Here is a 143,172-nt window from a genome sequence, read left to right on the forward strand (position 1 = left end):
ATCAGGAACGATGAACTCATCATATTTACAAAAACAAAAGAGGTCGAGTTTACCAGCTTTCTCATCTCAGTCAGTCCATCATATATGTCATCATAATTGCCTTTCACTTGCACGACCGAACGGTGTGAATAATAATAAGAGTGCACGTGCATTGGATTAAGCTGGAATCTGCGAGCATTCAATAAACAGGAGAAGACAAGGCAATATGGGCTCCGGGTTAAATCAACAATAATGCATACAAGAGCCACTTCAACAATTTAATTATGGTCTTCTCCTACTAACCACCAAAGAAAAGAAAAGAAATAAAACTATTTACACGGGAAAGCTCTCAACAAGCAAAAGAAGAACGGGAAACATTTTGGGTTTTCATTTTAATTATTATTGCTACAACAGTAAAATAAACTACTACTAATTTTTTGGTTTTTCTTAAGGTTTAACAAACACACAAGAAGAAAGCAAGAAAAATAAAATAAACTAGCATGGATATTACAGTGAAAGAGTATGAGCACCGACATCTAGCAATGAGTGTGTGTGAACATAAATGTAATGTCGGTGAGAAATACGTACTCCCCCAAGCTTAGGCTTTTGGCCTAAGTTGCTCTATTGCCAGGGATAGCCTGGCGGATACCCGTAAGTGTAGCTGGGGTCGTACTGCGACGAAGAATAGCTGGGATCATACTGTGATGAAGAAGAGGACTCTGACTGCCACTGGCTGACAGTCATCTCTCGATCCCAAGAATAAACAGATTGTCGTGGAGGCTCGTCTTGTGGTTCCGGTTCCGGGGCTGGTGCAGGGTTTTTGTAAGCCTGGACAACAACTCATGTGACGAGATAGGGTCCTACAAAATTAAACAAAGAAGGATCAGGCAACGTAATAGTTTCAGGATAATGTTTATCAAAGTATAGCTTATATTATAGCTCTCCATCCCTGCCCTTAACAAGAAAATCATGTGCTAGCATGCTCTTATAATCTAGATAAGCACTAGGCAGCAATTTCTCTTCTTTCTCATAAAGCCTAATAGCTATGTTAAAGTGTGCAGCGAGGCGTGAAGCATAAATGCCTCCAAAGATGGGACCCTTAGTACGGTTAAGACTTAACCATCTAGCAACAATTTTGCCCATGCTAACAGTGTTGTCGCGGTATAAACCATGGAACAAAATAATAATATCAGGAACGCTAAGGTTCCCACAGTTCCCACGACCAATCAGGCATCGACTAGCAAATAAAGCAAAATAGCATAACACAGGAAAATGTATGCTAGTGATTCTCGCATCTGAAACCTTCCTGGTTTCTCCCACAGAGATAAGGTTAATAAATGGTTCCAACTCCTTACGGGGTGGTTCCTCTAAGGTACCCTCAGGGGGTATGTTGCAGACTGCGCAAAATTCAGACAATGGCATTTTCTTCACAACGTCATATAAATGAAACTCTACTGAAGGAGGTGATTCCTTAGGGTAAAAGTAGAAGTTTTGCACAAAAGTATTTGTGAGTAAGAGATACTATGGACGTTGGTCGCGGACGAAGTCGGTGAGGCCAGCATTCTCAATCAATGAATAGAAATCCTCATAAATCCCGGCCTCTCTCAAGAAATTATCAGAAGGCCATTCACACGGCCGGATCTCCGCGGTACGAGGCAAATTATATTTGGGCCTCTGAGCTTCTTCATTTTGTTTCTCCTTTGAGCTTAGGCTCTATGAGCCCCTCAAAATTCTCTTCATCATTTTTCTGAAATAATCTGAAATTTTTAGTAACTTCAAACAAAAGTGAACCAACTTCAATAAAACTGATAGCAACTACTCTTACAAGTGCCTAGAGCCTGTATCAAGCATTAGAGCTACTTGGAACCATATAAATTTGACATGCAAGCTCAAGAACATGGTCACCTAAGCAGCACAAATTTGCAAAGAATAGAGCACTAGAACAAAAACTAATTGGACCAATGGAGGAGTCACATACCAAGGAACAATCTACCCAAATAGTTTTGCGAGAGGTGCTTTGAGCAAGGAGATCGAAAATCACAGCAAAAGTGGTTGGAACTCGTGCTTGAGTTGGTTTTTCGGGTTTGTGTGAGACAGGGGAAGAAGATGGGTACTGGGATAAGTGGAGGAGGGCCACCATGGGCTCACGAGGCAGGGGGCGCGCCCAGGGGGTAGGGTGCGCCCTCCACCCTCATGGCCAGGTGGCAGCTCCCCCCGCGGTAATTTTTGCACAGTAAATCCTCATATATTCCCGAAAAAATCATATTAAATTGGCATGTCATTTTGAGGACTTTTATTTTTGGCATAATTTTATATTGCACGGATAAGCCAGGAAACAGATAGAAAAATACTATTTTTACTTTATTTCAACTAAATTACAGAAAGTATAGAAGGGGTACAGAAGTTTGTGCTTCTAGTTTCATCCATCTCATGCTCATAAAAAAGAATCCACTAACAAGGTTGATCAAGTCTTGTTAACAAACTCATTCCGATAATCATGGAACCGGAGAAATTTCGAATAACACTAGGTTACCTCAACGGGGATATGAACATCCCCAATAATAAGTATATCATATTTCTTCTTGACAGTAGGAAGAGGAAATTCAAAACCTCCAAATATAATCGATGGAATTTTTTCAATAGAGTTGATGCTATGAACTTGAGGTTGTTTCCTCGGAAAGTGTACCGTATGCTCATTGCCATTAATATGAAAAGTGACATTGCCTTTGTTGCAATCAATAACAGCCCCTGCAGTGTTAAGGAAAGGTCTTCCAAGAATAATAGACATACTATCATCCTCGGGAATATCAAGAATAACAAAGTCCGTTAAAATAGTAATGTTTGCAACCACAACAGGCACGTCCTCACAAATACCGACAGGTATAGCAGTTGATTTATCAGCCATTTGCAAGGATATTTCAGTAGGTGTCAACTTATTCAAGTCAAGTCTACGATATAAAGAGAGAGGCATAACACTAACACCGGCTCCAAGATCACATAAAGCAGTTTTAATATAATTTCTTTTAATGGAGCAAGGTATAGTAGGTACTCCGGGATCTCCAAGTTTCTTTGGTATTCCACCCTTAAAAGTATAATTAGCAAGCATGGTGGAAATTTCATCTTCCAGTATCTTTCTTTTATTAGTAATGATATCCTTCATATATTTAGCATAAGGATTAGTTTTGAGCACATCAGTCAATCGCATACGTAAAAAGATAGGTCTAATCATTTCAGCAAAGCGCTCAAAATCCTCATCATCCTTTTTCTTGGATGGTTTGGGAGGAAAAGGCATGGGTTTATGAACCCATGGTTCTTTTTTTTACCATGTTTCCTAGCAACAAAGTCTCTTTTATCATAACGTTGATTCTTTGATTGTGGGTTATCAAGATCAACAGCAGGTTCAACTTCTACATCATTATCATTACTAGGTTGAGCATCATCATGAACATCATCATTAATATTTTCACTAGGTTCATGTTCATTACCAGATTGTGTTTCAGCATCAGACATAGATATATCATTTGGATTATCAGGTGGTTCAGCAATAGGTTCGCTAGAAGTTTGCACAGTTCTATAATTTTTCTTTTTGTTCTTTTTAGAAGGACTAGGTGCATCAATATTATTTCTCTGAGAATCTTGCTCGATTCTCTTAGGGTGGCCTTCAGGATACAAAGGTTCCTGAGTCATTCTACCAGTTCTAGTAGCCACTCTAACAGCATAATCATTTTTCTTACTATTCATCTCATCAAGCACTTCTTTTTGAGCTTTAAGTACTTGTTCTACTTGAGTGGTAACCATAGAAGCATGTTTGCTAACAAGTTTAAGTTCACCTTTAATATTAGCCATATAATCACCCAAGTATCTAATCTTATAAGCATTTTCTTTTAATTTTCTACCAAAATAAGCATTGAAGTCGTCTTGCTTGACAATAAAATTATCAAACTCTTCTAAGCATTGTCTAGCAGACTTATAGTGAGAGATATCACCTTCATCAAATCTACAGAGAGAATTTACCTTTACTACCTGTGTCGGGATATCGGGATCAGGAGGTTCTTCAATAAATAAGGGTTTCAGATCATATACTTCTTCGACAGGCGGTAGATTAAGACCATGTATTTCTTCAATAGGAGGTAAATTCTTAACATCTTCAGCTTTAATACCTTTTTCTTTCATAGATTTCTTTGCCTCTTGCGTATCTTCGGGACTGAGAAATAGAACACCTCTCTTCTTCGGAGTTGGTTTAGGAATAGGCTCATTAATTGGAGCAGGAGCTGGCTCAGGAGCTGGCTCGGGAGGTGCCCAATTATTTTCATTTGTCAACATATTATTCAATAGAATTTCAGCTTCATCCGGTGTTCTTTCCCTGAAAAGAGAGCCAGCACAACTATCCAGGTAATCTCTGGAAGCATTGGTTAGTCCATTATAAAAGATATCAAGTATTTCAGGTTTCTTAAGAGGATGATCAGGCAAAGCATTAAGTAACTTGAGAAGCCTCCCCCAAGCTTGTGGGAGACTCTCTTCTTTGATTTGAACAAAGTTGTATATTTCCCTCAAGGCAGCTTGTTTCTTATGAGCAGGGAAATATTTAGCAGAGAAGTAATAAATCATATCCTGGGGACTACGCACACAACCAGGATCAAGAGAATTAAACCATATCTTTGCATCACCCTTTAATGAGAACGGAAATATCTTAAGTATATAAAAGTAACGCGATCTCTCATCATTTGTGAACGGGAAGCTATATCATTTAACTTAGTGAGATGTGCCACAACAGTTTCAGATTCATAACCATAGAAGGGATCCGATTCAACCAAAGTAATTATATCAGGATCAACAGAGAACTCATAATCCTTATCAGGAACACAAATAGGTGAAGTAGCAAAAGCAGGATCAGGTTTCATTTTATCTCTAAGTGATTCTTTGTTCCATTTAACTAACAACCTCTTGAGCTCATATCTATCTCTGCAAGCTAAAATAGCTAAAGAAGATTCTTTATCAAAAACATAACCCTCAGGAATAATAGGCATATTTTCATCATCACTGTCATCATCATATTCAGATTCAATAATTTCCTTTTCTCTAGCCCTAGCAATTTGTTCATCAAGAAAGTCACTAAGGGGCACACTAGTATTAGGCATAGAAGCAATTTCATCATAAGTATCATGCATAGCAGAAGTGGCATCATCAATAACATGCGACATATCAGAACGAATAGCAGAAGCAGGTTTAGGTGTCGCAAGCTTACTCATAACAAAAGGTGAATCAAGTGCAGAGCTAGATGGAAGTTCCTTACCTCCCCTCGTAGTTGAGGGATAAATTTTTGTTTTCTCGTCTTTCAAGTTCTTCATAGTGTCCAGCAGATATAAATCCCAAGTGACTCAAAGAATAGAGCTATGCTCCCCGGCAACGGCGCCAGAAAAAGGTCTTGATAACCCACAAGTATAGGGGATCGCAACAGTTTTCGAGGATAGAGTATTCAACCCAAATTTATTGATTCAACACAACAGGAGCCAAAGAATATTCTCAAGTATTAGCAGCTGAGTTGTCAATTCAGCCACACCTGGAAACTTAGATCTGCAGCAAAGTGTTTAGTAGCACAGTAATATGATAGTGGTGGTAACGGTAGCAAAAGAGTAGTGCAAGCAAAAGTAAATATTTTTGGTGTTTTGTAGTGATTGTAACAGTAGCAGCGAGAAAGTAAATAAGCGAGAACCAGTATATGGAAAACTCGTAGGCACCGGATTAGCGATGGATAATTATGCCGGATGCGGTTCATCATGTAACAGTCATAACATAGGGTGACACAGAACTAGCTCCAATTCATCAATGTAATGTAGGCATGTATTCCGAATATAGTCATACGTGCTTATGGAAAAGAACTTGCATGACATCTTTTGTCCTACCCTCCCGTGGCAGCGGGGTCCTATTGGAAACTAAGGGATATTAAGGCCTCCTTTTAATAGAGAACCGGAACAAAGCATTAGCACATAGTGAATACATGAACTCCTCAAACTATGGTCATCACCGGGAGTGGTCCCGATTATTGTCACTTCGGGGTTGCTGGATCATAACACATAGTAGGTGACTATAGACTTGCAAGATAGGATCAAGAACTCACATATATTCATGAAAACATAATAGGTTCATATCTGAAATCATGGTACTCGGGCCCTGGTGACAAGCATTAAGCATAGCAAAGTCATAGCAACATCAATCTCAGAACATAGTGGATACTAGGGATCAAACCCTAACAAAACTAACTTGAATACATGATAAATCTCATCCAACCCATCACCGTCCAGCAAGCCTACGATGGAATTGCTCACGCATAGCGGTGAGCATCATGAAATTGGTGATGGAGGATGGTTGATGATGACGACGGCGACGAATCCCCCTCTCCGGAGCCCCGAACGGACTCCAGATCAGCCCTCCCGAGAGGTTTGAGGGCTTGGCAGTGGCTCCGTATCGTAAAACGCGATGATTTCTTCTCTCTGATTTTTTTTCTCTACGAAAGAGAATATATAGAGTTGGAATTGGCGTCGGAGGGTGTCCAGGGGGCCCACGAGGTAGGGGGGGCGCCCTAGAGGGGGGGGCGCCCCCCACCCTCGTGGACAGGGTGTGGGGCCCCTGGTCTTCATTTTTGGCGAGGATTTTTTATTGTTTTTTCTAAGATGTTCTGTGTAGTTTCAGGTCATTCCGAGAATATTTGTTTTCTGCACATAAAACAACATCATGGCAATTCTGCTGAAAACAGCGTCAGTCCGGGTTAGTTCCATTCAAATCATACAAGTTAGAGTCCAAAACAAGGGCAAAAGTGTTTGGAAAAGTAGATACGACGGAGACGTATCAATGACCCAAACCATGGACATGCAACTAGGAGCCCCATGCAAACCCACTATGGACATGCAACTAGGAAATGCAAACTAATTTACTTTATGCAAGCATGCAACTCATTTAGTTCATGGAACCGTAGACATGCATAAAAAACATTTAGTTTTAGTGCATCAAAAAATGATCCATCACAAAAATTAGTGCAAGAAAAAGGCCAAAGTAAAAACAAGTAACATTTTATTTGCCGAAGTTAGAGGTGGGCTGGTGCCCCTACGCGGGTGGGCTGGTCTCTATTTGGGCATGGTTATTTTCTCACGACCCAACATCTATTCGGCGGCCCAGTTTTGTTTTTTACTAGAAACTGAATTTGGGTGTGTACTCTATTAACTGAAGAATAAAAACAGAGGAAACAGAGCATGAACACTGAATAATTTGTGTTCCAAATTGCTGCTTCAATTCAGATACATGAACTTGGCATGGCGCACAGATCACATCCTCTACCCTGACAGGCCTAAATGCCCATTCTAATGATGGATGAACAACAAATAAAACAAAAACAGAGCAATGATACAATAATAGAACCCCCCTGCCATGATATTTGCTTGCTTTTGCAGATCGATCACCTGCATTAGATATTTCTTGATCTTCTTCAGTTCCTCGGTCAGTTCGGACTCTACATGCAGTTCAGCATTGCACGGATACATCGCCATCGGCATGACTCTGCCCGCCCCTCTGCCTGAGCTCCCCATATTCTCCACAGCAATCGGCGGCACCCCGCCCAAATTGAGCTCCCAGGTTGCGGCCACGCTCGAATCAACGTAGCCCTCAAACTGAATCCTATCAACATATTCATCAATCCACTCGAAATGGTACCATTTCTTCAGGATCTGAAAACAACAACATGAACCCTAAATCCCAAATTCGAGGAGAAAAAACAAAATATGGAGAAATCAGAGCAAATGACAGCGAAAGAACGGGCTTAGAACTGAGATCTAACCTTGCCATCCCTTCCTGCCATTGGTTTGCTCAAGCATTTCACAAATTCCTGCCCAAGATTGCCATTGTCATCCCTCTTAGCGACCAACCATTTAAGAGGGTCTGGACGTGGGCAGTCAGGGCACCTTGTGAGCAGCACTGGTCCATACTGTCGCCATTTTGAGTGCGTGGCGGAGGAGGTAGACATTTGCGCTAGGTCACCGGAGAAGAGAAAGATTGGGAAAAGGGGATGAATGGGCGGCGGCGGGCGGACGGGCACGGGCGCTCGTCTCTTCTAGATGCGAGGAGGTGGGTCCCGCAAGTAGACAAGTGGTGGGTCCCGCGCTTACGTGGATAAGTGGTGGGTCCAGCCCCCAACAGCTAACGAGGGCATCAGTTGAGTTTAACAGCCATGTCGTGCATGGGCTATTTACCTGCTCAAAATTGTCGCACCACAGCCATTCGCTCGAACAACGTCACACTCTTGCCAATTCACCTCAAATGTGTCGCACAGGAGCTATTGGCCCCTAAAAAAATTCACACCCTATAGGGGTCATATGATGAGGTCATGACAAGTTTCATCCATTTTCGAGCTCATTTGAAAGTATTTTTGAATGGAAGAGCGTTTTACCCTTTTTAGTGGCCAAAAATTCAACTAATACTTCCGAAATAGCAAACCAACTCTAAAGGTGGACAAATTCGAGCATGACACTTTGAATGGTGTGCATTGAACATGGAAAAAGTTTGAAGGGGAAGTGTACGCGGAGAACAACCAAAACAATAAGATCACATAAAACATGGAAAACATAACACCAGCATGCCTTTTGTATCATCCCCTACTTATAAGTTATTAGTTGTGACGTGCAATCCTCGTCGCCCGTCAGTGTCCCCATGAACCTATGTACACCCATCCCAAAATTTCATAGGCCTCTCGCTTGATCGATTTGATTTTGCCTCATCAAATCCTAAATTGGGAATAGGAGGCGCCGACCTAGGGGAGGCAATCGACGATGGCACCCAAGTGAGCTACTCCCGCCAGCCGGCATCCTCGTCCTCCTACATTAGCATCGGCATACCTGCCACCGCATCTCCTTCCCGACCATTGATGTGAGATCTCACCTCTTCCATGACCCTCATGGCATGGAGCTTTCTGTCGACCACCGGTCCTCCTCCTCCCTTAACCCTGCTTTGCCCCCCCCCCCACTCCATATGTGCCGACAGACCACTTCCTCCTCCACCACTCCTTCCCCCATCGAACCACCTCCTCCTCCACCCCTTGCCACCCAACCACTTTACTCCTCTCTTCCGCTTCCCCACAGATTTTTCCAAACCTCTCCTTGTTTCTCATTGAAGTTTTTTTTGGAAGATTGGATCACCACGAGACCGGATTAAGGTGAGATCTAGGTTATGCGACATGACTGTGAACCATAAATGGGTTTTTTGGGTCAAATGAGATGGTAAATTATATGATGGACATTTAATAAATACAAGACAACAATTTTTTAGAACATCGTGAACATTTTTGAAATGCAAAAAAATTGCATGGTGGAGGAAAAATCATGAAAGAAAATTTAAAGCTGAGGGTAGACATGGAATTGAGTCGAGGCGAGTTGTGTGCACGGTGTGGACAGGCAACTAGGTTAGACAAGTTTGGTGTCGAGGGTAGACATGGTATTATGTCGGGTTCAGGGCAAGTTATGTGTCTATGATGGACATCCAACTAGATCAGGTCGAGACGAGTTGCGTATTGATGGTCGACATACAACTGGGTTAGGAGAGTTGCGTGTCATGGGTGGACATGCAACAAGGTCGGGAAAGTTGTGTGTCGAGTGTGCACATGCAACTTGGTCGGGAATGGTCAAGTTGGGGGTCTAGGGTGGACATGCAACTGACATGGAAATGGGTCCAACGACTATGCATTTCAAAGGTGGACATGCAATTCCGTAGGTGTCAGGGGCAGGAAGGCGAGTTATGTATCGGGGATGGACATGCAACTAGATCAGGGTATGGAAAGTTGTATGTCGAGAGTGGATATTCAACTTGAACAAAGGGGTCGAGGGCCCGTTACATGTTCAGGGTGAACTTGCAACTGGGGCAAAGGGGGTCAAGGGCCGGTTACAGGTCAAGTATGTACTTGCAACTGTGACGAAGGGTCAAGGTCCAATTGCATGTCAAGGATGGACTTGCAACTAGGGCAAAGGGTTGAGACAAGTTGTGTCGCGAGGGTGCACCTGCAAATGGGACAAATCCTCGACGCCAAATTGTGTGTCGAGGGTGCATTCCAACCGAAAAAAGATGATCAGGCCTCGATTGTGTGTCGAGGGTGAATTTGCAGTTAGGGCAAAAAGGTCGGGCCTAATTGCATGTCACATGGGTGATACAACAGCCCACGCACAAAGGTGATTCTCTCTTAGAAACGAAACAAAACCACAACAATGGTCCAGGAAAAATTCAAAACAACACAAATCTTGGAGCTATAAATCGGCAGGTGCAAAACTTAAATGAGACATCATTAGCAAACTGAGCCTAGATCAGATGGTTAGTTTTTTATGGTGAAACCAGCCCACGAGGGTCTTGGCATGGTGCTTTTTTCTAATTTATTTCAGACTTTGCAGCAATATCTGTTCAACAGGAGGAGGCGTTCCTGTCTGACTATGGAGGCGGTAGTGATAACTTCATCAATCTCAAAGATGATGTGCTGGCCCAGTCTCTCGAAGGTGCTCATTGGGGTAGGGTGTGCGTACGTGCTTTCATAGGGGTCGGTGTATTTGGCTATGTATGAGCGTCTGCGCCTGTACTGTGTTAAAAAATCATTATTTCTCCTCTAGATGAGAATTAGCAAAACTGAATTTCAATCATTTATTTAGGATGCCGATAACGCCCACACGTGTGGGCGTTAAGCGGTCTGCCCACACGTTTTGTGTGGTGTCTAAGAGGATCAGCCCACACGCCTACGTGTGGGCAAAACAAGTAATGCCCACATGCCTCTTTTTTCCTCTCGGTCCCTCACACTCCTACGTGTGGGCAAAATAGATAACGCCCACACACCCGTACGTCAGGCCTCCTACCTCATGGTCCCGCACGCCCCGCGTGACAGTTACCACGCGCCCCGCAGTTGCCATGGTCCGGATCATTTTCCGTGTTCGTTTAACTGCAGTTGCCATGTCACTGAACTATAGTTGCCATGGTTGCTCAACTGCAGTTGCCATCTCAGGTCAAGTGCTAGATGTCATTTTTGGACAACTGCAGTTGTTGCCATGTATGGTCTGGTTTACTATAGTTGCCATGATTTGAAAACTTTAGGGGTTGCCACCTACTAACACTAGGCAGTTGCCATGTATGGTCTGGTTTACTACAGTTGCCATGATTTGAAAACTTTAGGAGTTACCACCTACTAACACTAGGCAGTTGCCGTGTAGCGCTACAAAGAGACATGGCAAAATAACATGTTTGGGTAAAGAGAGAGTTGCCATCAAGCACACTAGGGCAGTTGCCATGTACCCTGCAAAACACATGTTAAGTGACATGTTCGGGTAAAAGAGAGAGTTGACATCTGCTTACAAGCACACTAGGGCAGTTGCCATGTACCCTGCAAAACACATGGCAACTGGCAGCTTGGGGTGTGGGAGAGGAGACGGGCGTGTGAACGAAACTGATAAATGCCCACACACCAGCCCCTGTGCATGAGTGAAAACTGACGTGCGGGCGAACTGCTAAATGCCCACACAGCGGTCCCTTCGTGTGGTGAAAACGGACGTGTGGGCGACCGGATGAATGCCCACACACCAGACCAGTCCTACGTGGCATCACAAACATGCCAAGATTTGTGCAACCACAAATGGACATAGATCCATGCGTGTGGGCGAGATGCAAACGCCCACAGGTGTGGGCGTTAGTATTTCCGTTTATTTGTTACTAGTCGTCAACCCGTGCAGTTGCACGGGCTAGCAATTTTGAAAACAATAAAATAGTGAAAATAGTAACTTGGGCATATGAAGAGTCATTGTTATAGTCAGATAATAGTCCTCTTGTACAAAGAAGAATTGCCGCACCAAACCTGAGACAATATCATATATTATTTTCTAATAGAAATGCTTTACCCAATGAAAACCATATGTTCATGTGCCGCGTCAAACTAAACCTTAGAAAATAGCTCAAATTCTTAATCGTGGGAATTAAACCTATGTAACTTTGATTTTTTTAGGGGATGTAACTTCGATTTATGGTGTATATAAATTATATTATTCTCATTTATGAAGTGAAAATAGTAACATTAGATTTATGGTGTATATAAATTATATTATTCCCATTTATGAAGTGAAGACCAATACCATCCTGTTTCTTTTCTCATGAAAAGTTGTTAAATAATACAAAAATTCTTGTAGTATAGATAATAAATATCAAGTATATTTCAACAAAAATATCATATATTTCTGTAAGAAATAAAATTTATCATCACTAAGGGCTATAACAAAACTAAAAACCATCAAAGGATCAAAATGCCAACCAGATTTATTTGGTTAGGTATTTAGTGAAGGCCTTAGTTCTCGAATCCAGGAAACAATCGAGCACTGAAGTCCTGTTAGGTGCTCCTACCAAGAGACCCCAATATGATAAAGGACATAGGACACGAGTCTTCCAGAAAATCATACCAACCTCAAAGCTAAATCCAGAGACATATACACATCCAAGGTGTCTGAAATAATGTGGGAATTTCTACAGTTATATTCCTTGTGGTAGTGGGCTTAAGGGAGCCTCCAGATAGTGAAATTCCAAAGTTACGAACTCTTGCTCTGATTCCAAAAAGAGGGCGTGCAGCTTTTTGAAATTTAAACACGACCATCAAGTGGGCAGTAATACGTTGGTCATGTAACTTGAAAAATATATCATTGAAAAAATATTTCAGACATGAATGCAATGCTATAAGTTTCATGAGACATAATTAGATTTCATGGACTGAAATCATTGTGAAAGTTAAATCTCAAAATGCACGTACGCCTTTGACAGTCGAGCATATAACATGGACATCCTTCAAAAAGGTATGAACTTAATCCCTCTTGGTGGAGTCTGGGGGACTACAACTTCCAGAAGCACATCCATGTCATGCATAGGCAAGGAAATAATTGAATACATGCTATTATCTTGTTTTGAAAGATTGAGCATTGAAGCATATATATCCTAAGGGGTCTATCTTGTGTGCGTAATGATGCATGAACCAAATCTAAATCAGCAGGGCTGGTCTGGCGCCTCTTGGCCTCTTTGGTAGTTCTTTTACCATGGAGGTTACCACATCTTTCCGTACATTTTTTTTAATTTGCAACCAATGGCCTAGCCAAATAGGTCATGTGAATAAAAAATAGTCAACTCGGAGGCTGGGATGCTTATAAAAGCTGCCCAAAACTACATTGGTGCAAGACCATGTGTAACGTCCAATTCACCTAGTCAGCCATGTACTAATGTGTATTACGTATCCTTCTTTGCCTCTATGAATCCGACAAACATCCACACGTCTACTGTTGGAAGAAGAAACTAAGACCTATTAGATAAGAAATTCGAACTTGATCATACAAATTTACATGAAAAAAATGAGATTCTTACTGCCGACTACTAACAACATAAAAGTTTCATTCATACCTCAAGTATGTGTGGGAAAACATACTCTATCGCCGAATGAATCAAAATTAGAACCCAGTTACAGTCTTCATGTGGAGGCCAAACAAATCAGGAGCAAATGCCAGCCTGCAACTTGACAACGCGATTGATTCATAGGATGAAGTTGCCGATGACCTTAGGATCGAGTGTGCTGCTATTGGCCAGTCTTCCCGATATGAAGGAGGCACTTGTTCTATCGTGGGAGGAGGAATTGCAAAGCTTAACAGCCGGGGAGGGGGGCTCTAGCAGCGGTTGGCCCAAGAGGAGATCCCAGCGAATTGGAATCGGTGGGGATTGGCGTGGGTTTACTCCATGCATACACATATGTGTACGTGTACCAGGAGACAATGAAGTCACGCACCAGTACATAGGTCTGTAGTTTTTGAAGGAAAATAGATCTAGATAGCTTTCCTAAAGCACTACGTGGCTCATAATTATTTTATTTGGAGATGCAGTCGTAGGTTGGACAAACTCTTGTGATCGGCCATCATGTAAACTGAATCGATTATATAAGTTTTTCTTTTTCCAATTAAAGTGGCAATTTATATATGGGTTGATCTACACCGTAATAGCTCGGTCCCACCAGATTAACGGCTCGTAAAATCTGATTAACGTGGTAATTTCTAGGGAGTCTAGAATTAGTATAGGTAGGTATAGGTATATATATATATATATATATATATATATATATATATATATATATATATATATATATATATATATATATATATATATAGAGAGAGAGAGAGAGAGGGGTATAGATAGATAGATAGATAGATATAGATAGATAGATAGATAGATTAGGATACATTTGTTCAAACCCGATTATAGCTTAGCAAAAGGTTTTATTTCTTGTGGTGCTTATTCATTACGATACCGACTCGTTTGTGATTTGTCTTGCTGGGGGTCGGGTTTTGTTTCTGATACAAATTCCGAGTCTAAGTCGTACTAGTAGGCGCTCCCATCTGACCACTACATATATGACTGCCTGCCTACGTACGAACGAAGGCGCAGGGCACAGCCGATTCATGTTGGTCGGAAAAAATAACGATATGATGATGAAGCCCCCGATTTCTAAACGACCCTGCCGGAGAGGCTGGAAGTCACCGGAATCAGCACTGCCTTTACCCTCCGGCAGTAGCAGTAGCAGTAGCAGTAGCAGCTTCATCCCGGATGAAATAATCTTCTTCGAGATACTGGTACTTCTTCCCGTCAAGTCCCTCCTGTGCTTCCAAGCCGTCTGCAAGTCATGGCGCGCCACACTAACCAGCACTCCTTTCGTCCGCAGGCACCTGGAGCTCTCAAGGTCGACCATGGTCGTGGTGCCGCGCAAGTACCAGGCCTCTCGATTCCTCAACATCTTCAGCTTCCAGCCAGGCGAAAGCAAGTGCGCCGAGCTTATGGTCCGAAAGGAGTTTCAGCCCTATGGGGTCCCGGCGTTCAGCATTCCTCTCCACTGCGACGGCCTCATCTTGATCCCTGCCTTGATGGGGAAAATTTTCATCTGCAACCCGGCCACTGGAGAGTTTGTTGAGTTGCCGCCTGGAAGCCCCAGCCTTCTCCATGAGCACAGGGTCGCCTTTGGCTTTGATCCCTGGAGTGGCGCCTACAAGGTGGCCAGGCACTTCATCCGCTCCTACAGAGATATTCCACAAATGGATGTGGAAGAAGGAGGCGCCATTAGAGAATACAGCTGCGGACATGAGATCTTGACATTCGGTGGTGATGTCGGCAAGGAAGAAGCTTTGGTATGGAAGGCCACCGTGGATCCGCCATACCCTATCAAGGCCAGGACCCCGATTTGTCTCCCGGGGGCCTTCTTTTGGAGTGCTCTCAAGTCCATGCTACTACCTGCAAAGGTTATCTCGAACGTCATACTTCGATTCAGTTTACTTGATGAAACATTTACGGTGCACCCTAACCCTCCGTGCAGCGATTATCTAGGCGGGAACGATTCACTATCGGCGCTAGGTGAAAAGTTATGCTATATCCACTCTACCTCTCCGTGGGAGATTTCCGTTTGGTTGGCGGAAGATGGACCAAATCTGGCTTGGTCACTATGCCGCCGAGTCTGCCTGCCGATACCAAGAATGCTTCTTGCCTTTGCTTGCGCGTCGACTGAACGGGACAAGATATTCATCACCGTTGATGCGTGCATCCTTCTCCGGTGTGATCTCCGTGATGGATCCCTTGAAGAAGTAATCAACATGCCACGTGACATGTTGTATGATCTCCGGAATGGCAGAAAAATCAACATTGGTGCGCTCTTTGTTGCCCACTACACGGTGCCGTATGTGGAATCACTCCTGCGCATCAGACCTCCGTGATAACCAGACATCATATCGTACGTGATCTCATCATTATATAATAAACGTTGTCTAATTTCTTGTGTTGCAGCCAAAATTAGCGGAAGCACATTAATATACGTCTGTTTTTGCATTGTTCTTACCTAGTCCTTACAATGTATTTCGTTATGAGTGGATATTGTCCATCACAATTTTTTTAATATAATTATGCTTTCAAAGTCCTGCTGATTATGTACTTGTTGATGTAGCATGAATTTTTCAGATATTGTACCTGACATGGAGCGCTAGCTGAACCACATGACATGCGCACCACTTTATTCCTGTCGCTGATAAGTATTTGCTGACTAGAATGTATCTAAACCCAGCGGCTCACCTTAATATTACCAGTTTTGTTGCCTATATGCATCGAGTTTAGCAGACACGCCATATATGGAACTTATTAACATATGCCAACCAAACCAATATTTATTGATTAAAAAAGTGAGCACAATATTGATCATTTGGAGCAGTCATGTGCGATACAGCCCTATGCATACAATACATACCCGACAGGCCATTCGAACATATTATCAGCCTTCTTGGTCGATGAATTCGGGATACTATCAGGACTCCACAGAAGAGATGGCTCCTGAATATGATAATAATGTAAGACGATGTACTTCTGTCATATTTGAGATGCTACCGATACAATGCTGATGCTTGATCCTGCTTGTTTATAAAACTGCCAAATTGACAGATTATCGCTAATATATCTTTTCTTTGTTAACTCGTTGTTTTGACTCACAGAGTGCTTTAGAATATGGTGAACATCGAGTATACTTTTTCTTCCTCCTATCCTCAACAAGTAGTACTTTATGAGCAATCTTATGGTGATGGGTGTGTCTCCTTAGAGCAAAATGTCCAGAGCAACTCGAACGCGTTTTCTGAAGATACCTCCGAAATCACTAAATCGGCAAGCACAAGAGTGTGTGGTTATTCAAATTGATTTTGTCAATACTAAAGATCAAAATTGCAATGCTAGACACTTATATTTTTATGCGGTCCATGTTTTGGCCTTTGGCTCCATTTCTTCAGGAAAAAAAATAAAAAACAAAAAATCAGGCCTTTTGGAGCTCTTAAAAAAATACTTTTTCTTCTGTTCTTTATTTTGACCATGTTCTCAGTTGTCTGGTGATTTACTGTGAATTTCCCTCTACATGTGTTACATGTAGATTGAAGGAGGAAAAGGCATTAGAATTGTGCTTTAATGTGCAAAATATCATTGATAAAGAGTAAATTATAATAAGAAATAGTGATGCAAAATGGACGTATCAGCTCCCCCAAGTTTAGACCTCACTTGTCCCCAAGCGAAATTCGAGCATAGTAAACATGTCACAATTTTATGAAGTGTGGATTCAATAGTAAATAATACCAAAATGACAGCATCACTATTTAATTTCCTAATCAGACATTCTAAACAACAATCCCTTCTTATTCTTACATAACTTCTGATGAGAAGGTCATGACACCTTTAGATGCAAAAGTTAAACCCATAAAAGTCTCTTGATCATTAATTTTAGAAACTGCCTGGGCACGAGGAGATGCATGCAAGGTTGGGATATGGCCAAGCATCCAGTTGATAAGCACATAGTCATGTCCACCTTGATTGCTGGGTTGATCCATATATCCCGTGCCGGGTTTTCTAGAAAAGGCAAGTATCTAGGATGTGTGGCGCACATTTGTGTACACACCAGTACAAGGCACCCTGGAAAGCAGATAAAAAACATGTAACGGATGATTATCTCCAGACAAATCATGCGTATGCATGAAGGAATTCAGTCGTAGCGGTGGTAACAGATACAAAAGGCCATGGTTTTACGCAGCGGAAGATAAAGATCGGTCATGGCCGCGCATGCTGCATGCGGGCCTGCACGAGCAATGTGACCCTGGTTGTGTTTCACACCCATAGGCACCACGGCATTGAGAATTATCCTTCCATGTATTTCTAGCAATTAATGGTGAACTATGGCTGGGTGTAGAGGGGTCATAGACTTAAGAAACACACATGGTTTTTTATAAACGTGTGGTAGGTGATATATAGTATTTATAGGTCCATACATCTAGATCAAACATCACAAAAAACAGCGGCAGTGCTACATATGCACATCCAGCTAGCGAGACAAATGTGAGTGTTTGTTTGCCTTGCATCAAAAAGCCAAACACCAGAAACAGAAGCATGCATATGACACGAGTAGGGGTAGCACGAAGAGCACATATTCATATATTAACAAGAATGAGAACAATCTGGCATGTCATGGATTGGAGAGGTTGGAGAAACCTAGCTACTTGTCACCACAAGGGTGTGGCACCTCCAACAGGACAAACAATGCATAGTTGTAAAGATGAGGAAGCAATCTATCTATCCATCCATAGTGAGTGCCACTAGATACAAAATTAAAAAAGGCAAAAAAAATTCAAGACTTCTCTAGCAAGCGCCTTGCTAGTACACGTATTTACTCCTATTTAAGCGCCTCCATGGATATCCATAGCTTATTAAATTCCTTCCTTCGTTACTTACATATTTATGATTGCCTCCAATATTGCCATCACCCTAGAATCCATTGCAGAGAAAGCCTCCACCATGACAGACCACCTTCAAGTTCAGCAACAGAAGTTGGAGCTACCGCCGGGGTTTAGGTTCCACCCAACGGATGAGGAGATCATAAAATTCTATGTGGTCCCCAAGGTGCTCGATGAAGCCTTCGTCGCTGCGGCGATTGAGGATGTGAACCTCAACAAGTACGAGCCATGGGAGCTACCGGAGAAGGCGAAGATGGGGGAAAAGGAGTGGTACTTTTACTGCCGAAAGGATCGCAAGTACCCCACCGGGATACGAACGAACCAGGCGAAGAATGCTGGCTATTGGAAGGCCACCGGAAAGGACAAGGAGATCTTCCACCCGCCGCTCACACTCATCGGCATGAAGAAGACGCTCGTCTTCTACAAGGGCAGGGCACCTAGGGGGGAGAAGACCAACTGGATCATGCATGAGTATAGGCTTGAGAGCAACAAGCAGCTAACTTCCAACCCGTCCACCGCAACCCGCACCGTCACCATCACCAACGCGTCTTCCAAGGTATATAATAAATTTATAGTATATAGTAGTAGTCATGAATTCTTAACATGCCATTAGCTAGTTAGCCACCTTTTCTGAACAATCAGGGGGAGAATCCCCACTTGAATATTACTCTAAGTCGCCAATACATGGCAAGAATTACAAGGTTGCACCGATGCATGAGGGGAGATAAAGCGGCCATGACATAGCGGCCTCCTTGAGTAGGTTACTTGAATGTATGGGTAAAAAGAGGGAAACCATCAGTAGTGTTCTTGATAGTAGACCGAGGTGAGTAAATACTGCAATGGAATGTCGTAGCGTTTCATGAGTCTTAAATATTCTAAAGGATGGAAAGGTCGACAGAGGCCAAATGTTGGAATCGAGGCCTAGGGGAGTCACTGTGTCCCCATTTCCAGAGGTTTGCACTTGGACAGGGCCGCCAAAATACCCAAGTTATGGGATATATGTGTTGGACGTGAGTAGTGAATGACAAAGTGATCGGCATCTGTGACAAAAGAGTCACACCTGGGGCATGCTACTGATCATAGTTGATTTGCACTTATTTAATTTATGTATGCTTGTAGGAACAGTGGGTGGTTTGTAGGATCTTCCATAAGAGCGCCGGACTGAAGAAGGTGGTGATGCCGTCATATGTCATGCCAATGTCCATCGGAGCGGAACATCAGCAGGGGTTCGCCGACTTAGATACATTGCCTCCTCTCATGGGCTATGAGATGTCGTCATCGCTAGCAAATCCAATGTTGCTTCCTACAACTTCTCCATACCAATTGCGCGACATCGGTGCTGGCTCATCGATAATGGGTAGCATGGCGCTTCCTATTATGAATGACCACTACATCGGGAACCACCACCAGCAGATGATGTCAGACCCAACACCACCATTGTCGTTCTACCAACAACATCAGCAGATGATGATGTATGTGGGTGCAGATCGGGGTTTCATGGTCGGGGCTGAGCCTGGGTGTGGGCCATCGTCGATGGTGTCACAGGAACATGCTGTGACCGGGCTGAGCAACAACTACCAGGGGAACGCCGCCGCAACAGCAGTTGGCAAGACCTCATCGATGAACATGGGTATGGATGACATGTGGAAGTACTGATGATCCAAGACAACATAGATATATGTGTGTGCGTGCATAAATTAATCATCCATCAGACGGTCGTTCGATATATGGTGACCCGTATATTGGTTTGTGCCGTATTTAATTTCTCATTGTGGCCTCTAGAGAGTTTGCATGCAGGCATGCCTCTCTTGTGCTAGTTTTTCCATTGTGTATATGTGTATTGGCTTGTATATGCACTATCCGCCGGGGTTTACCTGGCGATATATGCATGTGTTTTAAAATACTGGCAGGTGTGCATCATGCATCTTTTAAACCTATATAAAATGAACTATTTTGTTTAATTATAAATTTTTCCATTATATGTTTGGGCGTGCATTGTCTTTGGAAAAGAAGTTTGGGCATGCATGCAGCGACCAAGAGGGATTGCCATCTACCACATACACTATTTTAAATGTGTGCTAATAAACTTTTACTTACACTTTTAAATGTGTGCTAGTAATTTAATTCTAATATGTTTGGTCGAATGTTTGTGGCGGTGTCCAAGGGAGTGACATACTCTACACCGTCAGTTTGAGGCATGGTAGCTTGCATCTCACAATAAATTTATCATGTTGTAGTATTTTCCCCTATTTATCCGGTTTGATGGAATATGGGTTGAGACAAAGTTGTGAGTTTACATGGCAAAGATTTCAGCAAGTGTATCTTGCAAAAGTGGATAGTCAAGGAATGAAAATTAAATCCATGCAATAATCTTACATGCTAACTCCGTGTATGTAAGACTGTAAGTGATCAGATATCATTGGTCTGGCAAAATATTTAAATGTCCAATTGCCTTGATTGAAATGCCACTCCTAGCAAGCAGCCACTCACAGTCAAACTCGTACCAACAAGATAATCACATAATCAGCAGGATCATATATATTCTTCTTCAACAATAGTGAAAAACAAATAAATAATTTGTACGCTCTCTTTTAACACGAAACAACAGATTTTAACCGGTCTAAATACCAATACACCATGATGCATACAAAATGAGAAAAATTACGCCAGTCATAGAAGAGATGAATCAGAAGCACAAGCTGACAGTAAGGTCATAAATTATCTAAAAGCATATCCACATAAATTATCTAGTGACGGTAGCCTGTGCCACAACGGGGATCTGCTTGAGGTGTGCAAACCCCTTGGTTTTCGGGCACCCCTATTTCTCGCACTAAGCGAGCCAGGAGTGACCCTTTGCAGAAGGGAACACCAGCTGGGCCGGCCCACGCACACAGAAAACAGCAGCCTGTTTTCTGTTTCGTTTTTTTCCATGCTTTTTGTTTTCACTTTTTTCCTTTTTATTTTTATTATACTTTAAAATTATATATATATATATATATTACAAAAACACTTTTCAAAGAAAATTTGAAAAAAATGTTGAACAAGTATTTAAAAAATGTTGAAATAGTATGTGCAAAAATATTGATCATGTATATAAAAAAGCTGGAAAAGTATTTGAAAAAATGTTGAACAAGTATTTCAAAAAATGTTAATCATGTATATAAAAATATTGATTATGTATTTGAAAAATATTGAACGACATATTTAAAAAAATGTTGAAATAAGTATTAAATTGTTGATCAAGCAAAAGATGTTGAATAAGTGTTCGGACAATGTTGAACGTGTATACTACCTCTGCATAGGTGAATAAGTCACTCGCGTAGTTCTAGGTCATCGATTTGAAGAAATAAATATGTGTTATATGTCATGAAAGTATATCACTAGATTTCTACACGGATGTAGTTTCTAAATATATATATATATATATATATATATATATATATATATATATATATATATTGTCACATATAATGCATATTTAGATAGTTAAATCATCGACCTAGAACTACGCGAATGACTTATTCACCGAGACGGAGGTAGTACAAAAAATGTTGATCATTTATTAAAAAAATTTGGCATATATGGAAATGTAGAGTGGAAACGAAAACAACATAAGAAAAACAAAAAATGGAGAACCAAAATGCAAAAAGGAATGGAAAACGGAGAAGAAAAGGAAATGAAATGAAAGAAAAGAAAACAAAAAAAGCCTTGGCTCAAATGGCCTCAAGTAGGTCGTGCCCCCTAGTATTTACAATGAATGGGACGTGGAGGAGTGGCTAGCAGCGCGCCTCATCTCTTTTGAAAGAATTATGCAGTGCCTTGATGACCCTTTCCGCTCTTCGCGGTTACTCTGCGTCTGCTGGCGCGCACATTTGTGGTGGGGCCCTTCCTGCTGGGAGCCCGGCCGACTATCCCACTCGTGAGCCGGATTGTGATGTACACAGTTCGGACTTTCTTTCTCTTAGATATAGCTCTAGACTAGAAATGTTGGGTGCGCTTTGCTGCACCAGTGGTGTTGTTGAGATTGTCAAAAAAAAATTACTCATTTTGTTTTAAAATATAAGGTGTATTACTATTTTGGAAATCCAACCTCTTTAAGGTTGATCAAATTTATGAAGAAATATATCAAAATTCATAATATCAAATTGATGTTATTAGATTCATCATGAAATGAATTTCCATAATTTTTTGGCTTAATATTGTGGATGTTGATATTTTTGGCTCTAAACCTTGGTCAAAGTTAAAGAAATTTGACATTACAAAGAACTAATACCCCTTGTATTTTGGAACCGATGGAATATCTAGTTTGGCGGATGGGGGAGGCGATGCAGTGTGTTTTATGGTTATTTATAATGCGGTTATTTGGTGGGCCTTTCATGATGTGATTATGTGTTATGCGCTAATCAACTCATACTTTTGTGGGTAAATTTCTACGTCGGTGGCTACATGTACTATATTAGTACTATAGTATCATCACATGGTGGCGCTTCTTTTTCTAGGTGGTAAGAGGGTGCACGGGGTTGATATGTTTTTCTAGCCGTTGGTGTTGATTGATTTGAAAAATCATTGGCCTGATCAAAATCGTAAATCAAACTCAAAATTGAATATCTTAATCGAATAAAAGAGCTTCAAAATTAGGGAATATGGTGAATTAGAATAATTAAATGGGGGAGCTCCTTAAGAAGTTATTGACCCGGTCAAAATCAAAAGACCAAGTTCTAAACTGAAGATCTCAATTAATTGTGAGGATTTAAAAATTAGGAAGCATGGTGTATAGTATAAAAGAATTGAATGAGAGCTTCGAGAAATTGTTGACTTGGTCAAAATCAGGTGACCCAATTTCAATTGGACACCTTAATCAATTGTGAGGACTTCAAAATTAGAAAGCATAATTTATAGTAAAAAAGAATTGAATGAGAGCTTTGAGAAATTATTGACTTGATCAAAATCAGGTTCCCAATTCTAATTGGACACCTCAAATGATTGTGCTTAGTGATATAATAGATGTTGCATACAGTTAAACATCTTCAAAGATTTGCAATAACTTTTGACATACCTAAGTTTTTCAAGTAACGTATGCTATTATTCTGTGAGGACAGTTTACAAATACCGATTGGGATGAAATTATGTACATTTAACTTAGTTTCTGCTTGAAACACCACATATATAATTGGCTACCGCTTCATCTCTAAAATTGAAATACACCCGGCGATAATAATTCCAGGCAATTGGATTTGTATCCCGTGTATTACAAATGCATTCATATCCATGATAAAAACTGCAAGTGGCCACCGATTAGTACAACTGCCACTGATTTGAGATTCGCTCCCTTTTTACATTAGCTACTCCAGGAAGTAGGTGTCTGAAAGCTTGATGCTGCCTGAATTTATCTTTTTTCACTGCATTTCTACAATTGCATATAATATCTTTGCACTGAATTAGTGATTCCTTGAGCCAATCAGAATGCCACCGGCCTCTGCTGTTGCACCCTACCTGTTTGATGGAAAGCCCAGGGAGAAAGCTCCATCATTTGTTCCCTTCTATGTTTCTAACTGGATCGTGTATTGCAAGCTCCATCAGTTGAGCGGTGAGATAATCAAATTATTAAGAAAACTCAAATATGTATAGATAAATATAGCGTGTCAGTCTTGTGACAAAAATGGCGGCAGGGTATAGTGAAAGTAAATCAACCCTGCTTGTACATACAAACTCAATTGCTCAATGATATCTAATAGAACTGAAGGTACAGTACTGCATACATATGTAGTGCATTTCAGAAATGATGCATACGTACATCAGGCAGTCACATGATGGAGCAGGAGTCGCCGGTGCTCGGGGCGGAGCCGTACTGGTAGTAGTGTTGCTGCCGCGGCCGCAGCGGCGTGGACCGGTGGTACGGGTAGGCCGTGAATGACAAACTATAATTCAGAAGTTAAGTGAATTATTTGAAACATAAGATGAAAGTTAAGTGAACTATTTGGCAACCTAACAGTCTGTTCAACAGAAGGGCCGACCATGCCCCCGTACACTACATGAAGGAGATTGTGCACTGTTTCCTTCTTGAAGGTGTTGCATTTGGAGATATTTTATGTTTTCGGGTGTTGTCTTTGGTGGTGGTTTGCGTGCTGCTGTTGAGAGGAGTTGATCACTGTGGTTCTTTCTTTTCTCTTTTCGGGTTGTTTGCATCTTGGATGTCTTCGAGACATTTTGTTGGCGCAGAGGCTGGGTCCGGGTGTAATTGATATCTTCGCGATATTAATATATTCATTTAAAAAATGTACGCCAAACAATCGACCAGACAAGTCGAGGACTAGCTAGGAGGTTCCGGCTCAGACCTCCCATTCAAGTCTCCAAGTCCTTGTCTCGTGCAAGGTGTTGTAGTTATGAGATTTGTTGTGAAGACGTAAAGGATAATAAGCACGTATATGCTAACATTCATAGATATGTGTGATATGTGATCTAGGTTTTTTTTAATAACTTATACGTATAGTTACTAGGTGGTACTTTAGCTAGTGCAGCATGCATTTTAGCTTTAGGGTTTCTTCCTTTTTTTTTCCTTTCTTTTTTGCACTTTATGATTAAGCTGGCTAGAGAGTGCAGCATGCATTTTAGCTAGTGCAGCATGCATGATGCATCTTTTGGTCGAGCCCCTGAAACAGATATACCCCTATCTATCTATATATCGATCCATCCATGTATATGTATGTATGTTACCTAAATCATGTTGATGAGAAGAAAAGGATTCAGAAAAGTCAGATTATTGTTTCTGTTTTGCTCTGGTGAACAAATAAGTGCGGCACGTGGAAGTGAGCCCCTCTGCTCTGCAAATTGCAGTGTTGCTTGCTTTATTTTATGTATTTTTGTTTTGGTTTTTGGCATGTGCACTGCATATATGATCTGACATGAGCTGCTGCAGCTGACAACCACGAACAGCAAGAAGAAGCAAGCAAGCAAGCCTTTCCTTCCGTCCTCTATATCACAAGCTTCTTGTTGGGCTGGTGGTGGCATTGCATCGCACAGGAGAGGAAGGAAGGAAGAAGGCGACCTCCCTTCTTGGTATCGTAGCTGTAAGTGCGTTTGCTCTTGGTTCCCCTTGTTCAATTTCTCACCTGCTCTGCTTTGCTCCCTTGCTTTCGATGATGGTTGGAAGGTGGTTTCTTCTCTTGAGAGAGAGAGAGACAGGGGGAGGTGGTGGTGGAGGAGGCGGCGGTAGATGGGGAGGTGGTGGTGGAGGAGGAGGCGGTGGAGGGGGAGGTGGTGGTGGCGTGAACGGCGGTGGTGGAGGAGGCGGCGGTGGAGGGGGAGGTGGTGGTGGTATGAACGGCGACGGTGGAGGAGGCAGCGGTGGAGGCGGCAGTGATGGTTTTGGGCATGGAAGTGGCAAAGGCTATGGCTACGGCAATGGGAGTGGCTGTGGTGGCGAGCATGGCCAATGAGCATCACCTATAGCAATTTTTACCATTGTTTATTAACATAAATTAAGCTGGTAATAGAGCGTTGCGTAGATCAGCCATCCTGATATTGCATATTAATGATTGTTTCCACGGTACTGTATTCATAAGACAGAATAAACCTTATTCAGTTTGAACTGTGACTTCTATTTATTTATTTTCTATCATGCTACTGCCACTACGTACACCAAAGAGCCTTTCCGCATACAAGATGCATGCAAGATGACGAGCATACCATCCATGTGTAAGTAGGTTACACGCCATCTCCAATCCTCATCCAATTTCACCCATTTTGCTTCAAAAAGGTTGAAATTCACTTTGCTCTTCCATTCACAAAAATGTATCTACCATCGCAGGCAGCTGAAATCCTCTAATCTCTGCGTCAAAAATTTGCTTTTGATGTCCAAGCGATGATACTTTCCTGTGATCAATTTTACAAACATGCAGCAAAGAAACTGAATCATCGATGAACAAAGATTTCAAAAGCATGTGTGCAGTGCCTTTCTGAAGCAAATAAACATTTCATCATTGTTGGAGAAAGAGGCAACAAATAAAAAATTACAGAATACTATAAATCTTTATGCAAAAGAAGGAAATAAACATGGTAGGGTAAAGAGAGGTAGCCACATATCATACTATACATTACGGGCTAACCATAAAAATGAGAAATAGGTTAGAAAATCCCACAAAAATCAGAACACGAATTGAGAAGAAAACCTTGAGACCAAACTGAATCCCATATGTGCACGTAGCTTGCTGACGTGGTGCTCTATAAAAACGTTGCTAGCTGACATGAATTAAGAAAAACAACTTGTGTGAGCTATCTCAAAATAGAAATAAAATCATCGGCAGCGGACGTACACTGGCTGGCTAGGCTGGCTCTGCTCATGCTCTTGGCCGGCAGCAAACGCATGTAGATATAGATATCGCAGGGACCTGGTCTTTCCGATAAGTGGAAAACGACTCCGACTTCACCACGGAGGACCAACCAAGAGCCGTCACCGCGGTCGATGCACAAGATCTCCGTCAACCTATGTCAAACAACCGGCCAGCCGCGTCGAGGACTAGGTAGGCAGCTCTGGCTCCAGCCTCCCCTGGTCGCAAGCTGTAAGTGTCCATGTCTTGCTCTTGTGAAAGGTGGTGTAACCATGAGATAAAGGTTTGTTTTTAAGACCTAAAGAATAAAACTATGTAATAGTATTTGCTAACAACATAGAGATGTACATTTGTGATATGTGAGCTAGGTAGCATGCAGGAAAGGAAGGAAATTTAAAGGATCAATGGAAAGAGAGATAGGCGTGCATTTGTGATTTGTGGTACTTTAGCTAGTGCAGCATGCATTTTAGCTTTAGCCTTTCTTCTTCTTCTCTTTTCCTTCTCTTCTCCATCCATGCATGATGTATCTTTGGGCCGAGCGCCTGAAAGAGATAAACCTCTATCGATAGATCCTTGTATATGTTACCTATATATAGCCTTGTTCGTAATTAAGAAGAAGAGGGTTCACAAAAGCCAAATAAGCCAGATTACATCTATGCGGTATGAATGTTTATTAAATCAGTCATCGCCACAACAATGCCACTAACATCTATGCGGTGGTGGGTGTTGAGGAGGTTGTAGCCATTGATGGCGTCGGCAGGAAGATGATCCGCTGTGGCTGTGCTCCCAAACCTAGGTAGGTTAATAGTATGTATATATAATTGGGCCATTAATAAAGAGAATGCGTTAAGGAACTAATTACTCTGGATAGCACTCATACGACGGCGAGGTAGGAAGACGAGGACCCTCCTTGTCTTGGGGTTCCGGAGGATGAGGAGGTGTCCTCTTGTACAGCACGCCGCCGGCAGCCATGGGCCCTAATCTAATCTATCTACGTACTACTCAGCTATCTTCTCCGGGTCCGGGGGCATATATATATATATATAGATAAGATGTAGTTTCATATTTTATATATTTCGTATTTTAGATAGTAATAGTTTTTTTTTATAAACTTGGTCAAAGCCTGTGAAGTTTGACTTAAGAAAAAAACCCTATACGCACTACGTTACGGAACCAGTAGGGGAGGGGGGTTAATTATATTACCACCTCGTCCCCCACCCCTAGAAAGACTAACCTCGTTGCCATTTCGCTTAAAAAAAGTACATATACGACTTTCTCTTTCAAAATAACTTTTTCTTTTGCGAAAAATTCTTTCAAAGTAACTATACGACTGGATTTTCATATGTTCAAACGGTGTGGACGTAATAGTCTACTTTTTTCTCAAAAAGCACTAAAATCTTATATATCATTCACCGTGATATACACACATGTGTGATGTACGTAATACTTCTCTCATATGTAGTACTCCCTTCGTTCCAAAATTCTTGTCTTAAATTTGTCTAGATACTGATACATTCGTATATAGACAAATTTAAGATAAGAATTTTGGGATGGAGGGAATAGTATATAAGTACAGTGTCGTAGTTAGGGCATCCCTAACCCCAAAACCCTACACGGACAGCCTCATTTGTCTGTGCCGCGACATGTATGCCGGGAGCGGCGCTCGGCATCATTCGCCAAGCTACATGAGTTGCTGTCACACAGCCTCACCGCTCCGGATCTCATCATCGCTTCGGCGATTTGTGATGCCGGCTAGCCCGTCATGGAGGTGGGGCACCATGGATGGGATGCGGCAGCCGTCGTCGGTGTGGCTGCTACACCGAGATCCAACGCCATGCTGCCTGCTGGGCTCCGTCGGCGGCTGGGCAATCTCATCCCGGTAGCGGCCTCACTGTGGATTGTGGTGGCCACTGAAAGGTCTTCGTGAAGGTTTATCATTCCAAATCCGGTGGTTGCTTCGACAGTGAGATGCAAAGTATGGATGACGACTTGATACAGAGGGGTGGCGGTGCAGCGGCGGCGGTCACACATCGCATATAGCTTCTGGGATCGTGGAAAAGTGATGGCGACAACACATGACTGATTTGATGGTGGTGCTTCTTGAGCACCCGGTCTCGAGCTCCGGGGCAAAAGCCTAGGTGACCCGAGTTGGTTATGCCTGACAATGACGATGGTTTTACGTCGTGGCCTTGTTGAAGGCATTGCTCGGATATGTTCGAACTGATTTTTCAAGATGAAAACATAGATACTGACCTTGAGTGGTTGGATCCGATGACAGGCGATTGAGCATCGCTCCCTTTCTGAAGGTGTTGCTGTTGAAGAACCTCGTCCTTTGTGTGATGTCATAAGATGATTGGTGCGGATATGATCACTGATGTAGTTTGTAGATTGTGGATCTGATCGCTCTATTTTTTTCTCGCTTATATATAGCTTTGATCTTATTTGACTTTGCTATTTTTATGGCGTGTTCTTGTGTGCGTGCGTTGGTGTTGGCTGTGTGTATCCTAAATATGCAGAGGCCGGGTGTGCTTATTGTGTTTGTATCCTTTTGATGCTTTATTTTGAGTCAATAAAATTTATGTTTTGTCAAAAAAATCACAACGTCTGAACACATGGCCTAGATAACGGCCACCAGGTCGCTCGGCCTCAAAGAGACCTACTCAGATGGCAGTAAAGTATATAAAGCGTACTGTTAAGTCGTAGTTGCATGTAACTCAAAAGGCAGGAAAGCGAACGAGGAGAAATGTACCTAGACTAGATGGAGGCTATCTAGTGAGGCCGAACGTTAGCTAGTCGATCTGGAAAGAAGAAGAAAGTCGAACGATTCGTGTCATCATACGATCGACATATAGTATCTATACTTTGGTTAGCTAGCTAGTACGATCCAAGTCCAACTTATATGCACAGTGAGCATTGTTAGGATTCTTACTATGCTGAATTTTGTTGAAGCACTTGAAAGCGATGATGATGTTATCAGTGATTAGTCTCCCTGAAATGAAGTCACTTTGCGTTTCTGAGATTAGCTCGTCAAGCAAAGGCCGAAGCCGGTTCACCAAACACTTAGAAATGACCTTATAGATCATGTTGCATAAGCTGATGGGTCTGAAGCTTTTCAGATTTTGTGGATTCCTTCCTTTTGGGATGAGTACAATAACCGTGTCATTGACCCCCTCGGGCATCCAACCATCCTCAAAGAATCTCCGTACAGCGGCAATGATATCTTTCTTAATTGTACCCCAGTTTTTTTTTTTGCAAAAACCAGGCTGGAAATGTTGGAAATATGAGCAATTTACCGAATGATTTTATTAACAGAAATACTAGATAGAGCACGATTAGTATAGCAGTGATAAAGCAAGTCATGCGATTTGACAAATAGAAGGTAAATAGCAACTTTACATATGAACTGTAACTAAACACATCTAGAGCAGACAGTATAGCAAGTTGCATATATGAAATACAACCTAACACATGTAGGGCAGAAACTAGAGCAAAGAACTGTGGCAAGACGTCTAACAGAAAGAGCATAAATACGTACGGGACAGCAGCAGCAGAAGCACTGGACTTGGGGTCGACGTCCTCTCCAGCCATGTCGTCGACGTCGGGGAAGTAGTCGTCGGAGTCCGTGATGAAGAAGTCAGTAGTCGCGCGGAGCGCTCCCCAAAAACCTTATCACCCTTCTCCCGTACAGGACTGTGCGGTTTCGGAGGCCTACTGTCCCGACTCGCGGTGCACCCGCAAGCCGGGATGAGGAAGACAGCGGTAACTCAGAGAATGAAACCGGTGGCAGCGACGGGAGGCGAAACGAAGAGACGAAGGCGGGCGCCGTCTAGTGCTGGTGCGTCCACTAGGATAAGGTGAAGGCGTGCAGCAGCCGACGCGGACCCAGAAGAGAACATGATCATCGTTTAGCCGGCAGCAGTTGACGCGGATCCAGAGGAGAACATGATCGTCATCCAGCCGACGCGGCTCGGGTCGACCCGGACCCAGAGGAGAACATGATCGTCATCCAGCCGACGCGGCTCGGGTCGACCCGGACCCAGAGGAGAACATGATCGTCATCCAGCCGACGCGGCTCGGGTCGACGCGGACCCAGAGAAGAACATGATCGTCATCCAGACGTCAGCAGCCGACGCGGCTCCGGTCGTCCAAAGGCGAATCCATTACCGTTAAACGAAGCAAACCGTGGCAACACCCCAGACAAGCCATCAAACTCCGGATCTGGAACCCTTGCATGACAAAGACACTGGAGGAGGAAACCATACCTGACATCCACGTTCCACCATCTTGCAGATGCCGCCGACGCAGATCACAATCCGCATCCGCTCTCGGACTATCTCCCAAGCACCACCACGAGTATGTTGCCGCCGCCGCCGCACCGTCCTTGCTTGAACAGCATGGATTCCGGACCCATTCCCAATGATAGGACTAGTCGCCTCGTCGGAGTAGGATTTGAAGAAACTTTATTTAGCGCTGTCGCCGAAGCCAAAACGATGAACAACCTAAAAAGATAAGCTGCTTTGGCCTAAAACTATCCACATGTGTGGGTCCAGCAATCTCCCCCACCACCGATGGATGGTAAACCAATCTCCTGGCGGCGCTAGGTTTGCAGTCGCGTGGAGTCGTGAGGGAAAAAACACTTGGATCAAGTTTGTTGGGAAAAACATCTGAAAATGGATTTGGTATTTTAATGGATAAACAATGCATAAACAACAATAATAAAAAAGAGAAGAAAAAAGGGAAGCCACGAAGCAGTCAACAGGAGTCAACCCCCATTTCCTTTCCGTCCCCCTCTACGCGCCGCGCCGCCATGGATCCCGCCGCCGACGACGGCCGCTCACCTTCACCCGTCCCGGACCCAGACGACGGCGAAGGCGGCAGCGGGTGGGGGAGCGACAAGCCGCCGCCCACGCGCGCGGAGGAGGGGCGCGTCGTCGGGAAGGCCGCCATGGAACCCTCGCCGTCGCCGCCGGACTCCACCGTCTCCGACCAAGGTAGCCTTCGCCCCCTCCGCTCCCAAGCCCCAACCGCAGGCGGCATCGGTGCCGATCCACTTCAGTTCGATTCGATTTGATTCACGCATTTCGATTCCTCTCCGCCGGTCCCGGTCCCAGACGACGACGACCTGACGCGCGCCGTGTCCCTGCTGTCGCTCGCGGAGGCCGGGAAGGCCGGGTCCGCCCCCCGCGCCGTGGATCCGTCGCCGCCGTCCTCCGCCGTCTCCTCCCACGGTCACAAAGGTACCCAGCCGCATTCCCCCCTCCTGAGCAGCTCATCACACCTGCTGCTTTGCGCGTGGTTCGACAGACTCCATTTGCCAATCCGATTGCTCTCCTTCTGACGATGAACACACGTGCGGCTGGGAACCAGATGATGATGATCTCGCCGGCGTGAACAAGCGGACGCACGCGAGGTTCCTCGTCACCCACGCCCAGGCCGGGCTCATCATCGGGATGGGTGGCTCCACTGTCGCCGCTGTCGAGGCCCGCTCCGGCGCCCGGGTCAAGCTCTCCCGCCACGACCAGCTCCTCCCCGGCACCGACCGCAGGGTCGTGCTCGTCCATGGCCTCCTCAGCCAGGTCATGGACGCCATGGAGCTACTGCTCCAAAGGCTCTTGCTCTACCAGGTTCAGGTATTACATCGATCTGCCTATATATCTATCTCTGTCCACTCTTCAGTTCAGGGCAACAACAAACTACACTTGCTGCATCCCCCGACCCCGAGCAGGTGAGGTGATTTCATCCTCTCAAGTTGATCATTGCTTCTCGCAGGGTGACCAGGCGGTCGACTCTGAGCCCACGCTAGTGCTCGTCGTGCCTCAGCCCTGCTGCGGCGTGCTCATCGGCAAAGGAGGATCTGTTATCAAGTATATATGTTTTCCCTCCTATTCTCTGTCTTTTAGTTTCACGTACGTCGACTTCGCGCATCGCCTATCACGCTATGCTTGCTGCATCTCTGATTAATGAACCGTGCGTGTGTGTTTTGCCTTGTGTACCCATGCCATGCACGCTTGATTGGATTTACCGCCTTGTTTTGCCTTGTGTGCTGCTCTTCTGGTCAGGCCATGGCTTCTTTTCTACACTAGTGTTTTCGCCATCCTTTGCTGGTCTGAGTTTCTTTATTGCTGACTTACTAGGTCATTCACTGAAGCTTCGGAAACTGCAATTCAGATCTCACCACACAACATCTCCTATGGCTTCAACGACAGGCTGGTCACCATCACAGGGCCCTTGGATAATCTATTGCGAGCAGTGTTTCTGATAATATTTGAGCTGTTAGAGGACATTCGTTATTTGTTTCCATGTGCAGCTGCTACGGTAACTCCTCCACCCCGCACCGCCCGTCTTCAGTATCCCTGCCCTGAATTAATAAAAACGAATTATTCTATGTGAAGTCGTCGTATACAAGCTAGCTGTATTAATTCGTATTCTAGGCACAGACAGTGGCCCCATGCATGACGTGATTACCCTGTTACAGCTCCTATCACATTTAATTACCTGCTCCACCGATGACTTCAATTGGACCAGATTTCAATTGCAATAGCTGTACTAGATCATCCTGTGATCCAAGTTTTAGTTCTAATCTGTATAATATATACAACAAAGGGACCAGATTATTAATGCTTTGCTTATTAGATCTAATAGGTATATCATATTGTAGTTTATTTGTCTACCCTAACCCTCATTGTAATTCTAGCCTGGAGAATGCATGCAAATTATTTGTCCAGTTTCTAGCTTAAATCTTTATAATCTGGATATTATATTTCCCAGCCTACTAGATATAATTAAGATTATAATTTTAATCTATCTCCCCCCGCGCAATTCAAGGTGGACCAACAAGGGCGATGAATGAAAATTAAATTCCTGTTCTGAACACTTATGTGCATTTGTCTGTCCTGAAATTTAGTTATGTCGCATCCCCTTGACATCAATTTCCCATCGTTTGATTCCACACCTCACCATGGTCAAACTAGAGCTCTCTCAGTCTTCATCAGCATCAACCATCAAAAAACAACATAAATGTCTCACAGGCTACACACCCTCCTAGCAGCCTACATAGTACGCCCCACGCAGTTCCAAGCCGACAGTTCACATCCTGTTCACTACGGAAGCATCTCCTTGGATAACTCTTCCCACCTCATCCAGTATATTTTTCAAAAATAATATTACTGCTAAAAGCAGTAAACTTCTCAAATCTTGTGCTTGGCCAGTTGGTACACATTTTTTCACTACACGGTTTGTCTGCCCTACACCACATCTCGTACTAATATTTTTCTGCATCAGTACAAGAAAACATTTCATCACTTAATCTCAATAGTTTTCCATTGGGTGCAGAAATGACTTTATATCGTACATAAAAAGTTTCTCATTCCATGATTCAACTCAACAAGCCAAGCTAAACTTGCTTGACTTGCAGATTTTGCTCATGTGGGCAATTTATAATAAGAGAACCAAACAGCACCTATATTTGATATGATCAAGAAACTAAACTAAATGGGCCCTCTTGCAAGCACTGCTGTCAGCTTCATCATCATTGTCAAGTTCAGTATCTGGAATAGAAGAGATTCCTGAACATTCATAATGCATTTCAACTTATCTTTGGCTCTCATCGATCAACTGTTCCTTGTTGGTTCATTCTCACCCCATCCTTCCACAAGCTTGACAATTTCTTTTTCAAGAACTTACTGCAATTTCATATAATGTATAAATTATATGTACTCCCTCTGTATTAGTTTACAGAGGGAGTACCAACTAGCAGTACGTATGATCTGTTCATCGAAATTTACTTGCATTCACTATGAAAGGTTTCTTTTCTGTACTCTCTGTAGGAGTTCCATATCAAGAAACTTGGTAAATTACAGAACATTGGCTCCCTAACTGGAATGATTGCTAGCAATGCTAAGCCTACTAATTTCGTCTGTAACAAAAAATTAAACTGACTAACATAAAGGTGTTTTTCATGCATCCTTTGGTAAATAAGTTTGAAATATCTCTTACTGTTCTTTGCATACTGGATGCAAAATTATTTATTTGTGAAGAACATTATTTACTGTTTATGTACAGTTAACCAAATGGTCTGGGCCTTTTGCCAAATCTCAACTTTTTTCTCTTGATTTTTTTCAGCCAAACATTCCAATGAGATCACCTGTTAATAAGGATGCCCAAGAATCTGTCACTATTGCTGTTGCTGATGAGCATATGGGTTCTGTTATTGGTCGTGGTGGAAGGATTGTCAATGAGATCAGCAAGGTATCCTTGTTCACCACAAACAGTCAAGTAACACTTTGTTTTCCCAGCCTACTAGATATAATTAGGATTATAACTTTAATCTATCTCTCCCCCTTGTAACTGAATGCGGACTGATGAAGGCGATGAATGAAAATTAAAATTCCTGTTCTGAACATTTATGTGCATTTTTTTTCCTTTAAATGTAACACCCGCAATTTAGTTATGACGCATCCCCTTGAAATAAATTTCCCATGGTATGATTCCACACCTCACCATGGTTAAACTAGAGCTCTCTCAATCTTAACCAGCAAAGAACAACATAGATGTCTCACATGCTACACAATACGCCCCCTGCTCTACTCCCCATGCCCGACAGTTTGTCTGCCCTATACAACATATCGTCGTACTAATATTTTCCTGCATTAGTACAAGAAAACATTTCATCTCTTAATCTCAAATAGTTTTCCGTTGGGTACAGAAATGACTTGATAATTATATAGAACATAAAAAGCTTCTCATTCCGTGATTCAACTCAACAACGCAAGCTAAACTTGCTTGACTTACAGAGTTTGCACACGTGGGCAATTTATTACAAGAGATCAAAAGGGTACCTATTTTGATATAATCAAGAAACTAAACTAAACGAGTCCTGTTGCAAGCACTGCTGTCAGCTTCGTCATCATTGCCAAGTTTAGTATCAGGAAACTAAACTTCACTAAATTGTGGGTTTGACTTTGAACTGTTAATCTGATTTACATGTGCAAATTTGTGTCATCATGCATGCTTTGGTAAATAAGTTTGACATATCTCTTGCTAATCTTGCATACTGGATGTAAAATTATTTGTGAAGAACATTATTTACTGTTTATGCCCGTTAACCAAATGGTCTGGGCCTTGTGCAAAGCTGCTGCAAAATCTACTTGCGCTGCTCATTGCCCTCTCCTGTTCAGTCAAGTAACACTTTCTTTTTCTACTTGCGCTGCTCATTGCCCTCTCCTGTGGTTAACTGTCTAACATGAAGTATCTGTACAGCATGCCTGGAAATTTTTTTTTTTGACCAACTTCTCTAGAGGTGTTGCATCCTCCTAGATGAGCTGTGTTAAGGAAAGCTGGTTTTGTTTGGGTTACTGTCGTCATCTGGTCCTATATATATGCGGTGCTTAACTAAAGCAAAGTCACTTGCAGCAAGAAGAGGGTAGTAGTAGTGTTCCTTACTCGTGAACAGTACTGTATATGGCACCATGCATGTGGGTTTTCTATGTAAGCTTGCACCAATATAATGGGAAGGTATATATTAAAGAAACTGAAGAACTGGACTAGCGTGTGTCGATCACGCCTACAAGGCAGGCAGAAGGTTCTCTAGTTTGTCAGTCATATGATGGTTTGTTTGGGTCATCATGAGATGTGAGGCCTGTTAAAAGTCGTTGGCATTCATTAGCCAAGCTCCTGTCCCCAACAGAGCATGTGCACTAGGAAGGAAGGAACATGTGTGCATGGTGCAGTAAGTATTATTCCTGAATGGTGGTTTAATTGGTGTTGAGGTCTTTTTTTTTTTTTTGGCTTTCTCCTCTTCTTATCAAACTGATATACATATGTATGGGTATGGCATTCGATATTTTGCCTGACCATGATAAGTTGTTTGGATTTCAGGTTAGTGGAGCATGGATTGACATCTCAGGCAAGGGGGAGTTCATGCCCGGGACTCGCGACAGGTAGCGTTTTGCTGTGCTCAGTTTCTGTTCTTTGTGTGTGTTGAGTTTGCGGAACAAGGTCGCCTGTACCGTATGTATGTAACCTAATAACATTTGGTGTGTGATGCAGGGAGGTGATTATGAGGGGAACATCAGAGGCGATCCGCGCAGCCGAGGCGATGATCATGCACCGTGTCTCCGTGGCCAGCGGCAACTTGATGGGGCGGAGGGTGGAGGGAACAAGCGTCAAGGGTCTGCTTACCAGGCTGGACGAGGAGGAGGAGGATGATGATGCAGTCGTGCAGATGCATCGGCTGAAGTTGAGTGATCGGACAGAGTAGATAGTCACGGACGGACAGCACAGGAAGGAATCGAACCATTTTTAGAGTTTTGCGTCTCTCTCTGGTAGAGATAGATAATCAAATCAATCGCTAGTAAAAAGGATTAGTCAGGTAAATGGATGATGGGATCACTGATGATGATTCACCAATTTTCCTGTTAGCATTGGGATTTTGCATGTTTTGCCTGTTCAATGATACTAGAATATTATCTCCCCTGCTGAATGTTGCCTTGCCCTCCTTGATGTTTGTTTTTTTTTTTTTTTTGTTGTTGGTTCGATTGAATTTGCAACTTAGTTTAGATGATACCTATCTCCTCTCTTCATTTTTGTAAGTCGTTTTAGACAGCTGAAATTGAACTATATGTTTTAGGTGCTGTCTTAAATGTCTAAAACGTTTTACAAAAGTGAACTGTTTTAGGTGTTGTCTTATATAAATGTCTACGACGTCTTACAAAAGTTTTTTTTTTTTGAATGTGGGGGAGGGAGGGAGTATTTCTTTTCTTTTTAAAATAAATGTGGGGGAGGGAGGGAGTATTTCTTTTCTTTTTAAAATAAATGTGGGGGAGGGAGGGAGTATTTCTTTTCTTTTTTAAATAAATGTGGGGGAGGGATTTAATTTCATCCTTTAGAATTCCTATGCACTGCCTTGCCACACCAGAATTTCATTGGTCCAACTAGCAACACGTTAGCTGTTGTTCAACACTGCAAATTTCATGGATTTTACTCATAACATGTTGCCCTCTTGTTTCTCTTATATTGTTCTGATTTTTCTGTGTTGCAAATCTTGTCAGCGCCCTTGGGTCCAAACTACTCCCTCCCTCCGTCCTACAGTATAATATAAGAGCGTTTTAGGACGGAGGGAGGGAGTAGTTTGTAAGACCGCTTGGTCCAGCGAGACCTCCACCGCAACAAGCCATGTGTTCCACCCTATAACAATACGAAACTGCTCTGCATACGATTCATTTTCCCCGTACGCCGGTACGACGTGTTGGACGGGGAATCCGTCGTACGTTCATAACAATATTACACCCCTTTTGTAATACTAGCATCGACGTGCGCCATCACCACCGCGAGCTTGTTCTGGAACTAGCTGCCACCAGATCCCTCCCCCTTCCCCATGTCTCTATCATGGCTGAGCACCCAACGACATGTCGCCACACAACGTCATAAAGCCAAAGACCAGCACGTATGAAGGCCCAAACTAACTGTACCACGCCTAGTATGTGCAAGAACATCTCGAACTCCCCTTCCATCCTCGCTCGAGGCGGAGGAGGGGAGGGGGAAAGACGGGCCGGGGACAAGGAGGGAGAGAGGGGAGGGGAATGAGAGCCCAATGCAAACATGCATTTATTTACAACCAGCAAACAACCAGATTTGTCTCAAAAAAGAAGAAGCAAACAACCAGATTTGTCTAAAAAAAAAAAAGCAAACAACCAGATGGCTGGTACGTCTCCCTCGCGGGAAGGCGTATTTTCTCTTCCCATTCACACACATCGCACAGCGCCGTTCCCCTTTCCCTCGCTGCGCGGCGGCGCCGGCGATGAGCTCCCCCGCCGCCGACTGCGGCCACCTCCCAGCCCCCGCTCCTCCACCGCATCACGCCCTCCCCCCTCCGCACCAGGACCAGCCTCGAGCCCAGCCACTCACGGCGCCTCCCCGCCAAAACCTAAATCCCCAATCGCCACCGACACGCCGCCGCCGCCACCACCAGAGCCAAATGCCTCGGCCGCCTTCTCCGGAAGCTCCCCCGCGCAGACCACCAGAACCGCCGCCTCCGCCTCCGCCCGCCCGGAGGACCGCCAAAGCCCACCCTCCGGAGATGCCTCCACCGGCGCGGCCATTGCGGCCCGGCCGGAGGAGTGCACGCCGCGGATGGACATGGAGTTCGACACGGAGCTGCAGGCATACGACCTCTACCGCCTCTACGCCTTCAAGCTCGGCTTCAACGTCCGCCGCCGCTACACCAACCGCAGCAAGACCTCCGGCGAGGTCACCTCCTGCAAGTTCGCCTGCTCCCGCGAGGGCTTCAAGGACCACAAGCCCGCCGCCGCCATCGCCAGCACCGCCAAGCTCCCCCGTGCCGCCGCCAGGCTCTCCCGCGCCGCGGCCATCCCCGCGCCGGACGGCAGGACCGGCTGCAACGCGCACCTCACCCTCCGCCGCACCAAGCCCGGCGGCCACTTCCAAGTCTCCGCCTTCCAGCCGCGCCACAACCACCCGCTCTTCGCCGCTCCCCGCGGCCCGCCCAGCCCCTTCCACTCGCCGCCCAATGCCGCTCCGCCGCCGGATTTCATTGACGACGATGCTACAGCCGGGGCGGCATGCGCCGAGGGAGACGGCCCCTTGCGCACCAGGCGGCAGTGGGAGATCAAGTATGGGGAGGCCGCCGCCCTGCTCAACCACCTCCAGCGGCAGTCGCTGGCCGACCCGGGGTTCCATCACGCCATGCAGCTCGACGTCGAGGACAAGGTGGCGAACGTCTTCTGGGTCGACGCCAAGATGGTCGCCGACTACGCCCACTTTGGCGACGCCGTCGCCTTCGACGTCGTGTCCAGGAACAGCATCAGCCTCCGCCACCTCGCCTCGTTCGTCGGCTGCAACAGTTTCGGCGAGCCTGTCGTCTTCGGGCTGGCGCTCATGTACGATGAGTCCTGCGAGTCGTTCCGGTGGCTGTTCCAGACGTTCCTGCACGCCATGTCTGGGCGAGCACCCAAGACCTTCATTTCGCATCAGGATACGGTAATAGCAGAGGCCCTGTCCTTGGCGATGCCTGGCACGACGACGACCCATGCCATATGCGCATGGCACATAAAGCATGTTGCAAAGGGGAACATACGTCAGCTTTCTAAAGGCGATGCCAGTTTCATCGAGGAGTTCAAGGCGTGCGTCGACGGAGAGTATGGCGAGGAGGCAGGATTTCTCGCTGCATGGGATGCTATGATCAGCAAGTACGAGCTTCGTGACAACGCGTGGTTGCAGAGGCTGTTCGAGGAGAAACACAAGTGGGCTAGGCCCTACACGAAAGGGATCTTCTCGGCTGGAATGGAAGGCACACGGTTGAACGAGCGCCTGAGTTCCGAGGTGCGCAGTCATCTGAGAGCAGAGGTGGACATTGCTCTGTTTTTGAGGCATCTTCAGAAAGTGATCAGCGATAGGCGGCACAGAGAGTTGGAGATGGAATACGGTTCAAGGTTGATGATGCCCTACCTCAAAATCAGAGCTCCTGTTCTGACACAGGCTTCCGAGGTCTATACCAGCGTGATCTTTCAGCTTTTCCAGGAAGAATATGAGGAGTTCCAGTCAGCTTACATCGTGAGCCGTGATGAGAGCGGCCCGTGTCGTGAGTATGTCGTCTCGCTTGTGGAGAAGGAGGACTGTCGATACACGGTTTATGGGAACCCTATGGAGCAGACTGTCGCATGCTCGTGCGGGAAGTTTGAGATGGTTGGCTTCCTGTGCAGCCATGCTCTCAAGATTCTAGATGTTATGGACATAAAGTATATACCAGATAGGTACATCATGAAGCGCTGGACCAAATATGCAAGGCGTTTGACCTCCTCTTCACTGGAGGTTCCTGTTCCTGGGCAAGCCGTTCAAGAAGAGGAATCATTGGAGATTTCTTCTAATCGCTACCAGCACTTGTGCCCCAAGTATGTTCGGCTTGTTGCCCGGGCATCAGAATGTGAGGAGTCCAGCAGAGTACTAGACCAATTTTGGGGAGAACTTGGCGACAAGGTTGAGCAAATCCTGCAGAAACAAACCAGCGTTAGCAGCGCACCTGTGACACTACAGCCTGATGTTCAGAATCTTAAGATGGCCTTGTCTTCCATCACGGATGGCACTGAATCAGAAAATGTTCTGGACATATCAAGCAGGGCAGTGGCAGAAACAGTAAAGAAGAAAGGCCAGAAAAGTAAAAACCATCCAAGAAATTGCGTTGAAAAGGGTCTGACAAAGAAGCAGAAAGTGCACTCAGAAGAACCTGCACTTGTGCATTATGGTTTGGCAGATGGTTCAGCCCAGTCTGGAAATGCCATGTTTCAGGTAATCTTGCTATTTTCTTCATTGAGGTTGAGGTATCTGTACCCATTTTAACCATGCAAATTTGAAATGTATGCCTTATGTTATGTTAATTAAACTAATTGCCTAATTGGGATCCATCATGTATAACATTTATTGGCCAAATGCATCGTATTATATGAAGTTCTCTGCTGTCCTAGGATTCTCTAAAAAATACTACAAGATTCTCAGCAGAGCAACCGTTGAATAAATTTATACTCCCTCTGTTCCTAAATATAAGTCTGTTTAGACATTTCACTATTTTGGACTACATATGGAACAAAATGAGTGAATCTACACTCTAAACTATGTCTATATACATCCGTATGTAGCTTGTATTGAAATCCTAGAAAGACTTATATTTAGGAACGGAGGGGGTAGTTAAGTACTTGATGAAAATTAGGTGTACCAGGCTTAAGAATCTCAGTTTCTAGCCTTTTGCATTCATTTCATCTCATACTGTGAATGTTAGTGCCTCTTAGTGCAACCATTATTCTAACATTTGCAACAAGCAGGGCTTGGAGGCTCCTCCTAACATGTCCAAAATGGTTAGCCAAACTCCAACCTATGTACCTTACATGGTATGAATTTATATGATCTCTGAAGTGCCTCCCTAAAATAATTTATGTTCTTTTGGTCATGTTGTATCGAAAATTTAATTATTTATCTACTCCTCTTTGATCCAGGGGACTGACTTTTCAAATCCCATGGGGACACTCAACTATGAAGAGATGCACCGTGGCGCAAGTCTGGGGTTCACTCTGGTATTAAGACCACTTTGGATTGAACACTTGACGTACATTTCTGGGCAGTGTAATGATTATTGAAATTTTATTCCTGCAGTTACCTTCTCAGGACCTAGGCTTTGTCGCCTGTCACACTTCTCAGGCGTCAGGTGACAGCCAGCACAACCAGGTAAGATGTTCGTACAATTCGTCTAACAAATATTATACCAGAGTGAAGGGTAAAGTATTATGTAGTATTATTTTTAGTTGAGTTGCCTCTTTCTCCAATAATGAGGTCTCAGGCCCAAAATCAGCTGAGTTCACCAATCTGCATTCTTCATTGGTAGGCCTTGTAGAAATCAGTGCTTACTTGAAGACTCTCTCAATGGCAATGCGAAGCTGTATAATGGAGCACAATCAATGGGATTGAAGGCTTATGATGTCTGCACATATATAGTCCATCAACCGTATAATATGGCAATGAGAAACTGCACAGGTGGACTTATACTTAATTGGTATTCAGCATTTCACTTGCCACTGTAGTCGCTCTCTTGTTACTAGCAACCTGGGTCACTTTGTATTTATTATTTAGTTCACAAGTTGGTACTAGGAGCTTCATCACGTATTTATTGTCCATGTGCATTTAACCAGTGACATGGGTTTGTTGTGAAACCATCCTTTTTCTTTAGTTTTTGGGTATGAATTGTTGAAGACTGATATGATCTGTTTTGCCGTTTCTTTAACTTTTTTTTTTCTTCATCTTAGATACACCCATGAGATCACCTGATACCAACTTTGTCCAAAAGTCTTTCACTCTCGCAATTGCCGATGAGCATATAAGATATAGTGCTGCTGTTGGTAGCGCTGGGGGGTGGTACGACATAATTGGTTTATGCAAAATATACATGATTTTGGTAGAGTTAGTGCCATTTGTCTCATTCATGCCTGTCCATTACTAAACTAAGTTACAGTGAGAACCTGGGAAGAGTCTAGTGTTCCTTGTGAGCATTGGATGCCCGTAGCTTTCTCCATATTGTCAAGGCATGCCATCGGGTATCTTCTCTGATTGTCTAAAAAAAATAGCTTCATGTGCAGGTTAGTGGTGCGTGAATTATGATTTCAGCCAAGGTTGACTTTGACTTCATAGCTGGGGGATGTGGCAGGTACTCTACATATGCTTCTGAAATCTTTGTCTGCCAATGATTTAACTGTAAAATCTCTTTGCTGGATGTTTGTAAAATTGATCACAGGAAAGTGTGATCGCTTGGACATCAGAAGCAATTTGTGATGCAGAGGATCTTGTTGAGGATTTCAGCGGGCTGCGATGGTTGATAAAAATTTTCTGGATGGAAGAGGAGAAGGTGAATTCCAACCTTCTTGAAGAAAAATGGGTGAAGTTGGATGAGGATTGGAGATGGCGCGTAACCTACTTACACATGGATGGTATGCTCGTCATCTTGCATGTGGAAAAGCTCTCTGGTGTGTGTATGTATGTAGTGGTAGTAGTATGCAATGCATGATAAGTAGAAAAGTAGAAATCAGAATTCAAACCGAATAAGCTTTATTTCATCTTATCAATACAGTATGGTGGCAATAATCATTAACATGCATGCATGCATCTCAGGATGGCTGATCTACACAAGCCTAGTCACCAACCATGTTTATTCTTCTCTTCTCTGTTACCGGCTTTAATTTCTGTTTATAAACAGTGGTAACAACTGACTGCTATAGATGATGCTCAGTGGCCATGCTCGCCACCGTAGCCACCTCCACCTCCACTGCCATAACCATAGCCTCCACCGCTTCCATGCCCAAAGCCACCACTGCCGCCGTCACCACCTCCCCCTCCACCGCCGCCCCCTCCACCTCCACCGTTCATGCCACCGCCTGACCCATAGCCTTCTCCGTACCCAGACCCATAGCCACCGCCACTGCCATAGCCGGATCCACCGCCTCCTCCTCCTCCACCACCTCCCCCACCACCTTGACCGCCAGCACCGTAACCGGAGCCATAACCACTGCCATAACCAGAACCGTACCCTGAGCCCATGTCGCCACTACCTCCACCACCGCCACCCCCATGCCCACCGCCGCCACCACCACCACCACCAATGCTGCCGCCATAGCCATAGCCATGACCGGCTCCATAGCCTGAACCGTAGCCGTAACCATGACCGGCGCTTCCACCGCCTTCTCCTCCACCGTAGCCACCTCCTCCAAGGCCAATGCCGGTTACAGCGACCGGGGCTCTTGCGGCGGCAATGAGGTGGGTGCGGGTGAGCAGGATCAGGAGAGCAGCGAGAGCTAGAGCCTGCTTGCTGGTGGTGGCCATTGTGAGTGACTATGTTTTTGTGTTGTGATCGGCTCGAGACATGGACACAATTTATAGGCGAGGCGGCATTTGACACGATTGATATGAGATATCGTATCAGTCATGGTTTCATGTCATCATCTCACCTAATTAACCCCACTAGCTAAGCTCCTGTTCATCACAACAAAAAAGAGCCAGTAGCAGATGACAGATGTATGGATGGGTTTGGGTAACAGACACGTGTCACATCTATGTATAGTGGGGTGGCAGAAAACCGAAACCACATCCATGCATAATGGAGCACTCACTGCTAGTCATGACTAGTTTTGTCAATGCTGCTTTTTGACAAAATACACACATTGCTTTTGCTTCCAACCATCTCAAACCACACACATGGACAGCAATGTAGCAAGCAGAGCACATTTCCTTGGATCTTTCTGTTGCATTTTTTCTTGCTGGGGACAAGGAAGGAAGGAAGGAAAGATGAATGAATTTATTGGTTGGGTGAGTTTTCTGGGAAGACGGTGCGGATGAAGTTGAGGAAGCGCTCCGAGTAGAAGCGGGGCTCCACGACCGATATCGACTGGGGGTTGTATTTGATGGACTTGTAGGCGTGCTCCACCTTCTTCCTCATGCTGTACTCCTGCAGGATGTCGATGATCCCTATGTAGAGCACCACGTCGTACACCTGACGGAGCGATTTGCCGCCGTCTTTCTCTTGTTTCTCTTCTTTCTCTGCTCTTGCCGGCATGTTCACCCCTAGCTGGATCTGAAGCCTGTCCAGTTTGACAACAAATTCTTCAGTTAATCTCAGATCATAGGTTAGCATTGGAAGCAAATGAGGATTGACAAACAGTAACAGAATAAATTGATTGATGAACCTTGCTGTGCCTGGAAGCAGGAGATCCACTTCCTCGTAACAAGCAGACGATGATCGCAGGCGGCTCCCTCTTATGTGAGGGCCGACTGCGACTTTACCATCTTGGTTGCTGCCTCGCTGCACCAAAACCAGCCCTTCGCGGTAGTCGTTATAGGCGGTATCATCCTCCATGGCATCTGCATTACCGTCGTCACATCACCGAGCAAAAAGTTGGCATTCCAAATGGGTTAATTGGGCAACTTATTACTCAGAGGAGTGGAGATACTACTTTTTCATGCTTAATTACCTTGTTCCGAAAGAAGGGCTAGTTTGTTATCTTGCAAAATGCTTTCAGGCAATGACCCTCCTCTTACAAGGCGGCTTTGGCGAGCCCGGTAATGGAAACCAAGAAGCAAGCTGTAGTCCATTATGCCCTGATTCTTCAGAAATTCGCTGTCGATCTCAATCTGCCTACACATAATAAGAAGAAGAGAACATGGGTATGGGTGTCACACGGAAAACTGGTCATGAGGATAAGCTGCTTTTTTTCGGGGAGAAGATGCTTACTTGAGCAAAGCATCCCGCCAAGAAGGCTCGAGATAAAATGAGTAGTTCAGATCCAGGTCTTTGAGCGTCGTGTTCTCGTCGATTTTAACTTTGTCAGTAGATCTGCCTAAGGATGAACCTTTCAAATCGAATCTTCGATGGATTCTAAGTTGTGTGCAGAACATGTTGCCCATCACTACAAATCTGAACTGCAGATACAAACAATAAAACCAACAGTTATTTAAATATCAACCAAAAAAGAATTAATTATCGGATATGACAACTAAATCCTTTTTTATGGCTGAGGCTGAAGCTTTTCACAGTAATATCTGTAACCCTTTTAATTGAGCAACAACAGTCGTTTACTGTCATTACCTAACCTACCTTTTGCCCGCTGGAAGGTTTCACCCGGTGGAGGCCAAAAAATTTAGTCACGAGTGTGTTATCATAAGTATGGACATGGCGGTAATAGTCTCGAAGCATACGCAAAAGAACCTACAAGCAAATATCATGCATGTCAGGAAAAACCCAAGTTGCAGATGTAAACAGATGAACTAAGGGACAGCTTTGATTCAATAATATATGAATCAATAAGTGAAATAGGAAACTGGCTCAGATATATATTTTCCTTATGACAGCATGTTGTTAGTGTTAGGCTGTTGTGTCAAACGTTAGCTGCAGTATAGATCGTCTGTGCCTCTGATCCTCGGCAGTTCTGCCAGTAGATAGTTTGGGCCAACATAGGCCAGGTAAGGAATCACCAGAGAATTTGAAAACATCTTGTTTATATAAAGTGCCTGGTCTATATATGTCAGTTAACCAGATACCAATTAACCAACATATAAAATCATAAAACTCAGAAACCTGCACTTCAGATTTGCGAAGAGTCTTGATCATGAAGCGGTCATCTTGCGATAAGAAAAACATACTTCCACTCTTTCCAGGAGACGACAGCTCCCTAAGCGCGTCACTTCCAGAAATGGAAATCATGTAATCTGCTGTATCAAGCTTGAACATCTCCCTCAAATTTCTGTAGGTAATCAAACACTAACAAGAAGTCAGTCCTGTTGTGTAGAAAACAGTGTTGAGTATTTCTCGGAGAATTCAAATTGTACTTAAGCTGTAGTATCATAGAAGAAGGTTCAGAGAGACTGCAACAGCATAAAGTATACTCCACTTAAAGTAAAACTGGGACAGAAGCACAAGGAACCTGAAGACCACCGGACAGTAGTCCTTCCACTTAAAATCGACAGCACGGTGCGCAGGAGTAAGCCGTGTTCCTTTTGTGGGGAAGTTCATCCAGAAACTAGCCTTGGGGCCGAAATCAGAGGCTTGCACTTGACGCCTCTGAATCGGCGTAATCTTCCCAACCGTGTACCTGAGTGAGTAGTATATATATATATATATATATAATCACATGAGATATATAACGACCTTTTACTGACCATAAGAAACTAAATCAGTAAGGTATTCAACAAGACACTCTCATGTTGGGTGTCGGTAAAAGGAAGAAGGAACAATGAATTAGCTGCCAGTTTCTATCTATCTATAGCATAGTGGCACCTTCAACATGAGGGCATGAAAAGCCGCCATCTTTCCATGACTCGGAAAATTCAGAGCTAGTTTGGTCAATGAAAGTAGATGAACCAGTTTGGTGCTCTTATATATATATATGGGTATGGTATGTTGGCAACTTGCTATATGCTATGTACATCTAGATACATCCATTTCTACGACAAGTAATTCCGAACGGAGGGAGTATGTCACAATCCTCTGTCCCGCTTCCGCATATATATAAGTAGAATGGGACAACTAGTAGAAGAAAAAATGCAGACAAGGAGTTAGGTCGTTGAAAATTCAGATTAGGCAGATGCCTTGAAATATATATATATATGCATAATTACCTGATTCCAAGCTGTAAACAGAGCATCAGATCATAGCTCCTGTGCCCTTTGATTATCATCTCCCCTGGCCTTTTGACATCCTTGGCCGCCCTGCTCTGCCGACGGCTCAGCTTCTTGGACGAGTCTTCCAGGCAGCTCTTGTTCAGCACGACCTCGCTGATGAGAACGCCCTGCGCGTACTCCCTTTCCAGTATCGGCAGGCTAGAACAAGCAGCCATGTTTTGTTGTGTTTGTGTTTCAGAACCTGCACCACTTATTGGCTCATGAGCGCCGATGATCTTGTCGATGGCCACTCCGATGCTCCAGCGCCTCTGCAGAGACGGCTTCTTTACCGGAGGCCGCTCCAAGCTCAAGTTTCTCCAGGACTTGTTAAGATGTGCTGGTGCAGCAGCAGGCTCTTGATCTGTGTCGGCCTTCGCATCGAGGGAAGAAGAGGAGGTGTCATTTGTTGACATGTCATCAGGCAGCACGCCCCTGTTCCTCAGATCGTCGATGTAGAGCTGGTGATTGGCAGGAAGTCTGCACTTGTTAGGATAGAATGTGCCCTTTCCATCCTTGAGTCCCCTGGTCCACGTCCCGAGGTAGCACCCGCCGTCCTCCCAGGTGTAGAGCCCGTAGCCGTGCATGGCGCCGTCGAGCCAGTTCCCCTGAAACGAGTCCCCGGTGGCGCTCCATGTGAGCACCCCTTTGCCGAACATGGTGCCGTTCCTCATGGTGCCGACGTAGGTGTTGCCGTTGGCCCAGGTGTACCTGCAGCCATGGCCCTCCATGTGGCCCTGCACCCAGGAGCCCTCGAATGTGTCCCCGTTGGGGTACGTCTGGAGGCCGTGGCCGTGCTTGCGGTCCAGCTTCCACTGCCCCTTGTAGGTATAGGATGATGATGATGAAGAGGAGCTGGCGACGCCGACGACATAGGTCCCCTGGCCGTCCATGAACCCGGCGGAGTAGTCGCCCTCGTAGACGGCCCCGGAGGGCCAGAGGGTTCTGCCATGGCCGTGCCTCGCGCCCCTCTTCCACCCGCCCTCGTACACGCAGCAGCTGCCGGCGGCCCAGACGTAGCGGCCCGTGCCCTCGGGCACCTGCTGCGAATGTGATGATGATGATGATGAGAGCGTGCCGGAGTAGACGTCGCCATTGGGTAGCGTGATCTCTCTGACCCCGAGGCCTGCTGCTGAGTTTGCTCTGAAGCTGGGCTGGGACTGGGATGGGTCTGCTGTTGTTGGGTGAAGAAGGTGGTTGCTGGCAGCAGGGTCTGTCATGTTGTTGGCCTTTGATGTACAAGATGAAGATGAAAGAGCATTGTTGCAACTTGCAACTGAAAGAAAGAAACTGTTACAGAGCTTTTATACAGTTTGCATACAGGCAGGATAAGAAATCAAGAATGAGCTGCTGGTGGTGGTGGTTATGATTTGCAGCGCTGGCTGGCCGGCCGATTCATGGTGGTGTATGTGTATCAAATCAAGAACTGACTAGTAGAGTGTGATTAGTTGTCATGGTGGTGGTTGTGACTAGTAGAGTATGATTACTACTAATGGCCGGCCTGGCAAATTGGAGTGGCAGTGCTAATTCATTCATTCATTCATCATTCGTGAGAGCAATAATATATATATATATATACTCTCTCCGTTCCAAATTACTTGTCTTCGATTTGTCTAGATACGGATGTATCTAGCACTAAAATGAGTCTAGATACATCCGTATCTAGACAAATCTAAGACAAGTAATTCAGAACGGAGGGAGTAGTAGTAAGAAGAATACAAATGCTGAGCTTGGATTATGAGAAAGAAAGAGAGAGAGAGAGACATGAGCAAGAGGAGAGCAGGTGAGGAATTGAACAGGGTAGGGGAATGAAGAGGACACATACCTATCATACATACATACAGCTAGCCACGGGAGGAAGAAGGAAGAGCGACGGACGGGGAATGTGGCGGCGTGGGAACGGCAACCGGCGAGGGAGGTCGCCTTCTTCCTTCCTTCCTTCCTTACTTGCTTCCTTGTCTGCTATGGTCTGCTCTTCTCTGCTCTTCTCTTCTCTTATATATGCTGTGACTGTGAAGAAGAAGAAGAAGAAGAAGAAGAAGAAGAAGAAGAAGCTCATATGAGGTCGACGGCCAACGAGCGTGACAAGCCAAATAATTCCATACCTCCAACAACATCTCATCATGTTATCAATTTATTATTACTTATATGCTAGAGTATTACACTACCTTTGTTTGTTTCAACTAAAACACTTATATATTTTTTTTCAAGGGAGGGAGGGAGGGAGGGAGTATTATTAAAGCAGCAACCGCTCCATGGATCCATCTGCACATGCACATGCCAAAAGACAAAAACAAAAAATAATAAAGCAGAGCAGAGCAGAGGGGCCCACTTCCACGTGGCGCCCATGTGACCACCCCTCTTGTCTTTCTTCACGCGTGGATGTGTTTCCTGGCATTTCTTTCCTTTCACACGCTCACCACCTTTGACGGGGTGAGCCAAGAGCCGCGGACAATTACAATCCATGCAAATAAAATTCTACATGCACGCATCACGCTTTCTTGTCCGAGATACCTTCATTTCATGCCAGACGCTGGGTAGATAGGCGCGTACGAGGGCTCCGGCTCCTCCTCTTTATTCATATATACGAGCATCCGGCAACGGCACCTCTTGTGGGTTATGGGGTTGGCCTTCGCCTCCAGCGAATCGAGGATTGCCTGCAGATCTGCCTCACCCCCGTCATGCTCCTCCTCGGAATACACTGTGTTTGGAGGTAGCCTCGCGGCGATCCGGGCTTCGCGCCTTGCCCAGATCTGCTCAAGAAGCTGAAGCCAGCGCTCCGATGTTAGATATAGGTAGCTCCTTACCCGACGGCGTGCTGTCATGGCTACTACTGATGGCGGACGACGAGTGGAAAACGGCGGCGGGGGCTGATGAGAGAGGAGTGGACGGGTAGGGTTTCGGTGCCGGTGGTCAGTTAAATTGCCGTGCTAGGGCACTATGTGCTCCACCTGTGCGACATCACTCAACACCGTCAGTCCAACGGAGGAGATGAGCTTCGGACCGCCGGGTTTCAGAGTGTGTTCTCGTATGGAATCCGACCGTCAGTCCGACGTGGCGGGCGTGCACGGGCCTCTATATTTGTCTCAGATTTGGGTTAGATATGAGAGATGCCGATTCGTCCAGGCGTTCGAGGCCGATTTAAGGGGCCCGGGTAGATCAAATTTTTATGACCGGACGGCACGCCCAGGTGTTTTGAGACGCCCGGCCCTGGATTCTCTAACGATATTTTTCCTGCTCCGGTAATTCATACATGTGCTGGACGTACTAATCATACAACTCAACTTATACAAGTACAAAAGTAGTACTAGTTGTATGATCAGGGAAGAAGAAAGATCAAGGAAGCTTTGGACGACCGATCGATGCCACTGCGTACTTATGACCTTAACATGGCAATGGGTAACCGTAACCCATAAACCTGACGGGTAAAACTTCTATTGAGGCAATAGTTTGAGAAAAATAGGTATGTCTCATGTGTCATCCAAAAAAAAAGCGGCTTTATCTGGCTAACGCGGCAGCTATCCTCGACCCAAAATCCCCTTCCCTTGCTCATGTGCGTGATCTTGTTTAAATGTCTTGATATTTGTTTTATGAATCTATGATTTTATCTCTGATTGTGTTGATCTTATTATATAGTCTCCTTCACTCGATCATTTCAAAGTAGGGGCTACACAAGTATCTTGAATAAAAAGAATAGTCCTCTTGTTTGTCTTGTAATGGGGAAAAGAAGAAAGAACTGATGTGAATGTGTCTCTAAAAAGTTCACTTACAAGCTACTCATTCTTGAATATAATTAAATATTGTCTAGTGCCATCTAATTCGTGCTTATTTCTATCATTTTCTGAAAATTAATATCATTCTTTTTTGGGGCTTGTTTCGCTGTGCCCCCAGCATGACTTGTTGACTTGTTTGGTACCTGTACTCTTGTGTTGGATGCTTGGTTGATGGCTTTATAATATAAAGCGGGAGGAAACCCTTTTTCGGAAAATTAATACCATTCTTTTTATTCCATCGCACAACAAATTGTGATATATATATGTGCTGAAATGCTAAAATGTGGTATACTATGTGCTGACAAATGTTGAAGTATACATGCTAAAATATTCTATTTATGTGGAAATGCTGAAAAATACATGGTGAAGTGTGAATTGAGTAAGATGGCCGAGATGGGTATATTTACCAGAGGTATTACCCGCACCCGGCCAGGTACGGGTATGAGAATAGTTTGAAACCCGAAGTGCGGGTACGGGTACAAGTTTGTGCAGAAAATATTGAGACGGTATGGGTTTGAGCGACCATTACCCACGCCCGAACCCGGGGGTGTGCCATGCATGTATCTCCCCTTTCCTTTGAGCGATGCAACTACTATGATACAACACATGCACTACTTTACTTCTAGTTCCTTTCTTTACTTTACCGTCTGGGTGGCATGCCATGCCAACCAACTTTGCAATAGGAAAGGAAAAACAATCAATCATTCATAATGCATATTGGGAGTGTACACGCACACATATATAGTCTGACTTATTTGGCTTTTGTGAACCCTTTTCTTCTTAGTTATCAACAAGATTTAGGTAACATATAGATGGATCGATGGATAGTGGTCTATCTTTTTCAGGCGCTCAACCGAAAGATGCATCATGCAAGGATGCACCGACTGTCTACTATAACAAGTTTTGTCGGCTCCGGCGAGGGAGGGCTGATGATAGTCGTGTGCCTTCGGTTCGCTTCAGTGCTTGTAGTCATGATTGAAAATGAATAAATCAAATGTTTTCCGGACCGGCCAAGCTCCTCCTGGCCGCCACCTGTACGTACGTGGTACATAACTAGCAAATTCACATGTAGAGCTGGAATAGAATATATTCGCTGCCTACCATGTAAACAGCAGAAAGACACAAAGAACCTTTGCTTTGATCAACCCATATAATAGCAGGTATATTTCTCCTTCCCTTTCCATGCAATTACACCCCACCATACACCTACACTACTTTACTTTACTTTATATACATACTGGTTGCCAACTACCTGCACATAACTAATCAACTAACCACTCAAAGTTTTCCACAAAAAACTAACTACTCAATTTTAATTGCCTTGCCAGAAAACTAAACTAAACCAAGCAACGTGCGTACGTCATAATAATGGTAAATATAATCTGATTTTCTTTCTTTTAAGAAAAAAAAATCTTATCAACAAGCTACATATATAGTCTGATAACGGTATATGTTTTGCATGCAGGCGATTGAGCAAATTAATAAAGCTATATATGCGAGAACAAATACAGTAACCTTCTCAGCATGCATATGAACGTGCCGCCACCACCACCACCACCAATTCAACAACAAGAAGAGAGACATCTCTGCTTTGCTCTAATATAATTCAGCCTGCTTGTGTTTTATATCTTGGTGTTGATGGCTGTCAGCTCGGTGGCTAGTGGTCGAACGTGACAGGACAATTTGCTCCCTCGAACAAAATCTCTTTTGTTTATGTATTTACTTTATTTATTTATTAAAGCAGCAACTGCTTGATCGATCCATCTGCACATGACAAAAAGCAAAACAAAAATAATTTGGAGAGAAGAGGCGCCATGTGACTGCCAGGGCCTATATGCATGCAGCAGGGCCAGGCGCAATCCAATCCATCCCATATATGTCTGGCGTAAATTAATGGCAAATAAACGACGCCTGCAAGTCCCATTTATTTATTTAGGTTTTTGCTAGCTCGAAAAGAACTTTATTGAACTGTGACCATAAGTGAGCGAGCTTAAACGGGATCCGGTTTATTTATAGGCCTACTGGCCCTGGCCGTTTATTCCGACATGTGTAGTACGTACGTTCCCTATATATGTACGTATACACATAGTACTATGGTTTTTTTTTGCAACGTATCCAAGTGAGTGATGAGCTCCTGGCACCAGCATACATCAATCAATACATGTTTCCTTCTACCTTGAATTGATCTTCTCCCACCCACGAATATCTATACATCAATATCCTACATACACAACTCAATCAACTATCGACTGATACAAGTAGAAAAGTAAATGTGTTTGTACTCCCTCCGGTCCTTTTTACTCTGCATATTAGAATTCTCTGAAGTCAAACTTCACAAAGTTTGACCGTATTTATATGAAAAAATATCAACATCTGTTATGCTAAAGTTATACAATATGAAACTTTAAGTCATGACACATCTATTAATATTGATTTCAAATTGTGAATGTTGGTACTTTTTTTTATAAAGTTGATCAAACTTTACGAGGCTTGACTTCAGTCAAATCTTACATGCGAACTAAAAAAGACCGGAGGGAGTACACTTGTAGTAGTAACTGGGCCGGCCTTTTGAACCCACGGACGTGATCGAGCCGACCTGAGGAGAGTAGAACATGCATATTACATCTGCATTTCTTTCTGTTCCTACTTCCTAGTTGTATAACAGATCAGGGAAAACAAAAGGATACAACCTACTACGATGCAACACCCATGCACTACTTTACTTTACTATCTTTTTCGTTCGAGAATTTTATTTACTTTACCGTCTGGGTGCCATCTGCCAACGAACTTTGCAACATGAAAATTAGAAAAGCAATCAATCATTCATACTGCATATTGCGAGTGTACATATATATAATCTGACTTGCATGACTTTTGTGAACCCTTTTTCTTCTTATGAACAAGATTTGCATAACATATAGATGGATGGATGGATCGATAGTGGTCTATCTTTTTTCAGGCGCTCGGCCGAAAGATGCATCATGCATGGACGGATCCATACATGTACAGACTAGCACTAGCTAACCATAATCCCCAATTACAAAATGGAAAAGAGAAGAAGAAGAAAGGCTAAAGCTAAAATGCATGCTGCACTAGGTAAAGTACCACAAATCACAAATGCACGCCTATCTCTCTTTCCATTGATCCTTTAAATTTCCTTCCTTTCCTGCATGCTACCTAGCTCACATATCACAAATGTGCGTCTCTATGTTGTTAGCAAATACCATTACATAGGTTTATTCTTTAGGTCTTAAAAACAAACTTTTATCTCATGGTTACACCACCTTTCAAAAGAGGAAGACTTGGACACTTACAGCTTGCATCGAGGGGGGGGGGGGGGGGGGGGGGAGCCAGAGCTGCCTAGGTAGTCCTCGACGCGCCTGGCTGGCTGTTTGACATAGGTCGATAGAGATCTCGTGCATCTTCTGTGCGATCCGCGGAAACGTCTTACCCTATCTTGGGCGACGTGTTGCATGTTACATAGCAGGGGCGCAATAACCCTGATAGCGCATAAATGGTTTGGTTGGAGAGAATCAGAGATACATCTTGGAGAGAAAGAGAAGGGGGGAGATAGGGTTAGTTACAACACAAGATAAGATGCGCCTAAACTACCTCCTAAACTATCTCATGAATATCTCTCCTGTCACGTTACATGTGCGCATATGTATGTTTGACATCCACGGTGAGGGCTCTTGGTTGGTCCGTCATGGTGAAGTCGGAGTCGCTTTGCTCGAGAGAAGTGATGACAATAACCGTTGCTCTCGAGGGAGTCCCCTCTTTAATAGTGTGTCGGTCTTTGTGTGTAGCCAGGTCAACTGAGGTGCTGTGTCTTCTGGGCGTGTTGTACCAATTTTCGTTCGTTTTTCCACTAATAAACCAGGCAATTATCTTCTGTACTACTATTATCAATAGATAATAGATTGAGGTTCCAATTTCAAGTCGTAAGTAGTACGAGCACGACTCCACGAGGTACGTGCAAGTACATCGCTAGCTTGAGCATCAAAAGTCACGTACACGCATGCACGAGAACGAGCACGATCGACTGACATGCACTGTACCTGATTGATTTGCTGTAGTACGTATCTAGCAAATTCACATCTCTACGTAAATAATTGAAAGAAAGAAACAAGGAACCTTCGCTTTGATCAACCCATATATATATATATATATATATATATATATATATATATATATATATATATATATATAGGGTCGCGCTATTCGTCACCCTGGGTGAAGAATTGTTATTCTTCACCCCAGCCGTACCATGCGCCCTCACGCAGCAGCCAAGCCACGGTTGAAAGGTCGTGAGGTAATTTACCTCATGCATGTGGTAAGATTACAACGTTGCCTAAAGAAAAGGTCTCACGGTCAAGAAGGATCGTAAGAGAAATATGAGCGTGAGGTAAAATTACTACACACCTTACGTCGTGGAGGCCAAGATGGCCGCACCAAATGCACCAGCTGAAAAACAAAGGCTGCCGTAAAATTACGTCAATGAATTATGGTTGCAGGTGAAAAAATATCTGGTTGTATTCCTAGTTTTTTTTAGATAAGACTGGGTTCTTCTTTTTTTTTATAAGGGAAAGACTGGGTTCTTCGTAAAGTACACTAGACTACATTACGTGATTTCCTTCATTTTTTTCTATTTTTTTTAGAAAAGGAGGATGACCCCGGCCTCTGCATCTGGAAGATGCATACGGCCACTTTATTGATTATTCTCGAGGACCGTACAAAGTGTTACAACAATGTGTCTGAATCCATCATCTTGGCAACATATGCCGCTACTCCTATCCAAAATGATTAGGGTGCTAGTTGGGCCACTACCCAAACCACTCACCTAAGCCTAACATCAAAAGCCGGAAGCCGAAACTCATTCGGAAGCCCCAGCCGAGCCACATACCGGGTCTGGGGCACAATCCGGTCAGACGCACTCGTGTGTCGTCGCCGCCATCTTCCACAGGTCCGTCTTCAGATCATATTGAGGCTTCTACCTTGTCTGGCCACTCTGCCATCGACGTCACCATGACGCCAGACAGCTTCCTCCTCCTGCACGAGTCCATCTCCGCGCATCAGACGCCGAGTCTCCACAGCACCATGCCGCCGAGATCCACCACCATCAATGTGAAAGATGAAGCACCGCTCCACCAAAGTCGCCGTCCTCTAGTCCATCGAGCCGTGTGCACCTCCAAGAATGACGCCCCCAGGGGGGAAACGGCACCAGAGAGCCACCGTCATCCGATCTACTGATCTAGGGTTTCCCCTGGAGGTAGCAGAGAGTGGCCTTGAATCTCCACGACGATGCCTTCAGGAAGGGAACGATGCAGACAGCGTCGCCATCGCCGGCCTAGGCAATAGCCAATAGCAGGTTTTCACCCAGATCTGATCGAAGACCTCCATCTCTCGTACACGGGTCGCCGTCCGAGAAAGCCGCCGACGAGCAGGCGCCGGAGCAGTCCCGCCGCCGCTGCGCGCAGACCGGCCGACCACGTGGTTGCAGCCACCGCTGCAATCCACCTCTATGCAGAGCCCACGAGGACCTGCGCCGCCACCCCGCGACGCCCGCTACCGCCAGGGACCAAATCCGCGCGGATCTAGCCGGAGGCGTGCCGGCCCGCCACCGCCCGATCTGACCCGCCGCAGCCGCCGCAGCCGCGGCCGCCCACCAGGTCGCCGCCAAGGCAGGCCACCCGACGGAGTGCCGCCGCGCCGCTAGCCCCCGCCATAGGCTAGCGCCCCCGCTCGGGAAGCCGTCCCGCGCCGGCCATGACCATGGGCGGAGGGGAAAGGAAGGCCCCGCCGCCGCCCCGGCCGGCCTGGCTTCGCCCGGCGGCGCCACGGGGCGGCGGCGAGGGAGGTGGGCAGAGGAGGGAGGAGAGAGGCGGCGGCCGGGATGGGTTCCCCTCGGGGCGCCCACGGGAGCGCCACGGGGCTTTTTTTTCTATTATAAGTCTGAATTTGGACCCAAAAGTAGAACACCGATCTGGAAAAAGTCATTATTTATAGAACCATTGGTCTCAATGGTCTCAAATGTTTCCAGATATCAACTTGGCACTTTCATGAGTTACTGATTTTTTATATTATATCTAGACAGTTCGATTTTTGAACTCTAAATTCAAGCAATGATCTAAAAGAAGCACTTATCAAATTCTGGGCATGTATGTTAGTTTTGCGGTGTGGGGAGTCTGTTGCTTCATACTATGATGGGTTTTGTTTACCTAAGAACTTTAAAGAAAATTTTCAGTAAGTATGAGATAATTCGGAGAACAAATAAAAGAGTTGCAACCAGATGAAGAATACTACGTTAAGACTTCATCGAATATAACCAAGTTCGACATGGAAGAGAAACCGGCCAAAAGCCTACACAATCAACATGCTTGGGAAATTTCAAGATGAGTTGAAAACAACAATGTATTGTGCTGATATGCCAAGTAAAGCTGATGGTTCATTTATTAATTTTGATGTGTGGAGTTTCAAGACAAACAAACGTGAGCTAAGAGAACTAGTCAAAGGCACGTGCTTTGCACGCATAGTTTTGTATGATAAAAACTTGTATCTTTTCTTTGAGTGAGAAATAAACACTTGTATATTGAGTAGATATCACGGTATATATGTTTTCAAGATCTAAGAGCTATGCTAAACTTGCATAATATAGAAAGCAAATCACTTGCTCCGAGCAGGATTGTGTGCACCATAAAAGCTGAGGTTTTATTATATGTTGTTTCCTGAGTTCCACTGATGCATAGTTCCTGCGTTGTTTGGCTGTTTATGCAAGCTTATGGGTTATTTTATGCAACGAAATTCATCTAGGGCTAACAGATAATCATGTCTTGTCTTAGCTTGAGGTAGAGCTTATCTTGGAATGAAATAAAATGTTACACTTCTCGATGATGCATAATAAAACTTTAGCTAGCATCAGCGATGTATGTTATGTCCCGTTAATAGTGTTAAGTTAGTAGTATAGTGGCATGTAAAAAAACTCTTTTTTTGCGGGTGAAAAAAATAACTTAGTACTATAGTGTCTATTTCCCAAGTAACACCTGAGTAATCACGTTCGAGTACAGTAAACGGCAAAACAAAATGCATGTGAGGTTGCAGCAGTTTCTAGACATATCTTGACTTCAGTAGGTGCTATCCAGATTCAACCGGGACTTTTTTTATTTGTTTATTTGGGTGGCAGAGTCAGGCATGTGAAGCAAGAAGCGGAGCGAATCCGGCAGCTCCTAGCCATCAGATCATGTCAGTGTTTGTTTGATGTACGGCAGTGATATACATGGGAGGAGAAATGAACGGTGGATTTTGAGCCAATGGTTGTTTGGGCGGGAAACCGTAAGATAGGGTGGTAAATCCAAATTCAAAATTGTTGCACTATAGTAGTAGAGATAGAGATGAATGGATATTTCTAATAAAGTATGGTGTTATGGTTGGCAAAAGATGTCAAGATGTAATAATGATGCAACACAATTAACCTTGCATAAATAATTTGTTGCAAACAGAAGACTGTAGAAAATGCTAAGCATTAATAAAGCAATTAGTATCCTTCTATTAACTGGAGTGCAAAAACTCAATTCCATTTTTGTAAGGAGAGGCCAAGTAGTTTTACATACTCCGTTGTACGTACAAAGGTATAACCAGATAAAGAAGATGCAAATCATTGGCCTAAGCTATAGTTTCAGTTAAGTCATTACTATACTTGTGGCTACCCGCAAACAAAACTAATATACTGGTGGCAGATGACATTCTAGTTAAAGACCCAAAACATGAAACGAGCATTCATTGTCTGATGGGATGTTCTATTGGACTGGATGCGTCATTATCACATCCAGGATGAGCCAACGTAATTTCTTGTCTCGTCATACGTAACTGAAAATGCAGATGAGAAGGCAATCAGAATACTGGATTTTATTTAAAAACAAGGAAGCCAGTGTGAAAAAGAACAATTGGCAACTAAAAGATAACCAACTAGGACAGGAGTACTTACTGACCACACATCATTTTAAGGCCATCATTTTCTCATTGGGGAGTCGCGTCACATGCTTGTGACAAGTTTTCGAAGTGATCTCTATGGTGCTTTGGTGTCTCGTCAAACACGGGCGGAGGTACATTATTAAACTACAAAAGAAAATGCATGCCATGTAAAAACAAGAACCCAAACAACAATTTTGGATTTCATTATTTCTATAAAGAGCACCAGTGAGCCATGTGCTGACTCTGCTGAGCAACCATAGTTTGAGCCCAGCATCTCAAAGATATTCAGACGCCTCCGATGGTTCTGCCACCATTAATTTCAGTGCCATCAACAGATGGGGTCAATGTTGTTCCTAAGAAAATAAAAATAGATGGGGTCAATGTTGTAACCTGACGGAATCCACGACCACCCACCTCAGTGCAAAAATTAGAGTGTTCCTAAGAAAAAAACATATATACTGTTATCTGCAAAAAAGCTAATCAGTAAATTGTAGGTGCATCTAATGAGGCCTAAACTCCAACCCATTCCAACAAATAAATTAAATTAATTCAGAAGCATGTAAATACTGAATGATTTCCCACAGGGCACTGAAACAAAACTCCATATCTTCATTGTGGACTGTGAAAAATCAAACTTAAATACTGTAAAGAACAAACCAAATATTCTCCCTACATACTTTACTTGTACCTGGCAAAATTTTAGCCATTTCGTAGCAGTTGATGCTTCCATGTCAAGGAGCACACATATTCTACACAAACACTGCTCTACACCTCTGCCCTGGCATGGATTGGAAGAAACAGCAGATCCAAATTTCCTAATCTAAAAAGACATCCAACAAAGCTACTTGGAGATACAAATAAACAAGAATTAGAGTGTTCCTAAGAAAAACCAATTACAGAGCATGCATGCAAAAATGCAAACACAAGCAAGCATATATTGTAAAATTCAAGTTACCTCATCGGGTAGGAGGTCTATTCTCGTGATCACTCCAGTCTGCAGCCTCCACAAAAACTGAACACCAATGTAGAAATTTGGGAAGAACATGACGAGGTGTAACAAACATGAAATTGATTGGAACTGAAAGCATTAGGATCAGGGTTGCTCGCGCCTCCTATGAGCTCCTCACCTGCACACACGCAACCAAAATAAACACAAAACCTCAGACAATGTCGTCGCCGTTAAGGGAGGTAGTGCCACCACGACAACCCACCGCAGCACCGCTGCGACAACTGAGATAAGAACAACATCATGGTACAACAACTGAGATTAGAAAATCGTTAACCCCCTCTAAAGAGAATGACAATATACTGATATATTTGGCATGCGCACGCAAATGTTAAGCCCAAATTAGAAGAACTTCCAATCAACCAAGAAGCTACAACAGGGACAGTACAACACATAACAAAGAATTTCGGTTTTATGTACCTGCAGCTAATTTTTTTTTGGTTTATGTACCTGCAGCTAAAAACAGGGAACGACTTAATGACAAAAAGGCATGTAAGCGTGAAATAGTAGTACAAAGATCAGCGAATGAGGAATAAAAGGCAAAGAAAGAAAGGGAGATGGAAGGTGGAAGGGACGGGAAATTGTATCTATGAGGCGAGAGGGAGGAAGTCACAGGGCTCGAGCTGGCTGTGGAGGATTAGAGGCCCAGATGCTGACCACCACAAATAGCGTCGGCTCCGCCTAAACATCAATGTGAGCATCCACCACAGCGCTGCCTTGATCACCCACCGTAGCACTGCCCGACACCGAGGCCAGCCGCCGCTCACCATGCTGCCCCGCCTGCCTGTCGATCGCCGCACCGACCACTCATCGTGGGAGTTGATGCATCCATTTTCACTGGAGTGAGAAACGAAATTCTGGAACTTTCCTATTCGCACTGTTCGTCTTGCTCGTTAGCTATGCAGATGATGGCTGCCATAGATTCACACGCTGACGTCGAGTGTACATGGATGCCGCTGCGCACATCGCGCCTTATGCCAGTCCAACATTTAATAAACCCCTTCCCAGTTGAAAGAGCACGTTCCTTTAGGACAAAATGGAGAATAAGTAATTTATTCCAAACCAATTTCGCAGTAGTAATTTGTGATGAAGACCATCTGCTGTCAAGTTTAAAGGATTAAATCAATTCACATGTGCTGGAAAAAGAACCTCCACAGCGATACAATTCTTTCAACGGAAGGAGTACTCCCCCCCCTCCCCCGCGTCGCCCTCCCCACGGGCGACTCGGGAGGCGACGCAGCCCTCAAGCGCTCCCTCCCCTCCTCCTCCCCCTCCCCCTGCCGCCGCCGGTGCTCCCCGCCGGGCAAAGCCCTGGTGGATCCGGCGGCGGCGGGACTTCGCTCCCAGGCGGCCTCCCCCCTCGAGCGTGGGGCTCGACGAGGCTGACGGAGCTGCGCTTCTCCGAACCTAGGGTTTCGCGACGGCGGCCCCAGATCCAGAGGGTCGGGCCTCTGGACTGGCGTGGCGAGCACGCGGGCGGCGCGGCGCGACCCTTTGGGGGCGCGGCTGCGGCTGCTTGGCTGTGCCCCGGCGGATCCGGGTGGCGGAGGCTGCGGGCCGGCGCGGCAGCGGCCATGGTCGGCGGCGGCAAGGTGCAGGTGGCTGGTCTCCGCGACGGCGCCACTAGCCCTGCTCGACGCGTCCCGTGCGATGGCTGGCCTTGTCTGGCAGCCATCCAGCAGCTGCTGCACTGCGCTGGCCGGTGCTTCCCTACATCGACAGTGACAATACGTGGTTTCCCTCTCGGTGCTGGTGGTCCTCTCTGGCGATCTGCTTCCCCATCTCCTGTTTGCTCTGCTTCGGCGGTTTTGGGGTTTTGGTCTTGGGCCGGGCGAAATCCCTGCGCGGCGATGGCCTGCGCTGACAACGGCGACACCTGAGTGTGCCGTTACCTCCATGGAGGCGCTGTCATGGCCCAGACTGGACCCTCTCCTCGGGCACCGGGGGAAACCCTTGGTCCAGTTCCCTGGACAAGGCAGCGACGGCGTCTCAGCGCCGTTCCTTTCTTGAAAGCGCTGCTTGGGTCGCACTTGGAGTCCCCTATGCGTCAGCTGGAGATGGTGGCCTCCCCGGTCTTTCCGGCGAGGTTTGCTGGTAATGCGATGCTGTGATGAGGGCTGCAGCATGGAGCGTGGGCGTCCGGGGCGCAATGTACGCCGGCGCCGGCACGTCCAAGACGATGGCTTCGCTAGTTTTGGCTGGGTCCTGCCATCCACCTGCCGTCTCCTAGGCACATATGGGTGGAAGGTACGTTGGCCCGGTCAGCCCTGGAGATGCAGTCTTCTTCGGAGGCGCCTGGCAACGGCTGTGACGCGGCCTTGAGGCTCTGTGTCTAGCTACCTTGCCATTCATGGTTGGAGGCTGGACAAGGCTAGACCTTTCGTTGTTGCGGTCTGTAGTTGGTAGCACCTCCTCACCTGCTTGTCTGGTGAGGACGATGGTGTGTGTGCGTGTGTCCCTTCTCCCGGGAGGTTGTACCTGTACTGCTGTTTTCTTCCTGTTCAATGAAATGAAACGCAAACTCTTTTGCGTTTTCTCGAAAAAATTCACATGTGCTGGCAGCCAGAGAATCTAAGACACTAGAAACAAAGCAAGCAAGCATAAGGCGCGATGGATCCTTTCATACGCAGACACCGAGTAATTAGAGAAGGATTGATAAAATATTAGTTACTTATCCGGGATTGTTGCCCATATGAATTATTTTCGATATCAAGCATTGCCGTGAAATTAAGGATGTAAACTGAACATTGAGAAGGAGACTGACGCTAGATGGATCCTTTCATACGCAGACATGCTTAGCTTTGGCTGGACTAGTGAGGTAATAGCATCCGAATGCAGAGCTAACCACACTGGACTTCATAAACTACATGGCAGATGTATATACTCCCTCCGTCCAGAAATACTTGTCGGAGAAATGCAGAAAAATGAATGTATCTAGAACTAAAATACATCTAGATACATCCATTCCTCCGACGAGTATTTCCGGACGGAGGGAGTATAACATAAGATTCCAAAATTAGTAACTGTACAAAGATGAAACAAACAAGAGGATAATCGATCATGGCATACCTATCAATATATCACTGTTAAGCGTCTTCTTTGAGCACATTGTCAGTAGCAGTTCCCATTCAGACATTAAAACAAACACCTCGTGGGCAAGAAATGCCAAGTAGTTAGGCAAAGAATGAGATCCAAAGGGAATTACAGACATAAGCAGTGAAATTTTGGAAGCAATCAGATCAATAAAAAGATGCTACCTAGCAGGAGGAAGGGGGCTAGCAAAACAAGAAAGCGACATGGTGTAAGAGGAAGGGCATCATGCAAGGAGAAGGGCAGCGTGCTCGCTGTGTTATGTGTGTGAGAAAAAAGGGAGGAGCACGAACTTAAATACCGGTGGCGGCGCTGGATGCTCGTCCTTCTGCAGTCCGTGGCGACCGTGGTTGAACCAACGCCGCCGTGACCACCATTTGCAGCGCGGCCACGACCACCACTTGCAGTGCCGTCGCGACATCCAGGCCACACGCCTTCTCACAACGCTTCAGAATCCATTGCCGGCCATCTAACCCGCTGAGCACCATGCCGCCGACCAGCAAGCCAGCTGCGGCCTGCCATTCGCCGTCGAAACTGCCGCTCACCACTCACGCGCTGCTGAGGAACTGGCTGGGAACTCGCTGGATCGACCGGGGTGAAGAATTACTTATTCTTCACCCTGGATCCTTAATAGACTTTCTATATATATATATATATATATATATATATATATATATATATATATATATAGGTGGTATATTTTCTCCTCCCTTTTGCATGCAACTACATCCCACCATATGCTGCCCTACTTTTACTTTACTTCTGGTTGCCAACTACGAGCACATAAGTAATTAACCAATACGTCTTTTAATCGCCACGCACAAAAAGCAAAACAAATCTATCACCAATCACCGTGTGTACGTGCATAATAATTGTACATATACAATCTGACTTTCTTTCTTCTTTATAAAAAAAGAAAATAAATCTTATCAACAAAGTTGACACTATATAGATAGTGTCAACTGTAGTGGTATATCTTTTGTATGGAGGCAATGGAGCAAATAAAACTAATCCAGAACATATACTAGTACAAACTAGCTAACCAAAGTATAGATACTATATGTCGATCGTATGATGACACGAATCGTTCGACTTTCTTCTTCTTTCCAGATCGACTAGCTAACGTTCGGCCTCACTAGATAGCCTCCATCTAGTCTAGGTACATTTCTCCTCGATCGCTTTCCTGCCTTTTGAGTTGCATACAACTACGACTTAACAGTACGCTTTATATACTTTGCTGCCAACTAGCATATAAATAGCTCATCAATCTTTTGACCATGCACAATGCATGCATTTTCTTCTTTGAAAAGGGAGGTTGAGACCCCTGGCGTCCGCATAAAAAAGGTACACGCAGCCATTTTTGTTGAATTATACTCCCTCCATTCCACAATGTAGTGCTTCCTCTATCCCCTGCTTCAACTTTGACCGTAAATTTAACTACCAAGACCGATTGCGGCGGGAACAAAAGTTATATCAGTGAATTTGTATTCGAAAGAAGTTTTTAATTATGTAACTTTTTCTCCCGCCGCAGTCGGTATTGTTCGTTAAATTTATGGTCAAAGTTCGACCTCCTCGGGAAGCGCGGGCGCACTATATTTTGGAATGGAGGGAGTACAACAAAGTCTGACAAAAAGAGTACATCGATCAACCCGAAGCCACCTTCCATTGACAGCTGTCCCTACCCTACAAGCTTAATGGTGGGGGTGGTCATGATCTGGGTCATGTGTGGATGTGCCCTACAAGCATGTAAATTATGCCAATGCATACGTGTTATATGACCTGCCTTTTATTTTGTTATCAACATGATTGATTGACATTTTAGTCCAAAACATAAAAAGAAAAGATGGATTGACACTTGATGGTGTATCTTTTCAGGCGTGCTAAAGGTAGCTAAGGGCATCTCCAAGGGGATCCACATTACGCCCCTATTTGTCCGGACTGAATTTTTCATCCAACTGGTTCCCCATTTCGGCCCGGATAGTGTAAAATCCCCTACTTTACTTTATTTTTTTCCTTTGAGAATTTATTTTACTTTACCAGGTGTCGTGCCATGCCAACGAACTTTGCAACCGGAAAAAAATCAATCTAATAATTCATACCATCAACAAGATTTAGGTAACATACATTATACATGTTGGGACCGATAGTGGTCTATCTTTTTTTCTTTTCAGGCGCTGAGCCGAAAGATGCATCATGCATGGACGGATTCATACATGTACGCACGCACGCTAGCTAGCTTAATCCCCAAGTGCAAACACGAAAGGAAAATCCTATCTCTCTTTTGATCGATAGTTCAAATCTCTTTCCTTTCCTACATTCTACTACCTAGCTCACATATCACATATATCTACGTATATATGTACGCCTCCCGGTTGTTACCCTATACTCTCCTTCCGTATCAAAATATAAGACATGTTTTTTGACACTGTCATAGTGTTTAAAACCTCCCTTATTTAATAGAAGAGGCAAATCTTTTGCCTCCGTTTCAAAAAAAGAAATAGTGTTTAAAACCGTCTTACATTTTGACAGAGAGGGAGTACTTAATTATTATCCCTTAGGTCTTAACATCAAAACTACAACACCTTTCACGAGAGAAGGACATGGATACACTTAGAGCAAGTACAATAGAGCTGAGTCAGCTGGCTATAAGAAATAAACTAGTATATTCTTATAGCTCGCGCGCGGTCTCATGCGTCGACCACGGTGAGGGCTCTCTTGGTTGGTTGTTCTCGGTTAACTCGGAGTCACCTTGTCACCTGTCCTAAGGGCTCCAAATTCAAATCCTAAGTAGGATGATGTACGTACAAGTACAACACTAGCTTGAGCATCAAAAGTCACGCACACACATGCACGAGCACGATCGATTGCCACGCACTCTACTTGATTTGATGTACGTACTGTACGTAGCTAGCAAATTCACGTGCAGTAGAATATATTCCCTACCTCTGCAGTAGATCAAGCCATATAGCTATGGCAACTACTCCCTGTTTCTGTGCAAGTCAACTATTTGTAAGTTTGACCAAAATTATAAAATAAAATAACAACATCTGCAATACCTAACAGATAAAATATGAAACTAGTTTTCACGATGTATCATATGATATAAATTATGTATTTGTGGATATTGATACATTTTAAAAAAAAAATCGGTCAAACGTGCACTCATTTGACTTTTGAAAAAACAAATACACCTTATATAAAGGAATGGAGGGAGTATATAGGTATATTTCTCATCCCTTTTGCATGCAGGATGCAGCTACACCCCACCATACACCTACACTTGTTTACTTTACTTTACTTTATTTATATTGGCCACCAACGACAAGCACACAACTTATTAACCGGTCGATATTTGTATCGCCTCGCAAGAAACAAAGCTAACAAATCACCATGCATGCGTGCGTGCATAATAATGCTACATATGTAAGTAATCTGAGACTCTCTCTTTCTTTTACTAGAAAAAGCTGATTGAAAAGCTAGATAGTCGGATAGTGGTATATCTTTTGCACGCAGGTGATCGGAGCTAGTAAAGCTAGCCAAGAGAATAAGTACTTGTACTAACTATAAAACCAAAGTATAGATACCATATGTTGTGTTGAGTGCTATCAACCCCATTAAGCTATACGTACAATTAATAGCTATACGTAAGTTGCATGGATTCGCAAATTTTTGAGTAAGTCAATTTTGTGGTAGGAGCAACAGTTTATAAAGGAGGAAAAAGGCTGGAGAAAGAAGAAAGAAGGACGGCCGTTAAATCTTAATCCAATGATCAAGAAAATCGACGTATCCAAAAATGATAATTCAGGCGACTCACGTATAATCGGCCCCACTAAGCTACGCGTTGCACTGTATGACTCTTAACGGGTTCCTTCCTCGTACCAAACAAACCCAACACATCATATGCATGACTGACAAACTACTAACCTTCTGCCTTCGTACGCGCGCGTGACACTACTCCAGTTTCTTCAATTCCTTCCAATTATATTGGTGCAAGCTTAAATAAATAAATAAATAAATAGAAAACCCATATGGTGCCATATAATGTGTTCACAAGGAACAACCCTCTTCTTGCTGCAAGTGACTTTGCTTTAGTTAAGCACCGCATATATATAGGACCAGATGACAACAGTAACCCAAACAAAGACCATCTTTCCTTAACACAACTCGATCATCTAGTAGCTAGGACGCAACACCTCTAGAGAGACAAGTTGGTCCAAAAACAAGATTAGATTCCCAGGATGCTACTTGACTGCAGTTTGTGATGGGGGCAATGAGCACAGGAATCAGAAAAAAACAAAGTGTTACTTGACTGCAGTTTGTGATGATGAACAAGAATACCTTGCTCATCTCATTGACAATCCTTCCACCACGACCAATAACTTATTGGCACCCATATATATGCTCATCAGCAACGGCAATAGTGGCAGATTCTTCTTGGGCATCCTTGTTAACAGGTGATCTCATTCGAGTGCTTGGCTGAAAAAAATCTGCAAGTCAAGCAAGTTTAGCTTGGCTTGTTGAGTTGAATCATGCCCACACGAGAAACATTTTATGTACGATATAAAGTCATTTCTGCACCCAATAGAAAATTATTGAGATTAAGTGATGGAATGTTTTCTTCTACTGATGCAGAAAAATATTAGTACGAGATGTGGTGTAGAGCAGACAAACCATCTAGTAAAATAAATGCCATGTCAAGGGGATCGATGTACGTTTAAAGGAAAGACAGACAAATAATGCACCTAAGTGTTGAGAACAGGAATTTAATTTTCATTCATCGCCCTCATTGGTCCGCCTTGAATTGCGCAGTGGGAGACAGATTAAAGTTATAATCCTAATTATATCTAGCTAGTTGGCTGGGAAATATAATATCCAGATTATAAAGATTTAAGCTAGAAACTGGACAAATAATTTGCATTCATTCTCCTGGCTAGAATTACAATGAGGGTTAGGGTAGACAAATAAACTACAAATAAACTACAATAATTTGCATTCATTCTTCTTCTTCATGTAAAGTAAAGCAATTAAGATTGTACTATGAAAACCATATGAGATGAGATGAAGTGAGATTACGCAAAACTCTATTCCAACAACAAAAACAAATGATCTCACCAACCAAAATTCTCATGCATCAGCACTAGTGCAATCCTGATTGGGCCATCCAACCGCGCAACAAATTAATTGTTTCAGTTCAACAATCCTCTCATCTTTGCTTGTCTTGGGTTTCATCAAACCCCTCCCAAGTACACTAGTAGTCATTTTTGCTGCTCCAGCAACGCAACGCAAAACCCACCAAAAAACAATTGCAACATCTCCTTCCTTCCTGCTCTACTACCACTACCACTACCACTACCATTTCTATGCTCTGCTCTGCTCTGCTTTGCTGCATTGCTCCTGCTGAGGCTACTCCACACAAGGCCTCCTCCCCTCGCCACCCTGCTGGTTCCGCCCGCGGCGGCGACCCATGGCGTACGAGATGTGCTCCGCGATCATCGCCTCCGCGGCATCCACCGCCTCCCGCGTCCCGCTGATCACCACCTCCCTGCATGCCACACACACATGCATTGCAAGTCAGATTACATACACAGGCAGGTAACAGGTGTAACACTGACCGAAACCTGCTGTATGTCGTTGGTGCCCACCCACCTTTCCCTCATCCCAGGTAAGAGCTTCCCCTTGAACACCGTGATCAACACGCCCGTAGCCTGCATTCCAAACCATCACCGACAGACAGTTATTAGGCGAAACAGATCCGTTCAATTCTTCATTCCAAACCATCACCGACAGACAGTTATTAGGCAAAACACTACTCTGCAGTCAGTCAGTACTCAGTACCCAGGCGTCCACCGCCCTCTTCTTCTCAATGAAATCAAACTCGGTTCACTCGCTCCACTTGAGCACACCCTCACCATATGTATATATAGGACCAGAGTAATGGCAGTGACTCATGTACTCCCTCAGTGCGAAAAAGCTTGTCCCAAGCTTGTTCCTCAAACGGATGTATCTAGCACTAACTTGGTGCTAGTGCTAGATACATCCATTTGAGGGACAAGCTTTTTCGGACGGAGGGAGTAGGAGAGAAGCTGGTGGTTGCGTTTCGATGATGCAGGCAATATATATACATACTATCATATATAATATGCATCATACCTGTTGGATCTCCTTGATGACCCTCCCACCACGACCAATGACGGCGCCCACGTACTCAGTCGCGACAGCGATGGTCAGAGTCCCTTGTACGTCTCTGCCGTCGTCGACGTCAGGTGACCCCACGGGAGTGTCGGGCTGGAGGAATCCAAGGAGAAGAAGATGGTTCGGTTGGTTAACTGGGTACGCATCCAGTATTATGTATATGAAAAGAAAATGTGGCAAGGTCCCTGAATGATGATGATGATGACGATATATGAAGCAAAAAGGGACAAGGGTTTGCATATTCAAATCATACTAACAGATTGGTTGGAGTCAAGCCAACGGTTTCATTTCAGCTTATTCTGCTAATAAATTACTTGCTGCCAATATTTCATATTTCTTCTAGGCCAATATAACAGCCGGCACATGCTTTACATTTTCTGATTCATGAAGCATCAATCAAATAAACTAGAGAGAGACAGTAGTGAGGGTGGTGGACCTACCATATTTTACAACACTATAGTAACGAAGGACTATATAATTGTCTGCATGGAAAGGTTGTCCATTTAACATTGATTACCTTGTCACAGAAAATCAAGGTAACATTACAACAGAATAAGAGCAACAATAGAGAAGAGAGCCGGCCCCCTTTTCTTTTCGACAGAATAAGAGACATATGTTACTGCTGTCTCTGACCACTAGACAAGTACACTAGACACTTGTTAACAAGACAGCATGTACCGAGAAGCTTCATCGAATGGACCAACTATGCATTGCATGAAGAGAGGGCAGTCCAGATTAAGGGGTGACCGGATCACAGCATGTAAAGGTAGGTGTATTTCAGTTGGACAAGGATGACTTACCCTGCTGTGGTATCTCTCGACATGCTCATCTTGAGCATCACCGTCACACCCAACGCTTGAAACATGACAACGTGGAAAACCAACGCCTGAGTATTTTATTTCAGAAATGTGATTTAGCCAATTACTAGTTACTGCAAAAGGCAATGTGATATGAACTAGTCTAGTAGCTAGCAGCTCAATGCAGCAAACTGTAATAATATATACTAATCGATCGATCATGTTGATACGAAAGCATGGCAGAAACGATCAGGAAGCGACGTGTTTCTCAGGTTCCATCTTATCTTACTGCTGCAAGCCATTGATCTGTTGATAGACAGATAGTAATCCAGTAATAAACCAAAAATGGCTCAACAAGGCAGAGAGAAGAGATGCAACGAGCTGAGTAGCAGGCAATGGAATGGATAAAACAAGAGAGAAATGAAAGGTGATATGTACTTTGGTAGGAGGATAAGTAGTGGACATCGTCAAGCAGCTCGGAGAGTATAAGGAATATGGCCTGCAGCTGATGTTCCAAGCGCCCGGTGATGTTAACCAGTCTGTCATTGAAACCGTAGCAGAGTCGGTGGTGTGAGACCGTGATGCCAGCATTTGACTCTTGAGCTAACCACCTAGTAGTTAGATGATGAAGAAAACAGATATCATCATCATCATCATCATCATCAAACTTGGAACATGTGAGAAATATAGAGTAGAAATGAAATTAAAAAAGGGAAGAGGAAACATGCATGCCCCTGTTTATGCTCCCAGTCCGTCCCAGATTGAGATACACGATAATATATATATATATATATATATATATATATATATATATATTCCAAATAGTAAACGCAAGCTAAAACCACCTCTGCTCTCAACAAGTGTGAAATACAATACTGTAGTAATAATGTTGGAGCAGATACACAGAGATGAGAATTCCAAACAATCATCCAAAATACACAAGTCCACAGCGGCAGCGGCAGCGGCAGCGGGCAATCAATCAATCAGATGAAGATGATACAAACAATGTGGTGCAAACTGGTGGGATCATCCCTCTGAATGAATGAATGAATGAATGATTCAAAGAGGAAGGGGAAAAAAACAGAGGAGAGCATACTTGATGAGCGTCCCTCCTTTGCCGATGAGCGCGCCGCAGCAGGCGTAGGGCACCACCAGCACCACCGTGTTGTCCGCCTGCTCGCCCTGCAATCACCACATCAGAGGATTGAATTGGATGGAGTCTCTGAATCATCGACTGTAACTAAAACTCTCAAGAAAGAAATGTTGAGCCTTTTGTTTGTTTACAGTACAGAGGAGCCTAGCCTGAAGGAAGATTCGACTGGTTAGTTTGGGTACTGCAGTACCTGGTAGCGGGGGGGGATCTTGTGGAGGAGGAGGTCGGCGGCGTCCATGACGGCGCGGAAGGGGCCGGAGAGGAAGACGACGCGGCGGTCGGTGCCGGCGAGGATCTGGTCCCTGCCGGAGAGCGTGATGCGGGCGCCGGAGCCGGCCTCCTTCTCCATGGCGGCGATGGAGGACCCCGCGCTGCCGATGATGCGGCCGGCGTCGGCGTCGCGGACCAGGATCCTCGCGTGCGTCCGCCTCTCCCACATCGGGTCTGCGGCCCCATCCCATCCCATGGACAGACAGACAGATTGGAGATTAATTTGGATTTCAAGTAAGTAAAGCCCTCGCAAAACCCTCGTCGGAGCAGAGCAGAGGGCGGGGAATGCCTCTGCTCCGACGTCGGCGGCTCCTCTCCTCTCGTCGAGGAGGGCATCGTCGGAGCGGGAGGGGGCTCGGCTCGCCAGGCTTGTTCTTGTCGGAGAAGAAAGGGAGAGAGGAGGTACCTTGGTAGCGGTCGTCGTCGGTGGCCGGCGGCGGGGAGGAGCCCATGGCGACGGCCGACGGCGACGGCGAGGACGGACGGAATGGAACAGGGGAGGGGAAAAAGCCCAAAGGTGGCGTCTTTTCCTTGCTTGCTTGTCTCCCTCTTTCGCCTCCAAAGCAATAATCCTAGACCTACGGGCCTGTTACAGGCAAGTTACGAGAAGCCCTTCGCTACTTCTCTTCGCCCCCCCTGATTTTCACCGGGGTGGCCCCGCTTCCTGCCCTTCTTGCCAATCAAACCATGCCATGTCAGCGTGTAATTAGTCTCAGCCTGTAAATGTCCGTACGTGTAGCATTACTGGCCTCCAAAGTCCAAAGATGCAAACCAAAACAAAAACCAGATGAGACCGGCCAGCAGAGGAGCGGGCCCCGCATGTCAGCGGCACATCAACCAGTGCTGTCTTTTTTTTTTTTTGCTTTTTTTTATGCAAGTATAAATCATCGCCCTCCAATGGGTGCGGCGAGGTTTTCTTACATGTTACCAGCCACACTAGCCTCTAACAAGAAAGCAAAGATGGCAGAGATAAACCTGCACAACATCTGGATCAATGGCCCCTAGTGATGTAAACGCTCTTTATAGTATGTCTTTACTTTACGGAGGTAGGGAGTTGAGCGGCCTAATCAACATTGTTGTATAGTATGAGTCAAAGTGGTTTCTCTTTTGTTGCTTCCTTGTGTGATTTAATCTAGTTATTAGTAGGATTTCTTTCTTTCTTTTTTAAAAAAATGTTCTTAGTTCATTAGTGGTTGACAGAATTGGATTACAAATCTCTTGTCCCATGTAGTCTAGTCCTAAACCCTAAACCATACCACCCTTCAACAAAACCCACACCATATCCATATCCTACTAGAACTAGACTGGACTAGCTGCACACCACACCACAGCGCAGCGCAGTACCAAACCAAACCAAACCAAAATCAAGGAAAATCCCTGTCTCTGTCTCTACATTACACCATTGCAAATCCATCCTCCCCCCTCCCAAAATAAAGAGAAACAACTCCTCCTAGCTCCTCCTCCTCCTCACTCCAAGGCCGCCGGCACCGGCTCTTCTTCCGACTTCTCCTCGGGCACCGGCGCTTCCTCCTCCTCCTCCTCCTCCTCAGGCACCCGCGCCTCCGCCTCAGCCACCGGGACAGGCTTGTGCAGGGTCGACGTGCCGTGGAACACCGTCGGTCGCCCGCCCTTGAGGTGCTCCAGCAGCTGCAACACACCACACACACATTAGCCATCAACCTCCCTTGTATCTACCAACGCAGCGTGACATGACAGAGGACGACTGCAAAAGGCACACCTTGTCCTGGGTTATCGTGCCGAACCCGAACCGCTGCGTCCAGATCGACACCGCCTCCTCTGCCGCCGGCAGCACAAAGTGCTTCACCTTGAGGGACGACAGCAGCCGCTCGATGCACGCAAACAGCGCCTGGAAGTACCCCTGCATGCATGCATGCTCACACAGTCATTAGTTGGTTCACCTTGAGCTTTATTACTTGCTTGGTTTACTGCTCTAGGTAGGCTTCTTCTTTTTCCCCCTTCTTTTGGCTACAAACAGCCAAACAGGCATCACTTGTTTACACGGATAATACAATATAATAGACATCGACTTACCAAGCCTTGGTTATCCCTGCTCGTCGCGACCAAGGGGAGCTCCGCGGCTACGTTGCCCATGACACGGAAGAGTCCAGCAGAAACCACCGTCTTGCTGCATCCATCAACACAACCCGACAGTTGGTTCAGGCTACCATTTTCCTTTTGCCAAATGCAACACCCAGAGGAAAAAGAAAAAAAAAAGTTTACCCGACAGTTAACACCGCACAGTACATCCCTGTGTAATCTTGATCCCTTACGCTCCTCCTGAAACAAGAAACATCATACGACTTAGGTGTCTTGTGCCTGCAACTTACGCTCAAGTATGGTACGCGTAAATGGCATACCCATAGACCATGGCTGGAATCAGGTCTCGCCCCGTCCCAGCTTGGATGATAGGATCAAATGATTCCTGCAAAAGTGCATTAGAAAAATTAGCCCACACCACCCATAACTAGGCTAGGAGGATGTATCATTGGTTTGGTTGCACACGGAAACTTAAGAAGCCACGGCAACTTACATGGAAAATACCAACCGCCTTGGACAGCACCACTTTACTATCTTCTGAACTTTTGTCCCTCAAAACCCTCCATCTAACATCAAGGTCGCCATCGTCATTCAAACCTTTCTCCGCGCGCTTCTTCTTTATGAGATCAACATCCACGGCAGGAACAGGTTCCGCTCCACGACTGACCAGGTCCTTCAGTGCCTCGCAGATCTCCACACATACGGTGGAACAAAACCATGCTCCCTCGGGCAATGCCTGCAGCAGTTAACCCATTAATATACTTCTTCGTTCTTATGATGCAAACTTTTAAGTAACATATCGGGCTAGGGAGATCACCGTCAAATCAGCCATGTTGTGTTCTTTCAGGCATCCAACGTGATATTCCCTCCCACACTGAACAAATAGCAACATACAGTTGACAGTTTATCACAAAATGAGATTGCCGCAGCTAAAAAACAGGATGGCAGCTCAATACGGGCATATCATGGATGGATGTGATTGGTCAACTTACTTGGTCACAGAGCAGCACAGTTCGTTCACTAAATTTCTTTTTGCCAAAATCATGTTGCCTGCAAAACCGAAAGACGAAAAGGCTTGTTGGAGCATCAGAGAGCCAAATGGACAGCATATAGTTAAATAACAAGTGAGTATCCTGAATCCTAGATCAGATGCAGTGAGACTTAGAATCCAGTGAAATCATTCTGTAACTTTCAAGTTGATATTCAGATATTAAGACTGCATAACTCCAGCAGTCCATACTCCGTAAAGGAAATTTGATATCAATTTTACCTAATTCCTTTGCTTGTGGAGGATAGTTTCATATGGTCGATTGGTTCTACGTATTGCTGTATTGGAAAGATAATGAACAACAACTTGCAGATACAAGGGTGATGGATGGACACTTACTTGCACAATGCGCATCCACCAAATGCACCCTGAGGTGCTGTGGCAATACGGATCGACCGCGTAAATATTTGTCCGATGGAATCAACTCCATCAACCCTCCCAGCGGCTATTGCATTGTTGTTGTATGCCAAATAACTTTCTCTCTGTTGCCTGTTTTCACAATACCGGCAACACCAAGCTCCCTTCGGTACAGAAGACAAGCCAACACATTCTGCAATAAATAATCAAGACAACCAGTGGTGAGGGGCCTTTTGACACTCTAAATCGCTATGGTAAATACATCAAAACAAATATCTGGATGGCCGCATGCCCGAATGAATACCCAAGAAGAATGGAAGTTGGCTTAACTGGGAAACATGCATCCCCTAGTGGCTAGGCATATAATATATAGGTGCATAATGAATGACGTTACCTCTGTGAAAAGCTCTCGGGCAGGAGTCACAAAGAAGCAGCTCCCCGCCATCTGAACAGATGCTGCATAAGTCATCGTTCTGCTTTTCTGAAGGTTTTCGGCCTTTTGAAAGAGAAACCGACAGCTCATGTAGTGAAACGCCATTGGAAATGTATATGTTGTGGTAACTGCATGCAATAGTGTTAGCAAAGGGAATTGAGAGTATGAACAACAGGGCCCAGCAGAATACATTGTTACAAGAATATAATAAACTCACGGTTTGCGCCGAGCAGCTCGGCCAGCATGGCCTTCAAACTGTGAAGGGCTAACCTGTTCATCCAGCACAACGGTATTTCTGGTCAGGTTCAGTAGTAGCATAAATAAAGGAACTAGCTAATTAGAAGTCCAGGCTGACTCCTTGACTGAGTTGTTTCATGTATCTAAACTAAACTAATGGAATGAAGGGGCGGTAATTTTACCACTGTATTGCAGCAATAACAATAGATTCCATGTTCCTTTATGTGGCCATCCAGCAACCTCTAGAATGTTAGTCAATAACAGTATTAATAACAACAATACAATATTTATTTATCCGGAGTGGCTGAAGAAACAAGTTGCATAAGAAGTAAACCTTTCCCTGGACATAATAGCCGACGTCTGTGCCCTCCGCCAAAACACCACTCATGAAAACCAACTTGTGCAAGCCATGGTCCCTGCAGCATGCAACAACATATAATATAGAGCAACAAAAAAAATTGAGATGATGAACTCGAGGAGAAAGAAAGCTAAAGTAGTTTGATAAGCAGCAGAGCCTACTTTCTTGTGATTCTTCCTGCACTTGTAGGCTTGGATCCTGGGGAGAAATTCTTAGGCACCCTGCCAGATGAGGTTGGGCTTGCTGCACTTATTGTCTTGGCTACTGGGTAGAAATTCCTAGGCACCCTGCCGTATGAAGTTGGACTTCCTGCACGTGTAGTCTTCGCTCCTGGAGATAAGAGAAATTCTTAGAAACCCTGCCAGATGAAGTCGGACTTGGTGTTTTTAGGTGCCCTACCACATGATGAAGTTGGGCTTGCTGCGCTTGTGGTTTTCGTTCCTGGGGAGAGATTCTTTGGTGGCCGTCCTCTCGGCCTAAATACCAGCAGTAGAAACAATGGTCTATAAGCGGAGAAGAAGAAGAGAAACTGGAATAATCACATGGCCAACTATATAGTATCACAGACATTACCTTGCGGTGCTCTGAGCTTCCTTAGACTCCAGACATGTATCACAGAAGGAAGCAAATTTTCCAGCGCGGAAAGTTTTAAACGAACCTAAAAGATAAGACATCGGCCAAAGTTACAGCATCAAATGAAAGAAAGCTTGGTTTGGATGATCAGGGTGGAGGGAGGGGACTCACTTTTGCAGTCCTGGCATGTCACTGTCCTCTTCTTAGGCACCGGGCCTATTGCTCCCAGTATTGCAGATTCCAGTGTGTCTACAGTCGCATCTGTGCACGCCCTCAATACATCATGCAGAGTATTTCCACTTTCCAGGAAAATGTAATCGGAGGGGCGCTTTTTATGGCTCCCGGCATGCACCTCGAAATAAAAAGGCGAAACGACCTGCAAGCCATGGCAGATTGGTCGGATATTGGCACATGGCATGGCAAATTGGTGTTACGGCAGAAGGGGACTACTTACATTTCGGCCTTTACATGAAGTGCAAGAGCACAATATGCCCGTGTCTTTGATGACTCCACGAAGTACTGGTCGCTGAAACGAGAGCAGAAACAAATTCCAGATCAAAATTTACAGCAGGAGTGAAATGGAACCAGGTAGTACTAACATTATTAGGATTAGAAAGAGGAAGTGCTACTCGTATCTCCAGGTCCAGAGCTATGTTGGTATGTGTAACAATCGAATCGGATGCTCGGTTTCATTTCATTATTACCAAAATGCACATACTGTCTGAGTTGTATCGAATTGTTAGAACCATGTCCTCCCAAACATGTTAAATTACTGGCTGAATCCTTTGATAACTGATTGAAATGCATACTGACTGAACTAGCAAGAAGGATGTGCATTTTTACCTTCCCCTTGTTCATGAAGTAGTTGACGGGCTGGCCCTCGAGCAAGCCGGTGGCGAAGAGCTCCCTGAGGTTCTTGGGGATTCCATCTGGCCCCTCGGACTTGGCCTTGAGGCTGGCGCCGCGCTTGGTGCTCTTGGGGGAGGGCGACGGGGAGCTGCTGGCGGTGGTGGTGCCCGACTCGTCGTTGTCGCCGTCGTCCACTTGCTGTTTGACCTGTTGCAGGAGCGACCTGGTGAAGCGGCGGGGCGACGCCGGGCTTGCTACGCCTCCGGCGAGTCCCCCGGGGTAGGGCTGGAGGTGGTCGGTGGGCTCGTCCACGGGCTCCTGCTTGGGTTTGAGCATGGGCTTGGGTTGGTGTTTGGGTTTGGGTCTGGTTGGCTGTGGGGGAGCGGTGGCGGCGGTGGGGGCAGGGGAGGCGGCGGGCTGGGAGAGCATGGAGCGGGTGACCCGCCGGGGCGGCGTCTCCGGCGGGATGAAGAAGGCCTCCTGCTGCTGCTGCGGAGGCGGTTGGGGCGCGCTTGCGGTGGGCGCGTTGGCGGCGAACAGGGCGAGCACCGGCTCATCCCCGGCGACGGCGGGAGGCGGCTGGGGCCTGTTGGCGGTGGGCGTGGCGGCGGCGGGAGGCAGTTGGGGCCCGTTTGCGATGGCAGAGAACGGGGCGTCAGCCGGCACATCCGCGTGGGCGCCGGCGCCGGCGGGGGGAGGAGGAGGATCCCGCGGCGGATCCGCGGCGGCGGGGTCCGGATCCGGGGGCCGCGAGCGGGCGCGCTTGGCGGGCGCCGAGTCCGAGGGGCGGGAGCGCTTGGAGGAGCGGGAGGGCTTGGGATTGGGCTTGGTGGTCGGCGGGGAGAGGACGGCGGCGGCGGCGGCGGATGAACGGGAGGAGCGGGTGCGGCCGAGGGAGGGGGCGAGGGCGGCCTGGGAGGCGATGGCGAAGGCGAACTCGCGCTTCAGCCCCACGCGCACGCCGGACCGGAGCACGAAGTCGTCCATGCCGGCGGCGGCGGTAGGGCTAGGGCAGGCCGAATCCGGCGGCCCCAACGGGATGGGGGAGGCGGCGGTGGTAGGGCTAGGGCAGGCCGAATCCGGCGGCCCCGACGGGATGGGGGAGGCGGCGGCGCTAGGGCTAGCGCAGGCCGAGTCCGGCGGCCCCAACGGGATGGGGGAGGCGGCGGCGGCGCTAGGGCTAGGGCAGACCGAATCCGCCGGCCCCGACGGGATGGGGGAGGCGGCGGCGGCGGCGGCGGCGGTGGGATCGGTGGCGCATTCAATTGAATACGAGGAGGGGAAAAGATGGATGGAAGACATGGATGGATGCAAAGGATTCTGTTTTTGAACCAAAGATTCCATTTTTTTTCTTTTCTTTTCTTTGAACTGGATGAACTGGAAAATGGAGGCACAAACTGGCTTTCTCGATCCGCGCCCTTCAATTTATCGCGTGTTTCTAGGGTTTTCGACGAAACGGCACGCCGTCCCTCCCTCCTCCCGAAAACGCACGCAGCCCCACTCGCCGCCCGCCCCCCGCCACCGACAAGTAGGGGCGGGGACCGCGTGTCAGTGACGCGGTGCGGAGCGTGCCGTTTTCACGTCCAGGTGCAAGGCGGAGATGGCGTGTCGCTTTGTCAAAACATTTATTGTCCAAGGCGCGGCTGCCAGGATGAGCAATGAGGGAGGAAAGTCAATGAAAGGAGAGACGGGGGTCGCCCTTGGGGGGAGGAGGAGGGGTGTTGGAGAAGCTTCCTCCCGTTGAACGAACGTTGGTGACTAAAAGTCTAATATGGTAGCTAATGTGCTAGCTTGTCAAGGGCGTTCCTTCTTCTATTTGTGGTTGATCGATTTCATCTATACATTTTAAGCAGCGAATGACATAAGTGTTAGTATTTGAATTTAATAAAGCTAGCTAGTTATGAAAGTCTTTCTGTCAAAATAAAAAAGTTGTTGAATCCCCAACCCTGAAACTAGTTCCATAAGTGGTCTAGCCCAGTGGATGTGATACAAACATGGCTTCCAAAAGGGTTTTTTTTTCTTTACCTACGTTAGTGATCAAAAAGATGTTTTATACTCCCTCCTAAAGTAAAGTGAAAATATAAAAGCGCTTAAATTACTAAAGTAGTGGTTTAAACGCTCTTATATTTCTTTTTACGATCTTTACATCGGGTCTATATAGTACTATGCTCCCTCTATCTCATAATATAAGAAAAAGTATTTCTAACACTACACTAGTGTCAAAGTAGCATCGAAAACGTACGTTTTTATATTATGAGACACGAGGAGTATTTTAGAGGACTAAGATACTCTTTACTAACAAAACGGCTTAAGCAACGGTCGACACAAATTCAAATTTGTGGGCAGACATAATAATAATATTGTTAGCATCCAGCCAATACAAGTAGCTCATACAACCAAATAGACGTTTCGATAGCGAGAATCCATAAAAACACGAAATAAATACGCCTTCACCGCATATAGATGACACAGAAGCTAAAAAGAAATGTTAGGGAAATCCTCTGATTGATAAAACAGACAGACAGACAGATGAGCTTTATCTAAAGCCTCCAGCAGAAATACTACAGTCCTTCATCAAACATTCATTCATTCAGCAACCATACTACAATCCAAGACACAATTCATACTTTAGCATCATCATTTTCTTCTTGTTTCATTCAGTCGCGCTTCCTGTCCCTGTCTCTATCCCTCCTTGTGGAGGGCGACCTCGAGCGGTCCCTTGACGACCTGCTGGAACGGCGTGGAGAACGGCTCCTCCGCGGTTCCACTCGGGAGCGCCCGCCTGCATGCATGCACACAAATCCGGACGGATTAGATGCATGTAACCAAAAACTGCCCTCCCCTAAGAGTAATATCCTGCTGCAGGCTAATGTAGAGTGTATGTATATGTATGTACATAAAACACGGTAAGACAGCCGCAAATTAAAATATTATATATGCATCAACGTCCGTTCATACTTACTAAAGATGATTGGCGCAGTGCTCCAGTGAAACAAGGGTGATGAATGGATCTAGAATGAATGATGCAAGTGGACATTATATAAAAAAGATCCACGGCACGACCAATCATGCTAGCTAGTGGCCACAGGTAAACTAAACCAGATAGATGCTAGCAAGGAATCTGTCTGAGCAAAGCCATGTCAAGTACAAGAAGAGATCAGCAACCTACACAAAATATATATCACCAACAGGACGGGACGGAAAGCATCTATCTTATCAGACCACATGCAAGTACAGAATACAAAAATTCAATAACATATCTTCTTATCTGATTGCTAGACACATTCTTCATACTAAAACCTGTGACAACTGGTAAAGTGCTCTAGTGAACCAAGAGCAACGATACTACAGTAAACTAATCTCCAGTTAATCATATAATAATAAGCTTCTCTAAACTATAGGAATCTGAGCAAAGCCACGGCAAGTAAAAAAATTAAAAAAATCATGCTACAAGACAGATCAGACAACCGCAGTACAAATCATCTAACCAGATTGCTACACACCGCAATCTTGGCATCCCGTCCTTCCCAGGAGACTAACTAATCTCCAGTCCGTGTAAAACAAGACAGCCAAACCTCTGGTCTGGTGACAGAAAAAAAGTGTTCCAGTGAACCATGAGGAACAACAATGCTGTGAATTAATCTAACATGACACCACTGGAGAATTAACAATACACAGCCCATCGTGTTGGCTAAAGTCAACCGTGGGATAATAAGCTACTCCAAATGCTGCCTAGGAATCTAATCAAAGCAAAGGCAAGTACAAGAAACTCATGCTATAATAATCCAGACAAGAAAAAATATCAATAACAGGAAGCAAAGCATCTATTTCAAATGCAACCGCGGGAGTCTCCATGCATACCTCTCGGACCACAGTATTCTCCAGGGGTAGGGGTCCTCTCACGAGTTCTCTTTGCCTGCAATTCACAAGGTCATTAGCGAATAGGAATTCAAATGCATGGATCATAATCATTCTGCATTGATAAATAATTTTACTCGAGGCAATGAACAAAATGTGCATCAAATTGGTCCTGACGGAAGGCGCGCTGAAGACATCCAACACCAGCTACACTTACCACCGTAGCTCCAAGAATGTAGTACCACGTACCACAGTAGCTACACGAAACACGAGGAGGTCTACGGTGGTGACGCATAGCAGTGCAGCGTTGAGAGCCACGCTCTCACTCCAAGAACACCAGAATGACTTCTGGTGCTCGGTCTGTCGGAGGTGACGCGTAGCAGTGCAGCCTTGAGAGCCGCGCTCTCACTCCAGGATCACCAGAATGGTTTGAGGTGCCCTGTCGGTCGGTGGTGACGCGTAGCAGTGCAGCCTTGAGAGCCGCGCTCTCACTCCAGGATCACCAGAATGGTTTGAGGTGCCCTGTCGGTCGGTGGTGACGCGTAGCAGTGCAGCCTTGAGAGCCGCGCTCTCACTCCAAGATCACCAGCATGACTTGAGGTGCCCTGTCGGTCGGTGGTGACGCGTAGCAGTGCAGCCTTGAGAGCCGCGCTCTCACTCCAAGATCACCAGCATGACTCGAGGTGCTTGGTCCGTCGGTGGTGACGCGTAGCAGTGCAGCGTTGAGAGCCGTGCTCTCACTCCAAGATCACCAGCATGACTCGAGGTGCTTGGTCCGTCGGTGGTGGCGCGTAGCAGTGCAGCGTTGAGAGCCACGCTCTCACTCCAAGATCGCCAGGATGACTTGAGGTGCTCGGTCGGTCGGTGGTAGCGCGTAACAGTGCAGCCTTGAGAGCGGCGCTCTCACTCCAAGATCGCCAGAATGAGGTGCTCGATCGGTCGGCGTTGACGCGTAGCAGTGCACCGTTCCGAGCCATGCTCTCACTCGAAGTCGGTGCAGACAGCGTAGTATGATCATGAGGGTGATGGCGATGATCACGAGCGTGATGGCGATGCTCGTGAGGGTGATGGAGATTCGAGAGGCAACAGATTGTAAGGTTGAAGAAGAGGTTGTACAAACCAACAGGTGGGTGCAGCCAGCATTTAGTTCAATAATTCTACACAGAACACTGACTAGAATTAATGCTAGCCCAGCAGTGTGGAAGCTGTATGGTCGTGGAAATCAGCACAAAAAAAGAAAGAAGCAAAGGAGCACAGAAACAAGATGTACTTTTTCATTTCCTGCACTGAAAATGTTAACGACACCCCAATATATATACATATATATAGCATAGCCAATGCACCACAGCAATGAACCCAGATAAATCAGTGTTTATAGGAATTACTCCTACTCTGGCTGATTTTCAGGGACACTTAAAAGTTGAAACAAGATGTTAGATACAGAACTGGTCAGGGTTTTGATATGCACTACAAAACAAAATGTCCAAGGTATACTGTGTGGAAGACATAAGAAAGGTCTGCAATGGCCTCATTATGGTACTGAAATCAATAGTTAGTAACTTGTAAACTATGTCCTCATTAAGGATGTGTGGCTTATTTCCAGATAAAGTTGACCAGAAATTTGGCAGTAGAAAAGCTAAAATGTAAGTCAGGATCTCCATGGGACTCATATTTTACTACCCCACATCGGTCAAGGTTTTGATATGTATAAAAGCTGTTAGAGATCGAGATATATTTTGTTGAAGACTAGAAAGCGACCGACATAAAAGGAAGGTCAGTAATGGTCTCATTCTGGTGTTGAACTATTGACTTCTTAACTTGTAAACTACGTCCTAGGATGTGTGGCTTATTCCCAGATAAAGTTGGCCCAGAAATTTGGGGGTAGGAGAGCTAAAGTGTAAGACATGATCGTTACATATATGCTATGACTGCCTGGTAACAAGAAGTAGCTTAAACGCATATGCAAATGAAAGGAAGAAGAAGAAGAAGATGGTTGTGTAACACAAGTTAGCATCAAGGTTGTTACACGCAGACAAGTTTGTTATACCTTTGCCACACTGATGAGGCGGCCTTCAAGGACAGTACGGTGCAGGTACTTGATGCAGCGCCTTGCATCCTCAACATTCTCCATGGTGACGAACGCAAAGCCACGTGATTCTTTCGTACGAGGATCTATAACGACACGGCAGTCTTTAACCTGCAGTTTTGCCACATGGTGCATTAGTTAGTGACATAAGATTCACGCAATAAACAAGCAGTCCCATCCCAGATAAAAGGAGAAGCATCTTCGCAGACGGCATCAGGCATGAAGGAAGAAAGCAGAGCGCAGAGAGAGTAAGGGTACCTTGCCCTCTTTACTGAAGAACTTCTCGAGGTCAGTTTCTTGCGTCCGTGTGGACAGTCCAGTGACATAGAGGTTGTTGCCAGGATTCCTCACATCGTCTTTATCTCTGCTCCTGAAACATACATACATACATACATACATATTATTAGGAGAAGAGAACAGACCGATGTCAATATCGGTATCTTTGTGATGATGTACATCATTAAGTAACTATTGTTTTTGACCAGCTATGTACATACTGTATGTAATACATCATCAGAAGCAAGCAGCATTATCCACCATCACAAGCAAAATGAAGAAATAAACATGAAACCGACTTGGACTTGCCTGGAGCGGCTCCTGTTCCTGGACCTGGACCTTGACCTGGACCTGCCACGCCTCTTTGGCGGAGGGGACCTCGAGACGCTGCGTCTTGTACTAGTAGGTGGTGGCGACCTCGAGATGGTGCGCACCCCCTTGGGAGGAAAAGGGGGGGGAGGGGGCAGGGGAGGCGACTTGGAAGCTGCGCGCCTCCTGGGTGGGGGTGACTTGGAACCGCTGTCCCTGTCGGCGGGGGGAGTGATGGAACGCGCGGTGTACCTGAAAACAACATTTTTGTTACACTGTGGACAAAATAGATGACGAAACTGATAAGAGATAAACTGGAGCATGTTTCTGTTAGGGGAGATGTGATGGTCTCTCTGCTGTTAGGGGAGGGGAGGGGAGAAATGAAATGAAGTGAAGTGGACTGACCTTACTTGGTTGGAGTGCGACATGTCGCGGTCTCGTGGCTGAACCTGACATGAATGAATCAATCAAACAGCAAGAAGAAGAAGAAGAGAAGAGAGCAGAGGCAGATGTATAGCAAGCAGGACAAGACAAGATGAGCGAGCAAATCTTATCTTAGGTAGATTACATCTTAGGTAGATAGGTAATAAATATAATAAAAGCAGGAGCAGCATATTATGAATGAAATCTTAGGTTGTTTCAAGGGAGGGAGGGAGGCAACCAACCATTATAAATCAATCAATCAATCAATCATACACTAGTTAGTTTCAGATCTAGCTAGTATCGATCGAAATAATAATAATAATAATAAATCTAATAACAAGAATCGATTGGAAGTGGATCCAACGAGGGGAGGGGAGGGGATCCAACGAGGCGGCGAGGAGCCTTGAGCTTCTTACCAGGCGGCGGAGGCGTCGATCTCGATCTGCCTCTGCCTGCAGGCGTCGGTCGGTCGGTCGGATCTCGCTCGCTGGCTGGATCTCGTTGGCCGGCGGCGGGGAGAGAAGAGAAGAGGAGGCGACGGCTGCGGGGATGGGGATGGGGATGGGAGGGCGGAACCCTAGCTAGCTTTGGATGGGGATGGGGATGGGGATGGATGGGAGGATTAGGAAGGAAGGAAGGAAGGATTTGGTAGGTAGGAAGGAAGGGAGGAGGGGAAAGGGGGAGAATGAATGAATGAATGAATCCAGGGCAGGGGGCGTTTCCTTACCAAATCCAGGGCAGGATCCTTGTTGCCCCTCCGATTTCGCGTGACTAGTTTACCACAGACCTACGAGTCCGTAGTTAGTAGCTAGATAGCTTCTTCTCTCTTTTTTATCTTCAATACAATATTCTCCTTCATGTTCTTGGAGATCTATTCGATGTAACTCTTTTTTGCGGTTTAGGGTTTGTTCGGATCCGATGAATTGTGAGTTTATGATCAGTTCTATCCATGAATATTATTCAAGTCTTTGCTCAACTTTTTTATGCATGATTGTTATAGCCTCGTATTTCTTCTCCGACTTATTGGTTTGATTTGGCCAACTAGATTGATTTATCTTGTCATGGGAAGAGGTGCTTTGTGATGTGTTCCATCTTGTGGTGCTCAATCTCAGTGACAGAAAGAGACATGACACGCACGTATCGTTGCTATTAAGGGTAACAAGATGGGGTTTGTTCATACGTGAGTTTACCTCGTCTACATCATGTCATCATACTTGTTGCATTACTCCGTTTTCCATCAACTTAACACACTAGATGCATGCTGGATAGCGGTCGATGTATGGACTAATAGTAGTAGATGCAGGCAGGAGTCGGTCTAGTAATCTTGGACCTGATGCCTATATACATGATCATTGTGTTGGATATCGTCATGATTATTCGCTTTTCTATCAATTGTCCAACAGTAATTTGTTTACCCACCGTATGCTATTTTCTTGAGAGAAGCCTCTAGTGAAAACTATGGCCCCCGTGTCTATTTCCTATCATATATCTTGCTGCAATTTTTCTTTATTTATTTTATTTTGTATTTTTGTTAGATATATTTATCAAAACCTATACAATTTAATTTATCTCAATACCGTTGAGGGATTGACAACCCCTCTTACGCGTTGGGTTTCAAGTTTTTGTTGTTTGTGCGCAGGTGTTGTTTACATAGTGTTGCTTGGTTCTCCTACTGGATTGATAACTGAGGAAAATACTTCCCTCTATTGTGTTGCATTATCCTCTCATCTTCGGAAAAATACCAACGCAGATTACAAGCATCATCTAGCCATACCTTGTAATTGTGTATCACATTTGGCTTCTACTGTAAGACATATTATCAATGAATCAATCTTCATGATGTGTTCTTCAATGATTTCTTCGTGTGATCCGATTTCCATGTGTGAGTAGTTCGATAAGATCATGGGTTGAGGCACATCCCTGTAATCCAATGTATTTATTGAAGGGTTCGGTGGAAGTACTATGACTCAACGTCTCATATGTGTAACATAAAATTGCTTCGTGGTTGTCTCTTGTCTCGTTCATGTTCTTCGCCCCTATAGGTACCCAAGATCATGGAGAACGAGCCATGGAGAGGCTAAGAGTAGGGAGACCGTGATGTGTTATTCTGAATACAAGTGACAGAAAGGTTTAGTACGGTAAAACGGGTCCTATCTCTATCTCTGGGGATACAAGAGGTGTAGTCATTAAATGCCCAATGCTTTTGTCCGATTTTTATCTTAATTACCTAAGCAACCATGCGTGACGGGTAGGGCCTTCGGTTGGACAACTAACTCTTGATGCATGACACATGTCGGTCAAGATGTAATTTGGACACATACCCCACTTCGATACATAGCAAGCACAGCTCTATGGATGACTTCTAGGACACAAATTAAGATCATAATGGTCCCGCCGCAAACATATGGTTGTAAGCATAAGTCCTCATACACATGCCTACTTTTATTATAAGTGTTTCTAGTGTCAAGTTGATTCCGATCCGGTCAAAAGCTGGAATTTAATTCTCTTGCAAAAGCTTGTTAGAAACCCCTGACTTAAAGGGCACCGCCCTCTCATGGGTTCGATACCTCGGGGTTACCTCCGGGAAAAAGGCGAGAATTCTTTTTGCTCCTTTCTTGGATCATTAAACGGACTAATCAAACCTTTTTCTAGTGCCGTTATTGTGGAGGATTTGTGTGCTTAGTCTTTGTGTTAGAGTTTGTATTTTAGTAATTAGTTTAATTTTTTGTTGCAAGTGTTGTCAGTAAAATACCCCAAAAATATTACCATGGCTCGTAATCTTGGCAGCTTTGCTACTCCTAGCAATAGTTTCATGCATGAACCAATTTCACAACCTGATGTTCCTGCCACTGAGTATGAGATAAAACCAAAACTAGTCTATATGGTTCAATAGGACCAATTTGGAGGCTCTGCTTCTGAGGATGTTAGTATTCATTTGTTGTCTAACATGACACGCATAAAGGATTATGATCCTGACGTTTTGAAGTTGCATCTTTTTCCTTTCTCTTTGAGAGGAAAAGCAAAATATGGCTTCTAGATTTTCCTAGAGGTAATATAACCTCATGGACTGATTGTTGTAGTAACTTTTTATCTAATTTTTTTCAATCTATAAAGGTTATGCAACTTCATTCACAGATAACAAATTTTAAGCAAGAAGATCATGAGCTACCAGCGCTTGTGTGGGATCGCATGAAAAAGGCTATAAGGAATTGTCATAATCATGGAATGGAAGAATGGTTACTCCCTTCATATGTTTTATAATGTCTTAAATCCTATGTCAAAACCATGCTTTGATACATTGCATACAACGCTCTTAGTCCATATCATACACATGTACATCAACAGAAAGCAAAGATGTTTCCTTTGATGGTTTTGTTTCTACATTTTCCTTGCGGAGGAGAAGGAAGGAAAGATGAATCATGTGTTAGATTGTAACTAGCTAGAGTTTTGAGGGAAGACGGTGTGAATGAACTTGAGGAAGCGCTCTGAGTAGAATTGTGGTTTAACAGAAGATATTGACAAGGGGTTGTACTTATACTTGATGGACTTATATGCATGCTCAATCTTCTTCTTCATGTTATACTTTTGGAGAATATCAATGATCCCTATGTAGAGTACCACATCATATACTTGGCAGAGCGATTTGCTGCCATCTTCTTCTTGTTTCTTTGCTCTTGCGGGCATGTTCACCCCTAGTTGGATTGGCAGCCTATCCAATTTGAGAGAAAAAATTAATCATCTATTGAACTCACAAATAACATTAGAACTAGAACATGAGAATTGACTAACATAAATTAATGAATGACCTTGCTGTGCATGGAATCAGAAGATCCACTTCCTCAAAACAAGCAGACGACAAACCCAGTGGGCTTCCCCGTATGTGAGGGCTAACAACGATTTCACCCTTTTGGTCGCTACCTCTTTGCACCAAAACCAACCCTTCACGATAGTTACAAGATGCTTTTTCCTCCATGGAATCTACATTAATCACCACCTCCAACATTAGCAACAATTAACCAACACATTGCTATTGTAAATGACATGTTATTGACTCAATACTTCGAGGATTTACATAAAAGTAATATATATGCCCGACGAAAATATGCATGCACAGTGCTTACCACCTTCTGTAAGAATGGCCAGTTTGTCTGGCACAAGACTTTCATGGCATGATGCTCCTCTTTTTAGGCTTTGACGAGCACGATAATGCAGACCAAGAAGCAAGCTGTAATCCATTATACCCTGATTCCTAAGAAACTCGCTGTCGGTCCCAATCTGCCTACATAGAACAAGAATTAAACATGGTTGTTAACTCAAAACTAGTCATGGCAATACATTTTTGTCATTCGTAGTGAATGCTTACTTAAGCAAAGCATCCCTCCAAGTAGGCTCGAGATGAAATGAATAGTTCAGATCTAAGTCTTTAAATGTCGTGTTCACGTCAATTTCAATTTTTTCATTTGAGCGGCCCAAAGATGAACCTTTCAAATCAAATCTTCGATGGACTCTAAGTTCTGTGTAGAACATGTTTCCCATCACTACAAACAGGAACTGCAAATACAAACAATCAAAACAAATGGTTCAACATTAGTCATTATTTCAAACAAAAATAACATCAATTATCTAATATGACATCTAACTAATATACCCTTTTAGAACCGAATGAAATGCACTCCCATGTTAAAAAATGTACGATTTTTGGGAAATACATTAATTTGACCATCAACCGAACCGTGATATGTTAGAGAAACATGTACACACAAATACCATCAAAATACACTCCTTGACAAATATATAGCAATATGTTAACATGATCAATCTATGTATGTATTACTAGCCGAAACAAAATAAAATCACAACTTCTATTAATTTTTGCATATTTATAAAATGAGAGAGATCACAACTAATAATGTCATTACCTTTCGACCACTGGAAGGTTTCACCCTGTGGATGCCAAAAAATTTAGTTACGAGTGTGTTCTCATAAGTATGGACATGGTGATAATAGTATGGAAGCATACGCAAAAGAACCTACATGAAAATATGATGTCAACAAAATGTCAAGTAGCAAATGTAAGCACATGCACATTAGGACAAGTTTGAACTAAAGTTTTAATATAGATCAATAAGTGAGCTACAAAACCAATTAAGAACTAGAATTCCTTATGAGGACATGTTGAACATCATAAAAGCCAGATCTGGATCATTAAACATCACTAAAAAATATAGTGGTTCACTACTCAATAAAAATTCTAAAATCAGTAAGTGGACACAATACCTTCGCTTCAGATTTCCGAAGAGTCTTGATCATAAACCGGTCATCTTGCGATAATAAAAATATGCTTCCACTCTTTCCGGGAGAAGAGAGCTCTCTAAGAGCATCACTTCCGCAAATGGATATCATATAATCTGTTGTATCAATCTTGAACATATCCCTCAAGTTTCTATAATAAAACAACAAGAAATTAATCTTATTATGTTTTGAAATAGGACAACATATCATGAGGATGTCTGACTAGCTATTCAAATGAGGAAATACCAAATTGTATGAGTTGTTATTAACCCTCACCTAATGATGGTAGTTAAGCCATTGATAAGCCAAGTATAAGGAAGTACTATATTAACATAAGAACATATGTTGACCAAAATAATATACTCAATCTTATTAAAAGAAAAGTGAGATAAAGCAACAAACCGGAAAACCATTGGGCAATAGTCTTTCCACTTAAAATCTACTGCATGATGCGCAGGAGTAAGCCGTGACCCTGTTATGGGGAAGTTCATCCAGAAACATGCTCTGGGGCCATAATCAGAAGTTCTCATTTCACGCGCCTGAATCGGTGTAATCTTTCCAACTGTGTACCTGAGTAGCATAATGACATTTAACTTTTAATGATCATTATTGGAAAATAAATTAGTTGGGTATTCAACAAGAAACCCCCATGTTAATAAACAAGGCACAATCCTCTTTTGCGCATGGATTAAAGGTAGTTAACAATATATGTATGTACTAATATCAGAACGTTACATGTCAATGCAACCGCAACAAACTGGGTAGATAGAGAGAAGAAAGTCCTCTAAAAGGTATCGGAATTTCAAATGATGATACGTTGTACTACATGTACGCATTACCTGATTCCAAGCTGTAGGCTGAGCATTAGATCATAGCTCCTGTGCCCTTTGATTATCGTCTCTCCAGGCCTTTTGACATCCTTCGCCGCCTTGCTCTGCCGACGACGTCTCGCATTTTTGGATGTTTCTGAGTTGCCGTTGTTCAACACAACCTCGCTGATCAGAACACCTTGCGCATACTCCCTTTCGAGTACCTCGAGGCTAGAATCAGCACTGTTTTCACAACCTTGTGTTTCAGAATCTCCTGCACTTGGTTTAGCCATCCCAATGCTCTCTCTGCAAAGGCAGCTTCTCTGAGGGAGATTGCTGATCAAAACTCAAGTTGTTTCTTCTGGATAATCTAGCACCCTCTCGGTTCGCACCGACATTTGTGTCGTTGTCGAAGAAAGAGGAGCATTGCATGACATTTGTGATGTCAGGCAGAACACCTCTCTTCCTTAGATCGTCGATGTAGAGCTCATGCTCGGCGAGGACTCCGCGAGATTTTGGGAAGAAAGTGCCCTTCCCATCCTTGACCCCCCTTGTCCAGATGCCTAGATAGTACCCACCGTGCTCCCACGTGTACAATCCGTACCCGTGCATCGTGTTGTCAAGCCAGTTCCCCTGAAATGAGTCCCCGGTGGTCCATGCAAGTACCCCTTTGCCAGACATGGTGCCATTTCTCATTGCACCGACGTAGGTGCTGCTGTCTGTTGCCCATGTGTACCTACCATGGCCTTCCATCTGGCCTTGAGCCCATGAACTGAGGTATGTGTCTCCATTGGGGTACGTCTGGAGGCTGACGCCGTGCTTGCGGTTCAGCTTCCATTGCCCCTTGTAGGAAGAAGAGGAGGTGTCGACATGTGTTCCTTCACCATCCATGTAACCGGCGGAGTATTCACCGTCGTAGACAGCTCCCGATGATGGCCATGTTGTTCTGCCATGGCCGTTCCTCATCCCTCTCCTCCACTCGCCGTCGTAGATGCAACCGGTGCCGGACCAGACGTACCGTCCAGTGCCATCCGGTAACCCACACGATGCAGTGCCAGAGTAGATGTCGCCGTTGGGTAGTGTGAGGTGTTTGACCGTGAGGCCGGCTGCAGGATTGGGTCTGGAGCTGGAAGCATCATTTGGGTGGTTTTGCTGAGAGAGGGAAAGGTCAACCGTTGCTTGAACTTGAGGGTTGTTGGGCAGAGCAGAGGGGGTGTCTTGCATATTTAGGGATCCCCTGTACATACAGGAGGTAGAAGAAAGAAAGGAAAGAATGAGTATCCTAGCTAGCTTCAAGTTGAGCATAGAACTGAAAGAATATACACATACATCATGCATACAAGAAACAGCAAGTTGTGCCTCTGTTTGATTGGAACATGTACACTAATTTATCATCGTACTGGTTGTTGTGATGGCAGTGGTAATACAGATCACCAAACCATAATAATGATAATAAAAATGCAGAGTCAGTAAAGAAGCATTTGCATATAGAGTACTAGCTCGTTCATTCATCAGAGAAAATACATGCTCACTCATTCATTAATCAGACAAAATATATACTAGTACCGGCCCCCTTCTTTTCTTAGTCTGCATGCATATGAGATTTGTCTTAAAATAAAATGTAGTACTAAGATTATAGGAAAATATAAAATCATTATGATTAGATGCATCATTGAATTAACTTTCATATTGCAGTATATCATTATGAGTGTTGTAGATGTTGATAATTTTGTATACAAATTTGGTCAAAATTTATGAAATTTGACCTAAAGACAAATCTTATATGCAAAGTGAAGAAAAAACGGAGGAAGTACTAGCTAGTAGGCTGGAAATCTGAAAGGACAGGAGAAGGAGAGGCGACGAACTAGAGAGAGAAACTGCCGCATGTATACTTGGAGAGGCGGCCGGAGAGGGCGAGAGGAGTGGCATGCAGCTCGTCGGCGGCGACGGCGAGAGAGAGGGAGGAAGGGATGCTTACCTGAGCTCTGCTGTGCTATGCGAGGCGACGAGAGGGATGGATAATGGACGCCGGCCTCCTCTGCTCTGCTATGTGAAGTGAAACGAACAAGAAGAGGAATGCTGCTTCTCGTGATAGATTAGATTAGATACTCAATGTGTACTAGTAGTAGTATTGTTTATTTTAACAAGAAGAGGCCAGACGAAGCAAGCAACTTGGCACACATTTCCGACAAAATTTACTACTACTCCCTTCATTCCACAATGTAGTGCGCTCACGCTTTCCGAGATTCAAGTTTCATCGTAAGTTTAACCAACGAGATCGATTGCGGCGGTAGCAAAAATTATACCATTGAATTCGTACTTTCGATATGAATTAAGTAGTATAATTTTTGCTCCCGCCACAGTCATTCTCGTTGGTTAAATTTACGATTAAACTTTGATATCAGACGTACTGTGGAATGGAGAGAATACTATTGAATAATAAAGCAGCTCACGCAACATGCATGCTTCTTGGCTCTTTCCTCTCCCGGCCCGCAAGGGATCGCAAAATAACAAGATCCATGTGCAATGAGCGGCGTGCCATCTCAAAAAACCAATGAACGATTGAAACAGTTCAAACTCCAAAATTTGATACATTTTGTGTGAGACAAAACAAATTCCGACAAAAACTAAAAGAATGTACTAGCATGGCTGTGATTTGTAAACCGATTTGTTCGTTATTATCAGCAAGCAATTATATGATTGTGCGCATCATTCGATACAAAGGCCCAGGGCTTTACCCACTTCTTGAAAGAAAATAAATATATAAGCATGCATGCACAGAGATGCCTAGGCTTGTTATTGCTATTGGATCGAAGAAAAGTAATGTCTTATCGTGTACAACTTCCACAGCGTTTGCTTAGCCGCCAAAGTCGCATGCATGAACTAGGATATAGCATGATGGATGTGACGTCCACTGTCTAGTTTGTTTTGTGATGGCGACCTCCTAACCAGCTAAGAGCAACTCTAACGGGCAACCCGTAAAAACATCTCGCATCCATCTGCGGACAGAGGTGATCAGTCCACGGACACGGAAGTGAGAGATAGCCATCCAACGCTTGCCGCATAATACATTTTCACAACAACTCAAACCAATCAGATAAAATTCATGCAAACTGGATGGTTTTCATTCAAGTTCGAATATAAATTACATAAAAAGGTTGATATTTCGACCGGTTAACTAAAAAACTAGAAAAAACCTAAACCATGTACCGGACGACCACCTCGTACGCGTGGCCGCCCTGTCCGGACGCACCGCCGTTTCCGTCAGTGCCATCGTCCCTCCAGCGGCGGCACGGCGCTGGAGGGATGCGGCAGCCTTGTCCAGCGGCTGCCTGCCGCTCGCGGAGGAGCCGCTCCGCCTCCTGCTGCGTCGCGTGGAGTGCCGCTGCGGCCACTGCCAACGTGGCCTTCGAAGCCCTGGCGGTGGGCTTGCCGCGACCGGCATTGGCGGAGCAGTCGCTAAGCGACCCCTCCTCATGATCTTGGTGAGCTCGCTGTCAAGGCGGCGGCGACGTCTGGCGGGCGTCTCCGCGGTGGTCACGGAGCCGTCCAGGTCCAGCGCACATGCGCCTGCGAGGTCTGGGTCGTTGCAGACCCAGTCCAGTGCCACGTCGCTCTTAGCGAACGCGGGGCAGCGATTGGCATTGCGCCGCTCATACCGCTCCTGCTGTTGAGCCGCGTGCTCCGCCCTAGAGAAGATGGACCTCAAGCCCGAGGGACCGCCGATGAAGATGGACCTCTCTTAGGGCGTGCCCCCTACCTCGTGGGCCCCCTGGTGGGTCTCCGACGTCCATCTTCTGCTATATGAAGTCTTTCGATGAGAAAAAAACCAAGAGGAACTTTTCGGGACGAGACTCCGCCGCCACGAGGCGGAACCTTGGCGGAACCAATCTAGAGCTCCGGCAGAGCTGTTCTGCCGGGGATACTTCCCTCCGGGAGGGGGAAATCATCACCGTCGTCATCACCAACGCTCCTCTCATCGAGAGAGGGCAATCTCCATCAACATCTTCACCAGCACCATCTCATCTCCAAACCCTAGTTCATCTCTTGTATCCAATTCTTGTCTCAAAGTCCGGGATTGGTGCTAGTGGGTTTCTAGAGTGACAGAAGCTTAAACCCTAGTTTATGCGTTGCTTCGTAAGGGGCTGATTTGGATCCATATGTTTCATGCTATGGTTAGGTTTACCTTAATACTTTTGTTGTAGTTGCGGATGCTTGCAATAGAGGTTAATCATAAGTGGGATGCTTGTTCAAGTAAGAACAGCACCCAAGCACCGGTCCACCCACATATCAAATTATCAAAGTACCGAACGCGAATTATATGAACATGATGAAAACTAGCTTGACGATATTCCCATGTGTCCTCGGGAGCGCTTTTCCTATTATAAGAGTTTGTTCCGGCTTGTCCTTTGCTACAAAAAGGATTGGGCCACCTTGCTGCACTTTATTTACTTTTGTTACTTGTTGCTCGTTACAATTTCTCTTGCCACAAAACTATCTGTTACCACTCATTTCAGTACTTGCAGAGAATACCTTGCTGAAAACCGCTTATCATTTCCTTCTGCTCCTCGTTGGGTTCGACACTCTTACTTATCGAAAGGACTACGATAGATCCCCTATACTTGTGGGTCATCAAGACTCTTTTCTGGCGCCGTTGCCGGGGAGTGTAGCGCCTTTGGTAGGTGGAATTTGGTAAGGAAAAATTTATATAGTGTGCTGAAATTTACTGTCACTTGTTACTATGGAAAGTAATTCTCTGAGGGGCTTGTTCGGGGTATCTTCGCCCCGTCCAGTAGAGCAAAGAGTTGCCCCTCAACCTACTGAACCTATTGAAAATGAAACTCCTTTTGAATTTCCTTTGGGTATGATGGAAAATCTGCTAGATAACCCTTTTACAGGAGATGGAACAAAGCATCCTGATGAGCACTTATTATATGTGGATGAAGTTTGTGGATTATTTAAGCTTGCAGGTGTACCCGATGATGTTGCTAAGAAGAAGGTCTTCCCTTTATCTTTGAAGGAAGACGCATTGATATGGTATAGGCTATGTGATACGAGATCGTGGGACTATAAAAGATTGAAATTGGAATTTCATCAAAAGTATTACCCTATGCATCTTGTTCATCGTGATCGCAATTATATATATAATTGCTGGCCTCGCGAAGGAGAAAGCATCGCTCAAGCTTGGGGGAGGCTTAAATCAATGTTATATTCATGCCCCAATCATGAGCTCTCGAGAGAAATAATTATGCAATGTTTTTATGCTCGGCTTTCTGAAAACAATCGCACCATGCTCGATACCTCTTTGTGCTGGCTCTTTTATGATGAAGACTATTGAATTCAGATGGAATTTATTTGATAGAATTAAACACAACTCTGAAGGTTGGGACCTCGACGAAGGTAAGGAGTCAGGTATGACACCTAAGTTTGATTGTTATAAATCTTTTATGGATACCGATATTTTCCGTAAGTTTAGCACTAAATATGGACTTGACTCTGAGATAGTAGCTTCTTTCTGTGAATCTTTTGCTACTTATGTTGATCTCCCTAAGGAGAAGTGGTTTACATATCATCCTCCCATAGAAGTAAAAGTAGTTGCACCTATTAAAGTTGAAGAAAAGACTGTCACTTATAATGATCCTATTGTTCCTACTTCTTATGTTGAGAAACCACCTTTCCCTGTTAGAGTAAAGGATCATGCTAAAGCTTCAACTGTTGTTCGTAAAAGCAACATTAGAACTATGTACCCCCTGAGCAAGTTAAAGTAGAACCTAATATTGCTATTGTTAAAGATCTCTTGTCCGATAATATTGATGGGCATGTTATTCAGTTCAACGCTGAAACTTCTAGAATTGCTAAACCATGTGATAGAGATAAACATAGACCTGTGGTAGGCGTGCCTGTTATTTCTGTAAAAATAGGAGATCATTGTTATCATGGCTTATGTGATATGGGTGCTAGTACTAGTGTTATACCTTATGACTTGTATAAAGAAATCAAGCATGAAATTGCACCTGCTGAGTTAGAAGAAATTGATGTCACAATTAAACTTGATAATAGAGATACTATTTCACCAGTGGGAATTGTTAGAGATGTTGAAGTCTTGTGTGGGAAAACCAAATATCCTGCTGATTTTCTTGTTCAGTTCTCCACAAGATAACTTTTGTCCCATTATATTTGGTAGACCCTTCTTGAACACTGTTAATGCTAAGATAGATTGTGAAAAGAATGTTGTTACTATTGGCCTGGATGATATGGTTCATGAGTTTAATTTCTCTAAATTTAGTAAACAACATCGTGAGGAAGAATTGCCTAGTAAGGATGATATTATTGGTCTTGCTTCTATTGTCGTACCTCCTAGTGATCCTTTAGAGCACTATTTGCTAAACCATGAAAATGATATGTTCATGAAGGAAAGAAGGAAAATAGATGAAGTATTCTTTAAACATGAACCTATTCTGCAAACACAATTTACCTGTTGAAATTTTAGGGGATCCCCCTCCACCCAAGGGTGATCCCGTGTTTGAGCTTAAGCCGTTGACTGATAATCTTAAATATGCTTATCTTGATGAAAAAGAAGATATATCCTGTTATTATTAGTGCTAACCTTTCAGAGCATGAAGAAGAAAGATTATTGAAAACTCTGAAGAAGCATCGTGCTGCTATTGGATATACTCTTGATGATCTTAAGGGCATTAGTCCCACTCTATGTCAACATAAAATAAATTTGGAAGCAGATGCCAAACCAGTTCGTGATCCTCAACAATGTCTGAATCCTAAAATGAAAGAAGTGGTAAGAAAAGAAATACTCAAGCTTCTGGAGGCAGGTATAATTTATCCCGTTGCTGATAGTCAGTGGGTAAGTCCTGTCCATTGTGTCCCTAAGAAGGGAGGTATTACTGTTGTTCCTAATGATAAGGATGAATTGATCCCACAAAGAATTATTACAGGTTATAGGATGGTAATTGATTTCCGCAAATTAAATAAGGCTACTAAGAAAGATCATTACCCCTTACCATTTATCGATCAAATGCTAGAAAGATTATGCAAACATACACATTACTGCTTTCTAGATGGTTATTCTGGTTTCTCTCAAATACCTGTGTCGGCTAAAGATCAATCAAAAACTACTTTTACATGCCCTTTTGGTACTTTTGCTTATAGACGTATGCCTTTTGGTTTATGTAATGCACCTGCTACCTTTCAAAGATGCATGATGGCTATATTCTCTGACTTTTGTGAAAAGATTTGTGAGGTTTTCATGGACGATTTTTCCATCTATGGTTCCTCTTTTGATGATTGCTTGAGCAATCTTGATCGAGTTTTGCAGAGATGTGAAGAAACTAATCTTGTCTTGAATTGGGAAAAGTGCCACTTTATGGTTAATGAAGGTATTGTTTTGGGGCACAAAGTTTTCGAAAAAGGTATTGAAGTTTATAAAGCCAAAGTTGACGCTATTGAAAAGATGCCATGTCCCAAGGACATCAAAGGTATAAGAAGTTTCCTTGGTCACGCTGGATTTTATAGGAGGTTCATTAAGGACTTCTCAAAAATTTCTCGGCCTCTGACTAATTTATTGCAAAAAGATATACCATTTGTCTTTGATGATGATTGTGTAGAAGCATCTGAAACACTTAAGAAAGCATTAGTCTCTGCACCTGTTGTTCAGCCACCTGATTGGAATTTACCCTTTGAAATTATGTGTGATGCTAGTGGTTATGCTGTAGGTGCTGTTCTAGGGCAAAGAGTTGATAAGAAATTAAATGTTATCCATTATGCTAGTAAGACTCTAGACAATGCTCAAAGAAATTATGCTACTACTGAAAAAGAACTTTTAGCAGTTGTATTTGCTTGTGATAAGTTCAGACCCTATATTGTTGAGTCTAAAGTAACTATTCACACTGATCATGCTGCTATTAAATATCTTATGGAAAAGAAAGATGCTAAACCTAGACTTATTAGATGGGTTCTCCTGCTGCAAGAATTTGATTTGCATATCGTTGATAGAAAAGGAGCTGAGAACCCCATTGCAGATAACTTATCTTGGTTAGAAAATGTTCTTGATGACCCACTACCTATTAATGATAGCTTTCCTGATGAACAATTAAATGTTATAAGTACTTCTCGTAGTACTCCTTGGTATGCTGATTATGCTAATTATATTGTTGCTAAATTTATACCACCTAGCTTCACATACCAACAAAAGAAAAAGTTTTCTATGATTTGCGACATTACTTTTGGGATGACCCACATCTTTATAAAGAAGGAGTAGATGGTGTTATTAGACGCTGTGTACCTGAGCATGAACAGGAACAAATCCTACGCAAGTGTCACTCCGAAGCTTATGGAGGACACCACGCTGGAGACAGAACTGCACATAAGGTATTGCAATCCAGTTTTTATTGGCCTACTCTTTTCAAGGATGCCCGTAAGTTTGTCTTGTCTTGTGATGAATGTCAAAGAATCGGTAATATTATTAGACATCAAGAAATGCCTATGAATTATTCTCTTGTTATTGAACCGTTTGATGTTTGGGGCTTTGATTACATGGGACCTTTTCCTACCTCTAATGGATACACACATATTCTAGTTGCTGTTGATTACGTTACTAAGTGGGTAGAAGCTATTCCAACTAGTAGTGCTGATCATAACACTTCTATTAAAATGCTTAAGGAAATTATTTTTCCGAGGTTTAGAGTCCCTAGATACTTAATGACTGATGGTGGTTCACACTTTATTCATGGTGCTTTCCGTAAAATGCTTGCTAAATATGATGTTAATCATAGAATTGCATCTCCTTATCACCCTCAGTCTAGTGTTCAAGTAGAATTGAGAAATAGAGAGCTCAAATTAATTTTGTAAAAGACCGTTAATAGGTCTAGAAAGAATTAGTCCAAGAAACTTGATGATGCATGATGGGCTTATAGAACTGCATATAAAAATCCTATGGGTATGTCTCCATATAAAATGGTATATGGAAAAGCATGTCACTTACCTCTCGAATTAGAACATAAGGCATATTGGGCTATTAAAGAGCTCAACTATGATTTCAAACTTGCCAGTGAGAAGAGGTCATTTGATATTAGCTCACTTGATGAATGGAGAACCCAAGCTTATGAAAATGCCAAGTTGTTTAAAGAAAAAGTTAAAAGATGGCATGACAAAAGGATACAAAAGCGTGAGTTTAATGTAGGTGATTATGTATTGCTATACAACTCTAGTTTAAGTTTTTTTGCAGGAAAACTTCTCTCTAAATGGGAAGGCCCCTATGTTATCGAGGAGGTCTATCGTTCCGGTGCCATAAAAATCAACAACTTCGAAGGCACAAATCCGAAGGTGGTAAACGGTCAAAGAATCAAACATTATATATCAGGTAATCCCATAAATGTTGAAACCAATGTTATTGAAACCGTAACCCAGGAGGAATGCATAAGGGACACTTTCCGGAACGTTTCAGACTCCGAAAAGGAATAGGTATGTGGTACGGTAAGTAAACCGACTCCAAAACAATTTTCAAGGCAATATTTCTCCGTTTTGGAATATTAAAAAAAATAGAAAAATAAGTAGCAGTCCGGGAAGGACACGAGGGCCCCACGAGGGTGGTGGGCGCGCCCTACCCCTCTGGGCGCGCCCCCTACCTCGTGAGCACCTCGTGTGCCCTCCGGACTTCGTTTTCTTGTACGATACGTATTTCGGTCGGTAAAAATTCATTATATAACCTCCCGAAGGTTTTGACTCCCGTATCACGCAAATCTCCTCTGTTCTTGTTTCGAGCTGTTTTCTGTCAGGGTTTTCCAGGCTAGGCATCATGTCGTCTCTCTCCTCCAACAATGGTGACAACGATGCTTGGCTAATGAAGATAGATCTGAAGAGGGAAGAACCCACGAGGGTCAACAAGGATGAAAGGATCAAGAAGGCCACAGAGGATCAAGCTCCGGAGCAAAAGACATCCTTCAACTTGATCATAACCTTCTTACCCCAACTAAGATTGAAGCTTTCAAGATGATTGAGTTAGCTCGTATACAAAACAAGTATCTCACACAAGAAAATATTTTGTTGAAGGAGCATATTGTCGCACTCAAGGGCATTATTCGCAAGCTGGAGGACCTCTTACGCTCGATGTGCGATTATCCGACACCCCCACCTTCTTCACCGACAAAGGAGACATAATCACATGGGTATGGGCACTCCCCTTGGCAACTGCCAAGCTTGGGGGAGGTGCCCCGGTATCGTATCACAATCACAACTCCTATCTTTACCGTTTTTCTTAGTTCGATCCTATTAGTAGTATCTTGATCTAGTAGAATGAAGTTTATGGCATGATCTAGTTTTGAGTTTTGCTCTATGATCTCTCTTTGTAATCGAGTCCGTGAGCTATATATAATAAAGTTTAGTGTTGAGTCAAGGGCCTGATTATTTTGCCATGATCTTGGGTGAATAAAAGAAAAGAGAAAAAGAATAAAAAGAAACAAAAAGTTCATATTGATCTTATTGAGAGTAATGACTTCAAATAGAAAGAGTATGATGATTAAAAGTTGTTGGGAGTTGGCAGACATAGCTTTGGTCATTGTTGCAATTAATAGGAAGTAATAAGGAAAGAGAGGTTTTCACATATAGATATATTATCATTGACATCTTTTATGATTGGAAACACTCATTAAAATATGACATGCTAAAGAGTTGATGTTGGACAAGGAAGACAACGTAATGAGTTATGTCTTTCTTATATCTGAGATAAAGTATGTTGTCATGGATCCTCTAACTTGTTGAGCTTGCCTTTCTCCCTCATGCTAGACAAATTCTCAGCACTGAGTAGAGATACTACTTGTGCTTCCAAATACCCTTAAACCAGTTTTGCCATGAGAGTCCACCATATATACCTATGGATTGAGTAAGATCCTTCAAGTAAGTTGTCATCAGTGCAAAGCAATAAAAATTGCTCTAAATATGTATGATTGATTGGTGTGGGAGAAATAAGCTTTATACGATCTTGTGATGTGGAAGTAATAAAAGCGACAGACTGCATAATAAAGGTTCACATCACAAGGGGCAATATAAAGTGACGTTCTTTTGCATTGAGATTTTGTGCATCCAACCATAAAAGCGCATGGCAACCTTTGCTTCCCTATGTGAAGGGCCTATCTTTTATTATTATCTTCTACCTTTTGCAAGAGTCATGGTGATCTTCACCTTTTCTTTTTCATTTTATCCTTTGGCAAGCTTAGCATGTTGGAAAGAACATGATATATATATATATATATATATATATATATATATATATATATATATATATAAAATTGGATGTAGGGGAGCATGAACCATTATTGTTGACATTACCCTTGAGGTAAAAGGTTGTGGGGCAAAACTATAAGCCCCTATCTTTCTATGTGTCCGATTAAAACTCCGTAACCACAAGTATCGCGTGAGTGTTAGCAATTATGAAGGACTAGATGATAGTTGAGTATGTGGACTTGCTTTTAAGCTCTAACATAGAATCTTTCCGATGTTATGATAAATTGCAATTGTTTCGATGACTGAGATTATAGTTTGTTGGAGCCCAATAAGGCTTATGATTCATACTTTTGCATGGTGAAAAGATCATCGCTTGAACATAAGTAATCATATGACAAAATCTATATATGTTGCTGTTATGAGAATAATCATGATGCCTTCATGTACGTATTTTATTTTTATTGACGCCTCTACCTCTAAACATGAGGACATATTTATTGTTATCGGCTTTTCGCTTGAGGACAAGCGAGGTCTAAGCTTGGGGGAGTTAATATGTCCATTTTGCATCATGCTTTTATATCGATATTTATTGCATTATGGGATGTTATTTGACGTTATGTCACAATACTTATGGCTATTCTCTCTTATTTTACAAGGTTTACATAAGGAGGGAGAATGCCGGCAGCTGGAATTCTGGGCTGGAAAAGGAGCAAATATTAGAGACCTATTCTGCGCAACTCCAAAAGTCCTGAAACTCCACGGAATATCTTAAAATAAATAAAGAAAAATCCTCGCCAAAGATGAAGTCCAGGGGGCCCACACCCTGCTCACGAGGGTGGGGGGGGGGGCGCCCCCTCTCCTAGGGCGCGCCCCCTACCTCATGGGCCCCCTGGTGGGTCTCCGACGTCCATCCTCTGCTATATGAAGTCTTTCGATGAGAAAAAAACCAAGAGGAACTTTTCGGGACGAGACTCCGCCGCCACGAGGCGGAACCTTGGCTGAACCAATCTAGAGCTCCGGCAGAGCTGTTCTGCCGGGGATACTTCCCTTTGGGAGGGGGAAATCATCACCATCGTCATCACCAACGCTCCTCTCATTGGGAGAGGGCAATCTCCATCAACATCTTCACCAGCACCATCTCATGACCCTAGTTCATCTCTTGTATCCAATTCTTGTCTCAAAGTCCGGGATTGGTGCTAGTGGGTTGCTAGAGTGACAGAAGCTTAAACCCTAGTTTATGCGTTGCTTCGTAAGGGGCTGATTTGGATCCATATGTTTCATGCTATGGTTAGGTTTACCTTAATACTTTTGTTGTAGTTGCGGATGCCTGCAATAGAGGTTAATCATAAGTGGGATGCTTGTTCCAGTAAGAATAGCACCCAAGCACCGGTCCATCCACATATCAAATTATCGAAGTACCGAACGCGAATCATATGAACGTGATGAAAACTAGCTTGACGATATTTCCATGTGTCCTCGGGAGCGCTTTTCCTATTATAAGAGTTTGTTCCGGCTTGTCCTTTGTTACAAAAAGGATTGGGCCACCTTGCTGCACTTTATTTACTTTTGTTACTTGTTGCTCGTTACAATTTATCTTGCCACAAAACTATCTGTTACCACTTATTTTAGTACTTGCAGAGAATACCTTGCTGAAAACCGCTTATCATTTCCTTCTGCTCCTCGTTGGGTTCGACACTCTTACTTATCGAAAGGACTACGATAGATCCCCTATACTTGTGGGTCATCAACACGTCTCAGAGGTGACACCACTGTTTGTGATTAGCTGTACTCGTTGTCCAGGGGACCATCTTCGACTGTATTCACTTACAAAGGATACGAGATAAATGGGAATACATTTTACACGATCGCCCAAGATCAAAAGAGCACCAACCAAAACAGCGGTGTCCGCTTTGATGCAGCAACCGAGAGGGGAAAGGACACATATTATGGTTCCATAATGGACATATGGGAACTTGACTACGGACATGATTTTAAGGTCCCTTTGTTTAAGTGGAAATGGGTCAATCTGTCAGTAGGCGGGGTACAGGTAGACCCACAGTACGGAATGACAACAGTGGATCTGAACAATCTTGGGTACACTAACGAACCATTCGTCCTAGCCAATGATGTGGCACAGGTTATCTATGTGAAGGACATGTCTACCAAACGGAGAAAAAGAAAAGATAATGAAGCGAATACATCATATGATGAGGCAAAGCGCCACATAGTTCTTTCTGGAAAAAGGGACATAGTGGGAGTGGAGGGCAAGACAGACATGTCTGAAGATTATGAAAAGTTTCATGAAATTCCTCCCTTCAAAGTCAAGGTTGACCCAAGCATCCTGATAAACGATGAAGATTATCCATGGTTATGGCGCAATAAGCTAAGCACACAAGCGAAAAAAATTGAAGACTTTCTCTCCACAACTATTGTGATGATACCATGCCAACTCTCAACCTTTTCGTAGTTCATTTGAAATGCCTGTTGTAACAGACGAGTTTCCGTATGAAATCCTGATACTTCGAAATAGATTGTCCGTTTTGTACATGAAGTGCATCCATGTCCATATGAAATCCTGATACCGGGCATGCTATGTGGGTGAAATGATGATACCATGCCAACTTTCAACCTTTTCAGAGTTCATTTGTAGTGCTTTTCAATTTCATGGTCTTATAGCTCAAAATAATCAGTAAATGCATGGAAAATAACAAATGAAGTCAGAAAGGGTTGAAAATTGATGATGTGGCTTTGAATGGTGCATTTTGAACACAGAAAAACTATGAAGTTCAAATAAGTTCAAAAAAATGAAATCCCTTTGTAACAGATGAGCTTTCGTCCGAAACCCTGATACTTGGAAAGAGATTGTCCGTTTTGTACACGAATGCCAATTTTCAACCTTTTCGGAGTTCATTTGAAATGCTTTTCAATTTCCGGGTTTTATAGCTCAAAAAAGCAGTAAATGCATGAAAAATAATAAAATGCATAAAACTATAATATTTGTTATGATCAACTAAAAAACTAAAATCAATTAAAATATTCTATTTTGATGAACTAAAATAAAACTATAATATTCTTCAATAGCAAAAAGAATCAACTAAAAAGCTTTTATAAAACTATAATAGCAAAAGGAATCAACCAAAAAGCTTATATAAACCTCTAGTATTTTTGAAACTAAAATTATATAAAATTTATGCAACTTATATTAACAAAGTATTTTTTGTTCAAAACATTAATAGCATTTATTTTTATAGTAAATTTATTCATAAAACTAGTGATTCACATACATTTAAAAAAATTCAAATTTTAAAACTAATGGCACTAACAGAAAGTTTATAATTTTTGTGACCTAAAAGCAAAAAGAAATCACTAAAAACTATAAGTGTTTAGTTTTAAGTAGAAATAAAAAAAGAAAAAAAGGAAAAAAATGCCACCTACTGGACATCCACGGCCTGAATACGACTAGAAACCCTACAATGGGCCAGGATTCAGGCCCGCAGAAGGCCCAATAGGCTCAACAGGCATGGCAAAGTAGAGATTAGGACCGTAAGCCTGCAATAGAGAGGAGCTCGAGTGGGTGGCGTCAGCGAAGCTTATAAACCACTCCGAGCCCCTCCCAACTAGCGAGGTGTGACTAAACTTCCCACCGCACCGTGCCAGCACAAGGCCTATGGTCCCGGTTCGTGGCACCAACCGGGACCATAGGTGGGCATTGGTACCGGTTGGTGCCACGAACCGGTACCATTGGTTTTGCTATATAAGGTAGCACTTGTGAAAATTTCCCAACTACTCCCATCCCCCCTGACGCCGCCAGGCCGTTCCTCGTCGTCGTCGCCGTCGCCGTCGCCGCCCCGAGGCCCTCCCCCGACACCGTCGCCGCGCCCCTGACCCACCGACGGCGTCGTCCTCGCCGTCGCCGTCGCCGTCGCCGCTCCTCCCCGAGGCATCGCCGCGCACGCGTGTAACCCCTCCCCCACGAGCCCGCCGTCCTCGTCACCGTCATTGTCGCCGGCCTCGTCGTCGTCCTCGTCACCGTCCTGCCTCGAGCCCCCAGTGAGCACCTTCCCATCCCGATCCGTTAGTGCATTTTTAGCATTTTTTTGTTCAAAGTTTTTTGTTCATAGTCTTTTTTTCATAGTTTTTTGTTCATAGCATTTTTAGGCTGTATAGTTTTTTTTGTTCATAGTTTTTGTTCATAGCATTTTTGGGCTGTATAGTTTTTTTTGTTCATAGTTTTTTGTTCATAGCATTTTTAGGCTGTATAGTTTTATTTTAGGTTATTAGTTCTACTGTTAGTGCATTTAAAGTTAGTTTATTTTTAGTTGAACTAGTTGATTAATTAATAAAACTACTTTATTTTACTATATATAGAAGTAGTTTATTTTTAGTAGGTACTACTTTATTTTATTTATAGTACGTGCTTAATTAGTAGTTGAACTAGTTGATTTAATAAAAACTACTTTATTTTACTATAGAAGTAGTTTATTTTTAGCAAGGAAATTAATAGAACTAGTTTATTTTTTTAGTTAAAGCAATTATTCCCGCATCGATGTCGACGGTGCCTATCCCGCATCCTCGTCGTCGACTCGACGGAGGAGGCCGGCTTGATCAGAGGGGCCATGTCCGGGACTGGGCTCCGCCGGGCTGGTTTTGGGAGGTGCTACCTTCCGGGGGGCGTAGGTTGGTGAGGAGCCAGCCCGTCTTTGACCCGATCCTTGTTTGGTGGCAGTCGCGTGGGCGAGTGAAGGTGCCGAGGCTTCTGGACACCGCTGAGGTGGTACGTCACCGTGTCAACGAGGAGGACGAGCACGTCCGTCGCTACATGGTTGCGTTGGAGGGCAGGTTCGACAATACCTGGCAGGTTCTTCAGGGATCTCACTGGAGCGATCCTGTGATGGTTCCTTCTCTTTGGGTGTCCACCGCCCGCGCCGATACCCGTCGGGTGCTACGGTTCTAGCTGTACTGGCGATGCTATATGTATGATAGTATTCGAGGTGTATTAGTGATAATATTCGATGATATACGGACGCATGGAGATGATGTAGTTTTGCTTATAATTGAATGCATCCTTATTTGAATACTACCTTATTTTGCGATTTGATTTTGCTTATTGAATGCTCAAATTGGAAAACTACTCCTACTTTGAATGCTAAAATTGGAGAGCACTATGCAAGGCTTATGCATATGATTAGTTGATAGCTTATAGGGTTTTTGTTTTTGCAGAAATCTAGGAGCCCCGGGCCCCTCCATCATCCCCTCCGTCGTCCCCGTCACCGACCCCCTCCGACCTCGAGGTGAGACCAGCTAAATCCTCTTTTAAAAAGATAATTAAACGATATTTCGGGTTGACTTTAAGTCTGTCGAGTCTCCACCATATATCAGAGGACGAAGAATCCCGACTGTTGTCGTGGGGGTAGCTTCTCCTTCGTTCCCGTGTGCTGGACAATTTGGTGTAATGCACTCGGGAACGAAAGGAGGAGCTACCATCACTGACGGTCGCAAATGTCAGAGAGGAATCAGTGAGGGAGAGTTCCACCATATATATATATATATATATATATATATATATATATATATGAGAGGACGAAGAATCCCGACTGTTGTTGTGGGGGTCGCTTCTCCTTCGTTCCCGTGTGCTAGACATTTTGGTGTAATGCACTCGGGAACAAATGGAGGAGCGACCATCATCAACGGTCGAATGTATACACCACGTGAGCTGAGAGTTTTCAAGAAAAGACTCGACAAACCGATAGTCAACCCGTGATGAATAATAATTATCTAATTTAGTTTTTGTAGTACATATATTTAATTGTACAAGTTTAATCTTTGAATTATGAACGTAGGAAATGTCATCATCGGACGACGAAAGTCTCCCGGGGGAGTGCGGCTGGTGCCACGACGATCGAGGTTTGTGCGACAGGCCTCACCCGAACGATGATCGGCGCTTTAGCATTAAGCTCGAGGAGACCTTCGATGTTGAAACGGTACGCAACAGCGACAAGTGTTATTTTCGTAATTAAGCACGACTTCAAATATTTCAATGTGTAATTTCATCTTTTACAATTCGAGTATAGTTTATCCCATGCCATGCAAGACGCTATGTCTTGGAGAGGATGGATTTTGAAGACCATGAAAATTTTGAAACGAAGAAAATTCACCTAAGGACCCATCATGATGTGGATTTTGAAGTAAATCTGTATAATGCTGAGAGCGTAACCCATTTTGGTTGTAAAAATTGGGAAGCATTTTGCAAGATGTATGGTTTTGATGAGGGTATGCTTGTCACCATGGATCTTGGTGATCCTGACATCGACCAAGACAATATGGACATTTGGGTCCTTGTTGATACGCCTCCAGTTCTACCGCTATGTGAGTTTCTCAAACATAGTTAATTATTAACTAATTTATATTGTTTATTTCAAAATAGTTGACAACTTATTTCCATTGACAACTTATTTTGATTGTTCAAACAATGTGCGGAACATGGTAGACAAAACCCACTACACCGATGGCTCCAAGTTAACTTATCAGGAGAAAAATCATCTGATCGGATTTTGTACTGATCTTGAGAATTACAATATCTACAATCAAACTCCTCAACATTATGGTCAATACGTGCCACTAGTGCACGTGTTGAACTACGGTAACTACCATGGAGATACCCTGATAAGATTTTTTACTATTACGACATCCGTGCATCTTTTGCATACTTCTAAAACTAGTACATCATTGCTAACTATGAAGTTGTTCCTATGTTTTTCAACAGAGAATCCCAGAGGATTGTGTGCCTCATTTGATGTATCAGAATGGCAGCCTTCGTGTTTTGAACATATATCCAGGTCATCCTACGAATCTCAACTGTCCATACCGGATTTCTAAAAGAAGTGGAGACATGCATGCTAATCAGAGAATGGAAAAAATGTATGGACAGTCGTAAGGAGGTTCTTGGAAGCAAAAGGAAGCGCCGCGCAAAAATTGGAGACAGGATGATCTCCATTCTCCATAATGGAGAGTCAGGGTCTATATTGTTTTATGCTATTTTACCTTAAATAGGGTATTTAGGTCGTGCATAATACTGATGATCATGTGCTAAGAACAATTAAGTAGGGTTGGTTCGATGACTATCAGGATGATGATCGTATGACTTGTTATTAATAATAAGTAGAAGTTATATGATGATGATTAGTAGGACTTGTTAGTATGATCATGCATGATGCGAGCATGAAGAGTTATTATATATTTGTGTGTGAAATGAATATGGATTGGATTGAAGTGAAGGCAACATGCATGTGGTGCATGTCGAAAGTAGTACAATCCAAACTTGATCAAGTTAGGATTAGTATTACTTTCGACATGCACCACATGTTGCCTCACTTCAATCTAAGTCATGTTTAAAAATAGCAGTATAGCAGTAGCACGGAGATAGGAGAGGACACATCACTCTATTAGCTACCTATAACAACCTAATTAACCCCCAAAACCCCTAAACCACCTCCTTTAAAAAAAACAGCCCCTGAAATGCTGACGCATGGAAGCTTATTGGTCCCGGTTGGTGCTACCAACTGGGACCAAAGGCCCACCTGCCTGGGCTCGCCGGAGCGGCCACATGGAGGCCCATCTGTCCCGGTTGGTATAAGAACCGGGACTAAAGGCCTAGGGTATTAGTAACGACCCTTTAGTCTCGGTTTCACAACCGGGACAGATGGGCCTTATGAACCGGAACAAATGGCCTTTTTTCTATTAGTGCTTGTTAGTGGAACATCATAAATTTTATTCGAATAAAAAATATGCCGCCAATGGCGGCGTACCGGTGGCCTCGGTCCAAACTGCGTGCGCAGCTAACCATCAGCCCAGAGCTCACAACATGACATAGAAGCATACACACATTTTATATCTTGGAATTAAGTAACATAACTCAAGAATTTTAATCCTAAAAAGGGTTAGGGCCATGGGGTTTCGAGCCAGCTAACAAAGTAAAACAATTAGGAGAGCGTGCCACAGCAACTATGTACTCTCATGTGTAAATATAATTGTTACAGTTTATGTCTATAACTGTACGTGCTCTTGGGCTACAATTTATGTTATTTTTTCACTTTTCAAAAGTTGTAATGTAAATTGTAATTGTAAATAATATACATATAAATAAAATATATTAGACTAAAACAATGCTCATCTATTAATTTTTAAAAATCCATCAAATTAAATTATGATTAATTGTATAATTACAAAGTTTTCGCATTTTAAATAAAATCTGAAGTAATTTTAGAAAATATGTGTATCTAAATTTTTTATCATATCATTTCAAAAAAATTACAATTTTTTTTAAAAATATTCATGTTGTATATAAAATTGTGCAAGCTTGAATGTTTTTATGTTTTTTTAAGTGTTCATGCATTTTAGTAAAATTTGTGTGTTTTCTAAAAACAGGTTATGTATTCTTAAATCAATATAAATATATGCGTACAAAAAACTAGCCTAGTATGCCTCGGAGTGCAGGTTCTCAAATGAGTATGTATTTACAATTACAGTTTACAGTTTTTCAGGCTAAAAATAAGGGAAAAAACTAACATGTTTAAAATGAACCGCACTAACTGCAGTCTGTTTAGCCAAGCGGACGTACTGTCTTTTTTTTGCGGGTGAGCGGGGGTACTGTGGTAGACATAAAGGTTAACAATCCTATATTAAGGCATGAAATGACATTTGTTTTTGTTTTTTTGCAAATAAAATGGCATTTGTTGTACACTTGCTAGGTCCTCCTCGTGGTAATTGTCAGGTCGCTGGTACTAAATCCCACGGCGGTATCTTTTTTATTTGAATGAAAAATCTTATTTTACATTATTTGGCGAAGATATAAAGACTGATTATGCTTATAGAACATCAGTTGTTATCTGGTGTGTTTGCTAGCCGTGCTCTCGGTTGACAATAGGTCACCGGTTCGAATCCTTGGCTGGCTTATACTTTTCTCTCTAATACCAACAAAATTTGTGATGTTTGGCTGACAGGTGAGACCACCTGATGCCACACATACAAAACGAAAAATAATAAAAATTGAGTTCTTTTCTGCAAAAAAGAGAACACACGCCCAGTCTGCACCATATGGTCGCTGACAGCGGGCCGTACGCCATCCTGTCATGCTTCGTCAGCTTCGCCGGCGTATACAAACGAGATTAGTATCGTATTTACATGTTTAAGTCAAGTTTTTGCACCACTTTAATGTATACTGCAAGTTCTAACACCAAAATAACTGTTTACGCCAAGTTCTAGCATCATCGATGTAATTGACTCTTTTGGTAACACCTCCTTCTTCTTGTCATCCTGACAAGACAACCTACGCTAGAGAAAGAGGAACTTCCCCCACCAACCAGAGTGGAGCCGCCTTCACCACATCTCCAAACGCTACGAGAGCCTCTAGATCTCGGGTAGACCAACGAGCACATGGTTGGAAGTCAGAGCTGGCCAAACGTGCTGGCATGGCCCGACTCAGTTTAATCGGGCCTGGCACAGCACGGCCCGCCGTGGCATGATTATTAGCCGGGTTGTTTCGTGCCGGCCCACGTGCTGTGTCCTCTAGCCAAGGCACGACCCGCCTAATCAACGGGCCAGCCCGTGGCACATTTAGCATGCTAGGTTGCATGCTTTTTAGCATGCTCGGCAGTTTTTAGGCTTATTGGCTTGTATTTTAGAACATATATATAATTCTAAAAAATGGGGCGTGTTGTCTCGGCTTGCATGCGCAGCCTCCAAGCCCCTGTTGTGCCTGGCCCATGGCAGGCTGTGCTGGCGTGCTTGCGGGCTGGCTTGGTTGGCCCGACCCGTTTGGCCAGCTTTTTTGGGATGACATACCAGCAAGGATCCATGGCGCCTAGGGTTTCTAGAGAGACGTGGGTGAGAAAAGCAATGTAATATGTTGTCGAGGCTAACCCTTCTTGTTAAGAAATAGTTGACCTGTGGTTGGATAGTTAGGAGTACAGTGGTATCCCAACCCAACCAGGGTTCAAGTCCTAGACTTGATATTGATGCTCGCACTTTTTTGGATTTATTTCAGGCCTTCCAACGATGTTTGTTCAGTGAGAGGAGATGTTTCCGTCAACTAAAAGATATCTATAACCGCAAAAAATGAATTAAAAGACGTCCGTGGCAACTTTATCAATCTCAAGATGATGTGATGGCTTAGTCGCTCGGAGATGCTCATAGCGGTAGGGTGTAGGTGTGTGCGTTCATAAAGATAAGTGTATATACGTATGTATGAGCGTTTCTATCAGTATTATTTTGACAATCACTCATCGCTTGGTGTGCCGGCTCAACTGCCACTAGTGATTACCAAATTTTGGGTCCAGTTTTAGGAAGCTTGTAGAATGTTCTCGTCCGCCTTTTTATTCTCCTTACTTTCGTTGTGTTTTCCTTATTGGTTTTTTATTTCTTCCATGTTTGTCTTTTTAATGTTTCCTCTTTCCCATTTCCCTTTTCTTAAAACAATGTCGTTGTTTTAAAAAAAGTTCTTTTTATAACAAAGGTTCAAAATTTTCAAACATACTCACATAATGTCCATGATTTTAAAATTTAGAAATCGTTTTATAATTTGTGAACCTTTTAAATTTTTAGAATAAATAATAAATTCATGACTTTTCTTTAAAAAAATCAACTATTATTTTTGAAACTTATTTAAAATTGGCAGCCTTTTTTTGGAAAACTGTAAGAAGAAAGTTACACTCAAGAGGAGCACTCACCATAGACTCATAATTGCCCGGCCCATCACACGCGAACTGTGCAAAAGGTTATCACATTGGAGGTAGCGGATGTGTCTCCTCTCATCTGGGCATCCCTATTTCTCACTTTAAGCGAGACGAGGGGGAGCTCTCGCGTCAACGAGAGCCTCAGATGGGACCGCCCAACCGGGCGGGAGGCCATGAGCTGTTTTTATTTTTATTTATTTTTCTTGTTTTTTTGCTTTATTATTGTACTTTTCATTATACTTTGTATATATACTACAAAAAACACACTTCAAAAACCCATTTGAAAAATGTTTAGCGAGTATTTGAAAAATGTCTAATAAATATTAAAAAAATGTTGAACAAGAATTTAAAAATGTTGAACAAGTATTTGAAAATGTTAAAAAAGTGTTTTAAAAATGTTTAAAAATTATTATAAAATGTCAACAAGTATAAGAAAATGTTGAAAAAGTATTGAAATGTTTAACAAGCATTCGGACAATGTTGAACATGTACAAAAATGTTGATCATTCATTTAAAAATGTTTTTCGCACATACAAAAATATAGGAAACGAAAATAAACATAAGAAAAAGCAACAGAAAAAGTGGAAGAAAAAATAAAACCAGACAAAATTGGAGAAGAAAAATGAAAACCAAACAAAAAATGGAGAAAGGACCCCGGAGAAAACCGTATACAAATGAAGCAAAAAAAGAAAAGAGAAAAGCCCTGAAAAACTGAGAAACCGGGGAAAACTAGTGGAAATCAGGGTCGTTTTACCTCAAGTAGTACGCGCTCTAGTACTTTGTCAAAATTTGGTTGCTCGCACAACTGCCTACCGTCGGGGAGACAAGGGATTGAATCCCATCATTTTAGCATTCGGGGGTGGGCCGGCCCAGTGGCGTGCAATTTTCCTTCCCCGAGCGCAAGCAATCGTCTCGCTTGAAGCGAGAAATAGCTCTTGTGTTCTCATCTCACCTCAGTGTCCCTATTATTGGGATGCCCCAAGTTAATGTAAAAAAATGTGCATTTTATTAAAAAAATAAGGTACATTTTAAAAAGTGTTGAAATTTTTTAGAAGTAAGTTTGTAATATTTTAAAAGAGAAATGTAAATACAATGTACAAAATTGTCTTTATAGTTTAAAAAAGTATTTCATATCATTCAAATTTTTTTCCCACCCGTATTAGAGAAATTTTTAACGTGTATTCAAAAACTTGTATTTGAAAATTATTTAATCATGTATTTGAAAAATGTTAAACATGTATAAAAATAATTTAGATGTATATGAAAAATTTACAATGTGTATGAGAAAACTAGACATCAAAACATATATCTGACAAGAATGTTAATAATTTATTGAAGAATGTTAAACATTTATAGGAAAATGTATCTGATGTATACATGGGTGGGCATAGAAACCGACCAACCAAATACCGAACCGATACCGAAACTGAACAAACCGAATTTTTGGTTTTTCGCACTGCTACAATTAAATTCTGTTTTAAAGTTAAATAACCGAATTTAAATCGATTGGTATGGTATTAAACTGATAAGCACAAGAAAAACCGAACAAGGGCAGACTAAGGCATAGCCTAGTGGTGGGAAGGGGTTGATACCTTCCCACCCACACAGGTTCAAGGCTTGATACTTGCAATTTGGGTTTGTTGCACCAATTATACTGTAAGGGATTCCTTTACGGTTTTTCTATAAAAAAACCGAACAAGGCTCCCATGTATCGCCAAACGTTGTGATGTGACCGTCGACCGCGTGCGCGCGTCCAGCCATACAGCGTACGAACGATCAAATATTTGAACTGTTTTGTAGGCACATCTCCGGCCATACAGCGCATGAACCACGTCCCAGGTAGCTAGAAGCGTCAATTCCTAAGAGCAACTCTAACAAACCCCGCAAAACACCGGCCCGCAAAACGCGTTTTTAGTTCGCGCAAAACCGCTTTTGCGGGCCGGCGAGGTCTAGCACGGATGCATACCCCCCAAATGGACCCGTAAAAAAGTATATTCGCGGAATATGCTTTTTTACGGGTCGGCTATGCGGGTACTGCTCGGGCAACAACGCAACGACCCGCAAACAGAAAAACTACAAATCTGAAATTTGTCATAGGGTTTCACAAACAAGTTCAAATTCAAATGATATAAACAGTTTGCATCGCCGGAGCACCTCCTTGTGGGGGATGGAGTGAGAGGTTGAAGAAGATGGCTTCCTTGAAGTCGGAACCTTCCTTCGCTTAGCGCCCGCGGCCTTGCCAGCCTTCTCCGCCGCCGGCCGGGATCGCACAGCGGCATTGGCGGCCGGAGCGCGGGCCATCGCGACGGGGGCAGCCGGATTCTCGCCCTGCACAAGCACGTTGCCCTGCCGCTTGCGGGCAGGCGCGGCGTGTGCTTGGGCGACGCCGGCGGGGCCAACATGGTCGGCGACGAGATCCGCCCGAGGGGAAGGGGCATGCGCGACCTCGAGGGTGACAGGGGACAGCATGGGGTCGTCCATGGCGGCAAGGGACGGCCGGGGAGGAGCAGCCGGAGCTTTCGGAGGGAGGGCAATGGTGGCGGAGGGTGCGGGGAGCGGGAAAGGGCGCGCGGAAATGTCCCTCCCGCCAAATCTTGCGCCGGATGGGGGTTGAGCTCGGGTCGGCCTTCCAGCCCGTGAAGATAGAGGTTGGGGGAGAAGATTTGCCGCGCCCCGCAAAATTTTTTGCGGGCCGGTGCCGGATGCGGGGTCTGGTCGTGCAGATTTTTGGCCCCGACCCGCAATTTGGCGGTTATTTTGCGGGCCAGGGCATTTTGCGCGGTCTGCTAGAGTTGCTCTAAGCAGTGTTTGGTATAAACAGAAAACTGAACCGAAAAAATCGGTTAACTGAATTTTCGGTTAGCATTTTTTGCTTGCAATTTTTGGTTTTTAATTTTGCTAACCCAATTTCAAAATAAACCGAACGGTAAAAACCGAATTTCTGGTTTCTACCGAATGCCCTCCCCTAGATGTATACGAAAAATGAACAATGTGTATGGAAAAAGTAGATATGCATTGAAAAAAGTATATAATGAAAATAAAGAAAAAAAATAGAGAAACCTATGGAAACCAAACCGAAGAAAAAACAAAGAAAACCAAAAATAACCCGAAGGAAACAGAAAAACGAAAAAAATCCCACCCTATCTTTACCTAATAATAAAGCAAATTGGGTTTCTTTCGTCCGTCATGGCATTTTTCAGAAAAGTCCTTGTCTTTTCTTGAAATCAACCCGCCGTCCAGATTTAAGTCACACCCAAACCGTTATTTTACATTTTTTAAAACCCCCTGATGTTTTAGGTAATTCATCCGCAGATCATATTTAAGTCAAACAAACGCTTTTTAAAATCATCCATATCTTTTAAACCGTAACTCCAATTTGAACATGTTATATATGAAATTTGATTACAAAAATATGTAGAATATGAATATGAGATTATTTTTACCTGTTAAGTATTTTTAAATATTATTTTGAAATATATTTGAGTCAAGAAAATGATTTTCTAAATTATCTGTATCTTTTAGACCGTAACTTCGATTTTAACATATTATATATGGAATTTTATTAGAAAAAATGTGTGGAATCTAAATATGATGTTAATTTTACCTGTTAAATATTTTTAAAATATTGTTATGGAAGCAAACTTATAATTTATAGCGCAAGATCCATTCTTTTTCATACCTACGGCGATCCGGATTGCAAATAAACACCCCACTATAACCATATACGGAAAAGAAAACATCGATAACTACACATGCATACCTCTGAAAAATGTCGCAGGAGAAAACAACAGATTTCTCATCGCGAGAGTGAGAGAAAGTGAGAGAGAGAGAGAGAGAGAGAGGGAGGAGAGAGGGAGAGAGAGACGCCTTGGGATTAACCATATTTAACACACATTTTTTGTTGTTTTGTGTGAACACCGAGGCCATCGCCGGCGAGGGTGAGAAGGAGGATAAGCGGCAACACAAATATGATGCCTCGCAAAAATAAAGGAGATGGACCTATTATGGTCTTGAGTGATGGTTGTTGAGTTAAGAACGTGTGTTATGTTTTCTCTCTCGTTGCAACGCACGGGCTCTTTTGCTAGTGTAATATTAATTCACGCAGGGCAGCTTGTAGCCTTGTACTGATGCTCCTGAACTCAAGTACACTCGCATGAATAGTAAATTTCAAAAATATTTGTAAATAAATAAAAAATCATCAAATTTTCTTTGGATCGACATCAACAAATTTCTAACATCCTACAAAGTTGCACATTGAAATGACATCTATGGAGGCCTGTATAAAAAGTCAAATCCGAGGCTCGACGCATTTTGGAGCACTCATTTTTGTCTTTTTGTCACACACCTCTATAGGTGTCTTTTCATGGAGAAACTTTGCATGGTGTTAGAAAATCTGTTGGTGTTCATCGACAAAAAGTTTCAGATTTTTTTTATTTTTTTACTATTTTTCCGGAAGTTGGTGTTCATACGGGTGCATTTGTGCTCAAGTTTAGAGTAACACTTTTGTTGTGCATGATCACTATGGAGCTATGAACTTTGTTATGCGGTTGGTCCTAACAACAATATAATGTGAGCACAACAATAGAATCAATGAGCTACTAACAACTGACTATTTATCCATCATATTATAACATCAGTGAGCACCGTCAACAATAACTTTGTAGATCCAATGCCTAAACTGAGTTTTCCAACAAAGATGAACGTATCTCATCTGCACAGCACAGTCGTAGAATCTCTTGCCGGCATCAATGCCTTCAAAAGCAATAAATTTGTTCGGCCTCTGCTGGTGCATCATGCACTTTGGCTCCCAATCCACCACCACACCATAGAAAGATGGGTCCATGATGGTGTTAGGGTTCTTCTGCAACCACGAAGGTACAGAGATGTAGCAAACCGACATGGCCACATGGAGGTTAACCACCATGAGACTGTCGCCTCGGTATCCTCACATAGTGCCGTAAGCTCCATCCTGACCATAATAGACGGGCCCGCCGTAGAAAAAAACCCCAAGTTGTCCAAGGGCTTTATTCACTGGGAGCTTAGTAACTTAAAGAGATTGGAATCTTGATCCACTGTGTGACCACTGTTGGGGAACGTAGTAATTTCAAAAAAATTCCTACGCACACGCAAGATCATGGTGATGCATAGCAACGAGAGGGGAGAGTGTTGTCCACGTACCCTCGTAGATCGAAAGCGGAAGCGTTAGCACAACGCGGTTGATGTAGTCGTACGTCTTCACGATCTGACCGATCAAGTACCGAACGCACGGCACCTCCGAGTTCAGCACACGTTCAGTCCGATGATGTCCCTCGAACTCCGATCCAGCCGAGTGTTGAGGGAGAGTGTGATCTACGTACCCTTGTAGATCGTCAACGGAAGCGTTAACACAACGTAGAGAAAGTAGTCATACGTCTTCCCGATCCGACCGATCCAAGCACCGTTACTCCGGCACCTCCGAGTTCTTGGCACACGTACAGCTCGATGACGCTCCCCGGGCTCCGATCCAGCAAAGCTTCGGGGATGAGTTCCGTCAGCACGACGGCGTGGTGACGATCTTGATGTTCTACCGACGCAGGGCTTCGCCTAAACACTGCAACGATATGACCGAGGTGGAATATGGTGGAGGGGCACCGCACACGTCTAAGGAACGATCACGAGGATCAACTTGTGTGTCCTAGGGTGCCCCCTGCCTCCATATATAAAGGATCCAAGGGGGGGGGGGTGCGGCCGGCCCTATAGGAGGCGTGCAGGAGGAGTCCTACTCCCACCCGGAGTAGGACTCCCCTCCCTTCCTTGTCCAACTAGGAGAGGTGGAGGGAGAGAAGGAAAGGGGGGGGGGGGGCGCCGCCCTCCCTCCTTGTCCAATTCGGACCAGGGGGAGAGGGGGTGCGCAGCCTGCCCTGGCAGCCCCTTCTCCTTCTCCACATTAGGCCCATAAGGCCCATTAACCTCCCGGGGGGTTCCGGTAACCCCCCGGTGCTCCGGTTTTATCCGAAACTTCCCCGGAACACTTCCGGTGTCCGAATATAGTCATCCAATATATCAATCTTTATGTCTCGACCATTTCGAGACTCCTCGTCATGTCCGTGATCACATCCGGGACTCCGAACGACCTTCGGTACATCAAAATGCATAAACTCATAATAACTGTCATCGTAACGTTAAGCGTGCGGACCCTACGGTTCGAGAACAATGCAGACATGACTGAGACAAATCTCCGGTCAATAACCAACAGCGGGACCTGGATGCCCATATTGGCTCCTACATATTCTACGAAGATCTTTATCGGTCAGACCGCATAACAACATACGTTGTTCCCTTTGTCATCGGTATGTTACTTGCCCGAGATTCGATCGTCGGTATCCAATACCTAGTTCAATCTCGTTACTGGCAAGTCTCTTTACTCGTTCCGTAATACATCATCTCGCAACTAACTTATTAGTTGCAATGCTTGCAAGGCTTATGTGATGTGCATTACCGAGAGGGCCTAGAGATACCTCTCCGACAATCGGAGTGACAAATCCTAATCTCAAAATACGCCAACCCAACATCTACCTTTGGAGACACCTGTAGAGCTCCTTTATAATCACCCATTTACGTTGTGACGTTTGGTAGCACACAAAGTGTTCCTCCGGCAAACGGGAGTTGCATAATCTCATAGTCATAGGAACATGTATAAGTCATGAAGAAAGCAATAGCAACATACTAAACGATCGTGTGCTAAGCTAATGGAATGGGTCATGTCAATCAGATCATTCACCTAATGATGTGATCCCGTTAATCAAATAATAACTCTTTGTTTATGGTTAGGAAACATAACCATCTTTGATTAACGAGCTAGTCAAGTAGAGGCATACTAGTGACACTCTGTTTGTCTATGTATTCACACATGTATTATGTTTCCGGTTAATACAATTCTAGCATGAATAATAAACATTTATCATGATATAAGGAAATAAATAATAACTTTATTATTGCCTCTAGGGCATATTTCCTTCAGTCTCCCACTTGCACTAGAGTCAATAATCTAGATTACGCAGTAATGATTCTAACACCCATGGAGCCTTGGTGCTGATCATGTTTTGCTCATGGAAGAGGCTTAGTCAACGGGTCTGCAATATTCAGATCCGTATGTATCTTGCAAATCTCTATGTCTCCCACCTGGACTAGATCCCGGATGGAATTGAAGCGTCTCTTGATGTGCTTGGTTCTCTTGTGAAATCTGGATTCCTTTGCCAAGGCAATTGCACCAGTATTGTCACAAAAGATTTTCACTGGACCCGATGCACTAGGTATGACGCCTAGATCGGATATGAACTCCTTCATCCAGACTCCTTCATTTGCTGCTTCCGAAGCAGCTATGTACTCCGCTTCACATGTAGATCCCGCTACGACGCTTTGTTTAGAACTGCACCAACTGACAGCTCCACCGTTTAATGTAAATACATATCCGGTTTGCGATTTAGAATCGTCCGGATCAGTGTCAAAGCTCGCATCAACGTAACCGTTTACAATGAGCTCTTTGTCACCTCCATATACGAGAAACATATCCTTAGTCCTTTTCAGGTATTTCAGGATGTTCTTGACCGCTGTCCAGTGATCCACTCCTGGATTACTTTGGTACCTCCCTGCTAAACTTATAGCAAGGCACACATCAGGTCTGGTACACAGCATTGCATACATGATAGATCCTATGGCTGAAGCATAGGGAACATCTTTCATTTTCTCTCTATCTTCTGCAGTGGTCGGGCATTGAGTCTGACTCAACTTCACACCTTGTAACACAGGCAAGAATCCTTTCTTTGCTTGATCCATTTTGAACTTCTTCAAAATCTTGTCAAGGTATGTGCTTTGTGAAAGTCCAATTAAGCGTCTTGATCTATCTCTATAGATCTTTATGCCTAATATGTAAGTAGCTTCACCGAGGTCTTTCATTGAAAAACTCTTATTCAAGTATCCCTTTATGCTATCTAGAAATTCTATATCATTTCCAATCAGCAATATGTCATCCACATATAATATCAGAAATGCTACAGAGCTCCCACTCACTTTCTTGTAAATACAGGCTTCTCCGAAAGTCTGTATAAAACCAAATGCTTTGATCACACTATCAAAGCGTTTATTCCAACTCCGAGAGGCTTGCACCAGTCCATAAATGGATCGCTGGAGCTTGCACACTTTGTTAGCTCCCTTTGGATCAACAAAACCTTCCGGTTGCATCATATACAACTCTTCTTCCAGAAATCCATTCAGGAATGCAGTTTTGACATCCATCTGCCAAATTTCATAATCATAAAATGCGGTAATTGCTAACATGATTCGGACAGACTTAAGCATCGCTACGGGTGAGAAAGTCTCATCGTAGTCAACCCCTTGAACTTGTCGAAAACCTTTTGCGACAAGTCGAGCTTTGTAGACAGTAACATTACCGTCAGCGTCAGTCTTCTTCTTGAAGATCCATTTATTCTCAATTGCTTGCCGATCATCGGGCAAGTCAACCAAAGTCCATACTTTGTTCTCATACATGGATCCCATCTCAGATTTCATGGCTTCAAGCCATTTTGCGGAATCTGGGCTCACCATCGCTTCTTCATAGTTCATAGGTTCTTCATGATCTAGTAGCATGACTTCCAGAACAGGATTACCGTACCACTCTGGCGCGGATCTCACTCTGGTTGATCTACGAGGTTCAGTAGTATCTTGATCTGAAGTTTCATGATCATCATCATTAGCTTCCTCACTAACTGGTGTAGCTGTCACTGAAACAGTTTTCTGTGATGCACTACTTTCCAATAAGGGAGCAGGTACAGTTACCTCGTCAAGTTCTACTTTCCTCCCACTCACTTCTTTCGAGAGAAACTCCTTTTCCAGAAAGTTTATGAATTTAGCAACAAAAGTCTTGCCTTCGGATCTGTGATAGAAGGTGTATCCAATAGTTTCCTTTGGATATCCTATGAAGACACATTTCTCCGATTTGGGTTCGAGCTTATCAGGTTGAAGCTTTTTCGCATAAGCATCGCAGCCCCAAACTTTTAGAAATGACAACTTTGGTTTCTTGCCAAACCACAGTTCATAAGGCGTCGTCTCAATGGATTTCGATGGTGCCCTATTTAACGTGAATGCGGCCGTCTCTAGAGCGTATCCCCAAAACGATAGCGGTAAATCAGTAAGAGACATCATAGATCGCACCATATCTAGTAAAGTACGATTACGACGTTCGGACACACCATTACGCTGTGGTGTTCCGGGTGGCGTGAGTTGCGAAACTATTCCACAATTTTTCAAATGTACACCAAACTCGTAACTCAAATATTCTCCTCCACGATCAGATCGTAGAAACTTTATTTTCTTGTTACGATGATTTTCAACTTCACTCTGAAATTCTTTGGAGTTTTCAAATGTTTCAGACTTATGTTTCATTAAGTAGATCTACCCATATCTGCTTAAGTCATCTGTGAAGGTGAGAAAATAACGATATCCGCCACGAGCCTCAATATTCATCGGACCACATACATCTGTATGTATGATTTCCAATAAATCTGTTGCTCTCTCCATAGTACCGGAGAACGGTGTTTTTGTCATCTTGCCTATGAGGCACGGTTCGCAAGTACCAAGTGATTCATAATCAAGTGGTTCCAAAAGTCCATCAGTATGGAGTTTCTTCATGCGCTTTACACCGATATGACCTAAACGGCAGTGCCACAAATAAGTTGCACTATCATTATTAACTCTGCATCTTTTGGCTTCAACACTATGAATATGTGTGTCACTACTATCGAGATTCATTAAAAATAGACCACTCTTTAAGGGTGCATGACCATAAAAGATATTACTCATATAAATAGAACAACCATTATTCTCAGATTTAAATGAATAACCGTCTCGCATCAAACAAGATCCAGATATAATGTTCATGCTTAACGCTGGCACCAAATAACAATTATTTAGGTCTAATATTAATCCCGAAGGTAGATGTAGAGGTAGCGTGCCGACTGCGATCACATCGACGCTGGAACCGTTTCCCACGCGCATCGTCACCTCGTCCTTAGCTAATCTTCGCTTAATCCGTAGTCCCTGTTTCGAGTTGTAAATAATAGCAACAGAACCAGTATCAAATACCCAGGTGCTACTGCGAGCATTAGTAAGGTACACATCAATAACATGTATATCACATATACCTTTGTTCACCTTGCCATCCTTCTTATCCGCCAAATACTTGGGGCAGTTCCGCTTCCAGTGACCAGTCTGCTTGCAGTAGAAGCACTCAGTTTCAGGCTTAGGTCTAGACTTGGGTTTCTTCTCCTGAGCAGCAACTTGCTTGCCGTTCTTCTTGAAGTTCCCCTTCTTCTTCCCTTTGCCCTTTTTCTTGAAACTAGTGGTCTTGTTGACCATCAACACTTGATGCTCCTTCTTGATTTCTACCTCCGCAACTTTCAGCATTGCGAAGAGCTCGGGAATAGTCTTATTCATCCCTTGCATATTATAGTTCATCACGAAGCTCTTGTAGCTTGGTGGCAGTGATTGGAGAATTCTGTCAATGACGCAATCATCTGGAAGATTAACTCCCAATTGAATCAAGTGATTATTATACCCAGACATTTTGAGTATATGCTCACTGACAGAACTGTTCTCCTCCATCTTGCAGCTATAGAACTTATTGGAGACCTCATATCTCTCAATCCAGGCATTTGCTTGAAATATTAACTTCAACTCCTGGAACATCTCATATGCTCCATGACGTTCAAAACGTCGTTGAAGTCCCGATTCTAAGCCGTAAAGCATGGCACACTGAACTATCGAGTAGTCATCAGCTTTGCTCTGCCAGACGTTCATAACATCTGGTGTTGCTCCAGCAGAAGGCCTGGCACCCAGCGGTGCTTCCAGGACGTAATTCTTCTGTGCAGCAATGAGGATAATCCTCAAGTTATGGACCCAGTCTGTGTAATTGCTACCATCATCTTTCAACTTTGCTTTCTCAAGGAACGCATTAAAATTCAACGGAACAACAGCACAAGCCATCTATCTACAAACAAGCATAAACAAGCAAGATACTATCAGGTACTAAGTTTCATGATAAATTTAGGTTCAATTAATTTACTTAAAAGAACTCCCACTTAGATAGACATCCCTCTAATCCTCTAAGTGATCACGTGATCCAAATCAACTAAACCATGTCCGATCATCACATGAGATGGAGTAGTTTTTATTGGTGAACATCATTATGTTGATCATATCTACTATATGATTCACGCTCGACCTTTCGGTCTCCGTGTTCCGAGGCCATATCTGTATATGCTTGGCTCGTCAAGTATAACCTGAGTATTCCGCGTGTGCAACTGTTTTGCACCCGTTGTATTTGAACGTAGAACCTATCACACCCGATCATCACATGGTGTCTCAGCACGAAGAACTTTCGCAACGGTGCATACTCAGGGAGAACACTTCTTGATAATTAGTGAGAGATCATCTTATAATGCTATCGTCAATCAGAGCAAGATAAGATGCATAAAAGATAAACATCACATGCAATCAATATAAGTGATATGATATGGGCATCATCATCTTGTGCTTGTGATCTTCATCTCCGAAGCACCGTCGTGATCACCATCGTCACCGGCGCGACACCTTGATCTCCATCGTAGCATCATTGTCGTCTCGCCAATCTTATGCTTCTACGACTATCGCTACCGCTTAGTGATAAAGTAAAGCATTACAGGGCGTTTGCATTGCATACAATAAAGCGACAACCATATGGCTCCTGCCAGTTGCCGATAACTCAGTTACAAAACATGATCATCTCATACAATAAAATCTAGCATCATGTCTTGACCATATCATATCACAACATGCCCTGCAAAAACAAGTTAGACGTCCTCTACTTTGTTGTTGCAAGTTTTACGTGGCTGCTACGGGCTTAAGTAAGAACCAATCTCACCTACACATCAAAACCACAACAATAGTTTGTCAAGTTGATGCCGTTTTAACCTTCGCAAGGACTGGGCGTAGCCACACTCGGTTCAATTAAAGTTGGAGAAACGGACACCCGCAAGCCACCTCTGTGCAAAGCACGTCGGGAGAACCGGTCTCGCGTAAGCGTACGCGTAATGTTGGTCTAGGCCGCTTCATCCAACAATACCGCCGAACCAAAGTATGACATGCTGGTAGGCAGTATGACTTATATCGCCCACAACTCACTTGTGTTCTACTCGTGCATATAACATCAAACCAGAAAACCTAGGCTCAGATGCCACTGTTGGGTTTCGTAGTAATTTCAAAAAATTTCCTACGCACACGCAAGATCATGGTGATGCATAGCAACGAGAGGGGAGAGTGTGATCTACGTACCCTTGTAGATCGTCAACGGAAGCGTTAACACAACATAGAGGAAGTAGTCGTACGTCTTCCCGATCCGACCGATCCAAGCACCGTTACTCCGGCACCTCCGAGTTCTTGGCACACGTACAGCTCGATGACGCTCCCCGGGCTCCGATCCAGCAAAGCTTCGGGGATGAGTTCCGTCAACACGACGCGTGGTGACGATCTTGATGTTCTACCGACGGAGGGCTTCGCCTAAACACTGCAACGATATGACCAAGGTGGAATATGGTGGAGGGGGGCACCGCACACGGCTAAGGAACGATCACGAGGATCAACTTGTGTGTCCTAGGGTGCCCCCTGCCTCCGTATATAAAGGATCCAAGGGGGGGGGGTGCAGCCGGCCCTATAGGAGGCGCGCAGGAGGAGTCCTACTCCCACCGGGAGTAGGACTCCCCTCCCTTCCTTGTCCAACTAGGAGAGGTGGAGGGAGAGAAGAAAAGGGGGGGGGGGGGGGGGCGCCGCCCCTCCCTCCTTGTCCAATTCGGACCAGGGGGAGAGGGGGCGTGCAGCCTGCCCTGGCAGCCCCTTCCTCTTCTCCACATTAGGCCCATAAGGCCCATTAACCCCCCGGGGGGTTCCGGTAACCCCCTGGTGCTCCGGTTTTATCCGAAACTTCCCCGAAACGCTTCCGGTGTCCGAATATAGTCATCCAATATATCAATCTTTATGTCTCGACCATTTCGAGACTCCTCGTCATGTCTGTGATCACATCCGGGACTCCGAACAACCTTCGGTACATCAAAATGCATAAACTCATAATAACTGTCATCGTAATGTTAAGCGTGCGGACCCTACGGTTCGAGAACAATGCAGACATGACTGAGACAAATCTCCGGTCAATAACCAATAGCGGGACCTGGATGCCCATATTGGCTCCTACATATTCTACGAAGATCTTTATCGGTCAGACCGCATAACAACATACGTTGTTCCCTTTGTCATCGGTATGTTACTTGCCCGAGATTCGATCGTCGGTATCCAATACCTAGTTCAATCTCGTTACCGCAAGTCTCTTTACTCGTTCCGTAATACATCATCTCGCAACTAACTTATTAGTTGCAATGCTTGCAAGGCATATGTGATGTGCATTACCGAGAGGGCCCAGAGATACCTCTCCGACAATCGGAGTGACAAATCCTAATCTCGAAATACGCCAACCCAACATCTACCTTTGGAGACACCTCGAGAGCTCCTTTATAATCACCCATTTATGTTGTGACTTTTGGTAGCACACAAAGTGTTCCTCCGGCAAACGGGAGTTGCATAATCTCATAGTCATAGGAACATGTATAAGTCATGAAGAAAGCAATAGCAACACACTAAACGACCGGGTGCTAAGCTAATGGAATGGGTCATGTTAATCAGATCATTCACCTAATGATGTGATCCTGTTAATCAAATAACAACTCTTTGTTTATGGTTAGGAAACATAACCGCTTTGATTAACGAGCTAGTCAAGTAGAGGCATACTAGTGACACTCTGTTTGTCTATGTATTCACACATGTATTATGTTTCCGGTTAATACAATTCTAGCATGAATAATAAACATTTATCATGATATAAGGAAATAAATAATAACTTTATTATTGCCTTTAGGGCATATTTCCTTCATATGGGGTGCCCCTGCCCCCGTATATAAAGGAGCAAGGGGGGGGGGGGTGCGGCCGGCAATAGGAGGAGGCGCGCTGGAGGAGTCCTACTCCTACCGGGAGTAGGACTCCCCCCTTTCCTAGTTGGATTAGGACTTGGGAGGGGGAAGGAGTGGAGGAGAAGGAAGGAAGGGGGAGGGGGCGCCGCCCCCCTCTCCTTGTCCTATTCGGACTAGGGGGGGGGAGGGGCGCGCGGCCAGCCCTTGCCTCCTCTCCTCTCTTCCACCTAGGCCCACTAAGGCCCATTAAGTTACCGGGGGGGTTCCGGTAACCTCCTGGTACTCCGGTAAAATCCCGATTTCACCCGGAACACTTCCGATATCCAAACATAGGCTTCCAATATATCAATCTTCATGTCTCGACCATTTCGAGACTCCTCGTCATGTCCGTGATCACATCCGGGACTCCGAACAACCTTCGGTACATCAAAACATATAAACTCATAATATAACTGTCATCGAAACGTTAAGCGTGCGGACCCTACGGGTTCGAGAACTATGTAGACATGACCGAGACACATCTCCGGTCAATAACCAATTAGCGAAATCTGGATGCTCATATTGGCTCCCACATATTCTACGAAGATCTTTATCGGTCAGACTGCATAACAACATACGTTGTTCCCTTTGTCATCGGTATGTTACTTTCCCGAGATTCGATCGTCGGTATCTCAATACCTAGTTCAATCTCGTTACCGGCAAGTTTCTTTACTCGTTCCGTAATATATCATCCCGCAACTAACTCATTAGTTGCAATGCTTGCAAGGCTTAAGTGATGTGCATTACCGAGAGGGCCCAGAGATACCTCTCCGACAATCGGAGTGACAAATCCTAATCTCGAAATATGCCAACCCAACATGTACCTTTGGAGACACCTTTAGAGCTCCTTTATAATCACCCAGTTACGTTGTGACATTTTTTAGCACACAAAGTGTTCCTCCGGCAAACGGGAGTTGCATAATCTCATAGTCATAGGAACATGTATAAGTCATGAAGAAAGCAATAGCAACATACTAAACGATCGGGTGCTAAGCTAACGAAATGGGTCATGTCAATCACATCATTCTCCTAATGATGTGATCCTGTTAATCAAATGACAACTCATGTCTATGGCTAGGAAACACAACCATCTTTGATCAACAAGTTAGTCAAGTAGAGGCATGCTAGTGACACTCTGTTTGGCTATGTATTCACACATGTATTATGTTTCCGGTTAATACAATTCTAGCATGAATAATAAACATTTATCATGATATAAGGAAATAAATAATAACTTTATTATTGCCTCTAGGGCATATTTCCTTCAACCACAACTTTGTACATAAAATTAATTTACTCGTTCAAGCAAGTGTTTGTTGTTGCCTGTGTTTTTAGTTGCGATGTGTAAAGATCACTAATTCTATAGTTATAAGGCAACACAAAAGAGCACATGTGAAACAGGAAAAATACATGGATGCACTTTAGTGCATATGCACCTGATATGCCAAAAATTAGAAATTTTGAAAAAAGTTAAAAAAATCCTGAATACTTTTGACAAAGAAAATGTGAAACATCCACTCTCGGTGTTCTTCTTGTGTGGTGCCCTGCCCAACCCACGCATGCCCATGTTGGATAGTTAATGAATAATCGCAAAGATAATGTTAAACATTCCTCAAGAAAATGTTACACATGTATAAAAATATATTTGACGCATACGAAAATGTACAATGTGTATGAAAAAGAAAAGAAAAAAACTGCATAATACTTTGTCGCAAAGAGCACCACTTTCCTTTTGAGGGGTGCAAAGAGCAACACACATTTTGTTTTCTGAGAAGAAGCAACACACACAAAACTTTTTTAAGAAGAAGCAACACACCCATTTTTCTAACACAGAACAGACACAAGCGCTCATACACGCGCATACACTCACCCCTATGAATGCACACACATAGGAGCTGTCCGTTGATGTAAAGAGTGCATAATAGTCGGCCCGATTGACGCACTCGCGTTGATTGGGCCTAGCCCAGCCCGAAAAACCTCAGTCAAGAGAGAATAAAAAAGATTCCCCAAAATCGCTGACCCTCCACACGAGAACCGTGAGAGTATACCAACGGATTGGGATGGACCCGGCTCCAAATCTGCTCGCACTTTGGTATGTACTGTGTAGGCCTTTTTTACTTTGCTCTATGAACCAACCAAAATTGAGTAACTACATATACTAGTAGAATGCCCGTGCGTTGCCATGGGCTTCTAAATATTTTGCTGAAGTTATATAAAGATAGTGAATGTTAAATTTCATAGGTAGAGACAATATATCACGGTCACAATTGCATAATAATTGAAGTCCACTTCGCTTGTAATGTAAACTGACAACAAAATGGCAAATTGACAATGTATACATATATAGTGATGATCAAACTAAAGATATATTACAAATTATTGAGATCTACTTGATGCACTTAAGAAATTCTCGTACAGTATCAGGAAAGTTATCTTTAGCTTCATTCGCATGATGTTTGAGCAAGTATAATAAAAACCGCTTCCTCAACTCATACCATCCCATCATGCAAGAGCAATATATGTAGTTATCACGAATACTTCACGTGAAAAGTCTAAAAACGTGTGTAATGGACAATACTCACCGCAGAAACCGATTTCACCAGGTCTTTATCGTTTCACGAGAGCATAAAATGAAAGACAAAATAGGCAGACAAATCCCTGCAATTTCGTAAATTGTTATTATATTAAATAATATTGTGATAACAAAAATAAATGTTTGTATTCTGAATTTGTTACCCGTCTATGGGCTGCACTGACGACTTCTTTTTATCATTAAAGCGCTCTCCTTTTCTTTCTTTCTTTATTTATTTCTTCTCTGAACTAAAATTTGATTCACAAAGTGATATGTGAATGGATAAATTTACAACCATACTAAAATATCAAGGGCTAAAAACATATTTATCGAAAAACAATTCTACAACATATTTGACATGTAAGTTATTGTGTCTGACAGATTTGGAACAAACAAATGGTGACTTACCACCAAATCTCATTTTATATTTGAGGACGTGGTTGTCCTACCAATGTGTACCCGCAAGATCTCCCATGATCTCGAGTGTGTTGCCTTCTCAACAAGGCTCCAACACTCTAGTAGCCATCTCATGAGCCGTTCGTCATTGTTGTTGGTGGTGGCGGCAGGGGCTATGAGGAGCAGGAACACCACAAGAGGTTGTTGATGTTCTTGATCTCTCCCCCGTGGTCAGTGTCACCTCTATATGGGGTGTCGTTACAACACCGCTGCGCCTGCTACTTTCTATAGAAAAATAAAAAGATACTCCCTCCGTCCCATAATATAGGACATTTTTGCAAGATAACATAGCTTGCAAAAGAGTCTTATATTGTGTGACGGTGGGAGTAGAAACTTTGTGTGTTTGGTGGGCTTGATTTTAAAACTATAGCCTTATAGAAGGGGTCAGGAGCAAGCGGGCGACAACCCTGGTTTTCTCCTTTTTGATTTTCTTGAATTGTTCTCCTTTCAATTTTGATAGGAAGAGACAAGACAAGGAGGTGGGCCTATCATTGAATAGGGGGGTGGGGGGGGGGGTGGAGGGGTAACAAATGAACGGAAGGACATATGTACTCCTCTTTAATAGTAGAGATAAAAAACTCTATAAAAACATTACAAATATATTAATAGTAGACTCAAGGGAGCATCAATACATTTGTGAATAATGCATTCCATTGAATGCTAGTTTAACAATCATCACAAACAATAGCTAGGGAAGATCTATAAGAGGAGATGACAACACGTATTACACTACTAAAGCACATGTATATAAGAATTGTACAATGCTTTAGTGCAAGCCTTACAAAAAAATTGATTCAAGCTTGGTTATGAGAACACCATGGCAAAGGTCTCTCTTTTTTTAGGATTCGGCAATGCCTCATGTTTTTCCCCATACATTTTTCGCACCCTCAACTCCTCCTAGCATTCCTTCAAACAAGAAAATGATAAGATTTACTTTTCGAGGGGCAACAACACAGAACCATGAGCTCCACCATCTTCCTAGAGACTATTGGCAAGTGAACCTTCATGTAGAGCCATGTTTTCCATTGACAACGTCCTCAGCTCTGGTCTATTGCAGAAGTTCTTTTCCATTGGATCTACAATGCCATAGATACTTTAAAAATGATTTAAGAATGAACGTGGAAGTATTCCTAGCATGAAAGCGTAGCAAATTAGAGTGTGAGAACATAACATGGTACACTTTCATGCAGAGTTGAGCTTCAATAACATGCCAGAGTTCTATCTTCAGCAAACTGGGATAGTACTCACCCAAAGAAGAAAAGAGTGTTTTATTGAAGTACCGTAAATTGTTAAAGCACATGTCTCTAACCCACCTGATTCTACAAGTAAATAAGCTATAGATGTGATTGTTGAATCCAATGATTCGTATCCAAATGGGAAAAGGGTACATCATGTTTAACCTGTTGATCTATGACAACTCTACTCACCATTAGAAACATTCATGATTAGTAATGCATTAGGATTTCTAAAAAACCCCATGATGCAGCAGCTTGGTTTTGTAAATCAAAATGTTTAGAAATCATCTAATTCTACCACAATTTTTAATATGAATACATTAACATATTAAGGAGAAGTTGCTTAGCAAAAATTGAATAAAGCTTTCAGGATAAGAATCTATTGTTTTTGCGGGAAATTGCTAGAAATTTACATATCAAAGTACACTAGTGCAGAACTGGGCTTTAGCGCCGGTTCGTAAGGGCCTTTAGTGCCGGTTCTGCAACCGGCACTAAAGAGTGGAGACTAAAGCCCCCCCCCCTTTACTACCGGTTCGGCATGAACCGGCGCTAAAGTGCCACCACGTGGCACGAGCCAGGCCCGGGTGCTGGTAGACCATTAGTACCGGTTGGTAGCACCAACCGGTACTAAATGTTTGGGGGGGGGGTTGGTTTTAATTTTTAATTTTCCATTAATTTTGTGTTTTCCATTTAATTCTTTTTTGTTTGCTAGTATTTTACGGTACTACATATTGTACACGTTATGCATATATATAAATAGATTTTCTCGTAGAACCGATCATATATATATATATATAATCGAATGTCTCACAACCACCATTAATTATTCACACATACACATGTATATATATACAATTTCTCCTACATGTTGCTGAAAGTACATGTAGTCCCCATGTGTGGTTTTGGTAATTGATGACAATCCTAATGGACTAATGTTTGCATTGAGTTATACATTTGAAGGGAAGTTCCATTTCCAATGCATGAAGAATATTGGATCAACTAAAGGATGTTTGTTCCATGGTGATGCAAGAAGGAGATAGAATGGATTCGAAATGAATGCCATATACATATTGTTGTGCATGCATCAAGGCTTATGGGTTGAACCATGATGGATCAAGATATTGGGAGAATGATTAAAGAGAAGAATTCTACATATGCTTGAAGATAGGATCAATATGAGCTCATATGTTGAGTCATGGATTATTATGTCTTGAAGCAAGTAATTCAAGTGAAGAATTCAGTGTGCCTCTCAAGATACTATGTTGGAGCATGAGAACGAGAAAATGATGTCCAATATGATATTCAAGGAGAAACTTGATATGGTCATGGTGAATTGAGATATTGGTTATTATGTCTTGAAGAAATGAAGCATAGTGAAGATATCAATAGGGCCTTCAAGACATCAATATTAATCATGGAGCAAAGATAAATGTTGACCAAGATAAAGATCAAAGATTGACCTCTAAGATGGTCAACACACAAGCGCATATCATGTGCCACATGAGATCTTGTGGTATGGTAAGAATTTATCGATTGCGCTTTGTGTACTAACCCATACTATGTGTTGTTTATGTTATGTGGGTTAGGTAATTCTCATGAGCTTGGTGCTTATAAGAAAGCTTGGTGCTCATCAAAGTATGTCATCAAGTAATTAATGCTGATGGACAAGTAAAGATGAATGCAAAGCAAAGCTTTCCACATTGTGTATGGGGGAGCTACTTGAAGACTTCTCCATTGTCTTGCCTTCAACTTGAGCCATGAAGAAACATCAATATAAAGCTCAAGTGAAAGGCTTTAGTCAAAGGTATTAGTTCCTTTGGCTTTAGATGTGAGGATTGATGACCATCGAAAAGGATATATGCTCAAGAATGAGTTAACGGTAGCTATCTAGTATAGTTCTTTTATGATTCTTGAGTTATAGGGATCCTGCACTATTAAGAGGGGATCAAAGGGGTTAGTGATGGATTTTCTCAAGTCAACATAATCTATTTCTATTCTTCTCACATCATATTCCAACATAGGCATATTTCACTCATATCCAATACAAATACAATATGCCTACATATCTCAAAAGAAAATCCCAAGCCAACTAGGTTCCCCAAAGTATATGTATAACCTTGCATGCTTTGCACCCTCAATTTTGGCTTGTCTTTGGTGGTTCTCTATGTGAGGACCTGTAGCTTTTCCATAGCTTCAAAACGAGCTCAAGATCATCAAAATCGGAGTCCGGATGTGAAAGTTATGCATGTTTCAGTTTTGGGGTTCGTGCTGTTTTTTTAATGGCCGGACATCCGGGACTTGGCCGGATGTCCGGGCTTCCGGGTCGCCCCGGATGTCCGGGATCCTCCCGGAAATCCGGCCCGCAAATTCCAGAACCTGTTTTCAAATGTTGGTTGTGCCCGCCGGATGTCCGGCACTTGCCCGGATGTCCGGCCCTTGCCCGGATGTCCGGCCCGGCGCTGTCACTTACTCACAAACGGCTAGTTTTCTAGACCCTCTATATATATCCCTCTACTAATCCGGTTGAGGGTTGACCACTTCATCCCAAATCACCCCAAGAACTCAAGTGGCTCCCTCTCACTTCTCCTACACCAAATCTTAGATCCCGGAGAGATTCGTGAGAGTTCTTGAGAGTTTTTCCAATCAAGTGATAGATCCACTCCCTCTCCCTCTCTTGACCAAAGGAATTCGTGATTTGAGCAAGTCTTGAGCATTTCCCCTTTGTTCTTGTTACTCTTGGAGGTTGGAGACTCCTAGGCGGTAGGAGTGCTCCGGTGAGGAATCAACTTGTGATTTGTCCCCCGGAAAGTTTGTGAAGGTTTGGAGGCCGCCTCAAGGTCTACCACTAGTGGATGAGAATCGCCTTCGTGGTGATATCTCAAGGAGAATAGGGTGATCCTTTGTGGCGTTGGTGTGCCTTCATGGTAACATCCACCTCTCTAACGGTGACTAGCTTCCCTCCAAGGAAGTGAACATCGGGATACATCCTCGTCTTCGTGACTTTGGTTATCCCTAACCCTAACTCCTTACTTGTGGTTTACTTTGGTCACTTGACCGTGCATTCACTATATCTTGTTGTCCTCATTATATTGTGTTGGACATTCCCTTGAAGAGATTATTTAGGCCTACACTTTATATTCGCAATTCATACTTTCTACTTGTTCTATCATATGCTTAGTGTGAATTGCTAGCTTGTAACATTCATTTCCATATCTTGTGACATAACTTGTGTAAGCTTGTAGTGCTTACTTGAGTTTGCTTGTATCATTCAATTCCATATATTGTGATACAATTTGTGTAAGCTTGTATTGCTTACTTGTGGTTGTGTGTATTATTCATTTCCATATCTCGTGATATACATTGAGTAAGTTTGTGTGACTTACTTGTGCTTACTCATATCCTTGTTGTTCTCATCTTGTTTATCATAAGTTGTTGGTGCACTTAGTGAGCCTAGTATATTTAGGATTTGTTCTTGAAAAGTATCCGCTTAGTTTATTTCTGCATTAGGATATAGCCAAATCCATAAAAGATTTTAAAATGCCTATTCACCCCCTCTAGGCGACATCGTGGTCCTTTCAATTGGCATCAGAGCCCGGTCTCTCCTTATTAGGCTTCACCGCCTAGAGAGTAACGATGTCGACTAGTGAACTAGTGCACGATGACACATTTTGTTTTAATGGAACAAATTACATTATGTGGAGATTACACATGCTTTGTCACTTTCGGGCCACAGGTCCAAATGCTTTGCGGATTGTTGTTGTAGGGGATTCAAATCTAAAGGATGGACAATCTCCATCACTTGAGGATATGCATCTTGATAGTCAAGTTTTGAGTGCCATTCACCAAGCTATATCCTTCGAAGTGTTTAAGGAAATCTTGACTTGCAAGTCGGCTCATGAGGCTTGGACCAAACTTGAAGATATATATGGTGGGTCCAATCTTGATGAAGACAATATTCATTTTGGGGAGTTAATGGAGGATTTCTCCACATTTTTAAATCATGAAGAACTCTATATTTCTTCCACCTCCAATTACTTGGACACTTCAATATCTTCCACTTCACCATCATGTGGCGTGCCACAAGGTATTGACATGGTGAGTGAAGAAATATCTTGTGATGATGGTGGTAAGCTCATTTCTAATGATATGCTTGATCTCCCATGTTGCCATGATATAAATGATTTGGTTTCCTCTAGTTGTTCTATGACTAACCATGTAGAGGAAATCAAGAAAGATGAGGCATGCTTGATTGATTAAGAACCCTCTTCTCCAAAAGAATCATCATCACCGCCCTTTGTTCACATGTGCCTCATGGCAAGAGGTAATGACGAGGTATCATCTTCTCTTAGTGATAATGATGATAGTTGTAATGAGTATGATGATGATGACTTGACTCAAAATCTCTATGAGATTGGGAAGACTCTTCATAGAGCTAAAGATATCACTTATAAAAGGTTCCAAGATGTTCTTGCTTGCTTTCAAAAATGTAATGACTTATTTCTTAACAAGAAAGTGAAAAGTGAACAACTTTAACATGAACTTGCTAAGGCTCATCAATGTCTTAGTGACTTGAGGTCTTTAAAAGAAGAGATTGAAGTTACTCATTGTAAACTTAATTAAAGAGGATTTTGAGCACCTTGACCTTGGCTACAAGAATGTCAAAGGAGAGCTCACCAAACTCTCTAAGTCTCATGAGGAACTTCAAGCTACTCATGCGGAGTCTCTAGTTTCTACATGCTCCTCGCATATTGATAATGATGATTTTGCTACTAACTCTATCTTGTGTGAAGCACCGATGTTGAAAGAAAATGTTGAGCTAAGGACTCAACTTGATTTGCTAACTAGCAATTATGGGAAATTGGAAGAAAGTTATGAAAAGCTCTCGGGCACTCATGAGGATCTTCTAATCTCTCATGATGGGCTAAAGTTAGCCCATGAGGCTATGTTCACGAAGGTAAAATCGTGTGAGTCTCATGTGGATATTAGCACATCTTCTACTCAAAATGCCTTATTTCCATGTGCTAGTCCTTGCAATTCCTCTCTACATGATATTGATACACCTCATGATGAATTTCTTACCTTGTCTTGTTGCTCTAACCATGAAATTTCTACTTCCACTAGTCCTCTTGTTTCTAGTCTTGAAACTAACCATGTAGAGGAAATTAATGAGCTCAAGGCCCAAGTTACTAGTTTGAAGAAAGACTTGGAAAAGTGCGATGATGGACATAGTTTTCACTCCAACAAGAAGAAATCCATGAACAAGAAAAGGGGGCAAGACCAAGCGAAGAACGACTCCAACATTTCTTGCTTTAAGTGCAAAAAGGTTGGACATCACATGAGATCTTGTCCATTGAAGAAAAGGGCTTATAAAGGGAAGCTAAACGGGAAGCGGCCTCAAGTTCAACCTCAACTTGAAGAACGGCCACTATCCATGATGAAACATGTTATTACTTCCCAAGTTGAGAAAGTAAAGAAGAAGAGAAGGAGGAGTACATGTTGCTATATTTGCCGTAAGAAGGGACCCATAGCTTCATCATGTCCCAACGGTAACATCTCTAAGCCTCCACTTATCAATGATCATTATTCACTTAGGAAGGATGTTGATGGTAATATGTTTGCCAAGTATGTTGGTGCCCAAAGTGGTTTGAAAGTGGATAAGACCATTTGGGTTGCCAAGCCTATTGTTACTAACTTCTTAGGACCCAACGTGGTTGGGGACCATCGAGATCAAACTTGATCAATAGGTGTGTGGAGGGCATTGGAGACGTGGCTTGTTCATGAAGAAAAATGATTCTCACCATTCATTATGGTTCAAACCAAGTCAAGTGAATTATCATCATATTTTTCATTCCAATGCTCCTCGTGGCGGTAACTTGTATTTGTATTATCTACATTGAAAGTCACTAGCCCCATGCATGTTTAGGTTTCGTACCTAGCATGTGTTTGTATATGTTGTATCTCCTAATATGCTTGATTTGTGTTATCTAGCATGTGTAGGTTGCAATGCACGTCATATATTTGTGTGTGTAATCTCGAGCCCTTATTGCTTCATTAGTTGAATCTTCCTTGTTTTTTTAGATATTAATGGATTATCACATTATGGGGAAGTGTTATGCTCTACGCACATCACAAACCTAAAATGTGTATATATATGGGATACCACCTAGTATTTATAGTGCAAGATTAATTATCTAGTCACTATGTGGTATGTCAAGTTCATTCAAAACTCAAATTCTCATCCATTGATTATCTTTAGCTGGATTTCATATGCCTCTTTTGAGATATTCATGGATAACCATATTATGGGGGAGTGATATGCCTTGTGCATATCACAATCCTTGTTAAATGTGAACAATTATGGGATGCCGCTTAAAATATATTTCAGATTATCTTATATCTCTGTGGCATGTAATGCCTTGTTTACATATGGCATTCTTGTGCGGTTTTGCCCATGGCTATCTTCAAAATCATATTCGGAAAGTCGTTTGATTAAAGCTATTTCAATTGTTGCTTTGCATGATGATCTATCTAATTGGAATGTTAATAATATACTATCCAAGCATTGTGTTTATTTCTAAACTCTCATGTTATGCTTGTGTTAGTATAGATGATCATGTACTTATGTGGTTTCCACGCAGAATGATAACTCGAAATACCATTTTGTTTGAGTTCATCTTATTGGTTTGTATGGATTTATGGGACTTTGTCATCTCATTGTTTATAGTATCATATATCTACTTGAGTGAGATATTCCTATGAGTATGTGTGCAATGCATATCATATATGCTCATTGTTTTTTCCTTGGTTCATATGTTGAACTTTGTGTGCTATCATATGTTGATTTGTCACTTTGATTTATTTTGGACATCATGAATGACTAGTGATGTTATTGGAAGTATTAGTGGTTATGTGTTCTTTTGTCCATTTTGTATCTCCTTGGATTTTGGTAGGCATGTGCATGCATATTTACTATGTGTAAATTCGCATGCCTTGTTTGCTTTATTTGATCCCATATATATGGTAAATCCATAAAATTCTTAATAGCTAAGATGTGCATGAAATTCAAATTTATATCGATATGCACATGCTCAAGTGGCTTTACCATATGTGTTGTAGTTATGCTAACTACTTCGGACCCAATAAGTTTGGGGACCATATATTGTACTTAAAATGTTTTAGGTACATTTGAGAAGCATTGGGTGCTTGGCTTATTCATGAAGGTGGTGGCACTATGAGGAAATTAGAGCCAAGCTTGGACATTTTATTAATCTATGACTTCATACCAATGCTATCTCGGTAACAAGTATTTACTTCATGCATATATATAGAAATGGGGTAAACCTTGTGTAGGTTGCATCATGGCATGAATTTCTTGACTCGTTCCTGTGATACTTGTTTCCTTTCTCAAAGCATCCCAATAATGATCTCTTGTTGTTAGTTGTGATGTCTTTGATGGTTGTGTGTTTGGAGTTTATTAATATACAATAAGATAATATCAAGCCATGTGCTATGCTTTCAAGCAAAGATCTCATTGGTATATTTTATGACTCCTGTTTGGATATCTTATTCTTTCCTTTTGTAACTATTTCATGTGTACATGCTTCTTTGTGGATATATATCACCATGATTGTCATCTACCTAGAATCTTATACACGTGAGAGAAGTTACATCTCTAGTTGGTATCCCTATTCCTTCATGTCCACCGTTTCATTCTCTTTTTATATCTTTGGTGGCTCCATGGAAGCATTCATTGTATGAGTGCGTGTCTTACCTCTTTCAATCTTAGTGCACTCATGTTTGGTGAAGTTTGTTGTCCTCGTGCTTGTCTTGACAAGCCTATTATTTCCTATCTTCACCATGGGTTGTCACAAGCTTTGATTTTTAATTTGCTATTAGTGAGGTTGTGAACCCATTTGCTTGATGTGTGTGTGACCTGCTTAACTTCGTGTGTGTGGGAAGGACATGTCTAGCACCTTGTATCTCATTTACTCAAGACTATGTTGATGCCTAATTCTCATCCTTATATTAGTCTTCTCAAGTGCTTTGACGTGACTCACACACATCGTTTTGGTTGTGCCGATTATTAGGTTGCCTCATTTACATGTTGCTCGACCATATGTTTGCTTTCAATTGTTTTGTGTTCCTATTGATTTTGGCGGAGTGATGATCCTATTTTGTGCACTTGTATCCACATAAAAAAATCTAAATAGTGCACAAATCATGGGGAGCTTCTCTATTTTCCTTAGAACACTCCTTTGCTCAAATCATAATATTCTTTTATCCTTCTAGCTCGTCGGATCTTTTGATTGCTTGCGTCACTTTGTGTTATGCAAGTGAGATCAATTTGTTCCATGTACTTTGTGCCATGTGCCTTACTCCTATGCTAGGTTCAAAGTTGTATAATAGTGGATTCACCTGTGGATATCATATTCTTATCAATTACAACCTCTTTTGTGTATACAACTTTCTTTGTGGATACATATCATGATTATTATTGGCCACTTAGAAATTTTTATACATAAGAGAGTTCATATATTTCCTTGATACCATTTATTCCTTGCCGTCCACTTTGTGTGGTGTGGCTTCGGTAAGAGGTTATGTCGTAAGTGCTTGTATGCATTGCATATATCCTTGCGCACTCATGTGTTTTGGATGTATTTTGGACCCATACTTGACATGATGATCACATTGGATATTCCTATTTTATCTTGTCCAAAATATGTTCTTTGGATCTTTTGAATGTTTTCCTCCCATGTTTAATCTTATTTTCATATCATACTATCTTGTTGCATTCTAGATCCTAAATATGGGTTGAGATCCTCAAATTTTTCATCATTGAATATGTGCATTTGATTTCACTCACATTTTCGCGATATGCACACATTAAGGAGGAACTCATACTACGTTAGCCCCCTAGATTTTTTCATCCATTTTGGCATTTGTTTCCAATGGGGGAGAAGGTTAGAGGGTTTAAGATTAGTATTTTTGTAAGTGCTTGTTGTCACTCATGCTTATCTACCCTGGTTACATATTTATTGCATGAATGAATATATAGATAAAACTCCACCTAGTGTATGCCAACCAATATATGCAACAAAATTCAAAGTTCATTCACACATGCATATATTGTGGGGGAGCTTGCTCTATATATTGTGGTTCCACTAACATCAAATACTTGTGTAGTGTTTTGATGTTAGTACACTGAGTGTGATAAACTCAAGTATCTTTGTGACACTTGATGCTATCAATACTATCCCAAGTATACAATTTATCCTCGGGTAAATTGCATACTTGTGTTAAAATTCATTATATAAACCCTCTTGTTGAGATTGTCATCAATTACCAAAATGGGGGAGATTGAAAGTACATGTAGTCCCCATGTGTGGTTTTGGTAATTGATGACAATCCTAATGGACTAATGTTTGCATTGACTTATACATTTGAAGGAAAGTTCCATTTCCAATGCATGAAGAATATTGGATCAACTAAAGGATGTTTGTTCCATGGTGATGCAAGAAGGAGATAGAATGGATTCGAAATGAATGCCATATACATATTGTTGTGCATGCATCAAGGCTTATGGGTTGAACCATGATGGATCAAGATATTGGGAGAATGATTAAAGAGAAGAATTCTACATATGCTTGAAGATAGGATCAATATGAGCTCATATGTTGAGTCATGGATTATTATGTCTTGAAGCAAGTAATTCAAGTGAAGAATTCATTGTGCCTCTCAAGATACTATGTTGGAGCATGAGAACGAGAAAATGATGTCCAATATGATATTCAAGGAGAAACTTGATATGGTCATGGTGAATTGAGATATTGGTTATTATGTCTTGAAGAAATGAAGCATAGTGAAGATATCAATAGGGCCTTCAAGACATCAATATTAATCATGGAGCAAAGATAAATGTTGACCAAGATAAAGATCAAAGATTGACCTCTAAGATGGTCAACACACAAGCGCATATCATGTGCCACATGAGATCTTGTGGTATGGTAAGAATTTATCGATTGCGCTTTGTGTACTAACCCATACTATGTGTTGTTTATGTTATGTGGGTTAGGTAATTCTCATGAGCTTGGTGCTTATAAGAAAGCTTGGTGCTCATCAAAGTATGTCATCAAGTAATTAATGCTGATGGACAAGTAAAGATGAATGCAAAGCAAAGCTTTCCACATTGTGTATGGGGGAGCTACTTGAAGACTTCTCCATTGTCTTGCCTTCAACTTGAGCCATGAAGAAACATCAATATAAAGCTGTGACGCCCGGGTAATCAAGCTACAGTAACCCTGCGCTAATGATGCCACGTCACCTCGGTTACTGTTGGTAAACTCGTGTTAGTTCAAACGATTCAAATTCAAATTTAAAATATAGGCAAACGACAAAAGTTTTCAAATAATAAAACTAAATACTTCTGGTTGTGCCAAATAATGCGTAGGTAATTATGGTGGAGAAACCACACTTGTATAAAATATGTAAATACTCAAAATGGATAAAATAGTAGCAAAAACAATTAGTTATACTCCTAATATATTTTACCAAATACTAAAGTATTTTTATTCTGAGGTAAAACTTCTTAGAACAGTGGTTTATTTTAACACACTATTTTGGAGCTATTGTCATGTTTTACTAAACCAAAAATAAAGTGTAACTAAAATAAAACTGAAAAGAATAATAATAAAAAAAAGGAAATAAAAGCCCCCCCCCCCTCGCTGGGCCTCGGCCCAGCAGGCTATCGGGCCGCCAGGCCGGCCCAGCCGCGCCCCACACCCTCCCCCTTATCCACCCCACTGGGGGAAAACCCTAACCACCCACCCCACTTCCCCCACTCCTCCCTCTGCTTCCCCCGATCCAGATCGGATCGGGCGTCGACGCCCCTTGCTGCTCGCCCGACGCCACGCCTCGGCGGACCGCCTTCGCCGGAGCCGCCCACCGGGCCGCCCCGTCCTCATCCCCCTCCCCGATCCAGAACTGGTTCGGGGCACGACCTCGACGCCGCACCGAACCGCGATGCCCGCCGCTCGACCCCGGACCGCTCCCTCGCCGGACCTCCTCCTCTACGTCGCCGTCGTCCCCGTCCTCCTCCCCAAAGGCTCCACCGAGCCTCGCCGACCCTCTTCTCTTCAACGCCGGTGAGGGCCTTGCCCTCCCCTTCCCTTCCTCTGCTCCGTGCCGGCTGCGCCGCTTTCTGCACCGTCCTGCGCCCACCCGACGGCCATCGCAACCATTCGCCACCGCCCGTGCTGCTCCGCTCCACGCCTCGCCGCACTGCCGCGCCCCAGCGCGCCCCCCGACCGACCTGGGCGCCGCCTGCGCCCAGGGGCCCGCGATCCCGCCCCCACCTCCGTTCCCGCGCTCTCCATCGTCCCCGGCCCTCATCGAGCCTCCCCTGCAACGCTGTGATGCAGCACCACGACCCCCTTCGTCCCCCCTTCGATGTTGTTGCTGTGCTGCTAGCTCCGCTGTTACGAGCCCGCCGCCTAGCGCCACTCCCCCCGGCCGGCGCGCTCGTCGTGGGCCGCTCGCGCCCTGGTTTCGCATGCCTGCTGTCGAGGCCTTCGCCCCGGGCCTTGCCCGCCACCGCAGTCGTTCCTCCGCCGCCTTCCTTGGCCTGGCCGCCGGCGCCGGCGTGCGCCGCGCCGCGCCCAGCGCCCTCGGGTTGCGCCCGCACCCCTGCACGTGGCGCCCGTCCCCTGCACCGCTCCGCCGGCGCACGCCCGCCACCCGCACGCCCATGCTCCGCTAAGGCCATTGGCCCTTATGACAAGCAGGCCCCACCCCAAAACGAAAATAAAAAAAAGGTTTAAAAAAATAAATAAATAAATAACTAAAATAATTAAAATATTAATTAATTAATTAAAGAATTAATTAACTTAATTAATCCTGATTAGTTAACCTAATTAATTGTAGTTATTAAACCTAATCATTTTAGTTAGACTAACTAAACTTGATTAGTTAGTCTTAGACAATGACAACCGGGTCCCACCATCAGATTGACCCAGTCAACCCCTGTTGACTGCTGACATCAGCATGACATCATGCTGATGTCATAAATCCCTTTTTGAATTAAATTGAATAGTTAATTAAATTCTAGAAATTAATAAAATCTTTAGAAAATCATATCTTTTAATCTGTAACTCGGATTAAAATATTTTTCAACATAAAAGTTGCTCAGAACGACGAGACGAATCCGGATACGCAGCCCGTTCGTCCGCCACACACCCTTAACATATCAAACTCGCAACTTTCCCCCTCCGGCTCCTCTGCCCGAAAACACGAAACACCGAGGATATTTTCCCGGATGCTTCCCCCTTCACCGGTATCGCCT

The 143,172-nt window shown here is 43.5% G+C and overlaps 8 protein-coding genes, 1 long non-coding RNA gene and 2 pseudogenes across 16 annotated transcripts; 4 read left to right on the forward strand and 7 right to left on the reverse strand.

Annotated features, from left to right (window-relative positions):
- Positions 1-14,456: 14,456 nt before the first annotated feature.
- Positions 14,457-17,184, forward strand: LOC123147360 (uncharacterized). Of its 2 annotated transcripts, XM_044566593.1 has the most exons (3): positions 14,457-14,636; positions 14,726-15,296; positions 15,371-17,184. In XM_044566593.1, the coding sequence occupies exons 2-3, from the start codon at positions 14,751-14,753 to the stop codon at positions 15,410-15,412; spliced, it is 588 nt and encodes a 195-aa protein (XP_044422528.1). In that variant the 5' UTR covers positions 14,457-14,636; positions 14,726-14,750; the 3' UTR covers positions 15,413-17,184. The 2 variants fall into 2 exon arrangements, with proteins under 2 accessions (XP_044422528.1, XP_044422527.1); XM_044566592.1 differs by having other exon boundaries at positions 14,726-17,184.
- A 1,089-nt stretch (positions 17,185-18,273) lies between these two features.
- Positions 18,274-20,205, forward strand: LOC123147361 (NAC domain-containing protein 20-like). The gene is made up of 2 exons (XM_044566594.1): positions 18,274-18,858; positions 19,422-20,205. The coding sequence occupies exons 1-2, from the start codon at positions 18,307-18,309 to the stop codon at positions 19,956-19,958; spliced, it is 1,089 nt and encodes a 362-aa protein (XP_044422529.1). The 5' UTR covers positions 18,274-18,306; the 3' UTR covers positions 19,959-20,205.
- An 11,133-nt stretch (positions 20,206-31,338) lies between these two features.
- Positions 31,339-37,105, forward strand: LOC123149949 (protein BTR1). Of its 2 annotated transcripts, XM_044569742.1 has the most exons (8): positions 31,339-31,620; positions 31,741-31,866; positions 31,997-32,259; positions 32,399-32,493; positions 32,764-32,944; positions 34,751-34,876; positions 36,506-36,567; positions 36,677-37,105. In XM_044569742.1, exons 1-8 carry the CDS (start codon positions 31,437-31,439, stop codon positions 36,885-36,887), a joined length of 1,248 nt encoding a protein of 415 aa, XP_044425677.1. In that variant the 5' UTR covers positions 31,339-31,436; the 3' UTR covers positions 36,888-37,105. The 2 variants fall into 2 exon arrangements, with proteins under 2 accessions (XP_044425677.1, XP_044425678.1); XM_044569743.1 differs by lacking the exons at positions 36,506-36,567; positions 36,677-37,105 and adding an exon at positions 35,888-36,328.
- Positions 37,106-38,323: 1,218 nt separating this feature from the next.
- Positions 38,324-43,307, forward strand: LOC123153999 (protein FAR1-RELATED SEQUENCE 5). The gene is made up of 7 exons (XM_044572824.1): positions 38,324-40,930; positions 41,461-41,526; positions 41,632-41,709; positions 41,789-41,860; positions 42,018-42,166; positions 42,766-42,833; positions 42,921-43,307. Exons 1-5 carry the CDS (start codon positions 38,324-38,326, stop codon positions 42,024-42,026), a joined length of 2,832 nt encoding a protein of 943 aa, XP_044428759.1. The 3' UTR covers positions 42,027-42,166; positions 42,766-42,833; positions 42,921-43,307.
- LOC123149951 (phosphatidylinositol 4-phosphate 5-kinase 9) lies at positions 43,212-49,483 on the reverse strand. Its single transcript, XM_044569744.1, has 9 exons — positions 49,155-49,483; positions 47,291-48,605; positions 46,597-46,764; positions 46,251-46,416; positions 45,771-45,881; positions 45,408-45,595; positions 45,148-45,311; positions 44,863-45,037; positions 43,212-44,757 (listed from the first exon to the last, which is right to left on the reverse strand). Exons 1-9 carry the CDS (start codon positions 49,159-49,161, stop codon positions 44,475-44,477), a joined length of 2,577 nt encoding a protein of 858 aa, XP_044425679.1. The 5' UTR covers positions 49,162-49,483; the 3' UTR covers positions 43,212-44,474.
- A 9,169-nt stretch (positions 49,484-58,652) lies between these two features.
- On the reverse strand, positions 58,653-63,783 carry LOC123149953 (uncharacterized). Of its 3 annotated transcripts, none has more exons than XR_006474885.1 (5): positions 63,146-63,783; positions 60,026-60,197; positions 59,294-59,423; positions 59,088-59,214; positions 58,653-58,965 (listed from the first exon to the last, which is right to left on the reverse strand). It is a non-coding gene; the product is annotated as an uncharacterized lncRNA (long non-coding RNA). The 3 variants fall into 3 exon arrangements; XR_006474886.1 differs by having other exon boundaries at positions 59,084-59,214; XR_006474884.1 differs by having other exon boundaries at positions 59,084-59,423.
- On the reverse strand, positions 61,278-62,616 carry LOC123149952 (translation initiation factor IF-2-like; annotated as a pseudogene).
- Positions 63,784-68,274: 4,491 nt separating the features above from the next.
- Positions 68,275-72,164, reverse strand: LOC123149954 (protein BTR1). 2 transcript variants are annotated; one of them, XM_044569746.1, is made up of 8 exons: positions 71,985-72,164; positions 71,499-71,752; positions 71,252-71,337; positions 70,594-70,766; positions 70,159-70,244; positions 69,317-69,451; positions 68,785-68,871; positions 68,275-68,708 (listed from the first exon to the last, which is right to left on the reverse strand). In XM_044569746.1, the coding sequence occupies exons 1-8, from the start codon at positions 72,028-72,030 to the stop codon at positions 68,415-68,417; spliced, it is 1,161 nt and encodes a 386-aa protein (XP_044425681.1). In that variant the 5' UTR covers positions 72,031-72,164; the 3' UTR covers positions 68,275-68,414. The 2 variants fall into 2 exon arrangements, with proteins under 2 accessions (XP_044425681.1, XP_044425682.1); XM_044569747.1 differs by having other exon boundaries at positions 68,813-68,871; positions 71,985-72,155.
- A 616-nt stretch (positions 72,165-72,780) lies between these two features.
- On the reverse strand, positions 72,781-78,888 carry LOC123149955 (uncharacterized). Of its 2 annotated transcripts, none has more exons than XM_044569749.1 (19): positions 77,486-78,888; positions 77,097-77,168; positions 76,814-77,018; positions 76,643-76,727; positions 76,469-76,545; positions 76,231-76,396; positions 76,046-76,127; positions 75,894-75,953; positions 75,692-75,744; positions 75,436-75,602; positions 75,024-75,234; positions 74,629-74,686; positions 74,454-74,510; positions 74,130-74,372; positions 73,957-74,021; positions 73,820-73,876; positions 73,631-73,724; positions 73,317-73,457; positions 72,781-73,225 (listed from the first exon to the last, which is right to left on the reverse strand). In XM_044569749.1, exons 1-19 carry the CDS (start codon positions 78,833-78,835, stop codon positions 73,046-73,048), a joined length of 3,423 nt encoding a protein of 1,140 aa, XP_044425684.1. In that variant the 5' UTR covers positions 78,836-78,888; the 3' UTR covers positions 72,781-73,045. The 2 variants fall into 2 exon arrangements, with proteins under 2 accessions (XP_044425684.1, XP_044425683.1); XM_044569748.1 differs by having other exon boundaries at positions 76,231-76,399; positions 77,486-78,886.
- A 938-nt stretch (positions 78,889-79,826) lies between these two features.
- Positions 79,827-85,138, reverse strand: LOC123149957 (serine/arginine-rich splicing factor SR45a). Of its 2 annotated transcripts, none has more exons than XM_044569750.1 (7): positions 84,860-85,138; positions 84,426-84,469; positions 84,021-84,272; positions 83,694-83,805; positions 83,397-83,546; positions 81,353-81,407; positions 79,827-80,273 (listed from the first exon to the last, which is right to left on the reverse strand). In XM_044569750.1, the coding sequence occupies exons 2-7, from the start codon at positions 84,446-84,448 to the stop codon at positions 80,149-80,151; spliced, it is 717 nt and encodes a 238-aa protein (XP_044425685.1). In that variant the 5' UTR covers positions 84,449-84,469; positions 84,860-85,138; the 3' UTR covers positions 79,827-80,148. The 2 variants fall into 2 exon arrangements, with proteins under 2 accessions (XP_044425685.1, XP_044425686.1); XM_044569751.1 differs by having other exon boundaries at positions 84,426-84,463; positions 84,860-85,129.
- Positions 85,139-87,818: 2,680 nt separating this feature from the next.
- Positions 87,819-91,771, reverse strand: LOC123149958 (phosphatidylinositol 4-phosphate 5-kinase 9-like; annotated as a pseudogene).
- Positions 91,772-143,172: the final 51,401 nt, after the last annotated feature.

Source organism: Triticum aestivum, chromosome 7A, assembly GCF_018294505.1.
Source record: "Triticum aestivum cultivar Chinese Spring chromosome 7A, IWGSC CS RefSeq v2.1, whole genome shotgun sequence".
NCBI lineage: Eukaryota > Viridiplantae > Streptophyta > Magnoliopsida > Poales > Poaceae > Triticum > Triticum aestivum.

Excerpts from the sequence above, each read along its gene's own strand:
- LOC123149957 (XM_044569750.1), bottom strand. The coding sequence starts at position 84,448 with ATGTCGCACTCCAACCAAGTAAG. Across the intron at positions 83,806-84,020 it reads AGGAACAGGAGCCGCTCCAG|GAGCAGAGATAAAGACGATG; the intron begins GCAAGTCCAAGT and ends TGTATGTTTCAG. Across the intron at positions 81,408-83,396 it reads GCCTCATCAGTGTGGCAAAG|GCAAAGAGAACTCGTGAGAG; the intron begins GTATAACAAACT and ends TGTGAATTGCAG.
- LOC123153999 (XM_044572824.1), top strand. The coding sequence starts at position 38,324 with ATGGCTGGTACGTCTCCCTCGCGGGAAGGCGTATTTTCTCTTCCCATT. Across the intron at positions 40,931-41,460 it reads CTGGAAATGCCATGTTTCAG|GGCTTGGAGGCTCCTCCTAA; the intron begins GTAATCTTGCTA and ends TGCAACAAGCAG. Across the intron at positions 41,710-41,788 it reads CAAGTCTGGGGTTCACTCTG|TTACCTTCTCAGGACCTAGG; the intron begins GTATTAAGACCA and ends TTATTCCTGCAG.
- LOC123149949 (XM_044569742.1), top strand. The coding sequence starts at position 31,437 with ATGGATCCCGCCGCCGACGACGGCCGCTCACCTTCACCCGTCCCGGAC. Across the intron at positions 31,621-31,740 it reads CTCCACCGTCTCCGACCAAG|ACGACGACGACCTGACGCGC; the intron begins GTAGCCTTCGCC and ends TCCCGGTCCCAG. Across the intron at positions 32,260-32,398 it reads TCTTGCTCTACCAGGTTCAG|GGTGACCAGGCGGTCGACTC; the intron begins GTATTACATCGA and ends TGCTTCTCGCAG.
- LOC123147361 (XM_044566594.1), top strand. The coding sequence starts at position 18,307 with ATGATTGCCTCCAATATTGCCATCACCCTAGAATCCATTGCAGAGAAA. Across the intron at positions 18,859-19,421 it reads TCACCAACGCGTCTTCCAAG|GAACAGTGGGTGGTTTGTAG; the intron begins GTATATAATAAA and ends GTATGCTTGTAG.
- LOC123149951 (XM_044569744.1), bottom strand. Across the intron at positions 46,765-47,290 it reads TGTTTACAGCTTGGAATCAG|GTACACGGTTGGGAAGATTA; the intron begins GTAATTATGCAT and ends CTACTCACTCAG. Across the intron at positions 44,758-44,862 it reads CTGCTTCCAGGCACAGCAAG|GCTTCAGATCCAGCTAGGGG; the intron begins GTTCATCAATCA and ends CAAACTGGACAG.
- LOC123147360 (XM_044566592.1), top strand. The coding sequence starts at position 14,751 with ATGGTCGTGGTGCCGCGCAAGTACCAGGCCTCTCGATTCCTCAACATC.
- LOC123149954 (XM_044569746.1), bottom strand. The coding sequence starts at position 72,030 with ATGGGCTCCTCCCCGCCGCCGGCCACCGACGACGACCGCTACCAAG. Across the intron at positions 70,767-71,251 it reads AAAGGAGGGACGCTCATCAA|GTGGTTAGCTCAAGAGTCAA; the intron begins GTATGCTCTCCT and ends TCTAACTACTAG. Across the intron at positions 69,452-70,158 it reads TCGAGAGATACCACAGCAGG|CCCGACACTCCCGTGGGGTC; the intron begins GTAAGTCATCCT and ends GGATTCCTCCAG.
- LOC123149955 (XM_044569748.1), bottom strand. The coding sequence starts at position 78,835 with ATGGAATCTTTGGTTCAAAAACAGAATCCTTTGCATCCATCCATGTCT. Across the intron at positions 75,954-76,045 it reads GCTATTATGTCCAGGGAAAG|AGGTTGCTGGATGGCCACAT; the intron begins GTTTACTTCTTA and ends CTAACATTCTAG. Across the intron at positions 73,458-73,630 it reads GCAGGGATAACCAAGGCTTG|GGGTACTTCCAGGCGCTGTT; the intron begins GTAAGTCGATGT and ends GCATGCATGCAG.